The sequence below is a fragment of the Lethenteron reissneri genome, chromosome 35 (assembly GCF_015708825.2).
Source record: "Lethenteron reissneri isolate LAM-NWPU_2019-01 chromosome 35, ASM1570882v1, whole genome shotgun sequence".
Taxonomy (NCBI): Eukaryota; Metazoa; Chordata; class Hyperoartia; order Petromyzontiformes; family Petromyzontidae; genus Lethenteron; species Lethenteron reissneri.
This window is the reverse complement of record NC_083813.1, coordinates 6,948,313-7,084,537: the sequence shown is the minus strand read 5'-3', so window position 1 is coordinate 7,084,537 and position 136,225 is coordinate 6,948,313. Positions and strand designations below refer to the sequence as shown.

The 136,225-nt window shown below is 43.2% G+C and overlaps 2 protein-coding genes and 1 pseudogene across 6 annotated transcripts; 1 reads left to right on the top strand and 2 right to left on the bottom strand.

The window, feature by feature from the left end:
* Positions 1-35,458: 35,458 nt before the first annotated feature.
* On the bottom strand, positions 35,459-63,189 carry LOC133350858 (bcl-2-like protein 2; annotated as a pseudogene).
* Positions 63,190-72,564: 9,375 nt separating this feature from the next.
* On the top strand, positions 72,565-83,927 carry LOC133350862 (uncharacterized). 5 transcript variants are annotated; one of them, XM_061565665.1, is made up of 9 exons: positions 72,718-72,790; positions 73,989-74,049; positions 75,657-75,723; positions 76,080-76,145; positions 76,401-76,534; positions 77,317-77,477; positions 78,594-78,741; positions 79,070-79,404; positions 80,874-83,927. In XM_061565665.1, the coding sequence occupies exons 5-9, from the start codon at positions 76,405-76,407 to the stop codon at positions 80,982-80,984; spliced, it is 885 nt and encodes a 294-aa protein (XP_061421649.1). In that variant the 5' UTR covers positions 72,718-72,790; positions 73,989-74,049; positions 75,657-75,723; positions 76,080-76,145; positions 76,401-76,404; the 3' UTR covers positions 80,985-83,927. The 5 variants fall into 5 exon arrangements, with proteins under 5 accessions (XP_061421646.1, XP_061421648.1, XP_061421645.1 ...); XM_061565662.1 differs by lacking the exon at positions 75,657-75,723 and having other exon boundaries at positions 72,565-72,790; positions 73,992-74,049; XM_061565661.1 differs by lacking the exon at positions 75,657-75,723 and having other exon boundaries at positions 72,567-72,790.
* A 663-nt stretch (positions 83,928-84,590) lies between these two features.
* Positions 84,591-113,079, bottom strand: KDSR (3-ketodihydrosphingosine reductase). The gene is made up of 10 exons (XM_061565666.1): positions 112,777-113,079; positions 102,928-103,017; positions 101,849-101,905; positions 101,500-101,565; positions 100,939-101,034; positions 99,226-99,417; positions 95,903-95,986; positions 95,291-95,374; positions 93,723-93,824; positions 84,591-91,631 (listed from the first exon to the last, which is right to left on the bottom strand). The coding sequence occupies exons 1-10, from the start codon at positions 112,912-112,914 to the stop codon at positions 91,515-91,517; spliced, it is 1,026 nt and encodes a 341-aa protein (XP_061421650.1). The 5' UTR covers positions 112,915-113,079; the 3' UTR covers positions 84,591-91,514.
* Between the last annotated feature and the right edge of the window lie 23,146 nt (positions 113,080-136,225).

The following is a 136,225-nucleotide window of genomic DNA, read 5'->3' as shown; positions in this document are numbered from 1 at the left end:
AAAAAATACACGACCACGGGGAGAGCATGCAAACTCCAAATATAGAGCGTCAAGGTCGGGATCGAACCAATGACCTATACACCATGCGAGGTAGTTAACATCTCACCACCGCGGCACCCTGGTGTGGGGCGGCCTTCATCCAGCAGTGAATTGGCAGACGGCTGTAAATTATTATTTGAAATCACATTACTGTGTTGTAGACTTGTATAATGTATATTTTATTTCCCGAAATAATAAAAATTGGAATGCAGATAGTGTATAATTTACCGACACTGTGGCGTAAATATATCATGTCTTGATTTACTGTAGAAACCATGCCAGCTACAGAGCTAATGCTATCACAACCATTCCAAGCCAAGGGGGGTCTGGTGTTTTCAAGGGAACCATTGTGTCCATGGCATCACATGCCTGGCACTCGGGAATGAAAGCTCATGACAGAAATCTGTGGATGCTTGTAAATTCTCTCTTCAGCGTTTTAACAATGTTTACCCGAACGGGTATATAATTGTTGGCACACCACCGCTATCGGGCGTAAGAGTTGTTTCCCTTCTGTTTTACTTGTGGTCAACACAGGTGATCCAAAACAGGTAAGAATTTGTTTTATATGTCCACGACCGCTCATAGCTGACCAAGTTTGGCATGAGCTGACTTCCAAATACTTGTCATGCGCATGACCGAAACACTTTTTTTTGCACAGCACTTACAGAATCAGAATATTTATTGACTGCTGGAGGAATCTGATGAGCTATAAAGCTCTTTTTCACAGATGTCCAGTAGGGGCGCGTAACAACGTTACAACAAACAATACAAAAACACGATGAGAGTGCAAAATACAAGAAAGGTAATCAAATCACTCAAACACATACAAATAATACAACCATCCCCATCCTACCAGACAAAGCCCACTGAGGTATTAACTTCATTTTCAAAAGCGACCTGGCCACAAATGTTAGCTCAACAAAGTGGCTTATCATTTGGACATTTATAACAGCAAAGTAATTTAAACGCACGATTCTAAATGTGGAGGGAAACGCCGGAGGACGCAGAGAAAGAATCCACGCGACCACGGGAAGAACATGCAAACTCCAAATATACAGCAAGCGTCGGGGTTGGGATCAAACCCCCGATCTCCTGCAGACCAGGCTGAGGACGATGACATTGTAAGCACGTTTGTATTGCCACATGAAAGTTTTGGAACACAAACGTATCAAATGTGTTTTTACACGCTTTTATTTAACTCTAGTCGTCGTATCCTCAAATATTGTAACTCAATCTTAACCCACTTCCCAATGTGCTATCGACTGCAAACTTCGTATACTTGTGTCTTACTGATGACAATACTATATTCTATTTAAAAATATATATATTATTTTAAACAATCTTTTTTTACACGCTTTCTATTAACTCGCTCTGTCTGTTGTATCCTCAAATCTTGTAACTCAATTTTAACCCACTTCCCAATGTGGTATCGACTGCAAACTGTGTATACTTATGTCATACTGATGACAATACTATATTCTATCATTAAAAAAAAAAAACATTATTTTTTACATGTTATGTTTCGGCTTGGGTCTAATTGTCCACGCTCAACTGACGTTTGCTGTAAACCACCACGGTCCCTTACGTTGTGGCAAGCTTCGGGGCCACTTCCTGAAGTCGTGGAGTTCGTCCATTACTAGCACGGTACATTTAATTAAAGCGTGTTTTTAAAAATATTACTTATTGCAACACCTAACTGGGTATTTAATACTGCTAAGAGTGATGTTTCTTTGGCTGAAGAATAATGAACGATTGTTACATGGAGTATTGATTTCTCAAATGGGCAGCTTGGTTGTTGTCTCGGGGTGAGTACACCATGTAGGAGAGGGCCAGGCGGTGGTTGTGGATACTGCCTTGTGTTCCCTGCTTACTCTGCTCACGGGATCCCACTGCTGTTGGGTCTAATCATTGCAAGCGGATCCATCTAAAGAGCAAAGTCACACATAGATTGAACGCTTCAAGCTATGATATATTTAACCGAGCCTAAGTTGTTATCTTCAGTTAGATACAATTCCGCACAGTAAAATAATTTGATATTTACCCTCAGTGTGATCGTCATGGCTATACAATAATTTGTAAAGCAAAAGTATGTCTCCAGTGATGCTTGGGAGTCAACGCCACAATGCAGAGACGAATTGCAATGCCAACACTATGATGGCTGGTCTAATTGTTTTTATTTTTCTCTATTCAATAAAAAAATATTCGAGCACTTGGTGGTGTTTTTTGTAGCCGTACAGCACTAGCTAGTTGTGAGAATTGTTGCTGGTCAATCTCCGCTGAGCACTGTTGGCTACGTACGGTGCGAAAGAAGTGCAACATACATAAACGACTCTTTTTCTGCAGTATTTTTTTACAGATTGCCTCTAGGGGGCGTTTCTCCGCCGTGCATGTGGCAGATATATGTCACTGTAACAACACTGAAAGATCAATAGCCAAGGGTTTCGTCAGACATGATCTGGAGATTGTGAAAACAAAACATTGGAAATGATCCCCGCAACCGTGGGGGACAATTTGGAAAAAGACGTGAGGCTCAGTAAAGATTTTCATACTTTTGGGAAAACAATGTTTTGGCAAGTGTAAATAAATTAATGAATTTGTTTTTCACACTTCTTTCAAACCATATCAGATTGATGTCTGAGCTGGAAAAAAGCACGTCATACACCTCGAATGTGATAATGTGTATTATTGTCTAGCTTTAAAAAATGAAAGCGAGCCATGAATAGAAAAAAAGACGTGTTTCGTGTTTATCACGGTGATAACATTGTACCATGCAAATCCTTGGGCAAGGCCTTTGTGATTGAGCAGGTTGCCTTTACGGCCTCTGTCTCGCAAACAACGTCTTTATTGTAGCTGATAGCAGAGAAAGGTCACAATCCAACAATATTTACCCGCAAAGGATTCGTGTTGCCAGCGCATCTGGAGAAAGGCATTTTATTGTACGTTTTCCCTCTGGTATCCAAACTGTGCTTTTTGGTGCCACGTCATGAGACGGCGAATTACTTTGTCTCTCTCACAGAGCAGGGTGTCCCTTGCTGTTAGAGAATGGCTCATGGCAGCAGTTCTCGAACCCTTTATTTTGGGCGGACCACTTGAGAATTGAGGGGGTGGGGGCTGGTTAGGCGAACCACTTCACTGTTTTATTCTTCTACAAATCAAAGCACGTAACTCATATTTTAATAGCCGCAATCTTTACCTTTCTAATGCGATCGGTGTGCCTGCTTTTGTGAGCAAAGTTCCGTGAAGTCGGCTTACGTGTGTGTCAGCTTTAGCCTCAGGTCAGGTTCCAGCATTGACCCCGCTTCTGTATTTCGACTTGAGGGTGGCGAGCGATGAAACTCCCGTCTCGCACAGCGGCGTCGTCGCGAATGGCGTCGGGAAATGCATCCCTTTGTCCGCAAGTTCTGGGTACTCCTCATTTCTCTGAATACAAAAACTTCAAAAGGGGAATGTCTCTTCAAGTCTGACCGTAATGTTTCGTCGCAAGAAAGCTCAAAACAGACACTTCTGTATCTTGGTGGAGAAAACGGTGAATGGGCTACGGATCCAGCTATTGGGTTCAGCTTCAACTGGAAAAGTAATCTTCAAACTTTTTCTTGAGAGTAACAAGATCTTCTTCGATATCACGTTTTTACTTTGTTGTCCAAAAACAGTTCATTTTGACACAGAAAACCATCAAATTTAGGAAATGCACCGAAGTCATGTCTTTTTAAATCCTTTATATTAAGTTCGCTTGCTTGCTTAGGACCGTGCAAATCTTTCGGTCGTTTTTTAACACACTTCCCGTGATCCAATCGAGCTGATATTTTGCACACAGACTCGTTGTGCGTGACAATGCATTTTCGTGAAACAAAAATTTCCTAAATTTTACACTGTTTAGGGAATTTTTTTAAAATATTTAATTACCAATTGTTTAATGCTGCCAGACAATCATCTGACCCATAGGTGGCAGCCATCTCAAGCCAGAGGACGAGAGGACTCTAGCCACCCCGATGCCACGCATATAAAGGATTTATAGTGAAAAACTTTGTTTTTACGGGTTTACTTGTTATTCGTCACATGCAATCAAGTCGAGTTTCTTGATCATTGCATTGATTTTTGTCTCGCACCTCCAATACGGTCACTCAAACTGCCTGCAGCCCCACGTTCAGCCCATTTAGGCGTTTGGATAGCAAGCCGATCGCGAGAACTAGGATGAATGTTCCAAACAGCTTGTGAATTGGAATGGATGGTCTGTTAAAAATAGCTGTACTTATGAATGTGGCTCCAACAAACGAGCACAGAATCTTGACAACCACCATATGAAGAAGAAGTTGGACATGGGCACTTCCCATTTAATTGCAAAGTAATGCAAAAAATACAATAATTCATATACTATATTCTTGGTTCTTTCAGTCAATTTCGATTTAAAGCTTTCGTGACTGCAGGGATTCATCTTCTTGGTTCTAATAAAATAATAAAAATTAAACATAATAAAATACATTTCTCTCACGACGTTTCGGCCACAACGCAAGCAGCCGGCTGCACGACGTTTCGGCCACAACGCAAGCAATGCAAGCAGCGTTGTGGCCGAAACGTCAAGAGAATTGTATTTTATGATGTTTAATTTTTATTATTTTATTATTTCCCTTCTACATGACTTTATCGAACGAACCAAGAAGATCTTTCGGTAAAGTCACGTAGAAGGAAAAAAAACAATTAAATAATAATAATACAATTTTTATTGCATTTTCCCTTCTACGTGACTTTACCGAAAGAACCAAGAATATGAATCCCTGCAGTCACGAAAGCTTTAAATCGAAATTCATATATCGTGCGTTTATTACATGAAGTGTTCACAGCAGAATCCAAAACGGCCTTCATTTCCACTGGCATTTTCTTGACAGCGAGTGCTTCTCGATGATGGCTACGGTGCGACCCACTTCGCATGCTGCGCCACTTCGTGGATACGAGCAATCTTAACCCACTACGTCTTCCCGTCACTGCCCGTGCACCCTAAGTAGGTGCTTCGACACAAAATTGCCAATCAATTGCCGTGTTCCTCACAAACTCGTCAAATAACTGAAAAATGTGTTCATCGGTTGTTCTTAGGTTGTTAATTCTAGATAGGTTGTTCTTGTTGACAGTGAAAGACAACACATCTTCCAGTACTTTCCCTTCCCACTCGAACCTGATGTGGGAAAGAAGATTTGCCAGGTTCGCGACATCGATAGTTTCATCCAGCTGCAATGTAAAAGACCGACCGCTATTCTTAGGTTTTTTCGGTAAAGTCACGTAGGTAAAAAAATCTAAATTAATAAAAGTAAAATAGCAAGCGTGCTGTGACGGTTCCACCTGAAGACGGAAGCTTGTGTTGCCTCCGAAACGTCGTGATTTTTATTTTATTTTTTATTTTACTTTTATTCATTTTGGTTTTTTACCTACGTGACTTTACCGAAAAAACCTAAGAATATGAATACTTGCAGTCACGAAAGCTTCAAATCTAGAATATACCGACCGCTGTTCACACTTTTCAAAAGAAAGTCTTTCACATTAGGGGGCAGCACTTTTCCACCTGCCCTGCCACTCGGTACGTATTTAAATTCTTTGAGCTGGAATTTAATCGGATTAAGTGCACAAATAAATGAGATGCAACATTTTTTTTCTGCGTGTGCAATCATTGGTGACTGGCCTGAGACCACCAACTCTCTACCCTTGAGAAACCAAGTTAATTATAGCTGGCAAGGTAATTTTCAAGTAAAGTAATTGGAAAGTGAATGGCTTTTTTGTTCACCCATGGAAGTTAATTGTGCAACCTACGTACGCCTTTGATGTCGTTGTAAATGTTATCCATCGCAACCTAATCGCCGGCAGATGAGCACTTTAATGTTGCCGACTGGCAGCAGAAGGGCACCTCTTACTGTCGATCTTTCTGCTCTCGATATATTTTTTTCTGACGTTTCAACACGAAAGCGGGGTGGTTTTTTTTTTTTTGCGACTTCGGGCACTTGAAAAAGCTATCCGAAATGTTCTTTCACAGTCCACAATAACAGCTCCAGCCTTTGGCGCTTTCCCACACCCCACGAGGGGTCGAGTCCAAGACGCTTCCCAGAGCCGCTGCTCGAGTCGAACACTGGCAGCTCGTGGCCGTTATTCTGTGCGGGGGGGGGGGGGGGGGGGGGGGGACCCCCTCCCTTCCCCTCCCCTCCCCGAGAGGTGTGGACGACCACATCAACGCAACAGCCTCCAAAATTTTCGATTTAAAGCTTTCGTGACTGCAGGGATTCATCTTCTTGGTTCTTTCGGTAAAGTCACGTAGAAGAGAAATAATAAAATAATAAAAATAAAACATCATAAAATTTCGATTTAAAGCTTTCGTGACTGCAGGGATTCATCTTCTTGGTTCTTTCAGTAAAGTCACGTAGAAAGGAAATAATTAAATAATAAAAATAACACATTAAATTTCGATTTATAACTTTCGTGACTGCAGGGATTCATCTTCTTGGTTCTTTCGGTAAAGTCACGTAGAAGGGAACTAATAACATAATAAAAATAAAACATCATAAAATTTCGATTTAAAACTTTCGTGACTGCAGGGATTCATCTTCTTGGTTCTTTCGGTAAAGTCACGTAGAAGGGAACTAATAACATAATAAAAATAAAACATCATAAAATTTCGATTTAAAACTTTCGTGACTGCAGGGATTCATCTTCTTGGTTCTTTCGGTAAAGTCACGTAGAAGAGAAATAATAAAATAATAAAAATAAAACATCATAAAATTTCGATTTAAAGCTTTCGTGACTGCAGGGATTCATCTTCTTGGTTCTTTCAGTAAAGTCACGTAGAAAGGAAATAATTAAATAATAAAAATAACACATTAAATTTCGATTTAAAACTTTCGTGACTGCAGGGATTCATCTTCTTGGTTCTTTGGGTAAAGTCACGTAGAAGGGAAATAATGAAATAATAAAAATAAAACATCATAAAATTTCGATTTAAAACTTTCGTGACTGCAGGGATTCATCTTCTTTGTTCTTTCGGTAAAGTCACGTAGAAGAGAAATAATAAAATAATAAAAATAAAACATCATAAAATTTCGATTTAAAGCTTTCGTGACTGCAGGGATTCATCTTCTTGGTTCTTTCAGTAAAGTCACATAGAAAGGAAATAATTAAATAATAAAAATAACACATTAAATTTCGATTTAAAACTTTCGTGACTGCAGGGATTCATCTTCTTGGTTCTTTGGGTAAAGTCACGTAGAAGGGAAATAATGAAATAATAAAAATAAAACATCATAAAATTTCGATTTAAAACTTTCGTGACTGCAGGGATTCATCTTCTTTGTTCTTTCGGTAAAGTCACGTAGAAGAGAAATAATAAAATAATAAAAATAAAACATCATAAAATTTCGATTTAAAGCTTTCGTGACTGCAGGGATTCATCTTCTTGGTTCTTTCAGTAAAGTCACGTAGAAAGGAAATAATTAAATAATAAAAATAACACATAAAATTTCGATTTAAAACTTTCGTGACTGCAGGGATTCATCTTCTTGGTTCTTTGGATAAAGTCACGTAGAAGGGAAATAATGAAATAATAAAAATAAAACATCATAAAATTTCGATTTAAAACTTTCGTGACTGCAGGGATTCATCTTCTTGGTTCTTTCGGTAAAGTCACGTAAGAAGGGAAAGAACCTGAGGACGGCTGCTTGCGTTGTGGCCGAAACGTCGTGAGAATTATTTTATTATGTTTTATTTTTATTATTTTATTATTTCCCTTCTACGTGACTTTTACCGAAAGAACCAAGAAGAAGCCTCCAAAAAGACACAGGCTTCTCCGCAGCCACGCCAGGCACAACATCCACAATCGCCCAAGCCTCGTACCTTGCCAATTTTAAAAGGCAAGGTCGGTAGCTCGAAAGCCGCATGTGTGGTACATCAGTTATTTATTTATTTTCAGAGAACACGCACAATTTCGAAGGTAATGTGTGAAGGCACGGAGCAGTTTTTTTCTTCTGCGGCACGAAAACAGTCAAAAATAATTCTACTCATGATAATTTAATAATAATTTCAATTTATTAAAGCGCCCCTTAAACAATCGTTCTCAGGGTGCTAATTCCATTGTTTGGAAACCTTGAGGCTGGTGAGTAATGCTGTGTTCGTCTTGCATATGGCATTTCATAGCGACTCACACTTCCACATCCAGCTCGGATAGCCCAAGCACATCCTCGGGGGGGGGGGAGCTGAACGGATGTCTTCAATGCCTCCACTGAATTTCACCGAGGTTTACAGCGGTTTACAACGTGGTCCCACGGTCCTGGTCAGGGTCTCCACAGTCGCAAGCTGCTGGAATTTCTTTGATCTTAATTCTAGATTTGAAGCTTTCGTGACTGCAAGGATTCATACTCTTAGGTTTTTTCGGTAAAGTCACGTAGGTAAAAATTTTTACTTGATAAAAGTAAAATAAAACTTGATACAGCTGTCGTGGCTGTGACGGTTTCACATGAAGACGGAGGCTTGTGTTGCCTCCGAAACGTCGTGAATTTTTTATTTGTTTTATTTTACTTTTATTAATTTAAATTCTTTGATCTTTCCACTTGAATCTGCGGTGGCCGCGTCTGCCATGGCTGATCTAAGGGTTATTCGGTTCAGTGTGCTCCATTGGTTATTTTGTGCGCGACCGTGGCAAAATGTTAAGGGGCCGTCCATAAATGACGTCACGTACCTGGGGGGGGGGTCAGACGTTAGTGACGATGTGTGACGAGGGGGGGGGGTAGAGAAATGTGACGTCACATCAAAATGCGCAACTTTAAATAAATATAGACATCCCGTTCTACTTAATTAAATAGACTTTTTAATAAATGTTTTCTCCTACAAAAATCAGAGTGCAGCGCCACATTAAATACACACTACAATGACAATAGTTTAAAGCGATTTGAAGCATGTTTTATTTGTGGGGGGGGGGGAAGAGCGACGCCGTGTGACGAAGGCGGGGGGGTCAAAAATGGTCCAAAATCGCGTGACGTCATTTATGGACGGCCCCTAACTACCTCGCCTGGTATACGGGAGGTTGTGGGTTCAATCCCGACCCTGACGTCTCTATATTTGGAGTTAGCATGTTCTCCCCGTAGTCGCGTGGCTTGTTCTCCCTGTCCTCCGGATTTCCCCTCCATATTTAGAAACGTGAGTCGAGATTTTCGACTGCTAAACATTTCCAAACGACAAGCCACTTCATTGAGCTATCATTTGTGGCCAAGTCGCCTATCAAATAGATCCATATTGCTCAGTGGGCCTTACCTGGTAAATTAAAACAAATGGTGTATCTTCTTGGTTCTTTCGGTAAAGTCAAATAGAATGGAAATAATAAAATAATAAAATAAAACATAATAAAATAATTCTCACGACGTTTCGGTCACAATGCAAGCAGCCGTCCTCAAGTGGAGAGCAGGTCTGTCGAGTAGTTTTGTTGAGGTGGGGGTCTAATCCAGCAGAATCGATGATTTGGGTCGATAATGAGACGTTCATCTTCTTGGTTCTTTCGGTAAAGTCACGTGACTTTACCGAAAGAACCAAGAAGATGAATCCCTGCAGTCACGAAAGCTTTAAATCGAAATTTAATGAGATGTTCATTTGGGACGTCGCCGTTTGTACAAAGCTGTCGACATCGTTCTCCTGTGTCGAGCCCTGAAACGATCAGGACCATGGCCATATTCCAAAAGGGTGTGCGTCACGTAAGTGGTGGTGGGCGTTGGTAGGTTTTAGAGGTCATCATGGTTGGATCTGCATTGGAAAACAAGCGGTCTGTCGCAAAAATTATGAACAGAACCCATTGTTATTGTTCATGAAGATCTGATGTTCTGTGCCTTTACGCTGAACCGCATTTGTAATATTTAACATTTCCCTGTGGTATCTTTGAGATTTGTACGCACTGCGTATTCTTGCCTTGTGCTGAACATCCTCAAAAAATGTGATCAATTCACGTCAAATGAGCTGTACTGAAATGAATAGAGCAGTGCAGAGCTGTGCACAGTGTTTTGTAGCCAGGGTGGTAAACCAATTACGTTCTTGAACATATTATTCTATACACAAAGTGTTCTTTCAGACATAACATAGATTTGAATGTGTCAATAAAGACTTGGGTCATGGGCAGATAGCTCACGCATAGCTTTGGAGAAGGGTTTCCACTAAATTCCAAATTGGCACAGCAGTTGGGAGACCTTGGGGGAAGCCAGATTGGTAGCCTCCAGTAAATCTGTTTTGTGGAGGAATTTTCCACAGTGAAATTGTACAAATCAACATCACCACTCTTTGTGTGGTGGCTCGGTGGTAATGCGAGTGGCTCGCAATTAAAATGTGGCGACTTCAAATCCTAGTTGGGGATTTGCCACCTTGGAAGTCGGATTTGAAGTCGTCCCAGGGGGGAGCATTACATTGAATAACATTGTGTGGGAAGTCAAAAGTGGTTGCCTTATGGAGAAACCCATCCCCGTCATAGGAATGTGGAATTTCGACCACTGGCTCGGGCAGTAACAGAAAATAAGCGCTGCCAAAATGCTCACTTGAGCAAAAATAACTTCGACTTTTGGACTCGACTCTTTGAACGGACGCTGCTGCTGACATTAAGTGTTGTACCTCTTTGTTGTTTCAGAAATGCTGCAATTTTTACGTAGATGAGACCTTGCACCACGACACCGCACTGGAAGCTTCTTTCATCCTTGATGTCAGGAGCATGTGCGGCACCTACCTGCACATTCACTTCAAATGGGCATTGGAGGACAGCCTAACAATTACGTGCGGAACAAATATAAAACAAATGTCAATTTAACAAGACAGATGACGCACCGTGCATTCACAGGGTAAAATGTAATGCCTTGAAAAGGAAAGATAACCTTTTGCAGTAGCCTGTCCCGGTCCCTGCACACCCACACACTGCTACCATAAAACAAGCTTGTTACAAGTGAATGGGCCACATTAAGAGGGAAGCTTCAGACACAACAGCCACGGGAATGTGAGTAATGTTTGAAGTCACACATGCCTGCCTCCCCAAAACCAAGGCAAATTTTCCGTGCCTGTTCAAACAACACCCACGGGTTGCATGCAAATGCACCGCAGAACAAACAGAGGTGGCAAAACACAATGTTCTGTAGTGGTGTGTAGTGGTGCCATAATGCTCCATCCAGTCAGTGCATTAGAAGCTGCTTCTTGATTGAAATACCAACAGGTTAAATTGTCCGCATCAAAATAAAGGTTCAGAGACCACATTCACTGAATGCCTGAAGCTGTATAGAATTAAATCAAACATAAATACTTACAGCCCTTTATCAATCCATTGGTGGATGAAGGCCTACACTGTGGTTGAAATGGGGCCTGTTTGACCATACCCATCACATTGATTATATTGGTAAAAAGACAAAAATACAAATTGGGTTTCTGTATCGACACAAGCACTGCTTCCCCCCTATGTTCTGTTTGGAATTGATAAAAGCTACCATACTGCCTCTACTTGAATACTGTGACATCGTGTATAAATCAGCCCCAAGTACTGTACTGAAGAAGCTTGACTCAATGTATCACTCGGCCTTAAGATTTGCATTGAACTGCCCATATAGGACTCACCACTAAGATTGGGTCAAACTTAACATCTCTTAATGTTCGACGCCTTTTCACCAGATCTTATTTATTCATGATGTACTTACAAAAAAAATCTGCAGATTACCTGCTGGATATCCTCTCTGTTTCAAAGCACAAATTTGACCAGCTTCACATTCCCTATTGCCGTACAAATACTGGAGGAAGGGCTTTTGCTATTGATGCACCCAGGGTCTGGAATGCTATTGCCAATAAACTGCAATTTGAATCACTACCAATGAGATCTTCACTCAAAACTGCTCTAGAGGAGTTGTACACCCCTAGCTGCCACTGCTATTCAGTGGACTAAAATAAAATGTTTAGCTCTGGATGATTGCTGCAAAGTATGACCTGTGTTTTGATTTAATGTGCTGATCTTAAAGGTGCATTGAAATTTTTTGATATTCCGACTGATGCTCCTGCTGTTGTGGAGTGACTCATGCAGCCAGCTATGGCTGCAGGGTTTGGTGGTACATGTTGTTTATGTCGTTTATTGTGAAAATTCGGTCACAGTTCTATGATCACTGTTTCATTGCTTTTATGGCTTTATTTTGGTGATTTAGAAACGTTTTTTGGTTTGGCCATGTTTGCTTGTTGTAGTGCGGAGTTAGACTGATGGCCTTAATCTAAGCTGTCTTGTGATTGTTGTTGTTTGACTTGCATCCCACTGGGATTTTGCACACAGCGTTGGTGTACGGTGCTTTTTCTGCAATATTTTGCTGTCTTTTCTTGGATTTTCTGTTTGCACATAGTCACTTTAAGATGTTTTCTTGTTCATGTTTACGTTTTTTGTTTGTTGCGGTTGCACCCGATTCAAGAGCCGAATGGCTCACAGGGCTATACCTAATACATTAACTTGAACTTGAATACCCAGAGCCGTCCGTAGGGACGGCGAATCGGGGCGACCGCCCCCTGCCCCGCGTTTTGGGGGGGCCCCACACTTCGATGTCACCTGTCAGATGTAATTCTTCCAGTTTAGTTTGAAGGCATCGGGGGGGGAGGGGGGGCACACTGAGTGGGATTTGCCCCCACCCCCTAGGGACGGCCCTGACCCTACCTCACCATGGGTGCCACGGTGGCGAGCTGTTAACTACCTCGCCTGGTGTGGAGGAGGTCGTATAGGTTCGATCACGACCCTGACACCTGCTGCTGCTGTATATTTGGAGTGTGCATGGTCTCACCGTGGTCGCGTGGATTTCTCTCCGGGTCCTCTGGTTATTCCCTCCACATTTAGAATCAACGTCACACGTTCAGAGTCTTTGGCTGCTGCTGCTGCTGTAAATTTCCACACGATAAGCCACATTGTTGAGCTATCGTTTGTGGCCAGGTCGCTTCTGAAAATGAGATGTATAGCTCAGTGGGGCCTTACCTGGTAAAATACTAAAAGTTGTTTATAGTTTGTATGTTGGTCACTGCAGGTTGGTTTAGGTGGGAGTTTGTGGGTGTTGGGAGGGGCTGTGCAAGACCAGTTCAGATGTCGCTTGTCACTTCCTTGGTCGGGGTTTCGAACTCAGAAACACCGGATTCATGGTGCTACGAGTTCTAGCCACTGTGCCACCACATAACTCCCCACCACAGTGCGAGGAGCTGAACACAACACAGCTGAACACAACACAGCTGAACACAACACAGCTGAACACAACACAGCTGAAGAACACAGCGCTTTACCACCATTCATATTCTATTGTTTGAGGAAGGACCAATGCCCAGAGCGCCAGCTTGTAAAGTTTACATTCTCAAGACACCGCTTGTTAATAATGTAGGTCTTAAATTGTCCCAAATTACTCAAGAAACAATGTAAAATTCAGGTAGTTTTACATTCGGGCTGCGACCGAACATGTTTCAAATATGGGTTACGTCGGGGCAAGTTGTGAACGGCACTCGTACCAACAAAAAAAGGCTTCCCGTTCATCCATAGAAACTACTGGGCAAAGTGCGATTGCTGAACACCTATTGTTCAAGTTCAAGTTCATTGATTAGGTGTAGCCCTGTGAGCCATTCGGCTCTTGAATCGGGTGCAACCGCAACAAACAAAAAACATGAACAAAAAACATCTTAAAGTGAATATGTGACTAAGTGCAAACAGAAAATCCAAGAAAAGACAGCAAAATATTGCAGAAAAAAACACCGTACACCAACGCTGTGTGCAAAAATCCCAGTGGGATGCAAGTCAAACAACAACAACAACCATAAGACAACTTAGATTAAGGCCATTGAGGCTGGTGTAACATTATTCAAAATAACGTGGCAAATACCAAGCCTGGCTTGCATTTATCTCCTCACTGCTGATGCTTGCACACTGCACAAATCAACCTATAGAAGGCCCAAGGAACATTTTTAAATACTCCTCAAGGGAAGCGAACCCGGTTACTGGGGTTCATAGCACACCGTTATTGGCCTAAATGAAAGCAGACAGATTCCCTGACTATCCCGACAAGCTATTGGGGAAAGACCTGTGAGCGAGCACTTGTTCAGGCTGGGACGAAAAAACACCAGCGGTTGTTGTGGCTAACACCACGCATATGTTAGCCTTAGTCAATCCAATGCTGGATGAAGGCCTCCCCATATGCCATGTGGGTCTTACCATATCCCACGACGTTCGTCAATGTAGATTAGAGGAAGGGAGCATAGATGTGGCGACACAGAAGTACAGTACAACTATTGTGGGTTTCTTTTTCGGACGTGCCTTAAACTGTACACAACGTCGGCCCGGCATAACTACAGTATACCTCAACTAAGTTATTGAACGAGGCGTACATGACTGGGTGGCTGCGTGGGAGGGTAATTGTCCTCGTGTGCCCTTTACGGATATGTGGGCAGATGTAATAAGGATACCCGAGTTTACATGACAGCCTAAGTGCACATTGTTGGCTCAGAGAAACACGGTGCATCAAGAAGACATTCCATAGAAGGCCACGTTACATTCATCATGGGTAATAGCCCATTTAAAATTACAAATGAGCAGACTTTTCTATTGTTCCGATGCCTTTTGAGCTTCTGCCCTTCAAGCTAAAACCCCCTACAGCACTTTGTTAAGGCGTTTAAGTGAGCGCTTCGTGTGGGTGATATTGTTCCCACTGCCAGTGGCTTTTACCAGAATTGCAGGCACATTGTTGAAACGCTGTGTTGCATTTTAAGCAAGAGTGGTGTCATTTACTACTGTATGTCAATGTACAGGATGGTCCAGATGTCTTGTGACCCCCCATTTGAATCTATAAAACGTCATTTATTTATTTTAAAGTAAGCTTTATTTAAAACAAATGAATATGTAAAGGGAACAAATGTAAGGGGTTAATTAATTAGGGGTGACAAGACATCTGGACCACACTGCACAGTAATTGTATGGCAATGCAAATACACCTCCGATCAGCACGGTTGGCTACCGAAGGTGTGAAAGAACTTCAACATACATAATGAGAACCTGGCACCTTGGACAGCAGACATAACGTATGCTTAGCCATGCCTCTGCATTTCCGTGTAAGCGATAATTCCTAAAATGTTATCAGCAATACCATTTAGTATCTAACAAATGCTATTCGGGTTGTCACTGAGATGTTAGGCAAAATGGGCAAATGCGGTGTGTGAAGCTCAGACATAGTTAGCTCTCTACGACTGTCACTAGGGGCAGATGAGAGCCACTGACTCGCATTCCTTCCATTTCGAACACTTTTCTGCGAAAAAAAAATAACGGCACAAAAAAAATCACCCAAATTATTTTCAAAAGGGGGGGAATTGGAGGCAGGCTAGTCGCTTAGAGCACAGTAAAAAAAAGAAGTGTTTAAACTAAATAAACTAAGAGTTATTGATTTGCATGACTGGCTTGAGTTACCTATTGGAGCACGGCTCGCTTTGAAGGTCAAGAAGCCAGTGGAGGGTGCTTGCGTGGGCGAGAGAGAGAGAAAGTGCGAGTGCTTGGAGTCCTCCCAAACATCCCAGGAATGCGCTCCCCACTCACGCAGGCACTGGAGGTCGTTGGTGGGGCCACCGACGGGGCTGCAGTGTTTTTCCTCCTTTTCTGCTGGCCTGCGTGGCCTAACGGCTTATAAAACCCGTACACACACACGGCAGGACCGTATTGACAAGTGATGAGCGCGGCAACGGAGATTAAATGGTCGGAGGGAAATCGTTGCCTCGGATGTTGGCTGTGGACAGAATAGTTAAATGAATGAATGTATGGCCGCTTCTCAGAGTTTGTGTTGAACCGTAAGCGCTTCGATGCAGCAATCCGTGGAGGGCTCTTGGAGTGTGATTAACATCGTTATTAATTGGCTCTCTGATGTTGTTTCTGGTTGGACAGCGCGTTGTTCGGCACCATGTCCGACGTTTCACTCCACGTGCCGAAACTTCTTTGTCAATAGCCCACCAAAAACACAACTGCTGAAATCTCAGCTCGTAAAATATGTTAGCTTTGCTTTCTGGCGTTGGACTCTTAAAGTCTGTTGTGAGTTTTTAGTTTGTCAGCCAAACTGTCCAGATGCCTCTTCAATAAATAGTGCACTTATGATCGGTAAGTGTCAATTGCCTCTTAGAAGTGAGACCACTTGTGTATCAAGCAAGAATTACATCAGCTATTTATACCAGCTTTGCTGGTTTTGGGAAGCGTCCCTTCTTAAGAACAGAAAGATGTGACGCTGCGGTGGTGCAGATGTTAACTACCTCGCCTGGTACACAGGAGGTTGTGGGTTCGATCCCGACGCCTGTATATTTGGAGTTTGCATTTTGTCTCCCCGTGGTCACGTAGATTTTTCTCCGGGTCATCCGGTTTTCTCTCCACATTTAGAAACATGCTTTTCCAGTATTTAGATGCCATAAATTTCCACATGATAAGCCACTTCTTTCGAGCTATCATTTGTGACCAGGTCGCTTTTAAAAAAATAGCTATATAGCTCAGTGGGCCTTACCTGGTGAAAAAAAAAAAAACTATGTATAGTTCTATAAATTATGCGCGATGTAGCTGATTGCGGTGAACGACTTCATTAATTGGAGCATCAAGTGAACGACTTTCCAATGTTACTCATTCCCCAGAAACTTCTCCGAGGTTCTCAACAATCAACATCGTCCCGTCAAACGTTGCCCTTCCTCGATGATACGATGCCCTCGGCAGCGCAAAAAAGATCGGCAAATATATGTGAACTCGTAAGCTTCAGACGGACTCGTAACATTTGTGGCGGTTTGAGAAGATTGGGAGATTTCGCCGCAGTTGAGGATGGAAATAGATATTGGGTAGCAGACAAAGTTTTCGTACAAATAAATGTAAGGTGAATTAAATCTGTAAAATTATCCTGGAGCAGCTTTGCTCTCAACTCTCACCCAGTTACGATCCGCCGAATTATCTCTCGCGCCTCTTACTCTCTTCTCAACAGGGGGATTGAATGTGTGAACAGTATGTTGAACTTCTTTCGCACCGTACGTAGCAAACCGTGCTAATACTTTTCAATTTAAAGCTTTCGTGACTGCAGGGATTCATCTTCTTAAAGTCACGTAGAAGAGAAATAATAAAATAATAAATACATATGCTAAATTCCTCTTGATATTCAAATTCCTTTGTCAAGGCGCTCTTCCCCTTCCAACCCAGCTTAAATATACGCTGCCAAGCATGGTGGTGTTCATTCAGACTCTGTCTTTCCGACAGACCTGTTCTTCACCTGAAGACGGCTGCTTGCGTTGTGGCCGAAACGTCGTGAGAATAATTTTATTATGTTTTATTTTTATTATTTTATTATTTCCCTACTACGTGACTTTACCGAAAGAACCAAGAAGATGAATCCCTGCAGTCACAAAAGCTTTAAATCTAAATCAAGAAGACGTGCTAATATTGTGAAAGTGGCAGCTCCATATCTTTGAGGGAAGGTGATAACGTATGTAATAGGTGCACTGAGATTGGTGGGAGACACGTAGAGACTATGAAATATTGTACAGTAAAAAAAATATTTTCCCCCTAATTTCTCCAGTATGACTTTAGTGAGATATCTATAAATGGAAAACTCTAAATATTGATCACAGATGAAGCCTGTTTCTCCATATAGAATACAAGACTACGTATTTTGCTTTTGTTCATCGGGACATTCTGCACCAAATACTTTCCAGCAGCACCATACATAAACACAACAGAAGCATAAATAGAATACAATCGATCCTTTAATCTCTTGTGATAATTAAACGTCTTCCTTGTAATACCACCCCCTCCCTGCTCATTTCTCGGAAGTAAAGCACATTCCGTTTCACGGAAACAATCGTGCCATTTCGAGCCGTGGCATTTATCATCCGAAGCAGAGTGAGTGCACCGTGAACGTTGCTCACGCCTCGTATGACTCAGTGTCTCCAACTCTGCGCGGGTTACATCACCACCGCACATAGCAGCAGCAGCGTCACCATCCAGAGAGGCGGACTGACGTCAGTTTCGCTGGTGCCGACGGAAATCCGCGGCAGCAACCCCCCCCCCCCCCACACACACACCACATTTGCCATAGAGAAGTGCGCGGATATCCGTCAGCTGCGATTGTGTCTGATTAAAAACGACAAGAAAAATCAGCTGGAGTCGGCAGCAATTGTTATTGTGTTGTCCGACTTTTAAAATAAAAAAAAGTGGCAACCGCTGTTGATTATTGAGATTTGTGGTGCTGGAATGTGACGGTGGCGCCGCCGCAGATTTCTAATTGTTTCCACACAAATATCAACGCTCGCTGGCCACGTGTTCAACAAACTTCTCTCTGCCGCTATTGAACTCTTTGGAGAGTTACATCTTTAACGAAACCGTGAGCGTGCCACCGGACGGACATTTTTTGCGTGGTATTTTAGGATTCACCTCGTGGTCCACTTTTCGATACCGCAGCGAGGATGTCAAGCCGCGATGCAGTCGGCGTCGCTGAATGTTGCGTGCAAATCAGAGCAGCTGCAACGCTCAAGAATTGAAGATACATTAAGAGTGAGCTGAGGCATTAATCTGCCAGTAGGGGGGCGATGATTGCCACACCACACCTGAATATTGCACAGTGCACGGAGTTCCAATTTAATAATTATCCACGATGATGCGATGGATTTTTTTTTATAATTTGGCAAATTTGGTCCATGACTATTGGCACGCAACGGTCTCCTCTTGAGAATGCCGGCAGGCGAGATTTGACATCGTCCGGTAAAGCAGACGTCACGTATTATTATTATGGTTGGCATTAAGTGTTTAAACGATTGATTAGGTGCGTCGAATGACAGTGTAGATTCATTGCAGAAGGACGTCGTGGAGTCTTAGAATCATTGTTTTAGATACCTCCCGTATCTGTGAATAGATGACAACACTGAGGAACGCGTTCCGCACACAGAAGCCACAGAGATCTCAACATTGACCCTTACTCTTACGCTACATAACATCGAATATATCTCGCATTTGCGAATGGGTCGTATTTTTAAAAAAACAAATTACATGAAGTCGTGTGTTGTATACAGGGTGGTCCAGATGTCGTGTGACCCACATTTAATTATATAAAACTTAATACATATTTTCAAAGGTTGATTTAAAATATAAATGAATATGTAAAGGGGAAAAAAATTGTAGGGGTAAATTAATTACGGGTGGGGGGGGGGGTCACAAGATATCTGGACCAGCCCCCCGTACACCAAAATCCACGTGATCACTAGAGGCGCTACAGTCACCACTCTTAAAAACGAGATTGATGTAATCAAATCATGACTCTGAATCGTGCCAATAAACTCGCAAAGTGGGGAGGGCAATATCTATGACTTGCCCCGCCATTACCCTGCGTCAGCTTCAGGGCTGAGACTCTGCGACGTCACCTGTAGGTTAATTCAATTCTGTGAGACCCGATGAGGCATCCAGATGAGCTCATGAGGCCGATGTCGTCAATTTTCATCAGTCGCTTGGACGGTTTTAAAGATGCCCTCATCTTGACGAGCAGCACACAAAGACGGCCGCCTCGCCGCGCGCTTTCAGATGCGCTTCTGCGGCCGTCTGGAACGCTCTCCCGATATTTAAGAAGCCACTGCAAGCTTGAACTTTTACGTAACCACGATTGAAAACTAATTTCTTTAGAAACGCTTATTGTGTTTAGTTTGTTGGCCTTCCCCCGCACCTCCGATTTGCACGGTTAGCTACGTACGGTGCGAAAGAAGTTCGACGTGCATGCATAACTATAGAGTATTGGGCAACCTGGACCTAATGTTGAAGTCATATGTAACCCTATTTGGCCTGACTGCTGCACTGTGGCACTCATTCCCCCCCCCCCGTGTATACGCGCTAATAAACAACGCTTGTAATGCGGTATTTAGATGGAAGCAATGAAGTCAGTTCGTGGGCAGATAGATGGGTGCATTGCCACATCGCAGGATCGTGAAAGATGGTGATGGCTTGCGGAAGCCTTCATCCAGCAGTGGATTGCTCACTGCTGCTGTTGATGGTGATTATGAAATAAAAGCTTTCGATACATTTATAAAATATATATTTTTTCCTAGTCAAGTTAACATGAGTTCAGGATGTCCTGACTGGAATGTGTGTTGTCTCAGTTGTCTAGCAGGGGGACCTTGTAGACTGTAGGAGGTCCAGTCTGGTTGGTCGACCTGAAACGCTGTGCTTAAGATATTAGTGCTGCCTGACACCAGCCGCGAGACAAAAAGAGTCATCTTCTTGGTTCTTTCGGTAAAGTCACGTAGAATGGAAACAATAAAAATAATACAATAAAACATAATAAAATAATGAGAATTAATTTATTATGTTTTATTTTATCATCATTATTATTATAATTATTGTATTATGTTTTATTTTATTATTTTTATTGTTTCCATTCTACGTGACTTTACCGAAAGAACCAAGAAGATGAATCCCTGCAGTCACGAAAGCTTTAAATCGAAACAAAAAGAGTCGTACGCTACATTTTCACTTAAATCTTTCGTGACTGCAGGAATTCATATTCTTGGTTCTTTCGGTAAAGTCACCTAGATAGAAAATAAAAAAAATTAAAAATAATAATTAATATTTAAGCCAAAAAAACACGCTTTTATTTTTTTTGCTTTTATTTTCAATTTAAATTTAATTTTGTTTAACAATTTTCGACGTGACTTTACCGAAAGAACCAAGAATAGTCGGTACGCTATTCACGCTCTCACGTCGTCTGCAGCAGTGGAATGCAACGTGAGTAAAATGCGCGAGTGAGACGATGACAGTCGAGCTGTGAGAGGGAGCGGCCTCTCTGTCTCTCTCTCTTCCCAGCAGCGATCGGAACGCAGTGACCTTCAGTAACCCTGGGCAACAAATGACATCAGCGTGGAATTATGGCACGCGGTCTCAAAACAATCACGAATTGTTTCAAACCCGTGGCATGTTTCAACGTTAACCCTGTAGGGGCCCCACCTTGATGCTTAGATTAAAGGAAAAAATAAGCACACTTAATTTTGGCATTGTTTTTAAATTCAGCTGTAAAACGCGCTGCGATTATTTAGAGTATTTTGGCTGCTTTCAATTTCCACACGATAAGTCACTTCGTTGAGCTATCGTTTGCGGCCAGGTCATTTATGAAAAAAAATCTAATCACTCAGTGGGCTTTACGTGGTAAGATGAAAAAAAAATAGTTTAGTTTTATTTGCATATATGAATGTGAAATTGTAGTTGCTGCTCTGCTTCTACATCAGCCATACGAAGTAAGATGTGTATACTTTGCACTGCTATCGTAGTTTTGTATTGTTGGAACGTTCTGATCTGCCCTTACTGGACATATGTGCAAAATAAAGCGCTTCATAGCTCATCTGATTCCTCCAGTATAAATCAATATTCTGATTCTGAGTTTGCGGATGGCTGCTTGTCTTTTTTGTTTGTTAATGTTTGAACGCGTTTACTTTTTAGATGGGGCCTAGGCCACCGAAAGACAGCCCAAGCGATTGTTCCCAGTATCAATCCAATTTCTTCCTGAGTCGTCCCGTGGGACACGGTTGAGGCGTGGTGGTGGTGGTGGTGGTGCGGTTTGCCGCCGGGCCGCCCTTGCTCCCTCATCCTTTGTACATTGTTCCATATTGACGTAATTTGGCGCAACGCTGGGGCAGTGTCGGCAAGAAACTGGCCACACACTCAGACGGTAACCCTGGAGATGTTTTTTTTTATAAATACAAAAGGTTATTGCTATAGCATCTGTATCCAAGTAAGTCCTTGAACCATTGGCCCCAAATATATCACTCAGGGTGTAAAATCTTTAAATTTTTTGAGAACAAAATTTCTCGAATATATATGATAGCAAAGTCTCTGTAATCGTTTTTTTGCGGAGGGTGGAGAATGTGATGAGTTTGTGGGAAAAAACCCAGTGTTATGAAACGTCTACGGAATGACAATAAACACAGTACATGGTTCTATAAAACAGACAGTAAGTATGCTAAGCTTTCTGCCCATGGATACTGGTAGCATTTGCCACCCCACGTGGTACCAAGCGAACCCCCTTGGCTCATAAGCTGAAGTACCTGTTTATTTATTTCACACAGTAGCAATACTATTTGCTTGGATGGGCAAACTGAATCTCAAGACACTGCTCAGGAAGGTCCTGCAATTGAGATGTCTGGGAAATTCCATTATCAAGGAGTATTTTCGCACGTGTGAAGAAATGGGTCGACGGAGCCACAAAGAACGGGTTCATGAACCCGTTTTGCTGTTCTCCCAAAGTCTCCTGCTCGCTCGCCTCGATGGGTCGACGGGTCCATAAAGAACGGCTTCACGAATCCGTTTTGCTGTGCTCCCAAAGTCTCCTGCTCGCTCGCCTCGATGGGTCGACGGGTCCATAAAGAACGGCTTCACGAATCCGTTTTGCTGTGCTCCCAAAGTCTCCTGCTCGCTCGCCTCGATGGGTCGACGGGTCCATAAAGAACGGCTTCACGAATCCGTTTTGCTGTGCTCCCAAAGTCTCCTGCTCGCTCGCCTCGAAACCCAGTGGCTTGAGAATTGCACAAATCTATGTGATCCGTCAACCCTTGCCTCCGAAGCCCTGGATTGCATCTGTGCGCACCACCACGCACGGTGGCTTGGATTGTTGAGTTATCTTCGAGGAGTGTTTGTTGTTGAGCATGTGCGACAGTTTCAACTGGGTTTGAGCATCTTCTTGGTTCTTTCGGTAAAGTCACGTAAAAGGGAAATAATAAACTAATAAAAATAAGGCAATAAAATTATGTTTTATTTAAAATAATAAAAATAAAACACAATAAAATTATTCATATTTTAAATTTTTATTATTTCATTATTTCCCTTCTACGTGACTTTACAGAAAGAACCAAGAAGATGAATCCCTGCAGTCACGAAAGAAGCTTTACATCGAAATTTGGGTTTGAAGGAATGAATACAACTCAATTTATCTTCTCGCTTCTCTTCCCACGCTGCTCAACTTTTGAATTCCCTCACTTCGGTTTCTTTTCCAAGTTCTTAAAAACCTTGTCAATTTCGTTTTTTTTGCTTTGTTTTTTGTTGTAACTTTCTGACCCTACCCCCCACTGGTACACGTGTGAAGAAAGTTGCTTCTCAGCTCATCGGATATCCCCAGGATAAGTTCAGATTTCCGATTCTGAACATATTAACTTGTTATCAATTCCACCTTGGCGTTTCGGACCTTTGGAACCGCCATCGTAAACACGCAACGTCGGGCAAACGTTTCGTTGGGCCCCATCGCTGGGCCCCCAACAACGTTCCACTCTTACCTATGCATGTAGAACGTTTACTGGTAGGAACCTCCTGGTTACACCAGCCCACAGGGGATTACTGTGTCCGTCGTGCAGGGAGGGGCTGGGTGGGGAGGGAGGGGCTGGGTGAGGAGGGGAGGGTGGGGAGGGGCTGGATGGGGAGGATGGGGAGGGGCTGGGTGGGGGGTGGGAGGGGTGGGGCTGGGTGGGGAGGGGCTGGTCACCCCGTGGTGCCCTTATAAAACTCAACGTTTAACCTACTCACGCCGGCGTGTGCCCGCCCTCACAGTCGGGCATATTTGCGGAATACACCACGCCGTCGTTGACCCTGGCCATTGACCGAGCAACCCAACGTTCCTACCAGCTCCCTCCGCAGGAATGTGTTTATTTTTCGCACCGTACGTAGCCCACCGAGCGAATCGGAGGTGTGGGACAATAATGGCCATGTGCATTGCTGCTTTAACAACGCAAATCCCCCCCCACCCCCCAATTCTCTACTTCTTCTCCTTGAACGCACACGTGTCGTGTGGCTTGGATGCTTGCCTCGTTAGGGGTCCACCCAACTGAAGCGCGTGGCGTGGACCCACTGCTCGGGTAAAGCGATCCCCTTGGTGGCCGTGCGGCCGCATCGATGGGTGGGTGGGTGGGGTGCTCGGTTTGATCCCCGTCCAGCCGCCTTGTCACGCTGTTTAGAGTAAATTGCTTCCAGGAGCTCTCTCGCGGCCTGCCCCGCCGGCAGGCGAAAGACGACCTGGCCTCGTCGTCCTGCGCGGGCCCCGCTGCTCACTTCGTCCACTCGGGTGGTGGGCAAGGGGCATGGGACGGATGAAGCAGTGGGATTTGTGGGTGGGTGGGTGCAAGAACAAGCACTCCCTCCAAGCCTGTTTGGGGGAGGGGGAGACTAAAAAAAAGGGGGGCACGCACCCCGTTCGTGTGAATGGCTCGCGAAGCAGCACCGAGCCAGGCACCAGCATCTGCTAGCAATAAGGCCTTGATGCCCGAGCATACCTGGCCGCCTATCAAAGCAAAGCACGCCCCCTAACAATGTTGCATCAAAATCTTTCTCAAGTTTCTACCCCCCCACTCTCCCCATCTCCACTACTTCTTCCCTTCATCCAACTCCTTTCCTTCGACCCCCTCCCCCCATCCACACCCCACATCAACTTTACATGGCTCTTTAATAGACTTCATATTGTGTAACATGTTGCAGGTCCATACATGCATACATTTAAAAGTGCCTGCTGGTTATCACAATTACCTATCGTGTGCAGAGTGCGAGTAATACACGCGTGCATGTGCACCCTCGTGTATACAAGAGGTATTTGTAAATCAAGATTGAAAACGATTCCTTTAAAACTACTTTTTATGTTTAGTGTGTTGGCCTTCCCCTGCACCTCCTGTTAGCACGGTTGGCTACGTACGGTGCGAAAGAAGTTCAACACGCATACGTACTCAACAATCTGAGCCTGCTATAGAAGGGAATACCAGAGACTATTGATGTTGCAGCTACTCATAGTTTACTCAAACAACCAGGGCACAACATTCTAGACTAGCCTTTTGCCCGTCCAAGGACGGGTGTATTGCAGTAAATCTGAAACTTGCAAGTGAAAAGTCAGACCGCGACGTCATATTCATTGCATCAATGCGTGTGCAATTTGTAAGGGCGCGGTGACACAGACCTATTTCATTTGAAGGTTATAATCCCTTGTTCATCATGACGTCCTTTTTACTTTGATGTCTCAACAGCGTTACGGAGATCACGTGACGTGAGGGTTGTAAGTTGACGCCGAGGAGGGGGGAGGAGGCACCTCGGCCCCCCATGTGGAGTGACGTCAGCCGCTAATTATTATGAATGGAAGGGGGGGTGTCTGACGTCACCTGCTCATGATTATTAATGAGGGGGGTGGTCCATGTGGAGGACGTCACGCGCGGGACACAGACATTATTGGCTCATTATAGTAGTTAATTGCTTTGTTCCTCATTTACGCCTCGTCTATTTTAGGTAGACCGTGACTGGATGCTGACAATTACAGAATCAAGAATCGTGTCATAACATTCTCAAAATTAGAAGAAAAAAAATATTCATAGCAGCAAATGTACAAACGCATGTCGAAGGCATACGGGGGCACTAATGCACCCACGATATTCGATATTTAATAGGGCGGCTGCGAGACTCTCCTTGTGGCAGGACGACTCTTGAAGATGACCCCAGGTCACGGTGGCGTGCAGATTCGGAGAAATGGGGGAAACAAACTATAGGCTGCGTGAGAGACGCGGATTCGAAAGACCGCTCTGCAGGGTTGCGATTTCCGCATGGAAAATGCGGAAGGAGGGTTCAAATTTTTCCGCATTTTTGCTAAAGTCAACCGCAAACGGTGGAAAGACTACTCCTATGACCGCGCGCTTTTAACAACACGTTAATGCGTTCTATTGGAAAGGATACATGCAAGGCCCAGCATCACGTAGGGCTTTGAGTTACTGATTGGAATGAATATATGATTTCCGCATTTCCGCACAAGAACCACATACTTTATTCAAATGCGGAGCCGTGATTACGAGCACATGTACATGATGTATCATTTCCAATAGAACGCATTAACGTGTTGTTAAAAGCGCGCGGTCATAGGAGTTGTCTTTCCACCGTTTGCGGTTGACTTTAGCAAAAATGCGGGAAAATTTGAACCCTCCTTCCGCATTTTCCATGCGGAAATCGCAACCCTGCCGCTCTGTTACCCTTGCACAGTTGTCCGACATCCTTGGGCATCGGACGTGGGATCAGTGGAGACAATTCTTTTGCACGATCACCGCAATGACCGAGATGAGCGCACGCTGGGTCCCCAAAATACCGACTTGCGACGTCAAGGGTGGAGCGCCTGACAACCTTGACCTGACGGAGGCAGACTGGGACAAGTTTAACCGGTGACATCACTCGTGATGGGACGTGGAATTTCCATCACGACCCTGAATCCAAACTTCTCCAATACCCAATAAATTCCGGCAAGATCATGTGCACTCAGGGTGCCACGGTGGCGAGATGTTAACTACCTCATCTGGTATACAGGACGTCGTGGGTTGGATCCTGACCCTGACGCCTGTATATTTGAAGTTTGCATATTCTCCCCGTGGTCACTTGCAATTTCCCCCAGTCCTCCGGTTTTCCCCTTCACATTGAGAAACATGTGTTTAGAGCATTTGGCTGCTATAACTTTCCACGTGATAAGCCACTTCGTTGAGCCATCGTGTGTGGCCAGGTCGCTTCTGAAAAAGAGCTACACAGATTAATGGGTAAAATAAAAAATAGTTAAATAGTTTATAGTTTAAACTAGTTTGGGACGCGGATAAAGGTGCGGTGCATGTTGCTTTCACACCACACGAGGAGATGGTAACCAGTCAATGTGATGCCGCTCTGCTCCATAGACACGAGGAGATGGTAACAATTTCGATTTAAAGCTTTCGTGACTGCAGGGCTTCATCTTCTTGGTTCTTTCGGTAAAGTCACGTAGAATGGAAATAATAAAATAATAAAAATAAAACATAATAAAATAATTCTCACGACGTTTCGGCCACAACGCAAGCAGCCGTCCTCAGGTGAAGAACAGGTCTGTCAGAAAGACAGCGTCTGAATGAACACCACCAGGCTTGGCAGCGTATATTTAAGCTGGGTTGGAGGGGGAAGAGCGCCTTGACAAAGGAATTTGCATATCATGGTAACAAGTCAATGTGATGCCGCCCTGCTCCGTCGACTACAGGAGTCAACCGAAGAGATGCATCGTGGAAAGTCCAGCCACACCCTTGGCTTGTGCATGGCAGTGCCGCAGCGCACACAGCACAAGGGTCTTAAAGGCCACTGTTACTTTGGGGAAGGGGGGGTGCTGCCTATTCTGCAGACCTGGCATCCATTGACCATCACCTTTTTCCCAAAATGAAGGAGCATCTGCGTGTAAATCATGTTAAGGATGATGATGAGCTAAAGGAAGCTGTACGTGACTGGGCTGGAAGGAAAGTATAACATGAGCCGCTTTTTAAAGTAATCGATTACTCTCCTGATTATTGGTCAGATTTCCAAACTAATCGGAAAACATTAAAACCAGCCTCACCTCTGTCCACACGTGTGCCGCTGGACGGGAGGTGGTGAGTGGGGTTTGTTGATGTAATCGGCTTTACCAGCCGCATGGCTTGGATGTCGAGGAGGCTGCCATGTTTAAAGGGGCATGGAGCAATCAACCACAAACATTTAGTAAATATTTCATCCATCAGTCGACTTCATCGACTAATCGTCCCAGCTCGAGAGCAAAGTTATTTCTCGAAAGAAGCAAACTCCACTTTTAAAAATAGCAAGGGAAATGCATGGTTAAAGAGGGTGACTTGAAAACAATTATGCGGATATTTTTGTGTGTAAATTGCATTTGTGTTAAGGGATCAGAACTTTTTAAACCACTCTCCTATGTTTGCGTATGCATGGTAAACAGCGTGCGCGTATTGCTTTACAAAAACAGAATTTTTATGGCCATAAGTGTGGACGTAAGTATGTAGGGAATTGGCGGGATGCGTTGCCAAGATTGTCTGGAGACAAACACTCACAGGGTCCCTTGCTTTTACTGAGCTGGCAGCAACGAGCCACCCACGCTTGTTACAGCCGGCACAGGAAATCCAACGCCCTGCGCCAACAATTCCGATCACCAAACCCTTTTTTGTACATTAAATAGCCCTTTAAAATAATTAATGAAACCCATAACAACAACATCGAGCTAGAAAATAACATACGTTTGTTATTATGGTTGTTGCGTGCGCGTGTGTGCCTGTGTGCCGTGTCTTGACACAAATCTGTAACGTGTTTGTGCGGATTGCGTACATGACACCGTGGCAAGGAATTTTATATTTTTTGCATGGAGATTGGCTTGTGGGTGGCAAATATGGTGGGTCTGCTTTCGGGCGCGCGCACCTCCGTGTTTCAATTTCGCAATGATGTACATTGTGAAGTGCAATTTCATTTTTACGCGATTGTGCGGGGGGGGGATTTGGAACATCTGCGCGCAAGCCCTGAAATTAATCCCACGCTGCATTTATAAACACAGACTGTTTTTGTTTCACCATGGGTGGCTTGACATTGTAAAGATTTAAGAATTTAGAGAGGGGCCAATGGACTTGTCAGTGTTATAGCCAGGCCACCCTTGCGCCTAAGTGAGCACCAATCACTTTGCGAGCCGAGCTTATCCAATCACTGTTAATAATTGCGCCTTTTGTTGCACATCTGCGTGTTAAAATGTGTGGGAATATTTAATACGTTCAAACAAATCAACAGGTGTGTCAATAACCCTGTGGCCTTAAAAGGAAAAATGTTTAATAGGAGACGTTTTGGACTAAAAGCCCTTCTTCATAGCGCCTACATAATGATCGCTTGATTTTTTTTTAGTTCAATACGTTCAGGCTGACACACGAATGCAGACGTGTTTCAGCTCCTGTTTCAACTCGAGCTTCGTGTCCAGGCTTCGATGCAGCTCAGCCAGCAAGTGAATCCAGCTCACAAGAACTTGAAGTGAAAACTTGATGAGGGGGTTAACTAAATCAAATACAATAATCATCACAATAATAAACAGCCATTGAGTTACACAGGAAAGCCCAACAGTCTACAAAAAACGCTGTCAAGAGGGTCCTGCTCCATTGGATTGTTTCCAATTCCATTCCTTGCTGGAATATAGGAAGAAACCAGCATACCCGGAAAAAAAAACACCACACACAAGGAGATAACACTCAAAGCTCTGCACAGATGGATTCAACAACGCATTGCTGAAATGCCATCCCCTGGCCACTTCTCAGCACAAACCTGCAACACCTGGTATTTTCCAGATTCTCAAATCCATATACGCGGAGGCGAGATGTTAACTACCTCACCTGGTATACAGGAGGTTGTGGGTTCGATTCCGACCCCGACGCCTATATATTTTGAGTTTGCGTGTTCGCGAGGATTTTTCTCCCGTCTCTGTTTATTTCCCTCCACATTTAGAAACATGTGTTTAGAGTATTTGGCTGATATTATTTCCACATGATAAGCCACTTTGGTGAGCTTTCATTAGCGGGCAGATTGCTTTTGGAAAAGAGCGACATAACTTAGTGGGCCTTACTATGTAAAATAAAATTGTTTAGTTGATAGTTTAGTTTGTACTACCCGGAGTCAACCCTAATTACCCTCTGAGATCCGATGATGTCAGGCATATTCACGTGATTTCATCGTAGGCAAGCTTAAAAAAATAATGTAAACGCACCACCACATGACCACCACGTTGTGGAAGCCAACAAGTTGATTTAAGAAGTGGTTTGTCCCAGGAATAGGGACATGGAGCGTTCGAGCATATATCAGGATCATCAAGTGCTCAAAAGGGCACGGGTCCATTTCGACCCTTGTTCTTGAAAATGAATATGGTGCATAAATATGCGGGAAACGTGACAAATTGTGCAAAGTGGCAGGCAGAGCCGATAAACACATTTGTGGTAGTGGCTCGGGCTATAGAGTAGGTTGACTGTGATGGTGAAACAGAGCCAAAAATAAAAACGTAACTCATAAATGCATGAGTAACTGTTGAGTCAGTATGACTGAACACCATTTCTGAGAAATCACATGATGCCATTACATTCACAGTATTCTGTCGAGTTTAGACAGCCATGCTGCTACAAACATAGACTCTTAGACTGTATGAACTCAATTTAGGTGAAAAAGTAAAACAAATTCAGGCCATTTAAAATATATATTGATATAGGTTCATATTTTCGTTGATATACAGAATTAATACAAATCTTCTTTTGTATGACTGATGTAGATTCAGAGCAACAACATCAATTTCACATTCAGGTGGTCAAGCCAGATAACCGTGTCAGGTATCAAAGAGTGTACTGCTGTGATGTCTTCATCGTGTATTTGTGGATCGGGCATTGCGTCGTTATATGTTGTATGGTGTGTTCTGGATGTGCACAGTTGCACTCTGGACAGTTTTGAATTTTCCATTTGTGCATCAGGTATCCGCATCTGTCATGGTTTGTGCAGTGGATGCGGTTTAGGGTGGACCATGAGCTTCGTGGAAGATCCAGGTATTTTCATCCACATGTATTGCAATTAAAACACGTGGATGAAAATGCTCCGCCATTTATTTCAGCACGACCTCACCCCCAACATCTGGCTTGTGCATAAGCCACTGGGTCCACATGCTTTCCCAATGGGCCTCACCAGAAGTTTCCACATTTGATGGTTCAATTCCCACAGTTGCTCATTAATATTTGTTTAAAAATGATTCAAGTGCACCATATGCCGTGAAGCCAATGTTAAAGACTCCGTGATTGCTAAGCCATGAATTTTCCCTCGATGTCGAAATGGACCAAGCAGGCCTTTGATGAAACGTTGCTGACATCTGATTTTTTAAAATGGCCTTGCTATCCGGCCTGTCCACAAACACCTAAGGGTTGCCACCTCTTGAGGTCGGAAGAAAAAAAACCCCGTACGTATCATGGGAAAATTTAAAATCTCACTATTACAAGAAGAAGAAAAAGAGAAATACATGTTGCGTTTTTACACAAATGACAAAAGCCATGAGTTTTAAAGTCCGGGGAAGACCTTCAGATTTCCCAGGAGAGCTACCTCAACAGGAGACAATCTGTGAAAAACCAGGACAGTTGGCAACGACTGCAAACGCCGCCTTAAAACTTCCACAACACCCGTCACACTTTCCAATGACGAGTATCGTAATCAGAAGCTACGGCAGTGCCATCCACCTCCCCGCCTCCCACTGAAGCATTGACAACGCCCATTGTATTTCCAGCCATTCAATACACGGGAAGCGAAGCCCTTTCAAACAATTCGCTGAACCCACGCGAAATCCCATCACAGTTTGCGGAGCTCGTGATTAGTGTGGCATGGTGGGAGAGCGCATGACATCCACACACTCGGTCAATGTTTCCGATGCGGTCACACGTACGGTAGACAGCGGGCCGTCCATGCAAAGCTCCTACCACCGTCGCAAATGACAGCGGGGGGTGAATGGGGGTTAACGGCCCACCGCTGATCATCTGCGCAACTTCTACGGGCCAGGACACGGATTCGCGCAATGCTAACACGGACATCCGAGACCCGCCCTTGGCTTCGAACCTGTTGCCCGTCCCTACGCCGTCAACTGCCCTGAGCTCATCGACAGAAAGGCTCAAAAAGTTCGCCCCGAAACTTTGCCGATGCCGCTCCTTTCACGCCTTCCTTTAATAATAAAGAGCTTTCAAAATGACGATTTCCGTAATTGAGAACAATTTTTTTTGACGGATCTGTATACGCTTGCATTCGTGCGCAGAGAATTTTGCTTCTGAAACGGATTTTAATTTTTAAATCCTTTGTATTAAGTTCGCTTGCTTGCTTAGGACCGTGCAAATCTTTCGGTCGTTTTTCAACCCACTTCCCGTGATCCAATCGAGCTGACATTTTGCACACAGACTCGTGTGCGTGACAATGCATTTTCGTGAACATTTTTTTCAAAAATTTTACACTTTTTAGTACAAAAATATTATATTTAATTACCAATTGTTTAATGCTGCCAGACAATCATCTGACCCATAGGTGGTAGCCATCTCAAGCCAGAGGACGAGAGGACTCTAGCCGCCACGCATATAAAGGATTTATAGTGAAAAACTTTGTTTTTACGGGTTATACTTGATTTGTGCCAGCAAGGGTCACAGTGAAAATAAGTATAACCCGTAAAACAAAGTTTTTCACTATAAATCCTTTATATGCGTGGCGGCTAGAGTCCCTCTCGTCCTCTGGCTTGAGATGGCTGCCACCTATGGGTCAGATGATTGTCTGCCAGTATTAAGCAATTGGTAATTAAATATTTAATTTGTTTTCCCTAAACACGAACATTAATTGTCTCGCACAACGAGTCTGTGTGCAAAATGTCAGCTCGATTGGATCACGGGAAGTGGGTTAAAAAACGACCGAAAGATTTGCACGGTCGTAAGCAAGCAAGCAAGCACGCAAGCAAGCGAACTTAATATAAAGGATTTAAAAATGCCATCCTTGCATGTTTATGTGCACCCGCCGATCCCCCACCCACTGATCTCTTGCACTGCGTGGCAAGGTGAGGGCACTTTGTCAGGGCTCGCGCACATTTTTCACCATATTTAAGACTGGAGAAGAATAGACGACAGCACTTGGTCAACACAAGAAAAATATAGCATCATTTATAGTCGTGTTAAGAGGATGCTTTTACTGGTAGGAACGAAGTGGACCAGACCACCAATAGATTATATCGTCCGTCCGTCCGTCCGCGTCCGTTTGTCCGTCCGTCCGTCCGTGGGAGGGGTGGTGTTGAGGGTGGTGTTGGAAATGAAAGACTACGAGTCTTTAAATCTCACAGCGTTTCTTGTCAAAACAAACACTTTTAATTAACGTTATACTAGAATACAGTAATTTTTTCTTTAACTCCTCTATACCTGGTCGATATCTCTGTACCGGTACTAAGTATTATTCCTACCAGCCCACCCCGCAGGGTCCTGTTCCATAAATGTTAACCCAGTCCACAGTCAATAATTGTCGCTATACATAGGAGGGCACGATGGCGAGATGTGAAATACCTCGCTTGGTATACAGGAGGTCTTGGGTTCGATCCCGACACTGCCGCCTGCATAGTTAGAGTTTGCATGTTCTCCCTGTGATCGCGTGGATTTTTCTCCGGTCCTCCGTTTTTTTCCCCTACTAATTTAGAAACATACATTTAGAGTATTTGGCTGCAATACATTTCCACATACGCCACTTAGTTAGGCTTTCATTTGTGGTGAGGTGGCTTCTGAAAAAGAGCTATATAACTTAGTGGGTCTTGCCTGGTAAAACAATTATAGTTTCATACTATACTTGGCATTATATTGTACCCGACTGAGCAGAATACATCGCGATGATGGATGATGAGCAGTGGGTGAGGCTAACCACGGAATAGCAGCCAAAGGAGAACACATCACCGATGTGTTCTCTATCGTAAAGATGGAATGACGAAGTCAACTCAAGTGCAAGTCGTCTTCTTCACCGCAACTGTTGCATTGCAGCACCATGAGAGATGTCGGTGGCCTGGGGAGACGTTCATCGAGCAGTGGATTGAGCATGGCTGATGACAATATTCTTTAAGGTGCAGATTGTGGATAAACAGACACGTGACTTTTATACTTAAAACTAAACGTAAATATAAACGTACAAACGAGTGTGCACAGTGAACAAATCCATCGCAACCGATAATCATTTTCTGGCAGGAGTCTTCATATTCTGGCACTTATATATATTTAGCAAACAACAAGGATGTATATTTTTCCAACGTTCTCTCAGCACATGATTTGTGGTGAAAAAAAAATGCACTCACATCATTATCATCATCATCCTACTCAGGCCCCGAGGAATCACATGACTAAACATGATGGGGCAAAAAGCACGTGCTTCCGTTGTGCAATGACGCAGAGGGCTTCGTACAAACACACTCACCACACACAACACGTGCCCTTGGGTTCAAACTCTATTTGTCCCGTGGCCAATCATACTTCATCAGCCGGTGCCTCGACCAGGGCGCCTCGAATGCTCGAACAGCTGGTTTTGCTTGGCGTTTGCAAAACACACACATAGCAGCATTTGATGCGAGCTATCCCAGGATCTGTAAGAAGAGTTTTTTGAGATTCCCCCCCCCCCCCAGCCACCTCTCAGCTGTTATTAACCCAGCCCAAAGCATCATGATGGGACCTCCCACGGCCACAAAGTTTATGGACTTGAGGAGGAGACAACCCCTTAACTTATTCTTAGGTTTTTTCGGTAAAGTCACGTAGGTAAAAAAAAATTAATACAAGTAAAATAAAATAAAAATCACGTTTCGGAGGCAACACAAGCCTCCGTCTTCAGGTGGAACCGTCACAGCTATCGTGCTGTGACGGTTGTGTTGCCTCCGAAACGTCGTGATTTTTATCTTATTTTACTTTTATTAATTTTTTACCTACGTGACTTTACCGAAAAAAACTAAGAATATGAATCCTTGCAGTCACGAAAGCTTCAAATCTTGAACCCCTTAACTGGCAGTGCAATGGGCCTCTGAATACTCCCGTATTTGTTTGAGGTGGCCATGAGGCTTAGAGGTTAGAGTGCTGAACTGGTACCGCCGGGACCCTGGGTTCGAATCCAGGCAACAGACGTCTGTGATTGGGTGACCGGTCTCTGCCCGGTCACCCAATGACCGCACAACCCCCCCCCCCCTCCACCCGCACAATCATCGAAGATCTAGCTTGGCCATAAATCACAGCTCTGAAAATTAAATATCAGTTTTGCCGTCATGGGATAAAGTAGGTAGGAAAGTGCTGCTCTATACCGTGTGGACTTGAATAGGTCAGAGCTTTACCTCTGTAGAATCCTCCGTGGATTGTTCTTTTAACACGAGGGGTTGGAAGGTAGCACCGATGCGAGAGATCGGAACGGAAACTTCACCTCATGGCAAACATCGGACAGCACGATCGGGATAAAACCGGGGAAAATGGTAAAAAGTCATTTTTTACAATTTAATGCGTCACAATGCCATGCCTATACAGAGCACCTCCCTTGACCATTCAATAATCGCCATTCGAGAATTTCAGTGGGAAAACAAAATCCCTTCGTACGTGCGCGTGAAATGTCCACATAACTCGGTTACACAAGATGCGCTGTGACAGAACGAGCTTGCGCATTGTATGGGGGGCTGTGCAAGGAGGTGTCACGTGTTTTTGGAGACCTCTCACCGGCCAGAACCTCTAGAATGGGTCAATGTGCACGAGGCCATCGCTGGACTTGCTGCATTCCAGAAAGGCCTCAAGGGAGTCCGGTGAGCCGACTCGAATGGGAACCGAAGTCCAGCACAGCATGCACAAAGCTGTTTGCTAAAAAAAACCTCTGAAAGAAATCCATTAGTCCAACAGACGCAAGTAACATTGGCTCGGCACTTGCATTTGCACGGTTTGGTTTTTATTATTGGAAAGAGGCTTACGCAGCCTGATCCTCAACTGTCTACAACCGAGGTGGTATTTTGTGCATGAGAGAGGCATGGCTGAATGAGATGAGAGACACGACACTGAAGACAGAGATAGGGTAGGAAAGAATGAAAGGTAAAGCACAAGAAATTGGCAACAAATGTTCCTATTTTAACTCCATTTATTCATGTTAAACAATGAAATCACATTGAACATAGCTTGAAATAAAGCGGACTAAAATACTTTTAAAATACTGCAAATGAGGACATGGTCATGAAACATCAAGCTACTAGTGACACATAACAGACAAACTAAATTGCACAGAATAAAGAGATAAGTGAAAGGAAATTTTATATCACAACAATAAAGTGCGTAAACGTTTTAAACGGGAATTCTTTTTTTCCAACTACAAACAGAAGCACAAGGAGAAGATAAGCAATTAAGAGCAGAAAAAAAAGTTCTTCATATCAGAACATCTGTTAAAATCGTTATACAACCATTTTAATACGTGACTTAACTGGCTAAGTAACTTAACAATACTGAGCTACAAATATCAACACATTCATATTTTTTTTTCTTTTTAAGTTTAACATAACAAAAAATAAACGGGACGTTAAAAAAAAAAAAACACTCGGAGCTCTTCTGTCCCACGTGACGATCAAAAGCATTGGGGGGTTCCATGAAGGAGCATAAAAGCCAAACCCCGTGCAAGCGTTTAGCCAAAGAGATCACGACGACGAGTTACGGCGTGAACTCACACGAGCTGCCCCCCCCCCCCCGCCCCCCCAAACGTTTCCACTGCGGGACTTTTTTAAATGCCAGGAGAAAATGGAGGGGACGTGTGGTCAAGCGCAATGCAGGGGATCGGTTTTGACGGCCTCTGCAAAAGGACCACAATGCTTTAACGGTGCGGTGGAACAGAAGACAAATCGATCTGCAGCACAAAACAACGTGAAGTACATTAAGTAGGTTGTGGCTGCTTGTAGCTCGGCGCTGCAAGGGTGTTAATCTAGGACCCAGAATGGACCACGCCTCTCTCTCCCGAACGTCTCTTTGTTGGCCTCTTCAATCCCGTTATGCCGCTTTCTGCCACTTTAAGTGAAGCCCCACACATAAGCGTTCTCTGCGACATGTTGCACGTACATTATTTGCATTGCTAGGAGAGGCACTAAAGAGCCTGGAGAAACGAAGTATTTTTTTTTCTTTTTCAAACTTTCCTTCCATTAACAACAAAAATCCTGTTCTTATCCTCAGAGGCCTACACCAAACTTGGTTTAGAGTGGTACAATATTTGATAAAAACCACACGTGCTTTGAAGACCTGCACATGTTTGTAAAAGCGTCTCTCAGCTTATTCGATTTCATAAGTCAGCTCCATTTTTTTTTTAAGCATAAATAATAACGAAGAAAATATGAACCACCAAACTCTGCGCCCGACAATCCCAACCTTATACGGAAAGTAAATAAAAGGCAGTGTCACATCTGGAATCCAGAAGTGCTTTGATTTTTGGTCACAAAGATTATCGGCAAGCTTCCACGGTCTCAGACCGCGTGCAGCAGTGTTAAGTGATGTAATGGACTGGCGTTTAAAGCAACCTGCAGGTGCTTCTGTGCAGCAGTTCTTCAATGTCCACAGCCTGTACGGGGAGTTTGAACAACCCATGCACAATGTACATGAGAAAATAAGAGCGTAAAATCACTGACCATGTCTCAGTGGCCTTTCGTCACTGAAATGTCCACACTTAACATTTAATAACTCAGGATAAACCTGATTGCAGCAATGAGATAAACAGATTATTTGTGTTTTTTTAAAGATAGTATTGCTTTCTGTTGAAAAAGTGTTTGAAATGGGAACACGACATTTCAAAGCGTAACAATGCACATGTGAAGGAAGCTGCATCCAGAATTGGCAAACAGACACCGAATGTGATATGCAAACAACACCTTTTTACTGAATTACTGTACAATCATTCGATTTTGTTGAATTAAAAAAAATCAGTTTGTAAAGTGATGTGTAACATTTTCTCACCAAACCTGCTGGATGACCTACTGGATTGCTCCTTGTGTCACGGAGAACGGTTGACAAATGTACGAAACACAGGAACCGAAATTGGCGAGTTGATTTTTTAAGTTCACTGGATTGAGCCTTCACAACTTGACGTGAGCTGAGCTTCTGTTTAAACAGTTGGAATCAACACGAGTTCACTGTAACTGTGCTTTCAAATGTGGCATTAACTGAAGAGTACTGAGATACTATGCAATCTCTGAAGTAAAAAAAGCATATGTTTGTGTACACATTATATGACAAATGAACATAAATACACACCACTGTACATAACAGTTACACACACTGACCAGTGAAACGGTAGATGTTGTCTCGATAAAGAATTAGTTATGCGACATGACCGGTAATTAAAAAGTGCTTTCTCGTGAAATGACGAACCCAGGGTGTTGGAAAGAGCAGCTTCTGAATTGCAAGTTGATAAATAAGAGTCTCCTTGGTTCGGAATGCAGACCTATCGAGGTGGCCGGACGGCCACGGACACAGTTACAGTACATTTACACGAGAGACGGGCCCCGCAGGACGCGACGACCGAGGTTGCGAGCGAGGTCACAAACCCGCAAGGGCCCCCCCTCTTCCCCGGCACGCCTGCTCATGGACCATCATCCACCTCTCAAAAATTCATCTCTGCCGCCACTCTGGAATGTATCAAACGTCGTGAGATCCAACAGGCGGTGTGTGTGCGTTGAGGCCCTCTTAATAAATATTCAAAGATCTTCTCAACCGACGGAAAGTTCCTGCTGTCCCTCGCTTAATATTTACAGTGTTGGGTGTTTTTTGGGGGGGGGGGAAAGGTGGGGGAGGGGGCACCGTTGGCGAGGAGAAGGGAGTGGGGCTAGGTGGTGATGGGGGGGGGGGTCCCTGCGTCATCCATCAGCGGCGGCTGCTTGTGTCTGCGATGAAAGCGAAGGGAGCGGCTTGAGTCGGCGGAGAGCGGCCGTCACTTCTGCGTGAAGAGCGCTCCGAAGGTCAGGCAGGCGCCCACGGCCGCCACGCCGATGACCGTCTGCAATGACGGCCACATGGTGTCCCCCCAGCGCGCCGCATCTGTGCCCACGCCGTTGCCGTAGAGCTCCACAAATGCGTCCTGTCGGTGGCGGGAGCGAGGGGACGGGGTGGGGGGGGGGGCACAAGGAGGCGAGTTGTGAAGGTTGTAGCCGGGGGGGGGGGGGGGGGGTACTGGTTTGTCAGACACCTTTTTGAAACGAGCTCTTTTGGAGGCGAGAATCTGGGGACAGTGCGTTTGGCAGTGATCATTGCACAGCAAGCGTGAAGAACAAAAAACTCAAACGCATTCATCGATACCGCGGTACTAGCAGAGACAGAGTAAGGGGAAGCAACGGTCACTGTCTTGATAGCACAGAGAACGAGAGGCCAGAGGATATTGAGCGACTGATAGCTGGAGACGGAGCGACACACCTTGTGGCCCCTCTTAACGTAATTTAGTTTTAAGCTTGCTTCGAGATGAATGGTCTTAAATTGTAATATACACGTGTAACCAGGAGTTGCTATTTAATAACAGATAAACCCTTCAAAGGTGAAAAAAACAAAGGAGCAATAAAAATGAAGAGGCAAGGGTGAGTGGGTCACACACGTTTGCGAAATGGCTAAATCCACTGGGCGACACAATGTCCAGGAGAATGGCAGTCTATGGATCGTTGAGAAGTCCCCTCCTAAATGTGGGTTTTCTCCAAGCACTCAGGATTCTTCCAAATAGAATTGGCCATACATCCTGATGCACAACTCTTTGAGACTCGGTGAGGCTCTCCCAGATAAAATACGTTTTTTTATTTTATTATGACCAATATAAGTGAGGCGGCCAGGAAAGATCGCAAAATGTAAAGGGGGAAAAATGGAAGGCAGAAGAGAAAGTGCTTGAGTAGGTAGGAGGTAGTGATGTGATAGAGAAAGAGATCATTTCGTCAGTGGCAGAGACTAAGTGAAGGAAGTGAGCATGGACATGAGAAACCTTAGAGCAGAAACCACCGCCAAAACTCACGACAAAAATCAGAAAGCAATGGAGAAGACAGATGAGAGAGAAGTGAAACCAGACACAATTAATAGATCATTTCCAATATGGATGCAGTGCTCATGAATGAAATCACAGCACAGTGCTGTCCATCCAAGCGCAAGGATTCATCACATCTCTTTTTGACACCGACCGCCAAGTGTGAGGCAAAGCGTAAGTACACTGTAAGCTTCCCGTTGCCCGGAGGTAGCCTCCGTGTGCATCTGGCAGAAGGAGAACACTTCCCATCTTTGTGCCAAGTTAAAATGCTCTCCCCGTGAGGGCCTGCGCAGCAATCAAATACCCCGAGGGAAGGAAATGTAAAAATAGACCGCAGTCGCCTCGCCCCACCCAAAGGCATTCCACATCACAGTCCTGGCTGCCGGGCACTGGTGAACCAGCGGGCTAACAATTAGCTCTGGGGCAGGGCCAGAGGTCGCAACCGGGTACCTGATACCCGTACCCTACCTGATACCCGGCTACCCGTACCCGGCCGGGTAGGCCGTGAGTCACTTGTGAGTAACCGTTTGTCACTCATTTCCCAACGTCTCGTCTCTTTTCACAATTCAAGTTCCGAGAATCAACCCACCCGCGCCTGCAACATGGCTTCATCCCAGAGGTCGCAATCGGGTACCCGATACCCGTACCCTACCCGATACCCGTACCCTACCCGATACCCGGCCGGGTACGGGTAGCCGGATATCGGGTAAGGTACGGGTACCCGTTTGCGACCCTGGTGCGGCCGGGTACCTCTGGGCAGGGCACGAGTGAAACAAAGTTCAGTTTGAAAGTCACTGGAGTCGGCACTGCTGAACGAACGGATGGTGGTCATGGTGTGTCACGGCAATCCACATTTGGTAAACCTCCCCTGCCTCCCACCCCGTGATAATTGTATGATCGGCCACGTGACAAATAGACCGTCGTTTTCGTGAACCTGTTTCAAAACAAGGCCGAGACAAAAAAAACACGAAAAAAAACCACAACAAATAAAAATGTGCCCTGTATACACTGGATGTAAATATGACAACTCGAATTGATGTAAAAACATTGACCAGAAATGTGGTTCAAATGAGGTGGTGGCCTCTGCGGATGAAGGAGAGGCACGCTAGCCTCTTACAGAAGGGGAAATACATACGCGAGAGACGCCACATGCCCAAATGGGCACATGTGCGCACGAGGACATTCGCTTGACATCACTGTTGGCATAGTCACAGGCGCGTGTGGTCACGAGTGACGTTGTAACCAACGGGTTGGTTAGACCTACGGACGAGGCTTCGGTTGCAATGGCCTTTGGTCATGTCCTCTCCGCAGTAGCGGGGGGCTGGGGGAGGTTGGCTAAGGCCCTCTCAATGTGTGGCAGTGATAAGGTTTATGTTGTGCAAATATTCACCTCTTGTGTGCGCGAATTGTTGTATGCATGTCTTGCTGATATAACAATTATTGTAGCAAATAATAATAATAGCTTGTTTTTTTTTCCCCACGATGGAGTTCGACAATTACATCTGTTAATGAAAAATGTAATCGCTTTATTTATATATGTTTTACTTATTGGGAAGTCCACTTCCCGTCTATAAAATAAAAAAGTGGCTCAATAAGGGCAAGAATGCAACTTGTTAATTTTACAACCTTAAATTTCCCCAATTTCCTCTGCTCTAATACAGGGCTATTATCCAAAATGTCAGCCTATTGACAACATACATGTCTCCTGCCATTGCCTTTGCATGTATAGCAATACATGGACACTTTCCAAAGCCAATTACTAAGAATGCTATTAATAATATATGGCCTTTCGCGAGGACATTTCGCCCCTGGCAAAAAAAGTGCCAAGAGGCGGCACATGTCATCCCCACTACGACGAATGACTTGAACGATGGTAATGATCATTTCTATTACAGCGCTGGGAATTGAGAGACATTATTAGGGCAACTCCATTGTCGGGAGCGAGTCATGTGCGGGACGCCCTATGAATTAACCATGACGGGGGAAAGAGCCCTTCCGTAGACACACTCCGTCTCCCACACCGTGCGCTAATTACACCGTGCGCACGCGTACGGTACGCACTGGGACGACAGCGTGCGGAAGAAATATAGGCAAGACGTACGTATGTTGAAATTCTTTCGCACCGTACGTAGCCAACCGTGGTAAGCGGAGGTGCGGGGGAGGGAAGCACAACAACTGAAACACAAAAAGCAGCTCGAAAAAAATGAGTTTTCAATCTATGTTTAAAAGTGCATAGCTCTGGTGGCTTCCAAATATCAGATGGAAGAGCTTTACCGACGGCCACAGAAGCGCATCTGAAAGCACGCGATGCAAGATGAATAGCCAAGAAGGGTGTATTAATCTTCTTGGTTCTTTCGGTAAAGTCACGTAGAAGGGAAATAATAAAATAATAAAAATAAACAATAATAAAATAATTTTCACGACGTTTCGGCCACAACGCAAGCAGCCATCCTCAGGTGAAGAACAGGTCTGTCAGGAAAGACAGCTTCTGAAGGGTGTATTAAGTCAGCGTACAATGCGCAGTGTGCTTTTAACCAAACAACCCGATTTCAATTCCCTGCCAAGGCTAACAGGTGATGAGTGAGTGATATTTGAACCGGTTTCTGGGATTTCCCCTTCATCAACCTGCATTGACCGGCATGGTGAAGTATGGTCAAACAACTTCAATGACCGGCAGAGCAGTGGATAAACAAAGAGATACAAACGTTAACAAATAATATGCACAAGACCAAGATCTATATTTAAAATTGTAAACAATGAACACACGCAATATGAATTTTTATCTCATCAGAAAATCACATGCAAGTTTCTGCACGCAATGCACGAAAGGCATGCTTGGATATTTATTTACAGCTACCTTAAAACATATTCTACTTAAAGCACCTACTTATACACTTTGTTAAACAGCTACAGTTAATTTACTGAATTATGTAATTACATGCAACATTGCACCCGTGTGCGTTCACATTCACAATTTGGCTCAATTTACAATTTTGTGCAGAACACCGCAGCAGCCTGCACACTTAGCAGGATGTTGCCGATAACATTTAGCTTGCGTGTAGCCCCAGCGATGGCTTATCTCCGTTAGGCAATGAAGTAAAACATGCAAATGTAGTACCACGAAAGCAGAAACAAACCCATCGGGGTAAAACCTTAAGCCGCATACAGTATTCGCAAATTCGAATGCCATTATGTGCAAAGTTAATCGGTATGCATATGTGTCTGCTTCGTGTTTTTTAAACCTCTCTGGGCACTGCACTGCAGTGTTCATATGCCGCTGCACAGCCTGCGATAAAGGGAAAAGGACGTGGAAATGCGCACGTGCAGAATCCGTGCAGTTTCATTCTCCTCGACTTCATGCCACGCGCATCAATGGGAAGTGTCATCAGCATAGAGACCTCGGGGGGTGATACTAGTACCATTGCACTACACCCTTGCATGCCAAGCTGGCATTAACAGCTTCTCACAAAACAGGACCTGCCCCAAAAGTTCCACCCAGGATCAAGGCAGACCTCGACGGCACTTGTCTTTGCGTGCACACCTGCGGCACAAGGCACCCCACCGATAGGCGCTACACACATTGCCTCCACGTCAATAAAAACCGCACACGTTGCTAAAGCCAATTCCTTCCGTCGTGCCATCTCCTCGCCAACGTGAGCAAGGCGAGTAGGGGGGGGGGGGGGGGAGCCGCAATCAAAGCGCCAAGTGGGGGGGGACAGCTTGTCCCGAACCCGCGAGCTCACGTCACGCCGTCATACAGTAACCCCCAGCAGGTTGGGAAACTTCATGCGTAATCGCAGCCGCCGAGGCTGCAACCATGGCGACGTGACCGATGCGTAGGCAACGCGGTCGCGGTGCGATTGCCCGCATCCCTTTTCCTCGAATGCACCTTCGGCGGTCGGCAACGGACCGGGCGCAGGGAGGGAGGGTGGTGAAGCCCGTGCCCACCAGCGGGGAGGCAGTAGCAGCGGCGGAAGCAGCGGGCGTCAAATGTCACTCCGAAAGTCGTGGGGTGCCATTGGACACGTGATCCTGCCAGCTGCTCAGCCTGCTCCACAATCATTGATTGATTTCACAATTGATCAGGTGAGAACCTATTGAGACCGAGCATTCCTCTTGGAGGGGGATAGCGCATACGACCAACGTGAGAGTCTGCAGATCAACTGGCAAATTAGAGTGGTGGTGGAGGGGGGGGGGCAATGAAGATCAGAAGGAGTATGGGACAAGAGGCTGTCGGTCTAATAATTATGAAGAAGAGGAGGCTATAATGGCTGGGACATCTACTAAGGACAAATAGGTTACCACAATAAAAAAAACATGCAAAAGAAATTAAACAAAGGATGAGATGTATTTTTTGTTGCATATGGATTCAAATGTGTAAATGCTACAATTGTGCATCAATGGGTCGTCAACATCAATTGAGAAAGAACGGCGAAGAGCTCATGCCACACGATTTACTGGGCGGCTATGGGGAATCGAACTGCTGACGGTGTTAAATGACCCAGTTGTGAGCAAGAATGTAAAATAAATAACATCTGCCCCTGCTTAACCACAGTCTTCCTTGCAAACGCAAAGGTGACTTTCAATATCACCTCAGGAGTTCACAGAGGATGTGGAAATGAAGTGAATTAGAGTGTTATTTACCTGATGCGTGATTGCAGCTGGGCTATTGGGGTAATCCCCTGTCCTTAACAAAAAGTGCCACGTTGTCTTTCATGACTGAGGATTAATGCCTTAAAGTCTGGTATTGGTGACCCATGCCTTTTCAAAATGCAAATGTAAATAAGGTTTTGTTGACTCAGGAATGTATAGACGTATGGCTGATGTGGCAAGCAGCACTTATGCTTTAAAGTCAGACCTGGAGTCAATTGTAATAACAATTGAAACAGCATTGAGAGATAACATTGCAACTACACTGGGACTGCAACTCCCTACAAGTGACACAATTACGATAGTTAACTTGACACGCAGATTTTCGAAGCCAATATTATGATTCACCATAGATTATTTGGGTTAGTCCACGTGGCCTAATAACAACCATTATTTATCGGAGGGCCGTTTAAAATTGCTCACCGGTAACAAAAAAAATCCTCGACGGTAAACACTTATAAAATACATAAATAAATTTCGTGTTTTGGTACAACTGCATGTGGTACACATTTAAAATGTAACCTCAATATTAACAACAGCTTTGCATGATAATGTGAAATGTCACTGTCAATGCAATTCTCCCCCCCCACCCCGCAGAGCACTACAAATGAAGTACAATGTTGGTCGTGACCCCACGCGCAGTTAAAAGCGCAGCGGCAGTAAAACACAGCAAACCATCGCATCCCACAACACAACAGCACAAAAAAATAAACACACACACCCATCCGCATTACGAGCACAAACAAAAAACATGCATAATACATAAGGGAGCTTTCCCCAGACTGCCATGCATGTGTTTAAAGAGCAGCGGTCCTGCCCTTTGATGTTTGTGTGTGTGTGGGGGGGGAGTGGAAAGAAAAAACACACACTCTTGCTTGCAATCTTACGGCAATCCATCCACATATGGGCCACGTCAAAGCAAGGCACTGACCGCCAGTGCACCCCAAGTCCCCCGTCACGTTTCGCTAAGTGGTCAGTGATTCATACCGGCTGGATCCATGTCCCTGTGGGCGGTCACCAGCGCTTGGCAGAGGTCGCAAACGGGTTTTGATTCCTTACCCGTACCCGGCCGCACCAGGGTCGCAAACGGGTACCCGTACCCGGCCGTACCCTACCCGTATCTGGCCAGGTACGGGTAGGGTACGGGTATCGGGTACCCGATTGCGACCTCTGGGATGAAGCCATGTTGCAGGCGCGGGTGGGTTGATTCTAGGAACTTGATTTGTGAGAAGAGACAAGACGTTGGGAAATGAGTGAAATGAGTGACAAACAGTTACTCACCAGTGACTCACGGTCTACCCGTACCCGTACCGGCCGGGTACGGGTAGCCGGGTATCGGGTAGGGTACGGGTATCGGGTACCCGGTTGTGACCTCTGGCGATTGGCGAGTACTTCGGGGGTGGTCAGTGGTCGGCAGCGGGCCAAGGATGGTGACAGAAGCGTCTTGAGAAAAGTTTGGCGGCGAGCGGTTTTGTGGTGAGCACCGAGTGGTGGTGGGGGCTATGCTCGTCCCCTCGATGCGTTCTCGAAATTGTGTACGGCGAGTTGTTTTGTAACGCCAAGTCTGACGTTTCGCTCCTAAGTGCTGGGAGCTCAAACTGCGGAAACCGACGCAGTGCTAGCGATATGTGTTTGGCAGCGCACAATAAACCTTGCGATGCATTTTGATGTGCATGTATAATAGGATATCCTGTGCAGTTCAAATGCATGATATGGTAAAAAAATTGTTTCCGGTGTATTTCTCCCAGGCAGCTGCACACTGCCACTCATGAGATGCAGCATGCACACAAACACCACACCACGCAACGCTGTGCTTCCTAGGCAGTCGCAGAAAACATCCTGCGAGCTTCCCAGGGCAGTAAAACGAGTAAATACACAATTAAAATTCAACGCCATGGCCACGGCCAGCTTTTGCTCATTTAATCTCCAACACGATTGTACTTTACGGCCTGAACGTGCGTCTGTAAACACGCGGCGGTGGATATTACTCGACCTTTTCCGAAACGGTAACTGCGGCCTTTCTTGCGTTTTATGAATGAACGTTTGGCACATCCGCGAGACATGTGCTCGCGGAGCGCACAGCTGCCCGCCGCGTTGCGTCCAAACCAAACATTTGCCATTCTTATCGGGACACACCGGATACTACATAGGTGTTTGTGTGACCTTTAACTATATGTATATCCTAACAAAGGCCACATCCTTTTATGTAAACTGGCTGCATGGCAGCTAAATGTCACCGAGATCATCCCGCATATAAAAGCGTGACATTTTAAAATAGAACGACACAAAGACTTTCAGTTACTCACATCCTCGTTCGTGTACAGTCAAACGAGTACAGTATCTCAGTGAAAGACTCCTTTGTTTAGAGAAAACCGATGACAACACAAAAACTATTCTGTTTAATGGCACTGATTAGTGTCATTGGCCGTGACGTACAGACCATAAATATGTTGGTTTACCATCTTGTGAATGTCAAACCAGCTGACAGCTCTTGTGCACTATGAGACCTCCTTTACCAGTGGCAAAATATAGTAAAAGGTTTTAACCCTTTCAACTGGTACAAAAACTGACACCTTTATACAAGGGATCATGCTTGCAATAACCACAACACAAGCAGTCATCTGGTCCAACACCAATGGAGACTAGGCTCTAAGAAAAGCTGTGTCGGGTGTGGACCAATCAACTTCAAGGACAGTGCATATCATTATCATTATCAGAGTTGTTTCTTTTGTTTGCATTTTGACTGCTTGTGTTGTGGTTATTGCAAACATGATCCCTTGTATAAAGGTGTCAGTTTGTACCAGTTGAAAGGGTAAAAACCTACTACTACAGCAGACAGCTCTTGTGCATTTTTATAATTGCCACTGCCAGTCAGTAAGTGAGTGTCGGGCATTAAAAATTTACTCTTGTCCTACATAGTTTGCTTACTGTTGTTCATGGCCAAAGGCTGCTGCAATCAACAATGAGAAATGTGCCATCAATGTTTCCCATCAGGAAGGCCTTCAAAAAATGCACGCGATGCCAGTTTTGATATCGATGGCATGGTATGCAAGCTACACTACAAAACACTCTGCAGTGTGAAAGCCCTTCACAAAAGCCCCTTTGCTGAGCTTATTGAACCATATTTGAAATATATATTTACAACAAGGAGTGGGAGCGATGGCGCAGCAGCGGTTATTTAGCACACACCGAGTTCGATCGATTTCCTGGCCATCCTAAGAGCCAACGGTGAGTGATGCCGACCCCAACACTGACCAGCGTGGTGAAGCATGGTCAAACAACCCACGTGACGAACACGGGCGCGGGGAGGCATGCATCCAACAGAGGATTGGATAAGGCTGCGGACATAATTATAGGATACGAACAAGAATGTGAGCTCAACGAGACGACAATAGTTGACGACAATAACACAGTGTGTGCAGAAGGAATTTGCAAGTGGCCACACTATGGTTCTGCGCGCGTGGCCGTCACTTATTCACATTGAACCGGGCTATCAGGAGGCCACTGCTGGTTTGGCTGCAGCTGTTGCTGCCCGGGGCACTACGACAAGACACATTCGCGAAGACGCTGAAACGTTTAAAAAGACGGCAAGAGTTATGTGGCGCGATTAGTGGTCACGTTGTAGGTCACCAACGTGTGTTCAGTAAACGGTAATGGAGCGTACGTAGGCTGCTGGAAGAAGACTGGAGAATAGGGAGGAGTACAGAAGCATTGCATACAATTATTGTCACGGTTTTTGATGGGGCATTTTTGTAGGTTGGTATAATTCAGTGCAAGCCGCTTTACTCAATTAGCAGAAAACTCACTGTTGAAACGATACCTCTTCAGAAGAGTGGCAGACCTGGGCATCACACAATAACGTTTTTGCCACAAGGTGGGTGGATGGTAGTGGCTCTAGTGGTTGTAGGGATGACAAAAACTCATTACATACAATGGATATGATTCTTACACGCATAATTCGATGTATATATAGTGAATGTGATAGTCAAGTTAAATCAATTAATTGTTGGACCCTTAGTATTAATACTATTTCATAATGTTGTGTTCCAATGTGTTGTGTTAAAATTTTGGATTTGGGATGAAATACAGCACAGTATGTCTTACTCTTGTGAATTATGTCACAGAATCGTTTAACGTTAACTATCCAGGAGATAACAAAATATAGATGCATCAAGTTATACTTTCGCATAAAGAACTAATGCAATTCTGGGATTTTAATGGGGTAGCAGCAACAGCACAAAATGGCTCCCATTGAGGCATGTGGATATGTGGATGCAAGCTGCCAAATCCAGGACTTACCCTAATCCTTGACCCATCCCGACCCTAGTAGTCATTGGGGATGATAGATGCATCCATAGCAGAGCGTGGTGAATGTTATGGGCACTTCGAACCATCTCGTAGTTGCGTGGCGACGCATGGATTAAAATCTCTTCTCACGTTCACGATGAATGCATCGAGTCATGGGTGGAAATGTACTGCTCTCTGCTCAGAGTACGAGCATAAAATGGGTACGAGCGAGTCCTTTGGCCACTACATACACCACAATGGGGGAAATATTGATTATTGAACCGAATCACAAATCTGTATCATAACAATTAATCAAAACACAAAAAGTGTTACGGGCCTACCAATAATATAACGATTTTACTACATATTTTATAAATACTTGTCTTTAACATAGAATATTGCAGATTCTGTTAAGAGGTGTCCCATGGCAAAGGAGATGATTTATTTATTATTTTGCACTTGTATATTCCTACCAACAACGTCCCTTGATTGAAAAAATGTGACATTTTCTACGAGCAGTGCCTAACAATCGTGCGATTAGTTTGGAACAAAAGTGCAGATCGGATCATTCCACAAAGGCAAAAAACTGGACAAGAGCATGACAACAGAAGCACCGCAGTCTTAGCTCCTTTTCAATCATTAGCATATGCATATTTAATTCTCCTTCAAGGTTCGGTGTCATTAAATGTGAAAAAGAATTATCGCAATTGATATTTCACCCATTGTAAACAAACGGTCGCCTCGGGTCCTCGGTGCAGAGCATTGTGCACTAACGATTTTCATGCACACAACTCTCCTTTGATAACAAACAAAAAATATGTTGGTGATGCTGCTGCTGCGTTGGCAATGGTGCATAAGTACAATAAAAAAAACTTACATTTGTCAATAACACCGTGGCCTTAAAAGAAAAAAATATATAACAGGCAACATGAAAGGCAATCGGCCTTTTAATAGCACGTGAACTATACAATATTTTTTTTTTCTTTTAAGGCCACGGTCTTATTGACAATGTGTTGAGTTCCTTTTATGAATAAGCCCTGCCCACCAAAAGCATGTAAATAAAGCAACCAATCGTGAAGAGGTTACCAGCAATCGCGCACCAATTCAACCTTTCAGTCGGTCAATTGTCATGATTTCGGGGATTACGGTTCAAGGATAGGTGAATTTTGTGTGTTTACTGCTATTTCTACTCCCATTTTTTCCCATCTTGCTTGCCGAGTCGTGTGACCCGACTAGCTTGAATATAACACGAGCATACAATGTGTGTGTACACCAGAACCTTGCCCATCGTGGGGTTTTCCCCATCGCGGATTTGACCATTCGCGTCAAACGTATTGAGCTACAATTCGCAGATCAAGCTCCCCGTGGCTCGACCATTCAATGCGGAGTGTGAAATTTCTGTAAAGTGTGCGTCGTAACTGTACTGCTCACGATGATGCTGCCGCTGCGAAAGAAGAATACACACGCCATCAACATCATTCACAGGAAGTAAAAGTATTATTTTTCAAGCTGAATATTTACGGTACATGTCATTAACCCTCTCTTTATTATTCTTGGTTCTTTCGGAAAGGTCACGACTTTACCGAAAGAACCAAGAATATGAATCTCTGCAGTCACGAAAGCTTGAAATATAATGTTTTCCTCTCTTTATTTTCAGGTTTACTTTCACGTGTGCAGCCCATTACTCTACACGTTTTTTTTTCATACCATACATTTATTGTACAAGTTATATTTAACACTAGAGAGAACACTAGTCATATTTTACATTACAAATACTCCCCGATTCATGTTTGGGTTCATTTAGGGTAACTATTAAAACCAAAGGGTGGTGTGGTTTCGTTTTATGAACCGTGAATCAAACCCCTCGTTTTCCCATTGATGCCTTTTGAGTTTGCGGATTGCGCATTTGCCGATTGCGGCTACTTTCAAGAACCGTAACCCCCGCCAATTGGCAAGGCGTTGGTGTACATTGCATGAATCATAAATAATGAATTATAATTTACACAACTGGTTGCATCTATCGCGAGCACAGGACTTGCTTTTTCACTGATTAATAATATAATTGATACGTTGTTACAGGACTTGTTTTCTATGTATGTATGCACGTTGAACTTCTTTCGCCCCGTACGTAGTCAACCGTGCTTATCGGAGGTGTGGGGGAAGGACAACAAACTAAATAAAAAAAAGCAGTCCTAAAGAAATTCGTTTCGAATCCAGATAATTAAAAAGTGCATAGCTCCAGTAGCTTCCTAACATCGGAAGGAAGAGCATTCCAGACGGCCGCAGCAACGCATCTGAAAGTGCGCGATGCAGTAACCGTCAATGGCCAATTACAGCAGATGATTGGTTTTCTTTAGAGAAGACAGATGCAAAATTCAGAAGTTCAGAAATGAACAAGGCGCTTCGAGCAGATGGAAATTTTACAATGCAAGAAAAATATTTGAAAACGTGAGTTAATGGCGTAATCTAAATATCTGTTGCGCATTAACACATTTCTTACTGCAACCACAAAGCAAACACATGCCGTTTAAATTGAGAATTGTATGCAAGATGGCAGGGAATGAACCCAGGCTGCGCATTTATAATCTGATAGTGCGTGCTTGGATTACGAGTGGGTGTTTGGGGTCTCGGTGGCTGGGGGTCGTTGCGGAGAGAGGTTTGGGAAGAAAAAAAAACATCTGCAAACTGAGAGAAATCTGCAGAAGCAATAATATTAAAATATTGTCTAAAATCTCAACCCACCCGCGTTAATTGCGTTCGGTTGATTTCTCCACTTTTATGCACGCACACGCAAACTTCCTAATGCACCTTTGGCAGACGTTCAACATTTTAAGTTAAATGTGCACAATGTTAATGTCAATTCGATTTTCCAACAACGACGTAGACAAATTAACACAATTTTGCAGGAACACGTGCTCGCAACTTCCTTGCATTTTATTTTGTTGGCCACGGCCACCTGCTAGGGATGGCTAGGGAGAGCGCGTGGGTGTGCACGAGTGGGCGGACAAAAAAAATGTGGGGGGGAATTTTTTTGGAACCCTCCAACAACAGGAGTAACCCCACACCCCCCGCCCCCCTACATTAAACAACCCTCCCCACAAATATGGTATCTTGAGTATAAATAAATTAATAAACACATAAATAACCAAACAATAAATAGTTCTTCCCCGCAGTCCACGCACTGCCTGGACCTATCTCGGTTCGTGCAGCCGGGCAAAAGGCCTGAGCTTTCCTAGAAACCAGCCACCGGATGTTCTCGAAGGGGTGTCGGCACCACCACCACTTTCAGCGAATTACAAAGGCCCTTCCTGGTAAAACCACTGACCAGTGCCACATTGGCCACAGGGCATCGGACTTGTGCGTCCACACGCCGAGTTGGACAAGTTAAATTGCGGCGTGGACACGCGTGGGGCTTCCAGACGGGGTGCGTTCCCATCGAGGGTCAATGAACGTGGCTGTTGCTGCTTCTGCTGCTGCTGCTCACTGCACACCACGAGGAATGTGCCAGGGAGCCCAATTCATAAATTAAAAACACCCACGGCGAAGCACGTTCACACAGCACTCTCAAAAAAAGAAAAAATAAAGGCCCAGCCATGGTTTCCGCTTTTGGGTTTTGCAAGATTAAAAAAAAAACCTCCCATACCATCTGCTGAGCGTAACAAAGTCAGAGAGGCAGATGGGGATTCTGGTGCGGGGGGGGGACAATGTCGTCAAATTATCTGAAGCAGCACAGCTGCAGTGGACAGGGTGGCCGATAAGGTGGGGGGTGGGCTTTAAGCGGGGGGGTGGACCAGGGACCCCAGACTTCACATGAGTCGTGGAAATTTTGGTTTCATGCCGTGAAGCGTGCGGCTCCGGGAGATTCCCAGAATGCGCGATATTCTTTGAGGCCGACGGTCCCAGCTGCAGCTCCTGTGCAGACGCTCTCTCCCGCCAGCCGAAAGCACCGCATTATGCGCGCACGTGATTCCTGCTAACACAGCGTCGCGCATGGAGTATGTGACAGAGCCGGAGGCAAAAAAACAAAATACATTCCAAACTCAAGAAACTCCGCCAGGGAATTACTTGAGCAAGCCTACAGCACCACGCCTTACGAATACTGGTCCAGTGTCAAACCACCCTCGGGGAAGTGACGCCCCTCCTATAAAAAAATCCACGTTAACGATTGGCTTGTAACAGACTTGGTTTCTTTTAAAACTGTGCAGCGAGTATATTAGCTGTCATAACTTTCAAGCCGTTTGAGGTTTCCAAACCAACTGTTGCTTTGCTACTTGTACTACTTCAATAAAACCTATGATGTCACCCCAAGCTGATGAAACAAGCTTCGCCTGCCAGCACATCAACTAGCAAATCAGCGGCAATTTATTATTGCTAACCGTGTTGTTACGATTGCACGGATAGAGATGCTTCGCTATTCTTTAAACAAGGCAAATGCCATTTTCAAAAAATGACGCCTCCATAATTAAGTTAAGGCGTTAATAAAGAATCATTGTGGAAATTCTTTAAACATCTTTAAATGAGTGAAATAAAAGTCTATATGTGCACCGATATCCCCACATATGCTGAGCAGAGTTTAGTTTTAAAACACGTGCATATCTTAGGATTGCACTGCCTCATCCCTCTGCTCGCACCAGCCACATGCCCCAGGCACGCGTGGCCACCATCTGCTCCGAGCCCTTCTCACAAGGAGATCAGGGAAGCATTTCACCTACTTACTCATCGGAGCACGGTTGCGTCATGACATAACTGCATGGCAGAAAAGGAACTCGTGGTTCGAGGGCGCTGTCAATGCAATAACAATGGCGCTTGCACACTTGCACATTGCCGACTTGAACTGCAATCGCGATTTAAGGATTTGCCCAAAAGCCCAGAAAGAGGCAATGTGTGGTTTTCAAGCGCATGCCAAACTTCAGTTTTGTTATCTTACAACGATGAATGCAAATGGAGAGCTATTGCATTTTAAGATGTGTGGACGTGTGAGTTTATATATGTGTAACTAAGGTACTTCAACATAAAATTGAAGTCTTAACCGAAAGCCTACATATGATGGGGATATTGTTATTTCAATACTTTTTTGTTTGTTCTTGATTTTGGAGCTTTCGTGACTGCAGGAATTACTTTTTGCCTCTTTCGGTTTGTTCATGAAATGCTGATGTGTTTTCTAGGTAAATTTCTGACCGTACTTATATAGTGAAGTATCATACTACGGTATATGTACATATTTATCTAAACCTGGCCTTTATCTTGGGGCTGTGAATTCAGGCATGTGTATCTCGTTAAACAAAAAGACCACGCTGCTTTTCTTTTGGGAGGAACATACTTGAAGTTTGGAAGGAGGAAAATAAAAGGCAGCATTCTTGCTTTGATAAATGCAATTTGAACGACTGACGCATAGCAGTTAGCAATACGGAAGTGGGTGTCTCACTTAAACTAAAGAACGGTTAAGTGGGATCAAGCGTACAATTCTCGTGAAGCGTTACAGCAAAGATTATAACATTACAAGATAAAGCAGCACGCATACCTGTCAACCCATACGGTTTACCCCGTATTCTTGTGCAGGAAAATTGAGTTTTCAGCTCCATACGGCGTACAGCCATTTTAATACGGGCAAAAAAATGTGTTTTTGTCTATTTGTTTGTGTTTCTCCTTGTGATGCGACTTTGTAGGATTAACGTTGAGATGTATAAGGGCAAGGGGTGACCAATAAGGTCCGAATTAGTCTGTAATAAGGTAGGGCACTGACAAAGGATTGACAGGTACGCGCTCACCCACCTGCAACCACTCCTCTGCGTTCCGAGGCCTGGGAACCTTGTTTCTTATTTTGACCCAATTACCAAAAGTCACATGGCACTTACAAATAAATAAATAACGCCACATAATTTCCACGCAAAGACCATCGCCGCCTTCGGGGCATCATCGGTGCATTGGAAAGTGCCTCGCATGAATGCCTATAAAATTGGCACGGTGGCAAAGTGATTTAAGCCCCATTTTCCAAACGGCCAAACCAGTGGACAAATGCCACGGCCGTGGTGATTTTTTTTGGAAAGGCCCTGTGGTCTCCCCAACAGAGGACATCTCGCAGCGACCGCGCTCGGGCTTTGCGCGCCACTTAGAGGCCGGCCTTCTCAAATGCTCGCCGCTTTCTATTTTTCAACGCTTGCTCCATATTGTCCAAACGCACGCTCCCCAAAACACCTGCTCTTGTTGAATTAGGAATGGTCCGAGCCACTGTCCGGCTGCATTATCATTGGGGCTTAATGGCACCTGTGCCAGGCACGGCAGGGAGCCGTGGGAAATTTTTAGGAAAAGTGCAAGTCTGTGCGTACTTTATATACGGGTGTCATCAGTACGCAGGAGCAGTGGTGCAGTGGGTTCACGCACTGCACTGTGAACCCGGTGACTTGAGTTTCATCGACGCCTATGGCTAACATCAGCGCTGCGAGTGATATCTGCACCAGTCCTTGGACCCTCACCAACCCACGCTGACTGGTATATTATAGGTCAAACAACTCCCATTGGCAACAGTTGGGGATGCCTTCATCCAGCACTGGAATTGACGAAGGGCTATATATGAATAATTTTAGAAGAATTTCAGTATAAAGACATACCATATACGATGTGTGAAACGATGCGTTCATTCGTATAATTTCTTAAACTCAAGATACAGCATAATATCGGTTGTGTACAAATCAATGTTATTTCATTTGTAGAAATGTTGTAACAAGGGGCCCATGTGTTTCCTTTACATTTATCACAATGTACAAACTATAATCGATTGTTATCCTGAATTCAGGACCCTAAATTAGAAAAATGTATTGAATCAATGAGGTGAAAATTCACAAACGTTTCAATGAATAATATATTTTAAACCTTCTTTTGCAATTATATCATTGTGTTAGTACTATATCTTGAGACGATAAACCCTCATACACAATTTGCGATAACTACAGAACCATGATGAATCTGCGTTCTGTTTCGCAAAGCATATGAAAACAGCCACGTGGAGGAGAGAACGTGTACGTGCAATTCGGAGGCCAGCAAAAATATAAATTTGTGGCGCTAACTAAACACACGTGTGCAGAGGTGCACAAAAGGTGACATTGAGAAAGCGAGCAATTGACTCTGGGTGCTGGAATACTGTACACACCAGTGGCACTGCAGATAAGTCCATGTTGGCAGAACACTTAGTTACTTACACTCCTCATAATGGGCTATGGCTGTGAGAGCAGTATTTTTGTTTAATTTCAGTGATAAATGTGTTTATTCAATAAAAATAAATTATAGATATTTTATACAAAAGCTATAAAATGGTTAAACTCTGGCACGTTCATATATGTATTCCCTTTCATTCATAGAAATGTACAAAGGTGGGTTATAACAGGTTATATAAGCATTTATAAACATAATCATGCACAGAATCATCCCCATATTTAAATGTATTCCCTCTTCATTGTAAATTCACATTCTATATTGCAACTGCTATGTTCGCACTCGAAATACACACATCGATAAGTATGACTTCATTTTCGTTTCAAGAGCCCTTGTGTCAATCCACTCCTGGATGAGGGCCTCCCCACGCCGTGCGAGTGGTGAGAGTTCTTTAACCATATTTCACCACTTTGGTCGGTGCGGATTGAAGGTGGGCAACATATACGTGACCACAGAAGTACAATGCAACTGTGTACAGTATTTTGCTGCACTGCCCTCTGCTGTCCACCACGTAGCTTTTTAAAAAAAAATATCCCTACATAAAAACCTTTAAGCTCAACTTGTATGGTGCTCAACCAATTTCACTCCGCATAAAGTGTCTGGGTGGAGTAGTGGTATGAACCTGGCCACCCAAGTTCAATTCCTGGCCATGGATAAAATCAGTGGCGAGTGGTATCACAACTGATCTGCCTTCCCCCTCCCCTTCACCAACCCGCACTGACCAGAGTGAAGTATGGTAAGAAAAACACTCCCGTGATAGATGTAGGCCTTCGTACACTAGTGGATTGAGAATGGCTGGAATTATATTTTTTAATCTTATTCATTTTATAATGCACTAATTGTATTGCACAATAACACAACGTGAGCATATGCGCGCGCACACACACACGGTGAATGCACCCAGTGTGTGGGAGACTGCTAGCAAGCTTGGGTAATCATGTCAAGGCTGGCACAAGACGCTGAGTGAATAACGCCAATGTCTCCCAAGTCATTGGACAAAATGCACGAGGCACGACACATTGGTAGAGCACCAGGCACACATATGGCACCAGGAAAAAAATGTAGCCCTCAAAGCAAAACAACAAGACCTCTTAGAGACAGACTCTATTTGGTTACATTGATTTTTCAATACAGCTTTGAGGCCGAGGGGAAAATGTAAAATTCAGAAGCGAACTCAACTTTCCGTTCTCATCCTTCACTGTTCAATGCAACACAAACATCATTCATCACTAAGCAGCAACAGAAAGGCGTGGAAGTGCTGAAATGGTTTGCCAAAATATGTTGGCCTTTTTGTATTAGAATATGACGCTTTAGCAGACCGCAGTGGCTTTGTGTCTAATCTTGGTCACAATTACACACACATTTAAATACACTGTATTCATTGTCAAAACAGTTGATTCGGTAATTATTTCCTCACTACGTTAGTCAGATGCGGTAATGTGTTCAGTAAAGCTGCAAGTGTTCAAAGACCCAAAATAAAGACTTATTTCATTATTTCCGAGAACGGTTTAGATTTCACTCTGCTAAATGCTGCTCTTACACAGGTCTCTCTCTTGCCTAACCCCTCATTTTTTTTACAAAAACATGACACCAGGCTACTAGCCCAGGGATATTAATCTCACGTGGAACGACAAAATGTGCCTCCCATCTTTTGGCGACACATCAACCCAATATTCTGAGCAGACGGCACGCTTACTTGTACCCCAACCCCGCCTCTCTAGCTACTTAACAACTTAAAAGCGCACACGAAGACACGTCTGCATCTCAGACGAAGAACCCCCAGCATCACATGAGCCTCTTGGAAATGGTCCTTGAATGAGTCATGCCTCTGGAATGCCTTTTTGCGTGTGTTTTTTTTTGCCAGGGAAGCAAAGGAAGGAAGCGGGGGGGATGGGGGCTTATAGTTTTTTTTAAGAATTCTTCTTAAACATTATTTAATACGACTGCTGCACAAATTCATTTAAATATGGCCTCATTTCCGAGGCCATCATATATATGTCATGTGCGGCTGCCATCCGGCGAGCCCATTGGGTGCAGGATTTCCGCGTGTGTATCAGAGATGTGCAAAACACGAAGGAAGCAGGGGGCGGGGGGCAGGCGTGGGTGGCGTGGGGGCACATCTTGTGCGGGTCCAGAACTTCCTACACGACTATGACTCATTGTGTGACAAACTTGGAACTTATAACCAAGGAATCAAAGGCATGTGAAATATATTTTCCCCCAAACAGTGGGTTTAAGATCAAGAGGTAAATTAAATAATGTAAGAATATCAGACAAATTAAAAATTGGGTGGATTGGCACAAGTTGGTTTTCAGCTCATTATTGTACTTTCGACATTGTAGTCATTATAACATATCTTACGTGAATATGTTTTTTTTTATCGTACACATATATAAGCAGTGCCCACCATCCAAACACACACCTATCATGTAGCTACTATATTAGACATCTTGCAGGCACGCAATTGCACGAGTACACGAGTGCCTTTCAAAAGTGGTTGCCTTGAACTTTGATCTTCCTCGTGCAGAAACTCCGAGGCAGCAGCTTTCGTTCACAAAAAGAGTACATGCGTGTTAAGAGCGGCTAGAAAGTGAGGATATTACCCGGTTTATTTATTTAAAGTCGCAGTCAATACAAGAGAAGAATGAAGACATTGCACAAAAGGAAAGTTGAAAATCTATTCTATGTTTATAATTCTTGTACATTAGTGGCAAAGAACATGAAGCAAAATAAAAAAAAAATATTGTCAAAGTTTCATGTTTTTTTTTAATTACGAGTAAATACAGAACTATCTTTATAATTAATGATCCATTCACATTAACTGTTTTTTCAATGCCTGGCCCTTGAATGTGTCCTCAAATACAGACACAAAATAACAATGAATCTGGGGAAGTTTTCATGAGGAATTATTCCCAGAAATGCCAACCACTATTTTCATTCCACACCCCATATATTGGCCTCTAGATTTGACATAACATCGATATTATTCAGTGCCGCATAAAATGAGTCAGACTGGGTTTTCCAGCTAATGCGCGTCATGCGCTGACCAATAAATAGCCCTAATGTGAAAAGCACAGAACCCGATTTATCATATTGCTTTAATGGTCACACACCTGATGTGGGCGCTCACGGAAAAAACCCGGCTGACCCCTATTGCTATACGTTTATATGATTGCAATTTAATCCCATGCTTGGCATTCAAGACTTGGCTTGTAAGCAATCTGTCCTATTGCACAGCCCTTACGACTACCACTAAAACAGGAAGTAACATTTCACATTCGAGGTCTGCTACCAGACAATTTTGCTCGGTATTCACCTGGAATCTGACCTCTCAGAAGGCTGGACGTGTCCGCAAACCGCAACAGGGAGTGAGAGCAAAGCCTCTGTGTTCAAACACCACCCCTATGTTGACAATGTCACCTCACAAAACGGAGCATGGCTTTGAGGACCCATCTCTCCAGGAGGGTGAAACCCAACCTGACGGTCAAATAATTAAATAATGGTGCTGCCAAAGCAGCAATGTGGGCAGCAAGAACGCAACCAGATATCTCCTTGCGGTATTGTTTGGCAAAACTGTGAGCGACAAGGCGCACTTGAGCGTTCTTGACCAGGCTAACGGACTTGTGGTTGGCATATCCGCTTTGGGTAGGGGAAATTTTGGGTTTGTTCCTCCGGGAAAAACAAGGCACTCAACATTGGTATGTGCCCCATTGTTTGCTTTTGGATGCAGGCATTAAGAATGTAAATTATTTAACCAATAAAAAAAACCCACACTGCTTAAAGGCCCTCATGACTAAAAAGGCTTGCAAATTACGGATTTAAATCTTGACTTAAAGCTTTCGTGACTGCAGGAATACATATCCTCTGGGTCTTTCGGTGAAGCCATGTAGATAGAAAAAATAATATCACGACGTTTTGATCGCAACACAAGCAATCGTCTTCATCTGATATTTGTTTTCCATCTACGTGGCATTACCGAAAAACCCATAGAATAATTACAGCTTTCCTCTTAGGTTCAGCAAAATATTTTAGGGGCCACAATTTTGAACCACTCAGTAGTTTAACAAATTCATTAAAGAATTCAAATATAAACTATAAAAATGCAGTCCTGTGTATTTAAGCTAAATCGAAGATTGCCAAATTCTGTCTTTATGGGGCCAATATTTTGTGCGATCCACACATATGCTCAAACGTTGTCAATTATTTAATCCAATTAAATAAACTAAATATATGCTTGTATTTTTGCGACTTGCCACTAACTACTGTAGCCGCATTTCCACTCTGCTTCCTGGCCAAATATGTCAATGAATAAGCAAAAGCATTAGAATCAAATCGCATGATGTATTCACGACTACAAATAAAATGCTGCCAGTAGCAAATTCATTAATGAGTTACAATATCCGTGCAGTTTTTATTTTTAAGCCAAAACGAACTCCAGCGAAATGATAAATTGTGCAAACAGCATGGAAATTGCAGCAAGCACAGCGACCACAGGCGCTTGCTGCGTTTGGTCTGCAGAACGCAAGCCTTGAGGCTGTGCACGCGCGTGCATCCGTGTCATCCCACGGCCGATGACACAGCCACCAGACAGCATTGGCACATGCGCGCAAGTGTGGCTCTCACTGGGACAGGCAGGCCTCAAGAGGGGCCCCCTCTGTGCAGTGAATGCTGTACCATCTGGCACCAACGCTTGTCTATGCATGCCGTGGACAATTCATTTGAAAACATTCTACAGAGCAATAAGCTTTTCCCATGTTGCTTTGTGGACTTAAGACGAAAACCACTGAACATGTTTGCAGTGCTACAACCACTCAGAAGTTCTAAACGCCAATGTGTTTGTTTCACATTTGAATGATTTTCAGACCATTAAGCAGCTGGAAACCTGTGTTTCTGAGAGCATGATAATTGCTTATTGTTTTCACTTATGTGTGCTTGGCATTGCTCAAGTGTGCTTAGCATAGTTTTTGAATAAAGCAATAATTGATAGAAAAATTTCAAATATGCTGAGCATTTTCAAAACGTGAACATGCAAAATACAGGAATATTGACCATGCGAATACAAAAGCAATCAGGTTTCTACTCCAGACATTGTTACAGAGGCTTTTCAAGTAATGCAATTACAAAATATTGCATTTCATATATTCGTTCGAATATGTCTTTAATTTTAAATAATGAAAATGATGTACACACCACCAATGCCATTAAAAAAATCTGCATTTCCTAATGGAACCACTGAAGGCAAATGGCCCTTGTGTGAAGACGCTATACCGCACGCTGTTTAAAGGGGAAATGAAAGTTTGAATCTAAATACATACTCGAAGGAAAAAAAAGTAAGGTGGGTAGGGCAACATAAATCAAAGCCTTCTGTAACAAACCACAACTCTGCCAGTCAGTTTGAAGCAAATGCCTAAAATCTGAACACACGCCTTTTGCTTGAGCCGTGCTACTAAATACATCTCACTCCAGAGCAAAATGGCAGGGCACAGTGAATTTAGATGACGCGTACACAGCAAAGGGAGCTTTCTTGTCACAAGGAGACTAGGACATAGGTGGTGGTGGTCATCGTGACAGCTCAACAAAGGGGGGAAAGGACAAGCTTGGATTCGGTGTCACTTATGGCCAGATTCATGTTGAAATATAATCCTTATGTTTGTACAAACAACATGTCCCCCCCCTCCCTCTGTACAAAAGTCATATTCATAGCTCTCAACCCAGGCTCAAGAGGAAAATTTTGGGATCCACGATTCATTTTTATTCAAATAGGATAACATAAGCACTTTTACGTTTCAGTAAATAAGACTTGAGCAATTTTTACAGATCCAAAGCATTATTTTTCTTGGTGTACTAAATACGATTTTTTTTGGACATTGTGACTGTATCCCTCTGTAAATGATTACTTAATGTGAATTCTGTCAGCGGGGTTTGTCTATGTTTTACTTTCAATATATTACATAACTGATTGATCACTACAGGGTACAGTAACACGCAGCGTATTACATTACAGCACTCATTGATCACGGGGACAGGAGACAGGGAGGACATTACAAACAAGCACGTGGATAAGCCACACACAAGATCAATACAACCACCAGCAACCACAACCACCACACCAAAACCACCACCACGAGAGACAACAACGCGTGGTGGGACAAAGACACCCCGTGCGTGACGCAACTCACCCATCCACCGTTGTCGTCCACCCACCACAGCAGTCGATCCTCCAGGTAGGAGGTCATCCACGAGGCGACGTTGCTCACCAGACCGGGCAGCTCCTTGTCCACGCACTCGGCGCACAGAGCCCCTCCGAAGGCGAAGAAGGCGACGACGCGGCCCCAGTTGACTCCGTCTCTGAAGAGTTCGTCAAGCACGTCGGAGAAGCGGGCCCTCAACGTGGCCTGGCTGACCTGAAGCTGAGCGGGCAGCTGAGCGAAAGCGCTCCTGTAGCGCCTCTCGAATTCGTCCCCGCTCGCCCTCATCGCCCTCTGCACCGGGTCAACGCCGCCGAGGTGGTGGTGGCGGCGGCGGTTGTTGTGGCTGGCTGTTGCGGTGGTTGCTGTGATTGTTGCTGTGATGGTTGCTGTGGTTGAGGTGACGCTGGTGGTTGTTGACGACTTCTCCCGCGTCACCTGCAGCGACTCCGAGTGCGCCGACGACGTCGTCGAGGCCACCGCCACCGCCGCCACCATCGACGAGATCGGCTCCGTCGACGCGGTCAGGAGGAGCGACTGGGTCCGATCTCCACGCGAAGCCGCGTTGGCCGAGCTTGTAGGAGATGTAGTCGACCACCAGCTCACTCGCCACGTCTCTGGACGACAACATGGTTCGGCTGCTGATGCTGCTGCGTCTTGTGGTCCTCTCTGTCCACCACCACCCCGCTCACTCCTCCTCCACGTTCTGCGCTTGTGGACTGCAGACGAATGAAATCCACCACCTCCTCAAGCCTCGAGCGAGGTGGACGTTGGGTCAACGTCGATAGGGTCGACTCGTGCTGCTGCTGCTGCTACAGATACTGCTGCTTGCTTGTCCGCCTCATACAACCCCCACGTTGTCACCAGCAACCCCCCCCCCCCCACACACAGCACGCAGACACACCTCGACGGAGACCCTCCGTGCGCAATGATCTTCCTCGGGCACCGCTTGAGCTGCAGTTGTATCCTCCCCGCTTGCAACCGGCTACAAACAGCTGCAACAACAGCAGCTACAACAACAGCAGCAGATGGTCAACCCGCAGCCGGGGATCTAACTCAGCCCTGCGGGTGAAACACCGCCACGGACGTGTACCGCACAGGCTACCAGAATGCGCGCTGTAGTCCACCTTGTCTCCACGCGAACTCAGGGCGTGCCCTGTGTCACTGCTGGTGGTTGTGGTGGTTGTTGTTGGTGGTTGTTGGTGGTGGTGGTGGTTGTGCCTGCTCCTGACTGCGACACTGAAGACGATGGCTGTGGCAGTGCAGGCTGCTGCTGCTGCCCCTGCTGCTGCCTGTGCCTCACAGCCGCCGAGTGTGAAGCAGCGGCAGCTGCTGCGCCTCTCGCGCCTCCTCCTCCTCCGGCGCGCCCCGCACCGTGAATGGTTTGGAGGCGGGCGACTAGATGCGTGGGCGGGGTGCACGCCGCGTGCCCGTGCGCGTTCCCGTTCCCGTGCGTGTGTCCGTGCGTTCCCGTGCGCGTGTCCGTGCGTTCCCGTTCCCGTGCGCGTGGCCGTGCGTTCCCGTTCCCGTGCGCGTGGCCGTGCGTCCCCGTGCGCGTGGCCGTGCGTTCTCGTGCGCGTTCCCGTGCGTGTGTCCGTGCGTTCCCGTTCCCGTGCGCGTGTCCATGCGTGCGCGTACGCGTGTCCGTGCGTTCCCGTGCGCGTGCCCGTGCGTTCGCGTGCGCGTGTCCGTGCGTTCCCGTGCGCGTGTCCGTGCGTTCCCGTGCGCGTGTCCGTGCGTTCTCGTGCGCGTGTCCGTGCGCGCGCGCGTACTACGCGATTACCCACTGCGTTGAAGCCGGCCGGTTAGCGCTACGCTCCGCTGCCGCCCGGGAAACGCGAGTTCGATTCCCGCTCACGGCCAACAATCAGAACCGGTTGTGGAATTGGTGTGCGGTGCGTAAATATCGCCACTGGGGGGGAGACAAAGGCGGCCGGGCGTGGTGGTGGCCCAACCAAACCCCTCCGTGTGCCGTGCCTGGCCTTTATAGGTGCTCGCTAACAGCACTTGCCCCAACAGTCTGTTAGAGGGGATGTTTGTATTCATTGTGTATTTGTTGTGTGTGTGTGTGCGCTTTCGTTATTGTCTCTGGGTGAAGCTGTCCCCGTTGGCAAATTGGTGCACAACCACAACACACACAAAACGCGACAACAATGCAACGTTGTCCATTCAGCACACCGGTGTTGTTGTAGAGTAAACTCACAACTAATTGGCACGTTTTGTATGCGTGACAAACCTTACTAATTGCGTGTATCTGGTGGTGGTGGGGTTAGCAAAACTCATATTTACGCAATCTATCCAAAAACCTCTTATCGCTGACAATAGTGGTCACGAAAGCCTACGTGTTGAACTTATATCCTTTTTTCCATCAAATTGAGGTCCTTTTACGATTAAAATCATATTAAACCAAAAAAACATGTTTTTGCTTTTTATAGATTCTAAATCCTGTCATCAATCATGTCTGTGGTGGACTATTATTTGTATGACATAGAATTATATAAAGCATTATTAACTAATTTGAAGGGTTCCTTTAAATAGTTTATAGGTAAGAGTGCTCCATGTACACATCAAGTCCGATACAGTACTCTCATTGGCGTTTAATTTGGTTCATACATTATATTACTGTTGGTGTTTCTCAAATCCAATTCCGCTTATTTGACCATGGGACCATATTACATGTAGGTGCAACAGACAATTTCCTAAGTCCATCAAATTTGGCAAGGAGACCACTGCATTGGTCAATTAAGAAGGCCCGCAGGGATGTACAGGAAATGTACAGTATTTGCTATTGCATGTGCTTGTGTGCATGCAGGTGGTTTCCTCTTCATTGTCTCCTAGACGGACAAAATAATATAAATCTATTAGCCTTCATGGTTATATATATTCAGGACTATCATCTAAGACCTCCGAAACACCAGACCTCATGACCGAACCCAATCATGTTTTTCATCATCATCATCAGATGTGTGCAATGTCTGTTAAATGTATATATTTTTGGTGTGTTTCATGGAGGAAGTATTCGTTGGATCGCATAAAAGTATAAAAACGGGTAACAAGAACATATAATCATGACCTTTGAGTATACAAGGGGTAACAACAGGTCCGTTGTTTTAATATGAAGAAATTATATTAGAACAATGGATCATTGAAGGTGGAACAAGTGGGGCAGGATCAAAATTATTAATTCGAGGAAGCAGAGTATGTTGTAGTACTTTAGTAAACTGAAATTGACAACGAAAAGTAACATTTCATTTTCCCAAAGGACATTTTCAATAAGTGCATATTATCTGCTGTGACGAATGGATCATAAATATGGTCACAATAGCTGAGAAGTCTGTAAAAAAAGTATGGAGAGACCCATGCTTTTAAACACACTGAGAGAAAGAAAGCAGAACACATGGATAGGAGAACAAACACAGGTTAAGACATATTGGCTGTTGAGAAAGGTGCATGAGCTTGGCCAGGATACATTGATATAGAAGGGATGGTCGAGACTTATGACTTAGAGCCAGCCAAAGATGAATGGGTTAATGTTACACATCCAGCCACGAGAGAGCAATACATTCACTGCAATGTTCAAAGAAAAAACAACATCTCGAATAACCACGAAATCTTTGAATTATTACGAGCCTAGCATTAACTAAGCAAAATATAGAAACCTGAAATATCCCGATCTGAAAATGTTAATTCAACCCACACGAGCCCTTTTCTCCAATTACTTCCACAATATTTCACAAAGAACCACTTGTGTCAAGAGATGTTTTCTCATGACAATGTGAATGAAGCAATGCGCCGTGTGAGCATGTATGTACGTGTGTTGGGACATATTTCCCACCAGATATTGATGAAAACCTTCGCGCATTGACGACAAAGTGCATATCACTTTAGGGATAGTAATTCTATGTAGAAATTGAAGAAAGTGTCATTGAGGTCACCGCTTTCTGTCAGGCCACAGACTTTTCGATCGCCCAAACGTTGGCACATGTGGAGGGTGGCAGGGATTTCACGGGAGGATAGGGTGAGCTGCCTTGCCAGATGCACATTCCACGCAGCCAGCGTATATGCATGTTGCAGGGCTGATATATTAGAATGATTTGCTGTGGTCGTAGATGGTCATTTATTGATGACTATAAACGGCCACGTCGACCGCAAGATGGCGACACGCACAACGCTGCTACACAGCGGCTTATGTAAGGGCTGTTTTAGTGCCATTTGGTGCCGTTTTCAGCAACAAGTTAGGTAACTGAAGCATCCACACTGTGCCCTTTCATGCAGTCATTCAATCGCTACAACTGCCCCTCTAGATTCCATTGCGTTACACATTGAAAATACTCGGTGTGCGTAATTTTTCAGCACACTGAGTGACGCGGTGTGATTTATATGCTTTTCAAAAAACACAAAAGCTCCTGCAAAATGTGAATTTCTTAATAATGTACAAAGCACCGTCACGCACAGCACCTTTACTGGAGCAGTGTTTTACCGGAGACACAGAATCCGCCCTTAAAATCCACACCACATGCAAATTGACACAGGTTGTTGGTGATTGCTGAGTGTGTCACATTTGCACAGGGATTATTTTGACACACTTTGATCCGTCCATTGTTTGGATTCGTTTATTTTCTACTGTAGACATTACGAGGTATTTAGGACGTGCTATTTATGAAGCATCTCAATGACACCACATGAATCACAATTATAATACAGAAACATCTCCAAGTTAAGAAGCAACCTCTGTTTCACTTGGAATAAACATTCCATATAACGAAACCAGAGTAGTTTATAATAACCCAATACAATACTGTACTGTACACAGAATATATTACTTACGTCTGTGCCCTTTGGGACTTCTAACAAACAATGCATAAGTGAAATTATTTTCTATCCATTCCACAGTGCAACTGCATTTATTTACATAGCACTTCCTTAGGTACTGGCCATTCTGCTAATTCTAACAAAACAAAGCAACGCAGTTCCACACCCACAAAACCAATGGAATCAAGGGACGTTAAAGCCCTCTGTGGAATGGGCGTGCACAACAACAATCGCCTCATGATGTATTTACAGTCACGTCTTTTTTTCCCTTCTCATGGACAATGAAGCTATTGCAAGGTCAGAATGGCAAGCTCATCTCGTAGAGCATCAGATGGCGATTTTCGGCACAGTCTCTTGTGGGATGAATATCTTATAACACACCCCACTTTGGTCATGTCAGAAGCGAGCCTTTGTAACTTTACTCTTGTACATATTAGACTGTTTGGGATAAAGCGAGCCCTGTTGGTACATATTGTGCTATGCACAGCATCACAATTCGGCATTGCACATTTTATCTATTTGGCTGACGTCAACAACAAACTTCATTAAGGGCTGGCCTGGAGCACAAATATAGGCTATTTTATTTTCACTTATGTACCAATAGACTTAGATGAATAATGAAAACTTCGTATTATGGATTGTATGCCCTTTAGTCGAAATGTTGATAACAGATGTGTTTTTTGAATCAATGCTTTAGACTTGTATTGCCTGTTTTAATGGCACAAAACAGCCATGCTGAAATATATAACATTCGTAAAGTTAAGGTAACATTTATACACGTATTCAATTGTGAACTGCTATGACATTTGCTAAGACGATAAGAGTAGACTTATTCTGGGTCAGTTTTAATGCATCATTAAAAGTATTAAGTGAACTGGTGTTAAATGTGTATGCACAGGCAAATTATTGTTATGTTAAAAAATGTAAATTTTTAAAACCTCAATAAATCAAAGCAAGCATATGTAAATGTTTTTAGGTCTGTTGCTCCAGCGGAGAAAAGGTGTGAGTGAGGCATTATATCAAGGAATTGGAACTCCAAGTTACGACATCTCTTGCATTCTTCAAAGGCCACATTTTTTACAGATGGGTGCAGTCTTTTTTTGACAATCAAATACGCCTTCCTGTTTTTGCCTGTTTCGTCCACGGTCAGCTTTAGATGGGTTGACGTTGGCAGGATGGATAGTGTTTATGGAAAGGTGATAATGTTTCGACCCGATATCTTGGTAGCACAGATGTTGAAAGAGATCCTCTAAAAGGTTTTCCTGCATGCTTTTAAGACTGCTATTTATTCAGTTGCAATTGTTATGCATGGAAAAGTAAACTTGATCATAAAACATAAATTTAATGCTCGGTCATGTTATTACTTAAAACCAGACACTGTAACATTGAAGGTCAAATTATGGTTTATATGCATTCCACAGAAAATGTGTTCTTGAGATAAAATACGTGTACAAAACAAGCAGCACTTTTGTAAGGTGATATCCTTCATTTTGTTTTAGTATTTGGAAAATCTGAATGTTACATTGTATTAGGTACCATATTTTAGGAATGGAGTCTCACTTATTACCAATATTTTTGGTTCTTTCGGTAAAGTCACGTAGAAGGGAAATAATAAAAATATAAAACAACAAAAATTCTCACGACGTTTCGACTGCAACACAAGCAATCATCATATATTATTATTTCCCTTCTATGTGACTTTACCAAAAGAACCAAGAATATGAATCCCTGCCGTCACGAAAGCTTTAAATAAAAATTATTACCAATACTTGAATATAAATGGCCAAATGCAATACACTGATTTGATTTGGACCCAAACAAAACTATCGATTTGTTTAGCAAAAACATGTAAGCCGGCGTTGTTAAATAATGCATTCTAGGTGAGTTTAGACATCCTTCAATTGACTTTAATTTGACTACATATAACTACAGTACTACCACAATGTGTTGACTACATATAACTACAGTACTACCACAATGTACTATATGATGCCTATGGAATATCGAGCTTAAGGTTAATATACCTGTTCTTGTATTCCAAGATTCATCCTCTGTTTTATGTCGCTGTCCTGGGGAATCGGTAAGTCTTCCTGGGACATTAACAGCCCCCAGTTGTCAGTAGCATAGCATTGCGTTTCGTGTGGTGCTCCTATCTGTCAGTATCGTGAGATATTCGTATTCCCATGAGACGTCCTGAGTTTTGTACCTCAGAGATGGCAACCACAAACGACATGTCGGACAAAAGAGTATGATAATTGTTTTTTTACCCTTTAATCTGGCAACAAAACTGACACCTTTTTTACAAGGAGTCATTTTTGCATTGACCACAATACCGGCAGTCGGATTGCAAAAAAGACAACATAATTCTGATAATGGATGCAGTCCTTGAAATTGATTGGGCCACACCTGAGACAGCTTTCATTAGAGCCTAGTCTCACATGGTGTTGGACCAGATGACCCCAAAAGGCGTCATCTGGTCCAACACCATGTTACTGGCAACACCATGTTACTGGCAACACCATGATACTGGCAACACCATGTTACTGGCAACACCATGTTACTGGCAACACCATGATACTGGCAACACCATGTTACTGGCAACACCATGTTACTGGCAACACCATGTTACTGGCAACACAATGTTACTGGCAACACCATGTTACTGGCAACACCATGTTACTGGCAACACAATGTTACTGGCAACACCATGTTACTGGCAACACCATGTTACTGGCAACACAATGTTACTGGCAAATGAGGTTCCAATGGGGACCAAAGAGTAATCCTTTTGGCCAGTTTTCCTGTTTTATATTTAGATTATTATTAATCTTATTGTTGTTGATGTTACTATGCATATAAGTGCTTATATTAAAACTACTACTATTATTACACAACATGAGAAATGTTGGCATGTAGTTTTCCCAATTTGTTCACAGTCTTACAGTTAAAACTTCACAATTAGATCAGTGTGTGGAGGCTGGAAGACCACGGGCTGCTCGAGAGTAAGTACAAGGGGTGGGGTCTGGGGTGTTTGAGAGGTACAGCAATTAGGCAGGCATGAGATAAAGTGAACAATGGCACAGTCATGCGAATAACAGCATGATAACATAAATAAATAAATAGCTGACATTTTCAGCCCACCAATGGATGACGTTATCACCACGCTGTGTTAGTTTTTTGTACTATACTTCACATAAGGAAATCACGGCATTGGTTTGGGAATGTAAAAGGTAACATTGCACCCCTGCAATTGCTTGCCCACGTCACTTCAGGCAGAAGGGAATCCACGAGAGGGAGCTCTCGCTAGCTCTGAGCCCTTCTACAGGGTATTTTGACTTACTCTTCTATTCCAGCCTTGAAATATAATAAGTGGCACGTAATTATATTTCTAGTGAAGAGAACAGACTTTGGTGCCAGAGTGGATCAAAGAGCCGAGTAGAGAGTGCTGATTAGGGCTCCGATTAACACGGTTGACTACGTACGGTGCGAAAGAAGTTTAAAATACATACAAAGAGTCAGGGTCAGCGCTAGAGTGGTGCAGGGTTGGGCCCTGAACCACCAAATGTGCCTTTCGCATCACCCATGATCACTCCCGTTCGGGATGCATCACTGCTCGGGTGGCCAGGCTTGGTTAGAGAGGATGTTTGGGAGAAGGGATTGAGTATGCGTCGCCAATTGAATTGCTGTACTGTGTATATGATGGGATGTCCATTAATTCTAGATTTGAAGCTTTCGTGACTGCAAGGATTCATATTCTTAGGTTTTTTCGGTAAAGTTACGTAGGTAATTTTTTTTAATTAATAAAAGTAAAATAAAAATAAAAGAAAAATCACGACGTTTCGGAGGCAACACAAGCTTCCGTCTTCAGGTGGAACCGTCACAGCATGATAGCTGATATTTTTATTTTACTTTTATTAATTTAACATTTTTACCTACGTGACTTTATCGAAAAAACCTAAGAATATGGGATGTCCATTACTCCATTACTGGACATCTGTGAGTAAGAGTTTTATCGCTAATCGGATTCCTCCAGTATCAAATACATATTCTGATTCTGGAAAGACTGGGAGCTAGTTGAAGTTTTGAATGGAGGTGAGGACATGCTGAATGAGGTGAGTGCAAGGTTGAGATAAAGACCATATATTATCAGCTGTCGGCCATCCAAAATAACATTCTGAGGGCTGCCCTCACTTAAATTTGGAGTCAGTATTTTTTATAATTAATATTTGGGATCATATGGAAAAAATGCGTGGCACTTGAGATAATCTACAATTAAGCAGTAGAAAGGGAATAGTGTATACTGTATTGAGAAAAGGGGTATTATGTAACTTTAACTCGTCATGTGCTGTAATCGGTACATTGCTATTTAAAGCCTTTTCTTGGGAACCAGAAGGCTATAACATCGATTCAAGGACAAAGAAGTTATGTACTGCAAATGTGGGACTTTTAGGCATTGATTGAATGTGGAAATCCATTTTTGCCAGTTCAATGATATAAAATTAGACTGATGGTCAAAACTCCTCTTGATTTTAATCATCGACCTTTAACTTCTCAAAGTTGGATGAAGGACTTCCCACGCCAAAGCCACCCCCTCAGCCTTGCGATGCCACAATCCATCTTTGCTCCTGAATATCCTCCTGAGCGCATTCCCTCCTTTGGGCTGCCATTCCATCACGATGCTTGTCCATCAACCATAATCCCTTCCTGAATGTATCCTGGCCAAGCCCACTTTCCCTTACAGTGTTTGTTCTCTGGTCCACATATTCATCTCTAGATTTCCTTCCAAATAAAACGAGTTTAGTTTATTTTAAAAAATGAGTTTCTCCTATACATGTTTGGGCACTGTGCTAACTTTTGTTCTACAGGGTGTTTTAAAAGATGGACCCGATTTCAAAGCAGTACTGCTTTGAAATTGGGTCCATCTTTTTGAAGCACTCTGTATTTTCGTTATCAATGTCAATGTTTGTGATCCATATTTAAAAGTAGGTAAAATGCACTGATGAAATGTTCTTCTGTGGACGTGTTACTTTTCATGACTAATTTAAGTCTTCTAAAACTGGTATTCATTCGATAATTTCCCTAATAACAACTCAACAAACTGATCAATACCATGAGTTAAAATGAAAAAAAATGTTTAGGTAACATAAATTAGGTTTGCACCACTGCCAACACAGCATTGCCAAACACTGTTTAACTGCTCTGTGATTTCCAGTCCTGTCACTTGGATAGATACCGTACTGCAGTGAACAGTATCTTGTATGTTGAACTTCTTTTGCACCGTACGTAGCCAACCGTGCTAATAGAACATGTACATGGCATGCCTTGACCACCATTCCACATTGACCAGCGTGGTGAAGTATGGTCATGGCCGAAATGGGGGTCGGTATTGATTAATCCAGCAGTGGACTGACAATACACATCAGCATCTTTATTTGGGCTGGAGCAATCCCATGAGCTATGAAGATTTTTTTTCACACACGTGCCTTTGTCAATCCACTGCTAGATGAATCACCCCCCCCCACCACACCACAACCCCCATTTCGGCCATTAACCATACCTCACCACGCTGGTCAAGCATTGAACGGTGGTGAAGCTTGTTGTTGTTGATGATGATGGTGATGACGAGCGTAACTTCCCTTAACTTTCACCTCGAATGACCTCAAAAATACGTCGGTGCCGAGGGGGAAAACCTCTCATTTGGCAAGAGGGGGTGGGGTGGGGGAGGGTGGGGGAGGGTGAAGTGTGGGGGGCGGGGCTCAGCGAATTCAAACTCCCCCAACGGATTTTGGGGAACGGTGGTGGAGAGCAGGGGGCGTGGTTTAGGGAGGCGGGGGGTAAATTTTAGCCAATCGGCGGGGGATAAATTCCAGCCAATCGGCGGGGGGTAAATTTTAGCCAATCGGCGGGGGGTAAATTTCAGCGACTCGGCGGAGGGTAAATTCCAGCCAATCGGCGGGGGATAAATTTCAGCCAATCAGCGGGACGCACCGGGGAGGGGCGGGGACTCGCGTTCTCTCACTGGATTGGTCGATTTTAAAAAATTTCCGTTGTGTACCGGAAGTCGGTTTGGGGCGAGTAAAATTTTAAATTTTTTGGTGGCGTCGTCGTCGTCGTCGTCATCGTCGTAGGAAGTTGTTTGTTTGTGTTAACAAGAGCAGCGGAGGCGGCCGAAGCGAGTTATAACACCGGTTAATTTGTCGGGAGCGTCTTAATTAATCGGCGTAAATGATTACGAGCGCGTCGCGAGGTGTGGAGGAGGCAAGTGGTGTCGGCGCGGACGGTGAGTTTCGTTAAGTCACTTTAACGCGTCACTAAGTAGAAGGCTTCACGACCAAATATCATCCATGATATAGGGTTTTATAAAATTTCCTTCGTGTTATATAATCGAAAATTACATCAAGGATTCGGTTCGCGGTGGATGTATTTGTTTAAGTTGTTTGGGGTTTTATTCGGTTAGTTTGAGAAAATTCAAATATCCGTAAGGAGTTTTGGGCCCACCAATTACGACCACGCGGCATTGTTGAACATCGCTTGAAGGTGGCTTTGAGTTGGGTAGCATTATTGCAAACACAGAATGCCATCCTGTGTATGCAATCTAATTTCTGCTAGTTAATGCTTCAGTTTGAAACGATGCTGACATTTCGAGTTGATAATTGGTGTATTTTATACAGTCGACACCATTTCTTTAATGTCTTCTGTTAGTGCGGTGATTGTAATCTCCATAATGTGTTGTTTGAGTTGGATCGCATGAATATAAATGTGTCGTTAGGGGTAAATCATTAATTTATTATATTTGAGACATATTTTGCACATTTCCGTGTTGCGTTTGATGTTCTCGTCGCGCTAATCAAAAGTGAATACGTTAGTGATTTTCGGCGTCTTGTTTACTGCGGATTTTACAGAGAATCAACACTTTGCTTAGAATGTATGGAAACACGGTGGTTTGTTTTGGTGCTGTGTATTGTTTACAGCTCCACGGTATAGTGAGGCCAGCAGAGGGCAGTGCAACACAACGCAATGTCTTGCCGTACTTTGTTTTCAACTCGCATTCACCAGCGTGGTGAAGTATGGTCAATAACCACCGCAACATATACGGTGTGAAGATGCCCTCATCCAGCAGTGCATTGTGCCAAATGCATCTGTAAATCTATTTATGGTGAACTTTCGCATCGTACGTAGCCAACCGTGTTCATCGGAGGTGCGGAGAAAGGACAACAAACTAAACACAAAAAACAATTCTAACTAAATTAGTTTTCAATACAGATGATTTAAGATTCGCAAGGAATCCAATGGCTTCCTAATGTCGGAAGAACGTTCCAGACGACCGCAGAAGCGCATCCGTGGTGGTGTGGGTGAAATCATTTGTTTCTGCACACATGTGCGGCTTACGGCTCGAACTTGCATGCGATAAGACTTTGGAGTTTGCTTTGGGTTTTGTATTGTATGTGCCTTTTGTGTCGTTACATATGCTCCCACAGTAGACACTAACGACGTGGCCACGGACACAGCGATGAAGTCGAAGACCTGCTCGCCACGTGGGTACGTACGGCTTAGCACGGCGGTGTGCGCTAGAGTTGTTCTCTGCGATGTTTCCATCGTCCACTAGAGGGCGTTCGAGTGCTTTGTTAAGTCAAACATTACTTGATGCTAATGCGTTGGCAGTGGTGCGCACACAAGCACAAAAAACGACGCCATGCGTCAATAACACTCACGTATCTTCTTGGTTCTTTCGGTAAAGTCACGTAGAAGGGAAGTAATAAAAAGAAAACATAATAAAAAAATAATTCTCACGACGTTTCGGCCACAACGCAAGCAGCCGTCCTCAGGTGAAACCAGGTCTGTCGAGGCGAAAGAACCAAGAAGATGAATCCCTGCAGTCACGAAAGCTTTAAATCGAAACACTCACGTAGTTTAACGCGTGGTAGGCTTTCACGACAAATATCCATAATACAGGTTTTCTGGGGTTATATCGAGTAAATATATAAATGTGTCGTTAAACCCGCCACCACCCGACAGCGAATTAGTAAGGGTTGTCACATAAAAAAAATCTGGCTGTCGCCTGATGAAGCTAGTTGTAATTACTGGCGAAACGTCGTACTCCGATTGTAAACGTTGTGGCTTTGCTTTGCAACACACCGATGTGCTGTATTAGGAACGAATTGGCATGTTCTGTTTACGTGACAAATCTTACTAACTAGCCTTTTGCCCATCCAAGGACGGGTGTATTGCTGTAAATCTGAAACTTGCAAGCGAAAAGCAGACCGCGACGTCATATTCATTGCATCAATCTGTGTGCAATTTATAAGGGCGCGGTGACGCAGACCTATTTCATTTTAAGGTTATAATCCCTTGTTCATCATGACGTCCTTTTTACTTTGATGTCTCAACAGCGTTACAGAGATCACGTCACGTGAGGGTTCTGCCTTTGTAGTGAGGGTTGTAAGTTGACGCTGAGGAGGGGAGAGGAGGCGCCTTGCCCCCCATGTGGAGTGACGTCAGCCGCTAATTATTATGAATGGGGGGGGGGTGTTCATTGGGAGGATGTCGCCTTATGATGATTATTAATGAAGGGGGGGCTGTTCGATGTGGAGTGACGTCACCTGCTCATGATTATTAATGAGGGGGGTCCATATGGAGGACATAACCTGTTCATGATTATTAATGAGGGGAGCTGGTCGATGTGGAGTGATGTCACTTGCACATTATTATTAGTGGGGGGGGGGGGTCCATTTGGATGACGTCACTTGCTACTGAAAATTAATTAGGGGGAATGGTCAATGTGGAGTGACGTCACGAGCGTTAAGAAAAGACAATCCTGGGTGCTTATAGTAGGCATATTGGCTGCGGCGGGTGGTGCTAACCCCAAAAAAATGCATTATGAAACATAACAGGTGACGTTTTGTAAAATTATCCTTTTTCATTACGCAAAGAGAAGCCAGAGATATATAAGAGTGGGAAGACTGCAGATTACACGATAAGATAGTAATACAAAAAATGTATTCCTCATGAACAATCTTGGTAGCTGCAGAGTAACCATAGTTTGTTAAATTGTATGAGTACCAAGGATGGTGGCCTCTCAACAATTTATACAATGTATACTACTGTTGAATGGTAGATGTTAATCTTTTCTCTGATTGTTTATCTAGACTGGAGGTATCCCCAATGCGCCACGCAGTGCTTTTTCACAGATGTGCAGCATGGGCGGGCCAGCAGGTAAATGTTAACTATATTGGAATATAGAGGTTTGGGACTCTACTATAGGTTTTTTTCGGTAAAGTCACGTAGGTAAAACATTAAAATTATTAAAAATAAAATAAAAATCACGACGTTTCGGAGGCAACACAAGCCTCCGTCTTACCTACGTGACTTTACCAAAAAAACCTAAGAATATGAATCCTTGCAGTCACGAAAGCTTCAAATCTAGAACTAAACCCTGATCTTATAGAGTTGAGGCACTTCTAAACGCAAGGAATGACGCACAGGAGAATTTGATTGTACAGATGGAGAGTGCAGCCATGGAGCAAATATCTACAGTTTGGTGGAGTGTTTTTTTGGTATTTCCTTCCCAGCATTGCCCTTCCATCCAAGTTCAAAGCCATTGGTCAGAAACGCCCCTTTTACCATGTGCCTGCCAAGTAAGTGTGTACCTGTGGTAGTGTATTCAGCTGTGGCCCACACATAAAACTGAGACCCCACCAAGACATGCTTTTAGCGTTGTCACCTGCAGTGGAGAAACGCTTGCTTAGAATTGCTTGCATGGCTTAAATGTTTTGCTTGGCAAGGCATAATTTGCATGTGGTGGGCTCAGATATATGCCATGGTACATAAGTATGGGTAAAATAATAATTTAAGGTTGTGTTTCTCCAATGCCCTTGATATTTTTTTAATAGACGCATGGACGTGACCAACAAGGCAAAGACCACGGAGGAGATGGAGCTGGAGAAGATTAAGCAGCTGCAACTGGAGCTTAAAAGGCACCGAGAGATGGCCAAGAAATCACTACGGATGGTGCAGCATAGCTCAGGTTGAATTTTAAATTAAACATATACTTTGTTAATACACTACTTTGTTCTTAAGGGCCATTTGTTTGAGAATTGATTACTATGATAAATAATGTATATGCCTTCCAAATAATTTATCCTGCTTTGAAAAGTGATATACGTTTAATACACCCCTTATATTTTGTGACATGCACAAGGATTCTGAAAGTGTTAGGCAAAAAACGAGCGGTGTAATGAAATAAATCGAATTACAGTAATAATCGTGAACATGGTAAAAACATGCAATTCACAATGAGTCGATTTGCCATTCAAATTGGAAAACAAGTTACGAAACTCCTTAAAATATCAATATTCAAATACGCCGAGCTATTTCATTTCATCGAAACCCGATATATTTTGAGTTGGTATCAGTAGTTCCAAACACTGGCCATTTTAATAGTCCGATTCGCGTGGTTGGCTATGTACGGTGCAAAAAAAGTTCAACATGTATGTACGGAAGAGGTGTAGAAGAATCGCTACAAGCTATGGGTTACTGGGCCAGCAAAATTATACCGGCCTTAATGTCTGTTGATAATGTACTGTCATGCTAAAAAGGCAAGTTTTTGTGTGCGTGAACAATTTGTTACGTAACTGGCAAAGGTTGGTGGTTGTATGCATGTGCAAATGTATTTTAATAATGAAATTGTTTTCCCATTAGGGGACAGTTGAAAAATGTCAGTGTTACATTTTAAAAACAAAACATGTTTTCAATTACCAGCACACATTTGATACTAAAACTATTCAATCTCTTTTTTTTTTTGCTAAGTGCACATGCCTCTCAAGTCCACGTGCATGCCCACTCTCCCAGTGGGTTTCAATTTCCACACGGACGGAAGAATTAAGCGGCACGCCATGCAGCATCCATCGCTGGGAGCCACACAGAGCACAGACAAAACCCACCGACGTTCAAAAAACAGCATTGCTGCGGTAAGTGTGAACCTTTGGTATGAGCAGCGTTACGATACCCTCTGAATGCCAAGACACATTGCATACAAGTTATTCTTTGGTTCTTTCGGTTAAGTCACGTCTAAAGATAAAATAATAAATTAAATAATAGCATATTACGACGTTTCGATTGCAACACAAGCAATCATCATCAGGCATAAAAGAAATAGCAACAAAAATCTAACTAGAAAACTATAGACAGAATAATTCCTGCAGTCACGAAAGCTCCAAAATTAAGATTGCATACAAGCCTCGCGGATTATCCTGGAGACTCACGGTAACATTCCCCCAGTTTTGGGGACAGTTGTGCGCTCACTCTAACCGCGCTGCATGCAAATACAGGTGTGTGTGTGTGCACTCCGCATGAGTGGAACGTTATTTGAACTTGTTACAACTGAGAAATATCTAAACCAAAAAAGTGTTCATCTTTCTCCTTCAAAGGCAATGCATATATTATCAGAGTTTTTCGTTTGCATTCTGACCACAAGTATTGTGGTTAATGCAGACATGATTCCTTGTAAAAGGTTTCAGTTTGGTGTTTTAACATCAACACCTGTTGCCAGAAAAAAGGGGAAAACCTATCATCATATTTCTCCTTCATGTAAACCCTAAAGCAGTGGTTCTTAGCCTGGGGTGCACACACCTCTTGGGGGTGGGGGTGTGAGATGCCCTTTATGGGAGTGTGACACATTGCAGATTTTTTTTTTAAGGTAAATCATCAAAACACAAATTAAGCATGGGCATGTAAGTACAACTACTTTTTTCATCAAACCTATGTATTAGCATACATTTTTTTCACGATTGAGAACCAAAGGGGTGCAAGGCTGCATTAAAAGTAAAACATCACTGCCCGAAAGGGTTCGAATCAGACCCACACTGAAATACCTTGGGAAACCCAAGAAATTAAGAAATGGAGGCACAGAAACATTTAATTATGCTGTAGACAAGGGAAAAAGGGATGTGTGGGTATAGGGATTATTGTGAATCAATGATCATCCTTGAGACTTGCGAACTATGAAATGGGCCAAAAATAGTGACTTTAGGGTCCATCTCTGATGAAGTGAACAAACGTTTTATTTTATGGCTTTGTTGTTGCAGGCCAAGAGTTTGCAGCAAGTGATGTCCAATCGGCTGGCTGGAGGCTTGCCTGTGTTGAAGAGAAAACGTGAAGGGGATGATGCAGGTGTCGCCACCAACTCCTGCATGTCTACACGGTTGAAGTCAAGGATGACAGCACCACAGACAAGTGGGTGACTGCACGACACGGCTGCTATGTAATGAGCTACAGAATATTTACCTGTGCAGTGCAATATTGTCTAAATACTGGGGAGAATTACTCTAGTTGTCAATATAATGCTGCATGAAGCCTGTAATGGGGAGTTATTTGACTGGACTTTACAATGCTGGTCGGTGTGGGTTTGTGACGGTGGGGAGTATAGATGCGAGAGCAAATAGTGACAGGACCTAGTTCAATGCTACTATTATAAACAATAACAATTACATCGTCAAAAGAGCTCCAAAAGTTTGCTGGAATCTTAAGTGTGGAATGTTTGGCTGTTGCATTTTACCCATAGGTGAGCCAAACGTGAAGAAACTGAAAACTGACGCCACCAGTCAACGAAATGCACCGCGAAAAGTACAGTCGGTTCAACCTCTGGCCAAACGAGCTTGTGTGCGGAAAACCACAAACAGCAGAAGCACCATGTCTCGGGGAGAGGAGAACGCCAGGCCAGCCCCTTCAACTCTGCACCCTGTGATACCGGTGACGAAAGCCGGGCAGCCGGGTGGCTCTAGACCTCCGCCTCGTCCCCTTGGTCTGCACTGCTTGAACTGGGAGACAAAGAGTCGAGCAGGGCCTACGGGCAAGAGCGCGGCTAAGATTGCACCAGCAGACAAGCTGCAGTCAAAGGTGTGATGTTGTCCTGTTTTTTGATTGACGCCAGCAGTTTGAAGTATTATTTGGATGTTTTCACAATTGTATAGGCCGAGTACACATGTTTTGGTGTTGTCAACTTGTGTTGCTCTGATGGACAATGGTGTTAATGCATTTTGTAATATTTGCCTTAGAGTATCATTGAAGAATGAAATTTTTGGGAACATGCAGTATATAAAGTTAACTTATTCTTTTCTTACTCGCCTTTTGCCTGTACAAGGATGGGTGTATTGCAGTAAATCTGAAACTTGCAAGCAAAAAGCAGACCGCGACGTGATATTCATTGCATCCATTCGTGTGCAATTTGTAAGGGCGCGGTGACAGACCTATTTCATTTAAAGGTGATAATCCCTTGCTCATCGTGACGTCCTTTTTACTTCCATATCTCAATAGCGTTACGGAGATCGCGTGACTTGAGGGTTCTGCTTTTGTAGTGAGGGTTATAAGTTGAGGAGGCCCCTCGCTCCCCCCCCCATGTGGAGTGATGTCACCCGCTAATTATTATTAATGGCGGGGGGGTCCATTTGGAGGACGTCACCTGTTCGTGATTATTAATGAGGGGGGCTGGTCGACGTGGAGTGACGTCACGCGCGGGACACACAGACATTCTTAGCTCATTATAGTTAATAACCTATGGAATGATCTTCCCCTTCCAGTATATGGAGTGTCATTATTTGTAATAAATTCAATTCTAAGTGTTTTCTTAGGCATTGTGGTAATGTCAAATCTATCATATGAATCTTTGGACTATGGTGGTATACACCTATAAGACATGCATTCTTACGTGCAATTCTATTAACTTGTGTGTATAAAAATAAATATATATTTTCAGGATCGTAACATTCCGATCATTCAGCACTTGCCTTTTATGAAAAGCAATACTATATATACACGTTGCTCTGTAGTAGCTGGCCTAATCAGTAGTTGGGCCAGCTGTCAAGCTCGGCATTACAAAAAACTACTTCCAGAAATTCAAGAGATGCTTTGGTGAGGATTCATTATAACCATAAAAGAGTGCATGTTGCCAAGGCTGGAAAATAAACGCTGCAAAATGTCAACTATCACAGATGGTATTGCTTGGGAAATTGCTTCACTCCATCTCATGGAGTTGGCATTGTAGAATTTCCATGGTGGTACATGGGGCATCTGTAGAGCTATTGTATGCTTACATTTTCCAGAACATATGCTGCCGACTGTCATTTGAGTTTTAGAAATAAATTCCTTGGCGATTCGATGAGCTTCATTAAAGCTCATTACACATTAATACAATTACTTTTCTTCAATTTCGAAAACAGGATGCATAACAAACTACTCGTTCTGCACTTGGGACACATGCTCACCTTGACTGGATGTTAATTTTACAGAATTTCAATTCCATTGCATGCCACGGCCTGGTCAATGCTGAGACTTGTTGCTATATTATTGTTGTTCGCACTGTGCTGCAGGTACACAAGGCCAACCCGGTACGACGGTACAAGAAAGTGGAGGTGATGGGCAGTGACAAACCCCTTACCAGCCCAGTCTCTCCAAAATTCTCTACTCGTTTCAACAAATGAACATTGTTTGCATGTCACTGTATATATAAGAAAGTTAGTAGTTTCGCGCGCGTGTGTGTGTGCGAGTCTCATGCGGTACTTGCCTCCAAAATGTAACGCCGTTTCTTTCCGGGACACGGAGAAAGGAAACCATTACACAATGTAACACAATTTTTGTTCCTGGGTAGTGTTAGTTCGTAATTGCTTATGCCTCAAAAGTATATAAAATGGCTGTTATTCCCCACAAACTTTGCTTTTGTGACCAGGACAGTGATATTTTTAAATTGACCTATTTTCAATAAGAAAACGGGCGAATGTGTCTTTTAGTTCACATAGTCAGAAAAAAACTAAACGACTCAAAATTAACATGTATTTATACTAAAGTAATACAAAAATGACTACGAAAGTATTAGGAGTAGTTTTTCGTGATTTACGATTATACTGTAAATCACTTTTACGAATCAGCCCCCAAATGGAGTTTATAACATAAAATTCCGAGCAACAATTGTCCATCTTACTTTGTTTTTTTTTGCATTGCTAGCAGGTGAAATGAGGTGCCCAGGGTTTGTCTTGATCCTCGACAGGCATGCCAAAATGTGTCTTGTAGGCTTCACACATCTTAGCAGATGCTTCCACAGAGTACTTTTTTGCTCTCGTCTTGATAAATTGGCCGCAGACATAGCAAAATGCGTCTGCCAGATGCTTGCAGCCTCTTGATGCCATCTCAGAAAAATGCAGATATGATCCTTATGGCAGTACCCCAGGGTACCAAATAATACAAACTGGCCGAGGCAATTAAATATTTTATTTCTGGGACACCTTTTTCCAGGGGTGTACTTAACTTCGCGACTGGGGTACCAATCAATTTGAAATCGGTGCCACTCCGCGATGTTGAAACGCAGCGAGGACGATTGCGCTGAAACCCTGAACGCTCGCGGTACGCACTTTGTGGGGCATCGTGTACAGCTCGTCGAGATGAGTCGATTGCCGCATCGCCGACCATCAGCAGACTAAAAGTGACTAAAAGTGGACATTATGCGAGAGCCGGGGTACTATGGTACCCCGAGGTACCGCCATAAGGTTCATATATATCCACTTAGGCAGCTGGAACTAAACTGAACTGGTGGGCTTAACGCCCCTGTATACTATTTATATTACTGGAAAGTTCTAAAATGTTCTAGAAGTTACTCGAAGTTTACTCGGCACTAAATCTATCTGGAATGTTCAGGAAAATGGGTACATTTCAAAATATCACTGTCCTGGTCATAAAAGCAACATTTTCTGTGCTTTGAGGCATAAGCAATTAGGAAATAACCCAGGAACCAAAAATATTGTTAGTGTTATCAACCACAGGGGGGGATTTTATCCCATTAATTCACAATTTTACAAAAAACTTAAACCTATTTAAATTGTAATGTGTTAATCATTGTACAATAATAGTTGTAGTGATTTTATAATGCTTTATCTTGGTTTTTTTAAAAGTAAATCCATGCGAAACATTTGGTATTGTCCCCTCCCCCCAGATAATTCAGTGATACCTTCTGAATAGCCAAAAAGCTACGGTGAGCAATGTGGATCAAAGCCGATGGCAATAACGCGATTTCTTATCACGTTAATTTGCCATCATTGGACTGACGTACGTAAGAATATTTAAAATTGCAGAATCCGGTGAGCTATTAAGCTCTTTTTTTTACAGATGTCCAGTAGGGGTGGGTAAGAAAGTTGTAAGTATAAAAACATGATCGTGCAGGACACAATGTTAAGCAGTCGCTTTACCTTCCAGAGTTTACGTTGACACTGCCCCATCACAAGCTATGTTTGAAAGTTGTAGCAGCAATCGTCGATTCAAAATGACTGGAGAACCAAGGTCTCTGCAGTGGAACGAGACTGCATCTCATGTTCTTGGTTCTTTCGGTAAAGTCACGTAGATGGAAACCAAAAATTAAAAGCAAAAAAACCCACGACGTTTCGATCGCAACACAAAGCGGTCTTCAGGTGGAGAGAAAATAAGACTGAATCTACCAATTGACAAGACTTTGCATTGACGCGATGATTGACCGTCTCTCTTCATGGGAAGAGTTTTCATTCCTCGCATTACAGTGATCAGCAACGAATCCAGTCTTCCGTTCCAACTGCGAAGACCGTTCCCTGTTCAAGTTGTATTTGCAAACAATCAAAGCTCAAGGACGGTCCGTTCATCATTTGGGACTTTCTTTGCCGAAGCCAATTTTTGCTTGTGGAAAGTTGTGACATTGTCAAGGGTTACATCAAGATCTAATGCCACCGCATTGATTGAAGACCTAATTTGTTCAGAAGAGGATGGAGTGTATAGGAGAAATGTTGTAGGTCGTGATAATACACTTCGCTTCAGTTTTCGAATTGCATTTGATACAATCTTTCTGCATACTGTGACACAGATCTCATCGCTTACATATTCACGCATGAACAACCTTATCCATTGGGTCCGGGTAACGCTCCACCCCCCAGCCAGTACTTGTACATTTGTACTATATTGTAGCTCAGTTTCCTTAACATTACAGCAAGCGGAATTACATGTACGAAAATTAAGTTAACATTTTTTAGCAGATCAGTTAATCTGCTGTTCGGTTATTTAAAGCAATTATCCTTCAGCATGTTTTATTCATTGTATTTCAATAACCAGCTCGGTAACCTTAAGAATTAAGCATTTAATGATATGTAATGAGTAGTTAAGTTTAGATTTGTACCATCTGTGCGTTTGTATTCTGCAATGAAATTTAAAATCAACTCTTGTAGTTGTCAAATGGGACGTAACATAGGTCAACGTTTAAATGTTCAGATTGACGTTATATTTTGATTGAAAGGATTTGAAACCATGTAACTTTTGTGCTATTCTGCAGTCTGCCTATTAAGCTACTTGTACATTTTTTTAAGCTGCATTTTTCCATGGGCATGGTTGTAAACAAAAATAAACCTAATTTTACATTTCTTTGTCATCGTGTTTATATACTGTATGAAGGACATGAACGCGTTTAACCTTATTTTATTAGTTTTATTGATTTTTTTAAACAAAGTTCAATGCAATTGCAGATGTCGCAAACTTGAAATGCAAAGTGAAAACGGAAGCCAAAGCCTGGGATGCATTTGTATGTGAAAAGAATAGCCTAAACGTGTAAGACGCGCATACTTTTTATTATTGTCAATGCATTGCAATATTTGTCACGGTAAAATAAAAATGTTAACTTACATAAATTACACTGCTGACAATATCCTGTGGACTTAATGACTGGCCAATACCTCAATGAATTTTAATATGCGCTTCAAATGGATTACACCAGTGATGGCCCAACTAGGATAAGATGAAAATACCATGTTCTACATTTGTTTTTAACAAGTCTCGGGTCACGTTTAAACTCGGCTAATGTTTGAGATGCTCGTATCTAGCTAATGCGTGCCACGGTTCTGCACAAAGCGTAAGCAAGTTAAAACATTTAAAACTCAGTCTGACGTAATTCTGAGTGCTAGGGTAGTGCATATGTTGAGATAAATGCAATACAGTCAGCTAAACTAGTCGCCTATTAAGTGAGATTGGTATTCCAGGTCACGAAAACAGGCACACAGTGATCACAATTACATTGTGCAACCGTCCAGACATCATGGTTTGCAGATGTTTAATAGCTGTTTGCGCTCATACTATTCAGTGGGTGCACACAAATTGCATTATAAATTGCAGTGCAAGTGAAGATAAAACCAAAGCCACGTGTAGAAGTGCGGTCAACTTTCACCTGTTGGTAAACCTGCACACCTGCTGGATGCAGGTTGGTGCCATGTTACACTATTAGGTTATTGATATCTGAAAACACGAATGCTCAGATTTTTGTATTTATAAATTAATATTGTATTCGATTTGTTCTCGTGTAAAACAAGTGTACTTTTATTATATTCTCTTCCTGGTTTTCCCTGCACGTATAAAGCCATATATTTTTAAATCCTTTATATTAAGTTCGCTTGCTTAGGACCGTGCAAATCTTTCGGTCGTTTTTTAACCCACTTCCCGTGATCCAATCGAGCTGATATTTTCCACACCGACTCGTTGTGCGTGACAATTCATGTTCGTGAAATTTTTTTCCCAACATTTTACACTTTTTAGGACAAAAATATATTTAATTACCAATTGCTTAATGGTGCAATGCAATCATCTGACCCATAGGTGGCAGCCATCTCAAGCCAGAGGACGAGAGGACTCTAGCTGCCACGCATATAAAGGATTTATAGTGAAAAGCTTTGTTTTTACTGGTTATACTTATTTATGACTAAACTGAATATAAAATACAATATGGCTTATATGTACGAGCTGCTATAAAACCTTTGTAATTTTTTATTTGTTGGACTTGACGTCTCTAAATTGCTAATAGGAAAGTAAAAGTGGCTCTGGATAATCTTTGGAACATTTATAACTACTGTACAGTATTATTTATTTTGTTTTACAATGTAGCGTATATTTTGTAAACAATATAATCTGCTCGTCCATACATAATTCATCTAGCGCTTACATACCTGTAAACCCTTTAACAGTGCCTAACTTATTACAGACCAATTCAGACTTTATTGGCCACCCCGTGCTCTTATACATCTCAACGTTAATCCTACAAAATCCCATCACAAGTGGGAAACAAACTAATTGACAGAATATTGTTTTGTCCGTATTGAAACGGCTGTGCGCCGTATGGACCTGAAAACTCAATTTCCCTGTACAAGAATACGGGGTTGACAGGTATGTACATACTCTTTAGTTCTTTCGGTAAAGTCGCGTAGGTAGAAAAATAATAGATCACGACGTTTCGATCGCCACACAAGCATCCGTCTTCATGTACTTATCTTTATCCAGACACAATTTAGCAGTTTGGGCAAGACTGCCATTTAAGTGGCCCACATTTATGTTGCCTGGCCAACACTTCGCGGAACACGTTCATCAAAAAACAAACACATCACAAATATTACAATTCAGACAAAAAAAACCCCCAGCAGATTGCTAAATGAAAGGAAATATATTTCCATACAGTAATACTCAGGTAGAGTTTTCCTGTGTTGAAATACGTAAAAAGCTGTTAGTGTCCACAATACTGTATTAGTATTAACAATGCTGGTCCGATTAAATTGGTCTGCTGGCCTATCCCAGTTATGCTGTCAAACTATTTATATAAAACGTACAGACGTAATTAAACGGCAACACTACTTTTGTTTCTCCACCACTTAAATCTAGAATCACTACTATATTACACTCAAATTATGTGAATTTATTTGGATTGTTAAGTCAAGAAGGGCAAGATAAGAACTCCACTTGTAGGTTCCAATCTAATTGAGACAATAAACACGCATGGGATCAGGTCCTGACAAGAGTCCAGTTCTGGCAGAATAGAAAACATCTTGGCATTGAATATAATTGGTATTAAATAATAAAGTAAATAACAGCCCTTTTGTCAATGCACTGTTGGATGACGGGTCAGCATCGTTTTAACTTATGCAGTTTAGTTGTTTTTCTATTTAACTGGCCCCAGATTTATTCTCAAAGGCTCTTTGTTGGAACGAGTAACCTTGCAGAACTTTGTTTAACAAACCCATTGACAACAAAAAAATGGACAAAATGGAACCCTTCCATATGTCAACAGCCAAAAAAAAATACTGACTTCCTGTATGATCTCTGTACATTGATCCATTTTGTATATTTCCCCCTCAAGTATTCGGGAGCAGGTGATGAAGAAAATACAATTTTATTTCAAAGCCTTTACATATCTCCCACATAAATCTCAATCCACTTATCTGTTAAGAGCCATTCGAAATCGCAGGGTTATATATATATGGATTACCCTCCATATCTTTCCTATATATTCGTTGTGAAATTTTCCAAAAATTGTAATTTACGTCGATTGAAATGGATTACTTTAAACAAATAAATTAACACCAAATATCCATACTGCAGTTTAACACGTAGGCAATTTACAATGCAAATTTGGAGGGCAAATCCACATGGTAAATTGTTGGAGAGTAAATCAACACAAAGCTTGTAAATGTTGCGTGAGTTTACTCTCTAACACATCGGTGTGCTGTACTCGTAACGAATTGCCATGTTTTGTTTACGTGACAAACATTACTAATTGGCTGTGTCGGGGGGTGGCGGGTTTAACGACACATTTATATTTACGCGCTCCAACCCAAAAAAAACATATTATGGATACATATTGCAGTTGACTGTTTATGAGTTGCATTTGAATGGGTGGAGTATGAGTACGTACTTGAGTCTAGAATCACCGCACTAACAGGAGACATTAAGAAATGGTGCTGACGACACTGCTCACGCAGAGCAGTATAAATTAAACCAATTATAAACTTGAATTGTCAGCATCGTTTCAAATTGAAGCATTAATGAGCAGAAATGAGATTGGATAAACAGGATGGCATTTTGTGTTTGCAATAACGATTTCCCTAATTGACCTAGCCAAATACAAGCCACCTTCAAAGCGTGCCAAGCTATTTTCAACAATGCAGTGTTGTGATGGGTGGGCCAAATTGCTTTAGGATATTTTAATTTGCTCAAACCAACCGAATCAAAGCCCAAACAATGTAAACACAAATGCATCCACTGCGAACCGAATCCTTGATGGAATTTGCAGTTGTAGAACACGGAATATCGTGAAGTGAAGGAAATCACTGCAGAATACAATTAAATTAGTTTATAATTTTCGATTTAAAGCTTTCGTGACTGCAGGGATTCATCTTCTTGGTTCTATCGGTAAAGTCACGTAGAAGGGAAATAATAAAAGAATAAAAATAAAACATAATAAAATTATTTTCACGACGTTTCGACCACAACGCTGTCTTCCCGACAGATCTGTTCTTCACCTGAGGACGGCTGCTTGCGTTGTGGCCGAAACGTCGTGAGAATGATTTTATTGTTTAATTTTTATTATTTATTATTTCCCTTCTACGTGACTTTACCGAAAGAACCAAGAAGATTAGTTTATGTTTTTTTTAAAATGCTGTCATCCACGTTCTATCCACGGTTGGATGAAGGTCTCTCCATGACCTTGCCACTCCGGAACGGTCTCGCAACGCCTCTCGCGCCTGCACATGAGCTGATCTTATTGCTCAACCTCTGCGGTGGCCATGCTTTTCTCTTTTTTTAAATCCTTTATATTAAGTTCGCATGCTTGCTTGCTTGCTTGCTTACGACCGTGCAAATCTTTCGGTCGTTTTTTAACCCACTTCCCGTGATCCAATCGAGCTGACATTTTCCACACAGACTCGTTGTGCGTGACAATTAATGTTCGTGAAATTTTTTTTCCAAAATGTTACACTTTTTAGGACAAAAATATAATATTTAATTACCAATTGCTTAATGGTGCAATGCAATCATCTGACCCATAGGTGGCAGCCATCTCAAGCCAGAGGACGAGAGGACTCTAGCCGCCACACATATATATAAAGGATTTATAGTGAAAAACTTTGTTTTTACGGGTTATACTTGTTTAAAGCTTCGACATGAGCTTTGTTTTTCTCATTTCTTTTTAGCCCAGAAATGTACCCTTCTTCGTTAAGCTCTTAAATTATTTCATGTAGTTCATTTCTACCATTGCAAATATTTGCCAGATAGAAGGGTAAAAAACCAATTATCATATTTTTTACTGGCAAATGAGGTTCCAATGCTTACCCCGAGCTCTCATACTCTGATGGTGCATTGTCTTTGAGTTGTGCGCCTTTTGGCGTCATCTGGTCCAACCCATGTGAGACTCGGCTCTAAGGAAAGCCGTCTCGGGTGTGGACCAATCAACTTCAAGGACAATGCATAAATTATCAGAGTTGTGTTTTTTGTTTGCATTATGACTGCAGGTATTGTGGTCTATGCAAACATGACTCCTTGTAAAAAATGTGTCAGTTTTGTTGCCAGATAGAAGGGTAAAAACCAATTATCATAGTTCATTTCTATTGGTTGCTAAAGATAATTCAGTATACTCAATCAATTGCTTTTTCATAGTTTATATATATATAAACATGTGGTGTTTCGATTTAAAGCTTTCGTGGCTGCAGGGATTCATCTTGGTTCTTTCGGTAAAGTCACGTAGAATGGATTATTATTATTTTATTATTTCCATTCTACGTGACTTTGCCGAAAGAACCAAGAAGATGTGGTGTTATATGATAAGTATTTGTCATTTCAAGAATAACACTGACAGTATGTCTGGTGAATGGTAAAACAAAACATGTTCTAAATCCTGCTAGCTCACATGGTTGGTTGGCCTCTAAATTGTCCATTATTCACTTGTGTATGACATTCGAGAACAATATACACATGTAATAAGAACATTTGCGCACACAAAAAATAATTACACTATTTTCTCTCAACAGGTCTGAGGTCTCAAATGAAACACAAATAATTTGTTCATGTTAATTTTGGAGCTTTCGTGACTGCAGGAATTATTCTTAGGTTCTTTCGGTAAAGTCACGTATAAAGATAAAATAATTAAGATGAAAGAAAAAATATTTAATTTATTATTTTATCTGTATACGTGACTTTACCGAATAAACCAAAGAATAATTTGTTCATGAACACATTTTCTGTGAAAAAGTCTTCCTACCGTTTCCAAAATTGCAATTCAGTGAAGACGTTTTTCAGCGCTGAGTATGCAGCAATATAAATGCTCTCCCATCTGCCAAGGCAATCTGGAGGCTCAAGTAAGGCATCCGAGACACGTGATTAATCTACACGCCTGATTGGAGAATGCTGAGGAAGCACGTAAATTGAATAAATTCATCTTGTTTTTTACAAAAAGTATGCCAAATGTCTTAATGCCTGCAAGAGATTGAAGCTAGCCGACATTTGCAGAACACTCCACTAGCACCGGCACGTTATGTTCTGTGCCTCTCAGAAGCTCATTAGAGTACCCAGCACTTTGAGTAACCCAGTCTACCGAGGCAACCACTGGAAAAGTGCTGCTGCTGCTGCCCCTGCGTGCTCCATAGAGTTTGACAAAATAACATTCTGCCACTACACAGATTCAGATGTGTATAGAGGCAAATGGAGGCCAAAGAGTTAAAGTGGACAACTCAGAGTGTCACAGACATGCTAGATTTAGTTTTGCTAGGGCCTTTCATTAGAATGCTACAAACATGCGTTTGTCACAGGGGAAAAACTAAGTGTTTTTTTTCCCGCACTTCTATACCTCATTAAGGCAAGGCTACTCTCTGTGTAACTATAACTTGGCAGTGCAAACAGCGATATGGAAATTTAAATCGAATATTATGCATAAATGCGCTGAAGAGCACAAAAAAAAGTTATTGTAACTACATGCTCTGTGATGCATATCTGTACTCGGCAGATACGAACAGAGTACTGCTCATTTATAAAGAATTGCCACGATGGGATACGTGCATAGCCGTTAAAATGACTCAATTATGCAAACAATCATAGTTTTTTTTTCATGCTGGGGCTTGTATTATTTGATGCCTAGAGACAAGAATGAATTGGCATGCTGAGATGGCCAGATAGCTCAGGGTCCAGTACTGTGGAGATCCTGGGTTGGAATCTGGGCTATGACCCTTAATGAATCAGAGTTCTTAGACGCAGTGAGCTAATAGTCTCCCAGTCTGGTCAACGATGACTGCACACACATACAAAAAAACTCAAATACATTTAGATGTGATTCTGCATCACATTTGGCAAAATTCTAGCTCTCAGAATTAAAATATGGATTTGATTGTCGTAGGATAAACATTATTCTCTGTAGCAAGGTGGGTGGGAAAGTGCTGCCCCTACTGCGTAATAACACAAAGAGGGCAGCTGTGCAAATCAAAATGACAAAGTATTTTTTCCCTCTGTATGCTTAATAAAAAAAAAAATTCTTAATACCAGTCACAAACCTGACGAGAAAATGCAAATTTTTTTTGGAGAAGTTTGTGTGCATTTGTTGGTGCAACAATAATAAAATAGCAAAAAAAAAATTGGCGCTTTATTGCTTTCAATATTTCAAAATTCCACTTGCATGTACACAACAACGTATAATGCAGACTCATTACCCCCAAAACCCGAGCTTTTCTCCTTTGTGTAATGGAAAAAAACACATTGTACATACAAACTTTCTGACATCCTATCCCGTCAATGCAAAACATGCTAATCTATGTTGTTTGTCATTTATTCTTTTTTACTTGCGAGGTCTACAAGGACGCAATGTTCCAAAATGAATAAACTTTAAAGCATTGACAATCAGTTGTGACTGTGAAGCCGTGATATTAACGCGGACAGATTACCAGGCAGTATACCTTTTGTCTTGTGTAAAGATGTTAATACATTGCTCCAGCATTTGCATTGGTCCTGCGCCAACACGCACACACGTGGATCTCACGTGAATGCACGTGCCCTGCACCACTCGATGGCATTCTGCAAGTGTTCCTCTTCGTACACATACCTGAGACCAATTATCAAAATAGTAGCAGATAACGCAGTTAGGACTGGGAGTCGGGCACCGCACAATGCCCTAGGGTAGGAGTCTGGACCGTACGTCCGTGTGAAGGCATCAATCACTCCGTTTTTGGAGAAGTGCAACCTTCTTTCTTCATCATGCAGCGACGAACTATGCTGTCGAAGCTGCACAGGTAGAAGAGGGAGATGAGCCGGAAGAGACCCATGGTCACCACCTGCCAGACACGTCACAATCATCATTACCCATCACTGTAATAACTTCATGATATTCACTGGGTGGCTGGGCAGCCAAGTGATGAGATTTGACAATTACATCGATGCACAATGGCCTACCCATGACAATTCTGCGTGTGAGAGCCCACGGTGTATATTTGTGCAAAGAGCGTAAGTGGCAGTAAAATCCACATGCGCATGCTTATTCGGTTTTAATGGTGCCTGCAGAAACATGCACTTCTTTTAATTCCATAAATCAAGCCTTCAACAACCTCTGGCTTAATGTGAGGGACGAAAAAAACCTCACATTCGCATCAACAGAGCACCAAATTGCCACCTACGCCGCGAAACCCACAGATGATTTACCGTAAAAGGGCATGAGGGAGCGATGTGCCGAGGGCTACCGGGGGCAGGCACACAGTGAAACTCTCAAGGGCGGTAGAGCATCCACCATTAAATGTCTATATGCAGCATCAAAAAAAACAACAATAAAAAAAATTGGAATTTAATTTACTCTAGGTCGATGGCCACTGGGCATCTATATAAATATGTCAATTGTTCCATGGCGTAAGGATTACGATCATTAAGCCGAGTGCAGGCAATCAGCGATGGGTTTTCTACAATTCTAGCTTGCCTGTTCAGCCAATGGAATAAGGCTGCAGCACTCAAGGCAGCCGATTAGAACAAAAATAGTCAATTAGAGTTTGGACGACTCTTTTATTAAATCCACATTTCTCTGTATATCCTTACACAAATGCCATCATGCTCCAACCAGAATAAATATTAACTAATTGTTAAAACTACACTCCCTCTGAATTGTTCGCCTACACTAATACGGCAACGTCGATACTCTTATTTAATAGGATCCAGCGCAACCGATAATAAACAGAGACCCATGAGTTAATGTAATGTTGTGTTACACAGTATTTCAGAAACCAGATTAAATATTAATGGGTTTTAAAAAGCCTATGCTAATAAAGAAATACATTATTTCAATGTTTTTTTTAAATATCCAAAGCAGCTAGCTGTACAAAACCACCAATGTTTTAAACAATTGTACACATAATATATTGTAGTCCTAGCTTGTCCGCCAAATGTAAAGGAAACGCAAGAAGTAATTTGCGTCCTGTGTTAAATCAATTAATCTGCCACTCATGTCAATGCAATTCCCTGTGAACCAATGGACTAATCGCAGAAAACATCGTGGGAAGGCTGAATCAGCTCGCATCCTCAAAACAGAACAAAAAAAGCCACGTCAGAAATTGCTTTTCATGTCAACATTTCAAAAGGTCATATCAGAGCAAGGTCACAGTCCTACGCCAATGTGATTGCTGACACTGTGCAATGCCGGGCTCACCCTCATTGCCTTTTTGCCTTTGTGTGTAGCTTCAACAACAGCCACACACAAAAAGCAAAGGCATATTTAGGCTGAGTGTAGAGGTGTTTTTTTTCTATTCTCCCATAACATCCTGTCCCTAAACCTCAACCTTCATAATACAATTCTTATTACTTTTTATAATACGCAAGTTCTCCTGTGTGTATACCATCTTGACATACAGTTATATTTGTACCAATAGCAGTGTAGAAAAATATATTGAATTGTACTGTTCCAACGTCTATTCCCCCACCCCCATCTTCACCAACTCACACTGACCAATGTGGTAAAGTACGGTTAATGAACTGTTAGAAGGCCCTCATCCAGCAGTAGACTTACAAAAGGCCATAAATGTAATATGCAATTGCTTATTTATGTCACTGCTGACACAAGGACTTCCACTGTAGGGACCTCAAGAGGGTAAGTAGCCTACTCTTCCACACTGGTCAGACATCTTTAATGAGGTGGGAGGAGCCACACTTTACCATACCACAAACGACCTGCTGATTGGAGGACCCATTGTGAGGGTGGACAGAGGCAGTGTAGAATTAATAAACTTGCTCATTGTGTCCACTGTCAAGCCAGGAGATCAAAGTTAACTATTGACCTCTGCACTGCCGGTCCAGTGTGCTTACCATTACACATTCATAGAAATCTGCAGCGATATTTCAGCAAAGAACAAGAGGCTATTTGAGCCTGTGGGTGGTTGGGTGTGCACCTGCTGAAGGCCCTCGGTGATGCTGGTGACTGGGGACATGCCGGACGTAAGGGAGCAAAGCATGTAGCCGTCGGAGCCCACAGAACTGTTAAAGTTTCCGAGCTGAAATAATGGAAAAAAAAGCAAGCGCCAACGTGTCAAATGACGAGGTGTGAGATTCAATAGACAAACTCTTGCCGCGAAAGATGAATCACCGTGACAGGCCTACCATTATTGTACTTAGCCCCATTCACACACATTTTAATGGAGACAACACAAAGGTGTAAAATCAAACAACGGATGTTTTTCACCCCCATGTCAGCCGATTCTGTTGGAAATGTTACAGCCCACACACAATGACTGTAATGACATATTTGTTCTCGGGCTAGAAAAATACCCATTGCACTGAGCTTACCCCTAAATGGAAGGCTTTACTAATGCATAAGTGAAACTTTGCAAAACGGAACCAACCAGTTGTGCATAAACAGCACATGCTTTAGGTCAGCAGGTAATAACGACTAAAAGCCATTAAATTGCCACCTGATATACGATTTTAAAAAGACGATTGATTAAATGTTTCTCTCTCATCTTTAGCTGTTGAATGCATCAAATATTGCTTTACTACAAAACGAACATTTACCACGTTCAACCAATCGCCTGCAATTCAATACGGGAATGAGTCATGTGACCTTTTCTGCAAATTGCATTCATCCCCACAGACCGAGAGCCATTCGTTTGTGTGTATGTGTACGTATGCACGTGGATTAGATCTGTTATTACAATCACTGAAATTGCAGCTGTCAGCGTGAAGGCTATTTTAAGGAAAAATGCTCCACAGAGGAGATGCATATTCATGCTTCTGAACTCGAGAAAAGCATTCTCACAGTTCTACGCAGGAACATGAAGCAACAAGAATTCACGGAGGATGACTTTAACTGGAACTAACAAACAGCAGAAACGTTACAAAGTGCAGTCAGCTTCTCCAACGATATTTAACTGAATTAGAATAAATAATATAAAAAAATATATATATATAATCTAGTGAAGGAACTAGTTGAATAACATATATAAATACAAGCATTCTGGGGCTAAGCTACCATGGGATAGGTGGCACCAAGGCATGTTAGCGAACATAGTCTTCTTATGTATGTTGATTAACTGTGAATAACCCCACTAGTAATAGATATTATTTGTAATTTATATGACTAATTAACACCCCCTTCTGGTCTTCTCTCACAGCGACTACATCCCATGTACCCCTCAATTAAAGACCGAAACAGGAAGATTTCTCCACACTTGTGGTTGTCGCCTGATGAGGGTGGGTGTCATTACTGGCATAACGTCGCACTCGAATTGTAAATGTTGTGAGTTTACTATCCAACACTGAACTCGTAACTAATTGTCATGTTTTATTTAAGTGACAAACCTTAACTAATTGGCTGTGTCGGGTGGTGGCGGGATTAAAAACACATTGATATTTATGCGATCTAACCCCAAAAAAAACCTCAATTACGGATAACATCGTCTTAGTTCATTCAATCTGTTGAACATGCTTTGGTGGTTAGGATCAAGTGCAGGTTATGGCTTACCACAGCATCCTTTACGATGATCTTTGCAACAAATTCTGGTTGGTAGAGGCCGGCGGTCTCTGATATCAGCTTCGTCTCCAGTGGCTGCAGGAAGCGAAATAGCAGAGCAGATTGTTAAAAGTTATTGCAATACACATACATAATAATATTAGTTCAATTTATAACGCGCGCAAATTTGCAGACGTAGTGGCCGCAACTCAGAGGCGCGGAGCCAAGCTCAGAGTCGCTCGAAAGCATGATTGTAGAGGTGAGTTTTTAAGTCTCTCTTGAAGGAGGCGATTGAGGTGATGCTGCGAATGTGCAGAGGGGATATCGTTCCAGACTGTTGGGGCTGCCACCGAGAAGCGGCGCATAGACACGGTGACCATCCTGGATCTTGGTATCAAGAGGAGGTCGTGAGTCGCGCTGCGCAGGCATCTGCCGTGTGCTGAGCTGCAAGCTGTCAATAATGAAGGTACGGCGGGCAGGCGGATACGGTTTTCCAAAATCAAACAAAAATAGAGCAAAGCATGAACAAGGAGAGTGTACGTTTCAAACCGATGATTATTATGTCTGTTATTCGCCAGGAGCCAAGGACTGTCCTGCTATGTATGGTTGCTGTGGAAATCCCACCTTGCCCTTGATTTCCTCATGAAAGCCAGGGGTGTCCGTGTCTGGTGGAAAGGCCAGTGTCACGTACACATTGTATGGCTTAACCTGGAGGCAAACAACAAACATCACAGAATGCAGCCACTGCCACCACGGGCCACTTGGCCCAAGAACGTCTCTAGATTTTGAATCGCAGAACCCCTGAAGGGGCTTTGTGGACCATTATAACGTGCACGCAAGGTGATGCACATAACGAAGAAATGACAATGAACATTCCCGGTCATCATCATTCTTGTCAGCAGCCATGATCGATCCACTGCTGGATGAAGGCTTCCCCAAGTCGTCGCCATCTCTCATGGTTTTGAGATGTAACACGCCGCCCAAAGTACCTGCACACGAGCTGATTTCATTGCTGAATCTGCTCGCTGCACATGCTCAGGAACGACCAAGAGCGAAAGGATTGACCACCTGTTATCACATACACCAAGCTGGCTTAAAACAATGCCAGGTTTAAATGCTGAACACTAAAGAAATCAAACACTGGCAGTTGTTTTTTTTTAATCCGATTTCAACAAATATTTTGCAGTGAGCTATAACCAGAAGTGCTGTATCTTCACATTTCTGTCAAACCAATGGGATTCCTCACCCTAAAATGTTGCATGCACATCAAAGTGTCCCCCCATTTTGACTTAAGATGCTTCTCTTGCATCACCACGCTTGTGGAATGCTCTTCCCTTGGAAGAAAAAAAAACTTCGAATCCTTGGCTGCATTTAAGGCCTGGCCAAAAAAATATTATTCATGAGGTTTATGGTCAGTGTCGTAGCCCATGAACTATTTTCGTCTTAAAATCTAACAAAATATTTATTAGATATATTCCTAATAATATTTTTTGTTAAGTACAGTATACATTGCAGTTAATTAATTTCACATAATTTACTCTCAGTGCTTTAATAAACACAGTTTGTTTATCTTGTAAAGCAGGCCACTACTTTATAACAGATAGTAAATGTGTTTGGAGAGGTTGCACATTGAGACCTGCGTTGTAAATTGCACGGTATAACGATGCCGAAGTTATTTTCAAGCTTCCTTCAGCTTTAAGCAGAAGATAACATTTCGATGTAAATCTTTCGTGACTGCAGGGATTCATCTCCTTGGTTCTTTCGGTAAAGTCACGTAGAATGGAAATAATAAAATAATAAAAATAAAACATAATAAAATAATTCTCACGACGTTTCGGCCACAACACAAGCAGCCGTCCTCAGGTGAAGAACAGGTCTGTCGGGAAGATATTCAGACGCTGTCTTCTCGACAGACCTGTTCTTCACCTCAGGACGGCTGCTTGCGTTGTGGCCGAAACGTCGTGAGAATTATTTTATTATGTTTTCTTTTTATTATTTTATTATTTCCATTCTACGTGACTTTACCGAAAGAACCAAGAAGAAGATAACATTTGTTTAGCAGCAGATAATAGCCCTTTGATTAGCAGGATTGGCGACATACATACATGTTTTCATTCCGAATGACCCTTGCAACGTATGATCTTGTGTTTTGATTTAGTGTGCTGATCTTTAAAGGTGCATTTGAATTTTTTTTATACTCCTATTGATGCTCCTGCTGTTGTGGAGTGACTCATGTAGCCAGCTATGGCTACAGGGTTTGGTGGTACATGTTGTTTATGTCGTTCATTGTGAAATGTCGGTCACAGTTCCTATGATCACTGTTTCATTGCTTTTATGGCTTTATTTTGCTGATTTCGAAAAGTTTTTTGGTTTGGCCATGTTTGTTTGTTGTAGTACGGAGTTAGAATGATGGCTTTAGTCTAAGTTGTCTTGTGGTTGTTGTTGTTTGACTCGTATCCCACTGGGATTTTTGCACTGCGTTGGTGTACAGTGTTTTTTTTTGGAAGACTTTGCAGTTTTTTTCCTGGATTTTTCTGTTTGCGCATAGTCACTTTAAGATGTTTTCTTGTTCATGTTTTAGTTTTTTGTTTGTTGCGGTTGCACCCGATTCAAGAGCTGAATGGCTCTCAGGGCTACACCTAATACATGAAACTGAAAACTGGATACTTTGAGACCAGAGATCTCGTTTCTTTAATGAAGACCTGCTGCGTTGTATCATAGCAGCACGGCAGTCAAAGGTCTTTATTTAACACGATTTAATTTGCAGAAATACAATTGGAATAGAATATTCGTCAATTGTGAATTGTGTTGGAATATCCTGATCAACTAGACATGCCAACTTTTGAAGTGGACACATAGCTTCCAAACCAAAGCGATTGCTCATATTGCATATATTTACGTGAATTTTTATGTTTAGAAATGAAAATCTTACTGTTTTCACGGGGGGTGGGGGGTGGGGCAGGTTTTAAATAAAAATGAGAGAAATGTAATCTACACACTTCTCCACTGCATCAAACTGCAATGAATTAAAAAGCAGAATTCTGCAAGGAAATTACAGCTGCGAGCACTCAGACATTTTGGCCTGCCTCCAACTTCAGGGCTCATATTCAATTGCGGGACATTTTTTTTTACCAACAATTAGATCCACCCAATGACCCTTATTCACAGCTGTGCATTTGACATTGGTGCGGGCATTCTTTGCAGAAATTATGTGAAGCTTATTTTAAAGAATTTGGAACGAATACAAACAAAATAGTGAAAACCAGATAGTTTACAAACTCATGGATATGGTTTGCTCTGCTCGCTAAGTAATGCAAATTAATTTCCTTTACATTCAATTGAACAAAAAATAACAGTAACAACTGATGTAGGGAAACTGCAGAAGTACACAATCAGGATATTCTTAATCCACAGGTATATGAAGTCAGTGCATGGAATATTCCTACCCTCGCTTATTTTACCACTCAAAGGCCTTTCCTTTCTAAGTGAATTGGCTACATTCCTCATGTTGCTCATTTTGAAATCTAAAAATATTCTCTTAAACTATAAATCTATAAACTACTTTATTTATTAGGTAAAGTCCACTCAGCTATTTAATTCTTTTTCAAAAGCAACCTGCCCTGCTAATGAAAGCTCACCAAAGTGGCTTATCACGTGGAAATTTATACCAGCCAAATACTATAAACTCATGTTTCTAAATGTGCTGGGAAAACCCGGAGGACCCGGAGAATGTGCACATTCCAAATATACAGGCGTCAGGGTCGGGATCGAACCAGGCGAGACAGATAACATCTCACCACTACGGCGCCAGACAATTGCTTAACAGGGTATTCTCCTTTGTCAACATCGAGCTTAATTAAAGTAATATGTACGGTCAGCCTAAATGTTAACGAAGGTGATCCCTCGCTCAAACTGAAGGCCACCAATGCCGCCAGAACCACGCACACCTCCATCTGCAGGGCCTCGGCCAGACCGCGGAGGGCAAACTTGGTCGGCGAGTACGCCGTGAAGCCGTAGAGGCCGAGCTGACCAGCCTGCGAGGACACGTACACCACACGGCCCTTCCGCCGCTCCTTCATGCCCGGCACCACCGCCAGGCTGGTGAACACGCTGCCCAGGTAGTTGACCTCCATCAGCCGCTAATCCAGGCAGGCAGACAAACAGGTGCATGCGGAAGGGTATAAAACACACAAGAACACTGCTACACAATTCAGACTGCACGTTAATCTATACAGAGACAAACGTTTCGACACACATCAATAAAAGGGTAAAAGGTTGCAGCTCTGCAATTATGTGTTCATGCCACTGCTGGCAGAAGAGTGCCTCCGCTAACAATGAGAAGAATTTCAACTTGTAAAGTGCGGTTTTCACTCGCTCTCGACGAGATATAATGAATCAGGGGCACGAGGAACCACAGACAAGAGGGAAGGTAGCCAGGCAGTTAGCCGATGCCAACAATTGCCCCAAACTACGTGGTACTCTATATAGTGAGATGCGCTAAGCCAATCAATGATTGATTGTTTACACGTGGGAGGAAACCCGAGCTGCCGGGGAAAACGCAACACATGCGAAAAGACAACACTGTCCCATACAGGTGGAACAGATGGAGATTGGTCCACATTTTGCGGTAGTGTGGCACGTTGATGCCCACGGGAAGGGAGTTTCAAAACATTTGTGATCCACAACCCTCACTGTCCCCACAGCACCATTGGAACCTCATTTGCCAGTAAAAAATATAAAAAAAAAATTTTACCGTTCTAACTGGCAACAAAACTGACACCTTTTTTACAAGGAGTCATGTTTGAGTTGTGCGCCTTTTGGCGTCATCTGGTCCAACCCATGTGAGACTAGGCTCTAAGAAAAGCTGTCTCGGGTGTGGACCAATCAACTTCAAGGACAGTGCATATATTATCAGAGTTATGTTTTATGTTTGCATTATGGCTGCAGGTATTGTGGTCTATGCAAACATGACTCCTTGTAAAAAAGGTGTCAGTTTTGTTGCCAGATAGAAGGGTAAAAAAACAATTATCATGTCCCCACAGCGCTTGATTACAGCCGTGCGCCACCCCCCTTTACCCGCAAGAGAGCTCCCTTGAGTGTAAAGGGCCTACACTTCCACGCTGGCCAAACATCTTTGAAGAAGTTGCACCAACACTTTGGCTCACCACACACACCTTGCCAATCATCTAAGGTGCACCCAGTTGTACTCCTGGGTAGATATGAGGCAGGGGGAATAAGAAACTTGCCCATGAATACTCTTATTATTTTATTTTACCAGGTAATGCCCACTGAGCTATTAGCTCTTTATCAGAAGCGACCTGGCCACAAATGATAGCTCAAAGAAATGGCTTATCATGTGGAAATTTAGATCAGCCAAATACTCTAAACGCATGTTTCTAAATGAAAAAAATCTACACGACCACGGAGAGAACATGCAAACTCCAAATATACGGGCGTCAGGGCCGGGATGAAACCCACGACCTCTTGCACACCAGGCGAGGTAGTTAATATCTCACCATCATTGTTTCAACTACGTGCTAACCATGACACCTCGGCATCATCCCCAAATGTAGTAAACATTATAAAGATATAGACATGATACAATGTCCCAATATTGACCTGAAATAGGCCTTCAGCTATTTTGCCTTTTTGCTGCGAACCTTGAACTCCTGAGGTTTGATGTCTTCAAAGCGTCCGGCGATTGAAGTACCTGCAGCATTGACGAGCATGTCCACCGGCCCAAGTTTCTCTTGAGCCTGGATACCAAGAGCATTAAAAAACAGCATGCCTGGTATAGCGTACCATGGTCAAACACTATTTTTTACACTATGGTTCAGTAACCTACGATGCTAAAGTGATGTATGCAGTCCAACAAAAACATTGCCCAACTTAAGTCTGGAGGCTATATTCGTGTGAGCCCATGTTAGTCTATGGATCCATTAATAATGTCTGTAGGTTCTATGTAAATCTATGGGTTTATGTACAATTCTGGCCCCTATACAAGTCTGTGGGATCTATGTTAGCTATTGGGTTTTATGTAAGTCTCTGGTTATTATATCAAGTTATCAGAACCATGTCGATGAGTCCAATGCACATATACGGATCTATTTAAGCAAGTATAACATATACCTTATGGGCTCTACTATAGTCAGTCATGTTATAACGCTGTGTAATCTCAGCACATGCGTGCTAATTTATGTCAGAATGTGACCACAGCTCACCTGTTTAATGACACTTTCAACTTGGTTGAAGTCATTTGACACATCCACCGAGATGCACAGCACTGCCTTAACGTTTAAAAACCACAAACACACAAAATCTGTATTAGACAAGTATGTACAGAATATCATACCAGAAAACATTGATTCGCTGCACTAATATTTCTTTAGAGCTGCGTTTTTTGTTTAGTTTGTTGTTCTTACCTCCGCACCTCCTATTAGCACGGTTTGCTAAGTCCGGTGCGAAATAAGTTCATCATACTAACACCACTCTTTAACCAAATTTAAAATATAAATAAACTATGAAACCATTGCAACGTTCAATATTATATTCTTGAGGAACACCTCATACCTGGCTTTCATTCACAACGTGCTCTTCAGCCTCCCTCTTCGCCTGCAGAAGCTTCGTCTGCAGAAAAAGCAAGACAACGTTGTCACGCACGTTACTCACGAAACGTTTGTTTGTGTAACTGGTAGCCGCTGAACGTACGGAGCAATACACTTCACATCATACACCTTCATAATGGAAAAACGAGGGAAAATATGCCACGCGGTAGCTTAGGCTTGCCACAGTGCCGTATGTACGGTGCATTGTTACTAACGTCCTGCTATGAAAGGTTCTCGACTTTCTGAACCAGTAAATGGTTACCGGCTTACCACTTGTCACTGAACAACCCTAATGTGTACATTAAGGGCTGGAAACCAAGCAGTGCTGATATTAATTTAAGGATTTACATTGATATGGTGTTTAAATGCCTCAGCAACTCAATGTGCATCAAACCACATCTTATCTCAACAATTTCAATGGCCATCTGCAGTCTAGTCAGGGGGATCCCCCAAACTACAAAGTGGAAATTGTCCCCCTGTGTGACATGAGGTGTGCAGAGAAATAGCCTGCAAATGAGCATGAAATCTGGCAGAAGATGGCAATGTTGCTATGTGGTTTGTCACAATTAAGCAATTTGTGAGTAATTAATCAAAAATGTCTAATGTGGACCATGACTGGAGGCACACACTGTCCACTCTTCTTTTCAAATAACATCACTGGCACCTTTAGATTCCATTGTGAGACATAATGACTTTACACACTTCCACAAAACAGGTTTTTTTGGTTTCGATCTCGTAAATATAAACGTGTCGTGAAACCCGACAGCACCCGACACAGCCAATTAGTAAGGTTTGTCACGTAAAACAGAAAATACCAATTCGTTACTAGTACAGCACACCGGTGTGTTTGAGAGAAAATCCACAACATTTACTATCGCGAAAGCCTACGTGTCAAACTGACACACTTCCAGTACAACCCAGGGGCGGTCGCCGGACTTGAGCCACAAACCCTTTGAAAAAGCGTCAACCACGCTTCGAATCGGCCACGTCACCGATCAAGCTGAGGATCAACGACAACTGACAACACCGCGTGTGGGTTTTCACCTCGTTCCTGGCCACCAGAGTAACACAGGCTCCTTGTCGGACACACTCGATGGCGATGGCTTTCCCAATGCCACTAGATCCACCAGTCACCTGCAAATGGACACATTGTCAAAAGATTCACTTGTTAGCTTGTTTGGGCTGCTGAAGCGAGAGGTATGAACCATGAAGATCGGCAATAGATCAGCACTAGGTGCTCACAATACCAATACAAATAGCAATATCCGACATTCGCCACTAAGTGACGGTGACGTCACCATGGCGCCTGTGCCAGGCCAGGTGCACTTCGAGGCCACGTGAAGTGGCCTCAATGTGCAGGAGGTCTCGGGACAGACCCAGCAGGTGCCATGGGTTGCCTGACTGAGATGACTGGTAGATGCACCAGCTGTACCCCACTCCTGTGCCAACTTACTGAATTTTAGCTGCCCGGCGCTCCGCCCATTGTTGTGAGCGTCACTCCTCTGCCCTCCGTTGTCGCTGGAGGGCGATTCTCTCCAACTGCCCAGTAGTATATATATTCTTGGTTCTTTCGGTAAAGTCACGTAGATATAAAACAAAAATCTAAAGCAAAAAACCCACGACGTTTCGATCGCAACACAAGCGGTCTTCTTCAGGTGGAGAGAAAAAATGGTAGTGTCCTTCACAGGCCTCCTCCATAGAGGCCGATCTTGAGACCGCTGGTACCAGTCGTCGGCAAGTTCACTCAGCTCCACATCCTCCCGTACTGTATTTGTCCATCTCTTCTCCAGCACATGTTGTGCCCGTTTAGCCCCCTCTATGCAGTCAAACAGAAGCTGCTTGGGCATGCCGTAGCTGGGCATGTGGGCTACATGACCCAGCCAATGCCTGCCAGAGGAGCTCACTGACAAGAATGTGTCCAGATCTTTCAAGGATTTGTGAGCTCCTCCCACAATTCAGCCTGGTTAAACCCAGGATGGATCGTAGGCATGCCAGCCTGAATGTTTCTAACTGGTGCAGATGTTCCATTTGAAGGGTCTCCGTTTCACAAGCATAAAGGGAGGGCCTGGCTGTGGCCGAGAAGACCCGAAGAATCATGTAGAGCAACCGACCAGGTCATTTTCACACAGCATTGGGCAGCCAATGAAAAGATAATGCCGCCCGGCTGATTCGGAGTGAGACCTCTGCTGTCAAACCAGAGCTGGTCATAAGCACACTGCCCTGGCATGGGAAACTCTCCACTCTCTCCACAACCGCTCCATCACCAATGGGGAGCTTAGGGGGTGGAGTGTTTGATGGCAAAAATTCCCCGGGCAGGTGCTCAGTTTTGATGGGGCTGATGATAAGACCCCGCCTCTAAGTGGCACACTCCAGGTTTAGCAGCAGCGCCTCCTACTCTTCTGAGTGAGCAGCAACCACCAGATCATCAGCATACATAACATGGTTGACCAATAGGGAACCAATCCCTCGACCGCACCCGGGCACTGATCAGCCTCCCGTTGTATCTGTACCAGATGGGAATTCCTCCGGTACAGCCATGGAAAGCTTCTCGAACTACGTGGTCAAAGATGATGTTAAACAATGTGGGAGCCAGACGACATCTCTGTCGCATCCTAAGGTGAACAGGGAATGGCTCCGACTCCTGGCCATATAACTTTACCCAGGCTTCTATATTGTTATTTGTATTGTGTTTCCACCACGATGGAAAACACAAACCACGGTGGAAAACACAATACAAATCACACGCATACATACCTGCAATACATTATGTTAGGCAGCACCTATTAAGTCAACATGCACAACATAACAAGGTTGCGAGACACCCACCACATCCTGGCACAATTGTCTTCCCACTACAACTTACTAGGGGGTCCAAAAAATGTTGGCGTTGTTTCATTTATGTAACCGGGAGATGAAATAAACACTGAGCGACAAGAAAAAGCATTGCCTCTTTTGCAAGGGTGACCCTAGGTTACATGTTCACTACACCTTTGAATTATGGGCAAAGTGTACAAGAAAAATGCCAAGCGGTATTTGAGCACCGCAGGCCAAAGCCACATGACCACCGCCATAACGGTGGGGGTGGGTCAGGAAGAAGAGTTGAGCGGAGGGTACGGAAGCTGCAACAGCAGCAGCATTACAAGCGCAGGTTGATGGGCAGACAGAGAGAAAAAGAGAGATAAAAGACGGGGGGGGGGGGGGGCAGAGGGAGAGAGAAAGCGAGAGACAGCGTGCAAGAGACAGCAAGACCGACAAGAAGAATCACGAGAACTGAGGGAGAAATCAGGGAGATATAAACAGAGAGACGAAGGGCGATGATGAGAGGCAGAACGAGATGGAGGCAGAGATAGACAGAGGGAGCAACAGAGACAAAGGGACAGATACACACAGAGACAGAGGCAAGCAGAGACGTAGTGTGTGACTTCTCAGTTAATTTGTTGAAAAAGTCGAATAAAAATAATTATTTGGCTTTACATTCACATTTAGAGAATACTTAGTGAAGGTATTTGGCATTTAGGATAAAAGTGATTTTTGGTACACGACCTACAAATTAGACCACATCATAAAGATTTCTTTGAGGCCAAGACCACAACACAGAAACCCACCCCCCCCCCCCCCCCCGTCAGATTTGCCCCCTTAAATGCACAGCGGAAAACAAGGCAAAAAAACACAAAGCACGTAAAGTATTTTTGTGTCCGGTTTTGACTTCATGTGCAGAGTTAAATTACTTTAAAGTCTACACAAATACTTCTAGACAAGAGTGTTTCTTACACGTCGTACTTTTATCATCATATTCAAGCCTCAGGGGTGTTTTCTGTTTTGCTAAAGATTCGTTTTTTTATCATAAACAAACAAAACTGCATTACTTCAGTTCATTGAACTCGGCAACCAACGACTGAAAATTCTGATAAGACTAAAGTCTAAACTACATACTTTTATCTATTTGTTTGCATAAAAACAAACAAAACTGTTCTTAACTAAAACGGAAGTATAACGGCTGGCTGCAAGATAACAGGAAAAACTGTTTTTGTGAACTAAACACAGCGTGATTAAAAACTCAATAGCACATCGGTGATGTTGTAGTATAATTACTATTCATATGCACATTTTTAAATAGTATTTAATATTTTTTAAGCTACCCATTTTTTTAATTCAAGATTCCTAACATTTTTTTTTACAAATTCAAATTGAAAACAAATAAAAAATGTTTACAGTGGTTTAACTGCACGTGTATGTTTTTATGGGACAAAACGTTCACATCAACATCACCGTAACGTGTTGTATTTGAATTGGTTGCACAGCAGAAGCAATATTCCGAGTGAAAGGTCGAGCACCAACAAATCGTATCCACAAGTGCACACGCACGTTTGCAGCATTTTTTTTTAACACGTAGGCTTTCGCGACCAATATTATTCATAATAAACTTTTTGGGTTAGATCGCGTTATTTATAAATGTGTCGTAACCCTCCACCACCCGACACGGCCAATCAGCAAAAAAGTGTCACGTTGACAAAAGACAAATAGTTCACTGCTTTAGCCCACCGGTGTGTTGAAGAGTGAATCCACAACATTTACAATTTTTTAGTACGTTTCGCTGGTAATTGCATCCAGCATCATTGGACAATTCGCCAGAATGGCCAGTGAAACGTCGTACTCAAAAAATGTAAATGTTGTGGTTTCACTCTTCAACACACAGGTGGGCTAAAGTAGTGAACTATTTGTATTTTTTCAACGTGACACTTTTTGCTGATTGGCCGTGTCGGGTGAAGGGTTACGACACATTTATGAATAACGCGATCTAACCCAAAAACTTAATTATGAGCATTTTTTCTACTTTGCAAAGCAGATTATGGAAAGCTCGCAAGGGTTATCATCAGAGGATTAGGCATCTTTTATTTCTGTTTAAGTTGTAATGCAGCAATTACCATATGGTCTCATGCCACCACACTCCCCAAATCGCTACCAAACACCAAATTCTTACAATGTACAGTAGTACACTTAGATTTACATCGGATTGAAGTAACTAATAAAATCAGAAAACTGGGGGCATTGAAAGACGTACGGTTTGTTTTTTAAATAGTGATGCTATCGCTCCAATTCTTTAAAGATTAAAACTTAACCAACCTTTACCATACAACCACGTCAATGATAGGCCAACTTATTCTTTCGTACGGCTGATGTAGCTGCAGAACAACAACTACAATTTCACATTCAGGTGGTCAAGCCAAAACTGATGTGCTTGCTCGGCATTTCGATGCCAAATCGACCACTGAAACATGTACCGCGTAATGCTGTTCTTCATTGAAATTCCACATTTTTGCTACTCCGGCTGGCGTTTATTGAAAACATGTGCACACAGTATGGTACAACAGTGCATCTATTGTTTGAAAGAAAATCACCACCCAAATGCTCATCACATGATGTCAGTGTTGTATTTTCTCATCAGTTATTGGTCGTGGAACTCGCATACACAATTGTATAAAATATGAGTACGGAATGGCTATATTTAGTCGTTATAAGCGTTTTATTTAAACGAAGAGTTACATATTATCTCCAAAAATGTATCAATTAAGGTTAAATTTCGATTTAAAGCTTTCGTGACTGCAGGGATTCATCTTCTTGGTTCTTTCGGTAAAGTCACGTAGAAGGAAAATAATAAAAATAAAACATAATAAAATCATTCTCACGACGTTTCGGCCACAACGCAAGCAGCCGTCTTCAGGTGGAGAACAGGTCTGTCGAGACGGCTGCTTGCGTTGTGGCCGAAACGTCGTGAGAATTATTTTATGTTTGATTTTTATTATTTTATTATTTTCCTTCTACGTGACTTTACCGAAAGAACCAAGAAGATAAATCAAGGTTGTTTGGCCATATTTCACCAATGTTCGGGGCCAGCGCCAATTCTTATGCCACTCGCCACTCATGTGAGCTGCGGCTGGGAATGCAAGTGAGGTCAGAAAGTTCACAGTGCAGTGTGCCACTTTGTCACGATTGCGTTTGTTTTCATAAAAAAAAAGGTCTCACGTCACATTTGTGCTGCAGGCCAATTTTAATAATCGTTTTATTTTGATAGTAAAATTATAAGGCATCAACACCACATGCACTCAATGTGCGAGTGGACATGGTTAGTTGTACAGCACTATCTGCATGCTACACCTTGGCTTAACATGTTAGTTTCATATTCTTTGGGTCTTTCGGTAAAGTCACGCAGGCAGAAAAATAATGAAATGAAAAAAAAATCACGACGTTTCGATCGCAACACAAGCAATCGTCTTCAGGTGGAAAAAAATAGAGCAGGCGGACTGCTGAGGCAGGAAGAAATACAGCGAGAGAGCTACTGCAGCCAAAGGTTATACTGGTAGGAACCTCCTGGTTACACCAGCCCACAGGGGATTATTGTGTCCGTCGTGCAGGGAGGGGCTGGGTGGGGAGGGTGGGGAGGGACAGGGTGGGGAGGGTGGGGAGGGACAGGGTGGGGAGGGGCTGGGTGGGGAGGGAGGGGCTGGGTGGGGAGGGGAGGGTGGGGAGGGGCTGGGTGGGGAGGAGCTGGGTGGGGAGGGTGGGGAGGGGCTGGGTGGGGAGGGTGGGGAGGGGCTGGGTGGGGGCTGGGAGGGGTGGGGCTGGGTGGGGGGTGGGAGGGGTGGGGCTGGGTGGGGAGGGGCTGGTCACCCCGTGGTGCCCTTATAAAACTCAACGTTGAACCTACTCACGCCGGCTTGTGCCCGCCCTCACAGTCGGCCATATTTGCGGAATACACCACGCCGCCGTTGACCCTGGCCATTGACCGAGCAACCCAACGTTCCTACCAGCTCCCTCCGCAGGAATGTGTTTAATGTTTGAAGTGGGCGGGGCTAGAGATGGAATTTGCAAGTAAATGTAAGATCGCAGAGCTAGGAATACCTCGGCTAATCATGTCTGCATTCACCACAATACTTGTGGTCAGAATGCAAACTAAAATGAAGGCGATCGGTATTATATGGGTGTCGCGGTATCTCTCCAGAGAAGTGAGCGGCTCGATCAGATGAGCCCTCCTGTCTCGGAGTCTGTTAAAAGATCTAATGGTTGTGTGGAAACCCTCCCCGGAGAGGTGGTTACATCTTGACTTAAAGCTTTCGTGACTGCAGGAATTCATATTCTTTGGGAAACGTCGTGATTTTTTCAATCATTTTATAATTTTTATATCTGCGTGACTTTAACGCTAGTTAACACTGTGTAACACTAACAGTCTCACCACCATACGAGCTAGTTAACACACTAGTTAACACTGTGTAACACTAACAGTCTCACCACCACACGTGCTAGTTAACACACTAGTTAACACTGTGTAACACTAACAGTCTCACCACCATACGAGCTAGTTAACACACTAGTTAACACTGTGTAACACTAACAGTCTCACCACCATACGAGCTAGTTAACACACTAGTTAACACTGTGTAACACTAACAGTCTCACCACCACACGTGCTAGTTAACACTGTGTAACACTAACAGTCTCACCACCATACGAGCTAGTTAACACACTAGTTAACACTGTGTAACACTAACAGTCTCACCACCACACGTGCTAGTTAACACTGTGTAACACTAACAGTCTCACCACCACACGTGCTAGTTAACACTGTGTAACACTAACAGTCTCAGCACCACACGAGCTAGTTAACACACTAGTTAACACTGTGTAACACTAACAGTCGCACCACCACACGAGCTAGTTAACACTGTGTAACACTAACAGTCTCACCACCACACGTGCTAGTTAACACTGTGCAACACTAACAGTCTCACCACCACACGTGCTAGTTAACACTGTGTAACACTAACAGTCTCACCACCACACGTGCTAGTTAACACTGTGCAACACTAACAGTCTCACCACCACACGTGCTAGTTAACACTGTGCAACACTAACAGTCTCACCACCACACGTGCTAGTTAACACACTAGTTAACACTGTGTAACACTAACAGTCTCACCACCACACGTGCTAGTTAACACTGTGTAACACTAACAGTCTCACCACCACACGAGCTAGTTAACATTGTGTAACACTAACAGTCTCACCACCACACGAGCTAGTTAACACACTAGTTAACACTGTGTAACACTAACAGTCTCACCACCACACGTGCTAGTTAACACTGTGCAACACTAACAGTCTCACCACCACACGTGCTAGTTAACACTGTGCAACACTAACAGTCTCATCACCACACGTGCTAGTTAACACTGTGTAACACTAACAGTCTCACCACCACACGTGGTAGTTAACACTGTGTAACACTAACAGTCTCACCACCACACGTGCTAGTTAACACTGTGTAACACTAACATTCTCACCACCACACGTGCTAGCTAATACACTAGTTAACACTGTGCAACACTAACAGTCTCACCACACGTGCTAGTTAACACTGTGTAACACTAACAGTCTCACCACCACACGTGCTAGTTAACACTGTGTAACACTAACAGTCTCACCACCACACGTGCTAGTTAACACTGTGCAACACTAACAGTCTCACCACCACACGTGCTAGTTAACACTGTGTAACACTAACAGTCTCACCACCACACGTGCTAGTTAACACACTAGTTAACACTGTGTAACACTAACAGTCTCACCACCACACGAGCTAGTTAACACTGTGCAACACTAACAGTCTCACCACCACACGTGCTAGTTAACACTGTGTAACACTAACAGTCTCACCACCACACGTGCTAGTTAACACACTAGTTAACACTGTGTAACACTAACAGTCTCACCACCACACGTGCTAGTTAACACACTAGTTAACACTGTGTAACACTAACAGTCTCACCACCACACGTGCTAGTTAACACTGTGTAACACTAACAGTCTCACCACCACACGTGCTAGTTAACACACTAGTTAACACTGTGTAACACTAACAGTCTCACCACCACACGTGCTAGTTAACACTGTGTAACACTAACAGTCTCACCACCACACGTGCTAGTTAACACACTAGTTAACACTGTGTAACACTAACAGTCTCACCACCACACGTGCTAGTTAACACTGTGTAACACTAACAGTCTCACCACCACACGTGCTAGTTAACACTGTGTAACACTAACAGTCTCACCACCACACGTGCTAGTTAACACACTAGTTAAGTGTGTAACACTAACAGTCTCACCGCCACACGAGCTAGTTAACACTGTGTAACACTAACAGTCTCACCACCACACGTGCTAGTTAACACTGTGCAACACTAACAGTCTCACCACCACACGTGCTAGTTAACACTGTGTAACACTAACAGTCTCACCACCACACGTGCTAGTTAACACTGTGCAACACTAACAGTCTCACCACCACACGTGCTAGTTAACACTGTGCAACACTAACAGTCTCACCACCACACGTGCTAGTTAACACTGTGTAACACTAACAGTCTCACCACCACACGTGCTAGTTAACACTGTGCAACACTAACAGTCTCACCACCACACGTGCTAGTTAACACTGTGTAACACTAACAGTCTCACCACCACACGTGCTAGTTAACACTGTGTAACACTAACAGTCTCACCACCACACGTGCTAGTTAACACTGTGTAACACTAACAGTCTCACCACCACACGTGCTAGTTAACACTGTGTAACACTAACAGTCTCACCACCACACGTACTAGTTAACACACTAGTTAAGTGTGTAACACTAACAGTCTCACCACCACACGAGCTCCTTATCAAGCGAGATGAGAGTTATCTAAACAGTAATTCGTGTTAACGAATGCTGACTCGCCTCAAACCCACACCAGCCCTAATGTCCTTATATTAGACTAATATTTGACGTGTGTATTCGTGTAGTATTTTGCTCTAATGCTGGGTCTCAACCGTGACATGCAATCCATTAATTCGTGTTAACCATTGCTGATTAGCATAGCCTCACCATCACACGAGTTTAACGTAATTGCATGAGTTACAAAGTGCATTGCTGTGAGTTTTCACAGCTGATGATGATTGCTTGTGTTGCAATCGAAAAGTCGTGAGAATTTTATTGTTTTACATTTTTCTTATTTCATTATTTCCCTTCTACGTGACTTTACCGAAAGAACCAAGCATATGAATCGATGCAGTCACGAAAGCTTTAAATCAAAGTATATCGCTGTAGTTAAACCACTCTAACGCTGGCTCTCACACGTGGTGTTAGCAAACGCTGTTAACTCTACAGCATTCCATTAATTCGCGTTAACTCATGCTGCTTAGCAGAGCCTTCACTACCACCAGCAGCAGAAGCAAGTTAATGAGAAGTGTACTTTGTGTCGTTGTGTTACTCTGATGCTGGGGAGGGGAGGGGGTCTCACCACCACATGAGCGCCTTACGTTCTTATGCAGTTAACTCAACAGCATGACATGAATTCGTGTTGACTCATAGCTTCCACCACCACCAAGCCGAGCTCTCGCCTAACCGTACAAGTGTACTCGTTGTCAGTGTTACTTTGATGCTGGAAGGTGGTAGTGGTGGGGGGGGGGGTCAAAACCACATGAGCGCCTTAAGTTCGTATGCAGTAAACTCAGCATCATCCCATCAATTCGTGTTGACTCATAGCCTCTACCACCACCACCAGCCGAGCTCTCGCCTAACCGTACAAGTGTACTCGTTGTCAGTGTTACTTTGATGCTGGAAGGTGGTGGTGGGGGGGGTCTCACCACCACATGAGCGCCTTAAGTTCGTATGCAATTAACTCGGCATCATCCCATGAATTCGTGTTGACTCATAGCCTCTACCACCACCGCCAGCCGAGCTCTCGCCTAACCGTACACGCATACTCGGTGCCGTTGTGTTACTTTGATGCTCGAAGAGGGAGGAGGAGGTAGTGGAGGTGGTGGTGGTGGTGGTGGAGGGGGGTCTCTCACCACCACATGAGCGCCGCTGAGCCCCAGCCGCGCGGGGCTGACGAGGGGAGACAGCATGTACAGCAGCAGCACGAATGCCACCACGAACGCCACCGCCACCAGCAGCATTACCGACTGGAGTGACACGACGCCTAACATCGATGGGTTTTGTTGCTTTTAAATAGATAGATGCGGTGACGACAACACCACAAAACAACCGCCCCCCTCCCCACACACACAATTAGCGACGATTCAATGTGTTTAATTCTCTCTGTCTCTGCTACCCACTGGACCAGGGAAATGTTGACAGACGTGGGAGGACGCTCGCTCGCTTCCGGGTTCAAAGGGCACGGGAGGAGGGGGAGGGGCGGCGGGGGGTGTCGTGATCGGATGCCAAGCAATGGGAGAGCGCTCAATCCCATTGCAGTGAGTGGAGAGAAAGACACACACTCAGCTAAAACTCATGAACACTGTTTTTTGTTCATTAGCTTTTACCATACTTCTTTCGGTGAAGTCACGTAAGCTTCAAATCAAGATTAGATTTTACCAGGCAAGGCCCCGCTTTTGTGGTGGCGAGAATTTGTGAGGGTTACGCAGTGTTCAACTTTTTGCGGAAGCGAAACTAATGAACACTGTTTTTTGTTCATTAGATTTTACCATACTTCTTTGGGCGAAGTCACGTAAGCTTCAAATCAAGATTAGATTTCACCAGGCAAGGCCACACTTTTGTGGTGGCGAGACTTTGTGAGGGTTACACAGTGTTCAACTTTTTGCGGCAGCGACTGGGTTATCGCAAATGATAGCTCGACGATTCTAGATTTGAAGCTTTCGTGACTGCAACAGGGGCGGTTTCTTCATTAGGGCGATTGGGCGACGCACCACCAATCTCATTCAACCACAGTCACGCTAGCCGTTACTGTGCCTCTGGATATAGTCCAATCAGCGTCATGTCACGTTCTGTGGAGTACCGCCTCTTTTTGGGCGATTTCACTCCGGCTGAGAATCGCCCCGAGTGGCCCCATAGACTTACATTCAAAGATGTTTTTTTTCGAACGGCGGGCGCTGCAATGCATTCTCTATGGCTTCCGGGAGGGCTCGCACTAACGTGCTTACGTCATCATACGTAAGCACGTTTCAGTCAACAATATTATTTGTCGCCACCTAGTGGAATCTTTAATAAAAGAAACTGAGTGGATTGTAATAATAGTGAGTATAGAAACAAACAAGATGTATTGTTAAGAGTCACTTTATTTTTCTTTAATATTAAAGAAGTGAAGTTGCCTTTACATGCTTAAGCTGTTAATTTATCCATTGCATGGGTGGACCTTATCCTTATCAATCATCCAGACATTTGCCCCCCCTGAGAGATTTTGCAGGAGCCGCCACTGGACTGCAAGGATTCATACTCTTAGTTCTTTCGGTAAAGTCACGTAGGTAAAAAATGAAATTAAAATTAATAAAAATGTAATTTTTTAACCTACGTGACTTTACCGAAAGAACTAAGAGTATAGCTCAACGAATTGGCTTATCACCACGTGAACATTTTATAGTAGCCTAATACTCCGAACGGCATGTTGCAAAATGTGGAGGGGAAAAAAACGGAGGTTAAGGAGAGAAATCCACGCGACCACGGGGACAGAAAGAGAGAGACACGCAAACTACAAATATACAGGCATCAGGATCGGAATCGAACCCACGACCTCCTGTATAACACGCAAGGTAGTTAACATCTTGCTAGCATTTGATGAAGTGTCAAATTTGATTTGAACTCGTGTATTGAGAATCTAACTCTCAGCTTTAGTTGTTGTGGACGGGGGGGGGGGGGGGGGTATTGCGGATCCTGTTATTCGAAGAAGACCTGATGTAGGCAATGATGAGAAGGAAACTGGCACTATTTGGACACTTGTAGGATGGACAACAGGAACATTAAAAGTGTATCTGTTCGGCAAAATGGAAAGAAACGTAAAGAGAGGAAGAGCTAACAGAGAATGGATTGACGACATAAGAGGTTGGTGCCAGAAGATGTGCACTACTTGAGTAGATTGGCACCAGACAGAGGAAAGTGGGCACAAAAACCTACGGGTTACCTGCTAATGGATCGTGGTGATGATGATGTCTGAGAGTTTATCCGCATTTCTACTCGACCTATCTGTGGTGGGAAAAATATTTGCGGATAATAGTATGAATTTGCCTTTCAACTCTTATCAATAAAAAAGTATAATAGAAGTAATTGTGCAATGAAATATTGGGAAAATTGCGGATATTGAAAACATAAGGCCACTAAAAAAATTGAGTTTCCAGACTCAATAGTTCCCGTGGTTAATAGTATAAGCACATAATTATTCTGTAATCGATTCATTTAAATTACTAAGCTCGTGATACATGCATTAAATCACGTGTGAACGATTAAATGTTATTACGTTTGAGTGTGTTGTATGTAACGAGTTCACGTGACCCCTCCAGGCCCTCGCAGCGTTTTACTAGAATCAGTTTTGTCACACAAAGCTTCAGTTTGAACTGCATGCGTTACCTCCCAACCCACACCCCGCCCCCCACACTCACCATGCTCCCCCCCCTCCTTCCCCCACAACTATATAATTCCTCATAGGACCTCCTTTGCCAGTACCAAAATATGAGAATAGGTTTTCCCCTTTGTTCTGGTAACAAAACAGGTGTCAGAGCTGTCTCTGGTGTGGACCAATCAGTTTCAAAGACAATGCATATATTATCAGAGTATGTTTTTTGTTTTTTGCATTCTGACCACAAGCATTGTGGTTAATGCAGATATGGTTCCTTGTAAAAGGTTTCAGTTTGGTGTTTTAACATCTTAACACCTGTTTTGTTGCCAGAAAAAGGGGAAAACCTATTCTCATATATAATTCCTCGTCACAGCCATCTCTTATACAAACTTAAGCGGTTGTGCTTTCGCTGCGTTGTCCCAACCTGAAGACGGATGCTTGTGTTGCACCTCAAAACTTTGCGCAAGAGCGCAGAAGTGTGGTTACCACATCTACACCTCGATATAAGGATCGGAACAGGTGGACGAATAACAAACTAAACACAAAAAGCAGTTCTAAATAAGCGAGTTTTCAATTTCTAAAGAAATGAGAGAATGCTCGAACCAATACGAAGCCATGACCGACAAGAGCATCAGTGCAGAGGACCCTTACCAGTAACACAGCAGTGGGGAGAGAGGGCAAAGCGTGCAAACTCCGTGCATGGGCACGATAACGCATTCACACTCAGCCCTGCCGGTCGCTGACGCTGAGCTACCCTCCTCCAGGCTGCACGCACGGGCTTGTGTCCTTTGTTGGCCTTGCCTGACGCATGCAGCTGTCAATGACACTTCAACCTTCCGCCACACGGAGATACTGAAAAGGATCGTCGGCATAAGCTGCCCAAGCCCGGCCATGGGCCTCAGCGAGTGAAAACTTTCGATCGCAACGCAAGCAATCATCATCTTCTGCCTGATGATGATTGCTTGCGTTGCTATCGAAACGTCGTGATCTATTTTTTCTACCTACGTGACTTTACCTAAAGAACCAAAGAGTATGCCATACATACATTACCTCGTTCGAGTGCAACATTGTCCTGTGCTGTAGAGTGGAACAGTGAATGTTTCCAGGTAGAAATCCAAGTACCAAAGTAATTTACTGTCCCTCATTCGAGTTCAACACAACTGGTACTGCAGAGTGACACAGGATTCTGGGCCCAGGCCAAGGCCATAGCTATGTAGTCAACATTGGGGGGGACCAAATCTTCGAGGGGGTCTGGGGTTCCCCCCCCCCCCCGAAAAAAAAAATCTAAATTTCAAAACGAATATCCTGCCATTATCTGCCTAAAATATGAAAAAATTCACTAACACATGGGATGGACTTTTAATTATTTTTTTTACAATAATGTCTAATAGTGTATTGTATTACATTGCTCTTTTTTTTACCTTTTCTTGTTTAATTGTATGTAATGGCAGAGATTAGGGATTCATAAAGTACAACCATAACCTCAATCATATAAACAGAAATCGATGCATTGTTACATGAAGACAAGTCCAGATATTGTGGCCAAGGTTTAGCAAATTGTTGTTTTTATTTACATAGCATCGCAATATATTTTTTTACAAATATGTATAGCAATATATTGGGGGGGATATTCTTAGGTTTTTTTTCGGTAAAGTCACGTAGATAAAAATTTTAAATTAATAAAAGTAAAATAAAAATAAAATAAAAATCACGACGTTTCGGAGGCAACACAAGCTTCCGTCTTCAGGTGGAACTGTCACAGCACGATAGCTGTATCAAGGGGGGGTGGGGGGATATTTTGAGCATATTTGAATATTGAAGGGGATGCGTCCCCTCCAATATATATTATAATTACGGCCTTGGCCCAGGCAGAGTTTCGAGTGTTACTTATTGAGTCCAAGTGCAACAATCCCAACGCCTGGCAGGGAAGAGCAAGAGGTCGTACGCTCTGCTCAAGCAAGAGTTCCCAGCCGGGACGATACAATGCTGGCGATCGAATACACGCCAAACCCTTTTCAGGGAGCAATGTCTGTGATTTCGAGACGACAGTCGTATTCTCGGCATCTGGAAGTGGGACCATACACACTCGTCCCTGAGTCTCTGCGGCGTCGAGCCTTTGGGTAGGGGCCGTCCATAAATGACGTCACGCACCTGGGGGGGGGGGGGTCAGACATTTGTGACGATGTGTGACGAAGGGGGGCGGGGGGGGGGTTTAGAAATGTGACGTCACATAAAAATGCGCAACTTTAAATAAATATAGACAACACGTTCTACTTAATTAAATAGACTTTTTAATAAATGTTTTCTCCTACAACATCAGAGTGCAGCGCCACATTAAATACGCACTACAATGACAATAGTTTAAAGCGATTTGAAGCATGTTTTATTTTTTGGGGGGGGGGGGGAGAGCAGAGCTTTGTGACGTCATATTTGAGGGGGGGGTCTGACTTTTTGTGACGTCGTGTGACGAAGAGGGGGGGGGGGGGTCAAAAATCGTCAAAAATCGCGTGACGTCATTTATGGACGGCCCCTTACGTGTCTCGTGTTTCCATGAACGGGTTCTCGTTGCATTATGTTGTTTTGTGGTTGCGAACTGAGGAGTGGTTTGCCTGAGTGGTGGGGTGGTGGGGATTAGGTGGGCCTGGTGAGTGGACGGGCCCCTCATCCGAGTAACGTGTTCGAGGGCTCAGACAGACCGTGCGTCACAATTAACCTTTTGCTTACGCGCGAGAAGCGTGAATTGTGACGTCATATAATAGGCGTGTATTGATTGGTCGAGTGGCCAATTAACGGAGATGTAAAAAACACAGACACACAAACAGCTTGAATTTGACTTTATTTCACCCCATTTCAAAACCTTATATCACGATACTGTATTTAGAATGATGTAAGATACTGAATATATTTTTAAACACAAGCGGTTTTAGTTTTTTGGTATATTCTAGATTTGAAGCTTTCGTGACTGCAAGGATTCATATTCTTAGGTTTTTTCGGTAAAGTCACGTAGGTAAAACATTAAAATTAATAAAAGTAAAATAAAATAAAAATCACGACGTTTCGGAGGCAACACAAGCTTCCGTCTTCAGGTGGAACCGTCACAGCCACGACAGCTGTATCAAGTAAATGAGAGATTGCAGTATACTTAAAGAGATACAATATATGATAGAGTGTTGAGTTTTAGGAAAACTATCTTACATTCGTTTAAATGTGTTGTGTTGAGTGTTATGATTCAACAAAAAAAGGCAAGCATTGTTAAACTCACAAATAAGAATACATACTTTACATGTGCATGCTATATTGTGATAAATACTGTATAGTCATTAAAATATAAGACAAATCAGTTATATTTTCACTTGCCTTGAGTCCTGAAGCTGGCTTGTTTGGCGTTAGGGAAGCAATCCCCACAATTGTCCCGATATCTATAAACACACGGGGGCACAGGCAAACACGCAACAACGATCCCCCGTATAGCCTCAACAGACTGTTAGGGCAAGTGCTGTTAGCGAGCACCTACGAAGGCTGGCACTGTGTCATACGAGAGGGTGGGTGGCCAGAACCACGCCTGACCCCCCGTTGACTCCCCAGTGGCGATGTTTAATTGAGGCTGATTCGACCTAGGGGAGGCCTAGGACCCATTCAGATAATCGTCATTGGTGTTGGTCGTGTCCGGGAATCGAACTTGGGTCGCTGACTTTACTGCCCCCCCACCACCCTACACACACACACACAGGTCACGCAGTCGCACACACACACATGAAAGAGCTCCTGTTCGTACGTCGGATGGTTAGAACAATATATATCTTGTCTGAGTGGTGGGGTTGGTCGTTCGTAAGTGCGGGTATTCGTAAGTTCCGGTGTCCATAAGTCGGTGGCTGTCGATACTGTGCTCCAGATAAACACACACACACACTTTATTCTAGATTTGAAGCTTTCGTGACTACAAGGATTCATACTCTTAGTTGTTTCGGTAAAGTCACGTAGGTAAAATTAATAAAAATAAAACAATAAAAATCACGACGTTTCGGAGGCAACACAAGCTGAAGACGGAAGCTTGTGTTGCCTCCGAAACGTCGTGATTTTTATTGTTTTATTTTTTATTAATTTTACCTACGTGACTTTACCGAAAGAACTAAGAGTACACACACACTTCCAACGCGTAGGCACAAGGTGGCAGTGTAAGATTGTCCTCACAATACAGGGCATTGGCGGTACTGTACTTAATTGTCATTCCTTTGGGACCAGATTATTGCTTGTAATATATTAAGTGCATCTTAAAAAAGAAAGAAAATTGGCTCTTTAATAGGTTACATCGCTTACAATAACACACACATTTCAAATATATTATACATGTAATTAGATAACAATGTGGGCAAGCCTTCATTAGTAAGTAATGCTGGCAGCGAATAATGAATATCATTATCGGTGTTGTAAACCACACCTACATTTCAACAGCCCTCATAATTATACTTTAAACACCTGCTTTAAATAGAAACAACTGGCGTCAACGATGTAAATCGCTTAAATGATTATACTTTACGGTTAAATTAAACGTTTGTTCAATTTCCAACAAAAACAACGTTAACAATGAGAACGCTACATGTATGATTCGACTAATGGGGATTTAACATGCAAATCTAGCCTCACAGATGACCCATAATAACATGCTCTCTAACATAGTACACACATTGCGCATTCAATGGACAGAATGATCACTCTTGCGCTGCAAATGGTTGGTGTAGCTCCCAACCATGACTATTCAATCATCACCATTTTGTCAGAAATCAATTACACAGTTCCCTGGCAGGCCCAGAGGGACGTACGAATATTTATACCTGGCATTGTTGCATTGCTTAAGAAATGTGAACGAATGCGGTTGGGTGAGAAAGTACTATTCATGGCGAAAGTTGTGGGCTCACCTGTAATAAAGGAGGTTGCCGCATGCCTTTAAGCGATCAGCAAGAGGTGCCATAAAACACTTGGGTGTGTGGGTAATGGAGGGCATTAAGCTATTCCGGGTAATGACTGTAAGGTGGAGTCGTGGGCGGGGAAACACTTAAATGAACAACTGGAAAACCTGCAGAGGCTGTCAGAGTACTTTGTAACTATACTCATTTAAAAAGATGAATATTAACTCATTAATTGCTTTCGAATGAGTCCCCTATACAATTCCCTGCAAAGGACAGTTTCCTAAAGATCTTGCAATGATGGGGCCATCGTGATAACATTGTCACCTCTCCTGGTTTTCCCAAAATTGTCCCATTTTTTTTTTCCCTGGAAATTAAAAGTTCTAGTTTTTAAAAAATAATTTGTGTAGTAATAATATAGCCAGTGCTTAATTTCACATGAAACAGTCGAGAACATTTTGCAGGTAATTATTTCCCATGCCACATCCATCTCGCTTTATTTTGTCCCCACGATACGGTAATACACCAATTTACGTCTCCCCCTTTAACGTCGTTTCACAAATGCGTCGCCACTTAATTAACACCACTGTCGGATTTGCGTCGTGCTCAACCCGCACTTAAGTCGCTGACAGCAGCATCGTCCCTCCTCGTCGTTCTCCGTCGCCTCTCAACCTTCGCCTCCACCACCACCTACCTCCTGTAAATCGCTTCGATTGACGTCGTTTCGATATTAATTCTAGATTTGAAGCTTTCGTGACTGCTAGGATTCATATTCTTAGGTTTTTTTCTGTAAAGTCACGTAGGTAAAACATTGAAATTAATAAAAGTAAAATAAAATAAAAATCCCGACGTTTCGGAGGCAACACAAGCTTCCGTCTTCGGGTGGAACGACTGCTGCATCAAGTAACTTACTTGATGCAGCTGTGACGGTTCCACCTGAAGACGGAAGCTTGTGTTTCCTCCGAAACGTCGTGATTTTTATTTTATTTTTATTTGACTTTTATTAATTTTAATTTTTTACCGACGTGACTTTACCGAAAAAACCTAAGAATATGTTATTTCGATATTCGTCGTCGCGCCTTTCAGGAACACATCTCCGACGTAAATCGGGGTATTGCTGTACTGCAGTGGTGCGTGAGGTCATCGGATATTACTACGTAGGATTATTGTTTTTATGGATAGTCATACCTCAAACTGTAGTCCTAGTGCCTAATGCTGATAAGCCCTACTTCAGCGAGGCTCCCCCAGTCTTGCAGAAAATATCGAGTTAGAAATTAAGCCGTGAATACACCACTCAAGATATTGCATTTACACACAGTCATCTCCTCTGCCGGTGTTGTAAAATATTCCTCTTCCCATGATAGATTCCGTTTTTCTTTTTGTACGCATCTCAGAGGTGGCAACCCGACATAGTGCAGCTTTTTCTTATCAGCTGACTGGATCCAGAAAGCTGCAGAGGGGGCGGGCCTCATTAGTTAGGTTAGGGTGGAACGGAATTAATGCAGGATGCTATCAATAGGACGTGCCATTGATTTTGCGAAATGGAGTTCATCTCTTCAAAAAAATTACACACTCTTGTACTCTATTGCATGGCAACAGTGCGGGCTGTCATCGTTTTCACGAAACCTATCTGTTCACCATCATTACCCGTTGCCACACAAACACCCTTCAGTGTGATGGTGTGTACACAGCCACACGTTCACTGGAGGTTCCAGACCATTCAACCTGTCACTGGCACTGAAGGTCACCGAAACGCAGCCCCCATTGCAACACCGTCACTGACATTTACATGTGTCCGGAAACCATTCATTTGCGTTCTGAAGGGCGTTATTACTCGGCGATGATAACCGGCATTCATAAACTGTCAACGTTTTCGTTGGAACAGACTCTGCGGTACCGTTATGTTCTTGAAATCGCATGGGGTACACCGTTCGGCTGAACAGGAAATAGTTTTTTAAATGCGTTTCATTTTACTTTGGAAAAATATTGTGGGATAGTACATTGTCTGCTGAGAGCAGGGGATGGCAAAGGTCGCTTCTTCAGAGGTCGCCCACATCCAACGCTGCAAGACATTACAGCAGAGTGGTGCTGATGTGTGCCAATTGAAATGTATGTTAAGGAACTATGCATGTATGTCATTGGTCCAAACAGGCTCACACACTTAAAAAAAACGTCAAAACATTTGTCAATAACAAAAAGTATATAATAGGTGATGCTTCGGGCAATGTCCCTTGTTCACAGTACATAGAGGCTAGAGAGGGTAAATACTCCTTTTAAGACAGTCTTATTGTTTGCTGTGCTTGGCCACTACTGTCAGCCCAGCCGCATTACCAAAATAATTTGCATAAATACTTGAACCATCCATCATAAGCACATACTGCCCTAAACCCAAATACGGTACGTTATATGTTAGTTCCGAATGGCAAGGTCGTCCATCAACATGGTACAATCAGCATTAAAGAATAATATATATTACAAGGGTAGTAGCATGCATCTTATACAAAAAACATGTTCGGTGTAAAACAGCACTGAGGTAGTAGGTACCGATTGTAACAAAAAAAAACAATTGTTAACTTAAAATCTGCAAAAGCAGGGCGATCAATTTCACGTACAGGGAAAGGGAATATGTGGTCCTAAAGTGATTTAAAGTGGTGGGAATATATAATATGTGTCGGATATATAACAAGATAATGTTTCAAATAAAGGTCTTTACGAATGCAGGAGGACTATTACCCAATTTTGGCTTATATATTATTACAATGAAAAAAGGTCTCAAGGTATTTTTCAGTCTGTGACTACAGCATATAATCAGTTGTAAGTGGGACACTGTGTGGAACGTATTCTGCTCTGAACTCACTCTGATACGGCTTACATCGGAGGTTAAAACACTCTCAAAACATTATTTTTCTGAGTTCAGAAGGTTTTTTTTCTACTGATCAGCCAATAATTCGTAAGGAAATGGTTCCTGAACTAATACAATTGCAGGTATGTATAGAACGTGAGCGGTATCTTGCCAATTAGCCCATGACCCACGATGTGCCCAATCTCGTTAGACCTCTGAAGTTAAGCATCGTTGAGTGTAGATAAGCGCTTGAATTGGTGACCGCCATAAATAAAACAACAGGCGTTATAGGCTGCTGCAGGGCTCGGTTCTGGGAACAAAAGGGCCGCACAGGAAAAACACCCTGTCGCACAGTAAAATCGACTGTACCATGCTCCCACTTCTTTGCTTCCCACCTTAACCAACCCAAGCTTGACCCACGAAGTCGTCCGATCAATTCATCCTCACGGCACGCATGCCGTAGGAAGAAGGCCCTGATACAGCAGTGGAATGACACGATTGCTGAACGTGTACGTAAGAGAAAGTTATTTATTTGGAGATCTGCTGATATGCTCCGAGTTATACCTTACCATCAGATACTTTGACCCAAGAGTTATTTTGCAGTCTCTTCGTGTTTGCAGTCCTCATAAGCGGGGTTTTGTAGGTCGCTGCCCTGTGGGCTACAACACAGGCATTAGCTCAGGGGCACATTATCTGGCTCTATAAAACAGCACCATTTCACTCACTCTGGGTTCCCTGTTCTCACTGACGCTGGCGATGTAACCTTTCGACCAAAGGATTTGATTTTATTCCACTTTATTTACAATACTTTTCCCCCCCCCTCTCTGCTTGCTATCTGTGCTGAAATCCATTATGACATTTCAGCAGGGTGCTCCGTGGCAGTCAGTTGTTTTATTTTGGTCATCCACTCCTTCAAGTCTGGTCTATTGGTCCTCTAAAGGATCGTTTTTCGGATGGGAATTACGCATACTTTTTACGCGCTTCCTCTTATACAAGGAAGCTACTGGAGTTGTGCATTTTATAATCTATATTGAAAACTTGTTTCTTGAGAACTGCTCCTTGTGTTGAGTTTGTCATCCTTCCCCCATGTTCGCCACGTGCGGTGCGAAAGAAGTTCCTTGTAACGATCTTTGTCCCGGAGGAAAATTCGAGTGCCGCAAAAATTCCTGCGCGATTCAAAATTCCTGCGCGAGAACACGCGGCGCGTGACGCTCCTTCTCTTCTGCGAGCCGAGCGATCAACCGGCGACACTCCGCGTCGACCGCTCAGTAGCTCCGAGCCAATCAGCGGCCACGCCCCTGCCCGTTAGTCTTGAACGCTATTTGGTGTTCTTCTTGGTTCTTTCGGTAAAGTCACGTAGAATGGAAATAATAAAATAATAAAATAAAACATCATAAAATAATTCTCACGACGTTTCGGCCACAACGGAAGTTTTATTTTATTATTTTATTTTTCCCTTCTACGTGACTTTACCGAAAAAACCAAGAAGATGAATCCCTGCAGTCACGAAAGCTTTAAATCGAAACGCTATTCGGTGGTTAATGTTACACAAACTCTGACAGGATGCACTGGTGAGTACATCAATTGTTGTATTTTTTTTTAAATGTCATTATCATTAAAAGTCATTATTGTTTTACTTATAAAACGCTGTAATGCATTTATCACGTGTACAGTAACATTGTTAAGCCTATTTCCGATACGTCAATAAAGCCCTCATATTTGACTCATAGATTAATAATAATAAAAAATGTGTTCTCGGTAACGCATCTCCATTGGAACCGTGTTATAATCACCTCCTATAGTGCTGTTTCGTTCACTGCCCCGTTTACCAAGAACTCATCCTGAGCGCTATAAGAGTTTTGTCTGTATATTAATGATTTCCAAAAAGGCCGAAATGATGGTATTAGTCACGTGCTGAAACAGTCAACAGGTGGGCTGCATGAAGGCTTCAACTTCCCACCCTGTAAAAGGTAAAAAAGTGAAGGTGCAGCCCTGCAATTACGACTAATGCCACTGCTGGCAGAAGGGCCTTCATTGGAGTGAGCTCGAGATTGCCCATTTAGAGGACATTTTGCCTAATTTTCCATGCTGGCCAGCTGTCACTTTATGCCACCGCACGTGACCTGCCGATTGACTTCCTGCATTGTACCAATTTGTAGTGCTGGGTAGATGGCTCCGTCTCCCCGTCGTGACGGGAGATGGAGCTGGTGTCCTCTGGATTTCAAATCCAGTGTGCATACCATGACTCCTTGCTGTATGCTCACGTTTGTTTTTATTGTAGGTCCTCCATGCCATCTATTCACCTCTACTTATTGCTCCTATATGCCCTCTACTTATCCAGTAAATATGCAAAGCTGGGTTACCGTTGGGCCAACAATTCACGTTTACTGGGTATCCATCCTTCCACATGGCAGTGCAAGGCCACTGATGCCAATTTGTTGGATTACGTTGTTTTTATATATTCAAACCAAACTAGTCTTTAGCACACTGCTGTGATAGTCTTCGTCTAACAAAGTTTACAATTTGTATTTCAAGGCATATTTACTTCAGAATCAGAATCATTATCTGCTCATACTTATTTGTCTCGGATAATTTATTTTCAGTCAGGAATTGTTTACCAACTTCCTGACAAACTGTTAGGACGAATTTATATCTGAATAATGGTGGTGGGGATCTTATACGTGCGCTGTTCTTCATCAAATGTTATTGTGCACGATGCATGTCCTTGTTAAAAGCATGGTCAGGGAATAGACGTTAAATCTGCGATGTAACATTTTACTCAAATTGTAGCATTTTACTTATAATTATTTAAGGGCAGTTTGCAATCACTATCACTGCATACGTATGGCAAATTTAACGGCCAAAGGTGGTTGCACTCTAACCCCAAAATTGAGGCTTTGTTGTGACGCATGCAAATGTTGGTGATGTTATCTGCGGTGACAAATTTAACGAGACAGTTATTTTACCACAGCCTAACCTTACAGTCGCGAGTCTTTGACTTATTGGAGGCAAATGGAGAAAGGATTTCAGCATCATTATCATCAGTCACGTTCTATCTGCTGCTGAATGAATGCCTCTCCCATGCTGTCACCACTCTCCCATGGTTCTGTGATGCCACAGTCCACCTCGCTTCCCGCATGTGAGCTAAGCTGATCGCTCAATCTCCGCAGTAGTTATCCCTCACCTGACTGTCATTCTGTCATCAGTCTCATCCATCGACTGATAGCCCTTTGATCATTGTCGACTGGTGAATTGGCTTACCGACAGAAATTTAACCAGATTATTACATAGCCTAATTAAAAAATATATCATGAAGCTGTGGAAATCTGCATGTTAAGTTAATCCCTCTAACAATGTGGCCTGCTCAAGCCCACTTATTTTATTCACAGTTACTATCACTTTCATTGGCGTTTGTTCCCTCATTGTTGAGTAGACGCAAGTGAAAACACAACAGAATGTCTATACTGGGGAGATTATGGAACGTCATGAATAGAGAAGAGAGTGACAGCAGGGTGGAGTGAATTTGGAATATTGAATTTGGCAACGTACCAATTTACCCAAAGATAAAAGTTTAAAATCAGTGCATATTACCTGCTATGACACATGGATCAGAAGCATGCTCAGTGGCAGAGGAAATAGAGCAAAGGTTGAACAGTGCACAAAGCTGCACTTTGTAACTTACACTATCCTGTGATAATCCATGGACAAACTCACAGATTAGCTTTTCTTAACCTTTTTTTTCACAACCTACAATAACATCGAGTGCATGGTGAATTGGAGCTGCGGGCTAAAAGATCCGCAAGCCGTGGGAAAAACAAGTGCAAAGCTTCAAACTGCAGTTTCATTATATGCCTGTGTCTAGAGGCTTGTGGGTATAAGGGTTAAGCAGACACAGTAGAAGGTTAGAGTCCATTTCACACTTCGGCGCACTGGCTGAGAGTGTAAGCACTGTACTTGGCCCAGGAAACAAATCAGAAATCTAAAACGCCAATGTCAGGAGTCACCAATGCGTGTGTGTGAGCGTGTGAGCGTGTAGATGTGCGGGCATGTGCGCACGCTGTACACTTTCATCAATGTCCAACTAAGGTTGTATGTGCGGAAGGTTTCAAGATCGTCACATGGTCACATGTCAAGGAAAAGGGATGCAGATGAGCAAATGATCATTCTTTTCCCACTGCATGACCAAGCCACAGCAAGGCCGTGCTGAGCCAACCTGGCATAGCTTACGTGGTACCAGGTTGTTTTTCTCCTGCATGAACCGAGCCATGATGCATACGTCACTTGCAATACCTCATTACGAATGCATCATTAGCTCTATTCCGAGCACCGAATGGCCCCGAGCCAGATTTAGATGTCTTGTAAGGTCAGCAAAATACCACGGTTTGGCTCCAGCGTGACACAGAAAATATCCGGTGGAAAACCACCCATATACTGTGAGGGCCCTGTGTTGTTCTAGCTCAGAATTGCCAGTGTTAAAGAGGTTTTAGCCTTCAGAAGTCTTGCAACTGATGGCCCCAAACATGTGAGTGCCCACTTATCTGCAACACACTGCTGTTGAGTCGTACACCCAGCCATGGTTCATTGGCAACAGTGTTTTTTTGTGTGAAAGCATTCTGCTTGAGTAACCATGAAACATTGTCTGTCATGATAGCAACTAAGTTGGCCTAAAAATGTCCTGTCCGTGGTTCAACAGGAGAGTGTCGTCCATTCCTGAAGACTTATAATGAAGACAACATTTTGAGATAGTTTGATGAAATTGTACATACGAAGTTGAATGAACATTTTCTTGGATGAGTTTCATTCCTCTGTATTTCCACGTTTCCCGTCCGGGCATTGGTGCCACACATCAATCACATTAAATTTGAGTCCCCGGTGTTCACCAACATTTTGGCTACGATTGTTCCTAGTTTATTTTGTTTAACCTAGTGAGAAGTCAAGAGACCGGGGTAGTTTAAATTTTATTTTTCAGGAGTGACCTGCGGCATTTGTCTGCCAGGAGGGAGCAATGATTGCTATGTACAGTTTAATCCCAATAGAGTAATTTGTGACAAATTCGGACCGTGGCACACAAAGACGCAGAAGGCGTTCTGCATCAACATCCACCGTGATGCAGAAAGCTCGTGGTATTCTGATTAATATGCAGTCATGATCAGGGTGGCCAATGGATTGGAACCATGAACATCTGTAACGAGTGGGGAACGCACGACCCATCGGCCGTGTCATCACTTCTGTTATTCGCTGGCGATGTACAGAAGGAAAGAATGTTGCTAATATTTAAATTGCGCGGTTCAAATTGTTCCCTAATGATAATTAAAGAATAATGGATGACACCTTTATGGCCACCCTGTAGTAAAGCAGAACCCACAGGTATTTAATCAGGTTTACGACAGCATCGCATAATAAACTACGGTTATATATCCACCCTGACCAATGAACCCCCAAGAATCATAGTCCATGGTAGCACAACATGAGTACGTATCGATTTACTTGCATGGCAAATAAGAGTGAATTGTTTGATAACCCACTCATATCTAATGGTTAGCACACAATTTAATGCTATTGGCCACATAAATAATTTTGAACCGCTGAATGTCTGTCACGTGATGTGCAATACGTCATCTGGGCTCACGGACTACCAGTACAGAGCTGTGCATCGTGTGACTGTCATTTATCTAGAGACGTTCGCATAACCGACCGTTTCACACATCCGCCCACACCTCAGTGCCCAGCGAGTCAGCTGTGCGCCATTGCACTGCACCATATATAGCAGAGGTCGCAACCGGGTACCCGATACCCGTACCCTACCCGATACCCGACTACCCGGCCGGGTACGGGTACGGGTAGCCGTTTGCGACCCTGGTGCGGCCGGGTATGGGTACGGGTAGGCCGTGAGTCACTGGTGAGTAACCGTTTGTCACTCATTTCGAATAGGGTACGGGTACGGGTAGGGAACGGGTACCCGTACCCAGCCGGGTACGGGTACAGGTACTCATTTGCGACCCTGGTGCGGCCGGCTACGGGTACGGGTAAGGAATCAAAACCCGTTTGCGACCTCTGGTATATAGTTCTTGCATGGGGTCCAGGATGACCTTAAGTCAGCCTTGTGTAAAATTCGACGGCAGGCTGACATAGAGCACTGCCGCAGTGTGTAAAGGTGACATATGAAGGTTTGGATTCTCGGTATTTGCACAGAAATTCTAGACAAAGACGCAAAGGGCAAGTAAGGCCAAATGCTTGCACTTTAAACCAGGTGTTTGCATGACCGTGGAGGATTTCACATTCAAAGCTACATACTAAATAGCATGTTTGACCTTCAAACACAGGTTGTTAAAAGTCGGCCTGGTCGCAGTATATGTTGCTGTGGTCTTATCATGGCGCAATTTATTTCGAAAATGTTTAATTATACACGACGGTAGTTTATTCTGCATTACTGGAAGTTTCGTGATGAGAAAAAGTGGATAAATTAGCTTGCCCCCCAACACACTGACAAAAATTGGTTTATCATTCGAATTTGTAAAAAAATATTCTTTAAACATTATTGGCATACTGGTAATTAAAATGTTTATCAGATGTTACAAAACAGGTGCAAACACCTTTCTGCCTTCATGGATTATTTTACCAAAAAAACATTTTGTAATTGTAATCTTCATCTGGAATGTAACAATAGCAGTGTTAACGAGAGCCATGTCAGAAATTCATGTACAAATCTGAGAAGAAGCAAAAATAGTTATATAATCATTACCATCAAGCATGATCTATCCACTGCTGGATGAAGGCCTTGCCAAACTGTCAACATCTTTTATAGTCTCACAATGCAACAATTCTCCGCGGTGAACGTCTCTCCGGCATGTTCCCTTCTTTCTTTTATTTCTCACAGTTGCTGAGTACAGCCCCCAAAAGCCCAAAACACCAAGTGGCCGGTAACGAAGAGCACTCGTGAATATATAGCAGACAATAACTTATACGTGGAAATTCAGAATCAGAATCAGATAAAAAATATTTATTTTTACTGGAGAAATCCGATGAGCTATGAAGCTCTTTTTCCACGGATGCACAGTACAATTGAGCAAGGTCAGAAAGAATTTGAGAAAAGAATCCGTGGTACGGAATTACAAAGTTGAGCGGCCAAAGAGAAGAGGCAGAAAGAGAATTGCTGTGACCTGCAGTGTGGTGTTGAACATGACATGGATGAGATGAAACTACACACTTTTTAAATTTTACCAGGTAAGGCTATCTGAGCTATATCGCTGTTTTCAGAAGCAACCTGAGCACAAATGATAGCCTAATGAAGTGGCTTATCACGTGGACATTTATAGCAGCCAAATACTTTTCGATTTAAAGCTTTCGTGACTGCAGGGATTCATCTTCTTGGTTCTTTCGGTAAAGTCACGTAGAACAGGTCTGTCTTCTCGTAGACCTGTTTTTCACCTGAGGACGGCTGCTTGCGTTGTGGCCGAAACGTCGTGAGAATTATTTATTATGTTTTATTTTTATTGTTTTATTACTTCCATTCTACGTGACTTTAACGAAAGAACAAAAAAGACAGCCAAATACTCTAAACGCATGTTTCTAAATGTGGGGGGGGGGGGGGGGGAAATGCTAGAGGGCCCAGAGAACAAACCACGCGACCACGGAGAGAACATGTAAACTCCAAATATACAGGTGTCAGGGTTGTGATATAACCCACGACCTCCTGTATACTAGGTAAGCTGGTTAACATCTCGCCACCGCGGTGCCCAGAAACAGTTGGTGTGGTAGACCAAGTCCGCAAGACAGGTGGAGGAATTAATGAGCGAAGTTTGTGATAACAGTAATCACAGGAATTCTGAAATGGAGGCGACTGGTGAGCGAGTCATTGGAGTGAATGAGTTAGTGTTGAATCATTAAACTACCGAACTGCTTCACATTGAATGATATCAAGTGCTGTATATTGAAGTAGAATCTGGGTGCTGCACTTACTGAAATTGTAACAGGATTCCAACTTTGTCAGAATTTAGGCCTTTGTGTAGAAGCAATAATTGTTCAGAGTTTGAGATAAAGGCTTTAGAATAGAATGTACTCCAAATAATGGTAACGTGGCAAGCAGTTTGTGATGCCAGACACGATCAAATGCTTTAGAAATGTCAAGGGCTATGATTATGGACTCTCCAAAATGTTCTAGCATGAGTCACGTGGCTCCATAATAACGGGTGGTAATTAATTGTAAAATCAAAATGTGCAGTAAACATAACGCTGCATATTTTGCTTGCCGAGTCTGCGTTTCATTACAAACAGGACCAACTGGACAATGATACAATTTACGTTTAGCCCCCAGACGATAACATATTTTTGAAGTACTGCGCTGTATGTGCTTCTGAAAGGGTAATTATTTATTCCGCCAAAGAAAAACCGCGATTTCTAAAACTTTAGATAACTTCTATAACTACAGGTAACCGCCGTTTGTAATTCCACTGCTGGATGGAGACCTCCCCATGTCATATCGCTCATGGGGTTATTTGAGAATACTTTACCGTGCTGATCAATGTGGGTTGGTGAAGGCAAGGACCACAGTAATCGAATTTTATGCACTAGCCCTCTGCTTCCCACCATATTATATATTCTTGAATATTGTGCTTATTTACCCAGGAAAGTCTGACTGAATCTTAAAACTATATTTGAGGAGGGACCTGCCAACTCTTCACAGCAGTGGGCAATGTTACAACTGTACGTATGATCCCAATTGAGCAATTAAGGATGTTTGACCAATACCTGTTACATTTTTCGATTTAAAGCTTTCGTGACTCCAGGGATTCATCTTCTTGGTTCTTTTGGTAAAGTCATGTAGAATGGAAATAATAAAATAATAAAAATAAAACATAATAAAATAATTCTCACGACGTTTCGGCCAAGCAGCCGTCCTCCCCCCGCCAAACCTCCTACGCATTTCACAAGTAGTACTAATCGCATATCTGCATTTCCCATAAATATGCTAAATTCCTCTGTATATGCAAATTATTTTGTCAAGGCGCCCTTCCCCCCTCCATCCCAGCTTAAATAGTCGCTCCAAGCCTGGAGTGTGTCATTCAGACTCTGTCTACTCGACAGATCTGATCTCCACCTGAAGACGGCTGCTTGCGTTGTGGCCAAAACGTCGTGAGAATTATTTTATTTCTGTTTTATTTTTATTATTTTATTATTTCCATTCTACGTGACTTTACCGAAAGAACCAAGAAGACAGTTACATTTTGTTTATTTGCTATGGCAGAAAACGGGACAATCCAGAGGAATCCCATGCAGAATAGGGGGAGATCATACATCGTCTACAACGAAGATGCCCGAAATGGGAATTGAACCCAGGCTCCTTCTTGAAGTGTTACCACTGTGCCACGCTGCCTTCAAAACTATATCCAGCGGCTTTTGGCTAACCATCGAACAAAGACCTTCACTGCATCGCACGCCGCTTTTAGATGTGCTTCTGTGGCCTTCTGGAACGCTCTTCCTTCCAATATCAGGAATCCACTGGAGTTATGGACTTCTAAATCTAAATTGAAAACCCACTTCTGAGAACTGCTTTTTGTGTTTAGTTGGTTGCCCTACCCTCACACTTCTGATTTGCACGGTTGGCTTCATACGGTGCAAAAGAAGTTCAACATACATACATACAAATGTACGTTAACCCCATCTATACTGCTTGGTCGACAGAGGTGGTGGTGAATGTAAGAAACCTCATTGTTTCAATTGCCACTTTGAAACAATGCGTGATGTGCTTATTTTATATTTTTGTATCTTTTTTTTGGGGGGGGGGGGGTGTGGGCAAAAAACGCGTTTTTTTATCTTCTCATACACCACACACGCATGCACATATGTTATATATTTAAAGATGGAGATAAAAAAAAGGTTGACTTTTATTTTTGGTGGCTGCCTGTTGCAATCGCTACCGTGGCCTGGAAGTGGTGTATCGAGCAGCCTGGTGGATGCTGGGAGTTGTACCTCGAGCGCCTGCTCACCCGACCGTTCCGTTGCAACAGATTGCACTCGGAGGCGGTTATATTGCGATTTAAAGATTTGAGATGGGCACCCTCCTCCCCACACCCCACCCTCCCTTCTCTTCCTCTATGCTGGCAGACTTTAGCTCACAGTGGTGGTGCCGCGGTGGCGAGATGTTAACTCCCTCGCCTGGTATACAGGCACTTCAATCGCCGGACGCTTTGAAGACATCAAAACCTCAGGAGTTCAAGGTGCGCAGCAAAAGCGAAAATAGCTGAAGAGCCATCTCGGGTCAAGATTGGGTCACACATTGTATCATGTCTACATGACATCTTTATAATGGTTATACTGTATGTGGGGATGATGGTTAGCACACTGGACTATCAATCCTGAGATCGCTGGTTTCATTTCACGGCGGAGTTTAAAACAGTGGTGGCGAGATGTTAACTACCTCGCCTGGTGTACAGGAGGTCGTGGGTCCGATCCCGATCGTGACGTCTGCTGTATATTTGGGGGTCTGCGTGTTCTTCCCGTGGTCAAGTGGATTTATCTCCTGGTTTTCCCTCCACATTTAGAAACATGCGTTTTAGAGTATTTGGCTGCTATAGATTTCCACATGATAAGCTATTTACGTTGAGCTATTATTTGTGTCCAGGCCTCTGAAAATGAGCTACATAGCTCAGTGGGCTTTACCTGGTAACATAAAAATTAAAATATGCTCAAAATGCCCCCCCCCCCCAATATATTGCTATAAAAATATAGAATTGCTATGCTATGTAAATAAAAACAACAATTTTCTTAATACTTGGCCACAATATCTGGACTTGTCTTCATATAAATCAATGCATAGATTTCTGTTTATATGATTGTGGTTATGGTTGTACTTTATTAATCCATAATCTTTGCCATTACATACAATGAAACAAGAAATGGTAAAAAAATAAAAACAGAGCAATGTAATACAATACACTATTAGAGATTATTGTAAAAAATAAATAAAAAGTCCATCCCATGTGTTAGTGAATTTTTAAAATATTTTAGGCAGGAAATGAGTTTTCAAATTTAGATATTTTTCTGGGTTGGGACCCCCAGACACCCTGGAAGATTTGGTCCCCCCCCCCCAATCTTGACTCCATGGCTACGGCCTTGGTTTTAGTTTATATTGCTGCCTCAAGATTTAAGGTGGTGCCCGCCCCCTCCATCCTCCTCTACGCTGCAGACGAAGCTCACAAGCACGATAGTTCAACTTGTGTTTGCTGTGCATGAGAATGATTAATGCACCGTCGCTTGGAGGGTAGGAATCGCCATTGACTTCGCAAACATAAATGTAATGGGAACAAAAGCACAGCCCAACCAGTTGATAGGGGTTTTTCCATTATTCATGACAAAACACTGATAAGAGTAAATAACTTAAATCTTCCTACGCACATGCCCCATTATTGAACACACAGTACCGTGATTAATTAAGCGCAAACAATAGACTTCTATTTGGGAGAGTCAAGAATGCTCCATTGGTGACAATTCCGCAGCTGAAGGAGGGGGAGGGGGGAAGGTGCATTTAAATAAAGTTGCATAATTGCCCCAGGGAGGCAAAAGAATTATACATTTTGTAGACTCGAGTGGATAAGGCATTTGGGATTTGTGCTGGAACAAACCTGATTAGCCGAGGGCACGGGTCTGCTAACTCTGCATCGGCATCTGTTTTTCCCGTGATAACATGTGTAATTACGAACAAAAAGGGATCCCATCTGTCCTCTAGAATGCGCATTAAAACGGCAAGAGCGACGTACATCAAGTGCGGAGTTTGAAAAGCCACGGACGGCGCTAACGAGCGCCCGATAATGCGCCGAAGTGAACGCGTGGGCAATCAATGTGTTGAGTAATCATTTGGAATTAACACTTGTATGCCGGTGTAGTGTGTAAAGTTTAGTTTCGCCGAGTTTGTTTTGTGCGCGATCTGGTTAATAAAAACAGGCACTTTGAGAAAATAAAATAATTTCTCAATTGTTAATCGTTTAACAGTTAACTGTTTTACTATCAGACTTTTAGTTTAAGTTCCCGGTTTTGTTTTACAAAACTTTCGCAATCGACCCAATCCACAATCTGTCGCAGCATCGCAGCATTGTGAGGACATGCAATGGCTCCTGCTGCTGATGATGGTGATGAAGAAGTTAAGCAATACTATTATCTTGTACTTGTGCTTCGGAATCGTTTCATTTTGTGTGCATATCATACATCAAATGTCACAGTCGGAAATGTTTGATCGCATGATAACAAGTTGGGCCCTCCCCCAGCCTTTTATTGAAGGATGAAACATCATGGGTACAGTAAGGAAATCAGTCAGCATCAAACTAAACCTTCCCTCCATCGCGATACGCTTTTTTAAACCCAGAAACATTATTTCACATTACGTCTTTTAAGAAAGTTGTTGTCACTCGCGCACAATCTCAATTGTCAGGTGGGAGACTATTTAGCTTGCTTGCGAACTAGTTAATAAATACACCAGTTCAACATGAAACATAATTCAACATAAAACTTATTAACATTTACATATGAATGCAGATGCACGTGTTCGATATGGGATGTGTATCTCCCTCCCTGTAGATTTATTGTCAATCATAATTTTTCTATCACATGCATATTTATTGGATTTCATGAAACGCAATCTGATACATTCGCATCTTGCTTATGCACGTTAATTTAATCAATCATGACATCTCATCAACATTTCGCATTAAAACTCTCATGAAAGAGGTTCCCGATGATTTGTGAAGATATTACAGAATGGGAAACTGAAATAGTCAAAGTGATCTCATCAAATGAGCAACAAGGCTTTGCGAATGTCCTGTTTACAGGCCTGAGACAGTGCTGGAATTCCATATTCCCATGATTGGGACGAATCTATCCAGAAGGACAACCACTGTTGACTTTCCCATAAACTGATACCTATTTTATCGACCCCAGAGGAATGGTGAAACCCAACCAGGATTTCATCTCATAACCTTCCGATTGCGAGCTGCTCGCTCTGCCACTCTGTACACAGTTTCAAAATATAGAAAATAGGATACCAAATGCCGAGCAAATTATTTATAGTTGTGCCTAAACAGTATTACCAAAGCACGTTCTGTTCTAATGCAACAACTTTTAACCGATCAATAAGTGCGTGTTCTGAGGTGCAGGAGCAATGCTTGGCTGTTAGCTTTCCCTAAAGGCCCTTGTGCGTGCATTACTCCGAAATA

Excerpts from the sequence above, each read along its gene's own strand:
- LOC133350862 (XM_061565661.1), top strand. The coding sequence starts at position 72,736 with ATGATTACGAGCGCGTCGCGAGGTGTGGAGGAGGCAAGTGGTGTCGGC. Across the intron at positions 77,478-78,593 it reads CAAAAAACAGCATTGCTGCG|GCCAAGAGTTTGCAGCAAGT; the intron begins GTAAGTGTGAAC and ends TTGTTGTTGCAG. Across the intron at positions 78,742-79,069 it reads GATGACAGCACCACAGACAA|GTGAGCCAAACGTGAAGAAA; the intron begins GTGGGTGACTGC and ends TTTTACCCATAG.
- KDSR (XM_061565666.1), bottom strand. The coding sequence starts at position 112,914 with ATGTTAGGCGTCGTGTCACTCCAGTCGGTAATGCTGCTGGTGGCGGTG. Across the intron at positions 101,566-101,848 it reads ACGTTGTGAATGAAAGCCAG|GCAGTGCTGTGCATCTCGGT; the intron begins GTATGAGGTGTT and ends TTAAACGTTAAG. Across the intron at positions 95,987-99,225 it reads CCGAGGCCCTGCAGATGGAG|GTTAAGCCATACAATGTGTA; the intron begins GTGTGCGTGGTT and ends GTTTGCCTCCAG.